General features: G+C 37.6%; 2 protein-coding genes and 1 pseudogene across 3 annotated transcripts; 1 reads left to right on the plus strand and 2 right to left on the minus strand.

Moving 5' to 3' along the window:
• Positions 1-13,871: 13,871 nt before the first annotated feature.
• On the minus strand, positions 13,872-55,002 carry TTK (TTK protein kinase). Its single transcript, XM_037142883.2, has 22 exons — positions 54,849-55,002; positions 53,568-53,708; positions 50,798-51,020; positions 50,348-50,454; positions 47,719-47,862; positions 47,126-47,237; positions 46,921-46,993; positions 46,742-46,836; positions 45,084-45,171; positions 43,773-43,896; positions 38,028-38,176; positions 31,745-31,878; positions 30,437-30,593; positions 26,888-26,980; positions 24,884-25,041; positions 24,599-24,750; positions 21,453-21,577; positions 19,992-20,072; positions 17,817-17,993; positions 16,431-16,515; positions 15,799-15,890; positions 13,872-14,341 (listed from the first exon to the last, which is right to left on the minus strand). Exons 2-22 carry the CDS (start codon positions 53,704-53,706, stop codon positions 14,267-14,269), a joined length of 2,583 nt encoding a protein of 860 aa, XP_036998778.2. The 5' UTR covers positions 53,707-53,708; positions 54,849-55,002; the 3' UTR covers positions 13,872-14,266.
• Positions 55,003-84,786: 29,784 nt separating this feature from the next.
• Positions 84,787-85,813, minus strand: LOC119047445 (deoxyribonuclease-2-alpha-like; annotated as a pseudogene).
• A 7,714-nt stretch (positions 85,814-93,527) lies between these two features.
• ELOVL4 (ELOVL fatty acid elongase 4) lies at positions 93,528-126,184 on the plus strand. 2 transcript variants are annotated; one of them, XM_037142884.2, is made up of 6 exons: positions 93,528-93,958; positions 116,132-116,319; positions 117,434-117,514; positions 120,325-120,496; positions 121,623-121,750; positions 124,131-126,184. In XM_037142884.2, exons 1-6 carry the CDS (start codon positions 93,859-93,861, stop codon positions 124,401-124,403), a joined length of 942 nt encoding a protein of 313 aa, XP_036998779.1. In that variant the 5' UTR covers positions 93,528-93,858; the 3' UTR covers positions 124,404-126,184. The 2 variants fall into 2 exon arrangements, with proteins under 2 accessions (XP_036998779.1, XP_036998780.1); XM_037142885.2 differs by lacking the exon at positions 93,528-93,958 and adding an exon at positions 108,559-108,641.
• The last annotated feature ends 17,995 nt before the right edge of the window (positions 126,185-144,179 follow it).

The following is a 144,179-nucleotide window of genomic DNA, read 5'->3' on the forward strand; positions in this document are numbered from 1 at the left end:
AAACATCAATGTGTGGTTGGCTCCCATGAACCCCCTACTGGGGACCAGACCCACAACCTAGGCATGTGCCTTAGACTGGGAATTGAACCAGTGACCCTTTGGTTCTCAGGCCAGCACTCAATCCACTGAGCCACACCAACCAGGGTGAAATATCAAATATCTTCTACTTCTTTACTTCTACTGGCCACTGCTGACTGTCCTCTTTGTACGAATTTTTTTCAGCAATCCCAAATAAATTAGGAAAAGCTTTATATCTAGATACATATAGATAGCTATTATACATGATGTCACTGCTCCATTTAATCTTTGAAATAATGTTGCAAGGTGTTCCTAACCATATTTTACATAAGAGAAAACAGAAATAGAGAGAGATTAAGGAAGTTGCATAAAACATGCAGATAGTAAGTAACCTGGCCAGCCCCAAAATTCACACTCTTTACATTAAAACATACTGCTGCTCAAGCATATGCATATAAACCAATATTCACAGTGTGAAGGCAAGATTGTTCTCTCTCCCTCCCCACCAGTCCCACTGAGGTTTGTGTTTTTCAGGTGGTGTGCAAGAAATTGGGATTGCCAAAAGTTATCATAGGATCTTGCATTTACAAAAAGAGGAGTGAAGAGAGAAAGGAGGAAGAGGGTAGAGAGAAAGAGAAAGAGATGTCAAAACCTAGTAGATGATGCAGTTCAGACGAGAGGATTTCTATTTTGAGTTGGGACTTTCACAGAGGTAGTAGGACTTGAAGGTATGAGGCCTAGAATGATGTCTCTGTCTTGGCAGAATGAGGACTTGCGTATTATTTAGGATGCTTCTAACTATGTCTAATAGATGATATACAACTCAGCTTGGTTTAAATATTAAGAACATTTTCATTATCTCATATAATAAAAATTCCCAAGGTAAGATGGCTTCAGAGTTAAATTTAGGCTCTAAAACATCACTAATGACCAATGGTTAGTTCATCTCTATTGTCTGCTGTCCTAACCCTCATTTACTTCATGGTTGCAGGAAAGCTACTGCAGTTCATGATATTAAATGCAGACGTAACCACATCCAGAAGAATAAATACTGTTTCTTTCCATTAATTTATGTTTAAGAACAAGAATACATTTCCCAGAGACCGCCAGCAGACTTCTTTTCATGTTTCATTGGACAGAATTAAGGATATGTGTCCAGGCCTAAACCAATCACTGGCCAACAATGAGACCACCACGCTGGGCTTGACCCAGTCAGGACAGACTGTCAGAGCTGCGAATGGAGCCGCTCTTCTCTGCGTCCCTGGAGGAGGGTGAACACCTGTGTAAAACCAGAGCCCTGCGCACAGGCAGAATCTGAGAAGGGCTGCGAGCAGAGCAGGCAGTTATAGTGGTTCCGGTGCACAGACGTGTTGGGAGGTGGCGATGCTCCGGACACTTGACACACGGAGCAGTGGCGCGGGCAGGGTCGGATCAATGGATAAATACACTGCCTGAGAATTTTCAGGACTGCTGAGTGAAAAGGAACAACAACAACAAAAAAGAATTTATCTTTGGGTAAGCAGAAAGATACTTTATTATTTCTTTTTTATACCAGGATAATTGGGCTAATGTCAAAGGATTTTAGCATAGTTTCTATTCTCACTAATTCATTTTTAAAATATTCTTAACATTTTCCTGTTTTTTTTTCATTTCCAGAATTGCTCTAAACATCTAATATATTAACAGCACTCTTCTTGTTCCTTCACTATTGATCATTTCTTTCAGGCAAAACCGGTTAATTTCTGACTGTTGGGTAGAGAGCTACTCCAGCTTTAAGAAGAAGAAAGAAAGGGATGAAATGACTGACTTGGAGGTACAGGCCTTTAGGTGCAAACTCTGACACACAAGTCGACAAAAGGGGAAGTCCAGCTTTGCCAAGAGGAAGGGATCTTCTCTTCAAAGTCAGAAAAAAACCACAAGGCCAATAAATACAGACAGAAATATATCAATACATAAAACTAATATTCACATTGTGCTGAGCACTGTACTAAGCACTTTTCATGTATTACCTCACTTACACCCCACAATAACCCTGCAAATTAAGTAGAGGGTCTTTATCTGTAATATCAGCAGAAGAGCTGAGGCATGAAATCAATAAATAACACTTCCAGGATCCCGAGATTCAAACTTCAGTAGTTGACTAAGATACCACTCTCTTTCCGTTAACTGCCTCTTGAGGAGAAGGGACAGATCAGACTACAGTTTTCCTGCAAATCAATAACAAAAATAACTCATATTCATTAAGCACTTACTAAAAGTCTGGTATTGTGCTAACCACTTTGAAGTACCATTACATTCACTCTTCAGAGTGCTCACGCAAGGTATGATTATTCCCATTGTGTGGGTAGAGACACAGAAGCTTAGAGAGGTAAAACAATTACAAACAAAGTCGCACAGTGTATGGCAGAGCCAAGAATCCAATTCAGATCTAAATAGCTCCAAAGCCAATACCCTTCCTGTGCAAACAATCAAAACCCATGAACTTCCAGGTCAGGATCTGAATTACAATTCAAAGACTAGAAGAATAGGCGGGCATTAAAGGCCAGCTATATGCTAGTTATTGAGAGAGTTGCTTTCACATCATCAACTCAGTTTGCCTCAGGTTTCAACAATTTTTAAGGACTAGATCTCACTTCTGAAAACTTAGGATCAAGTTAGGTATTCATTATTCTTGTCTAGGTAAAATGAAGATTCATAAGATAGAGACTCTTACAAATTAATATAATTATTTATTTAAGAGGTTTGGATGATTGAGTCCGATGACCTAGATCCTTGTTTCTGCTCTGAGAATAAAAACAATACATGGTTGGGCAAGTTGTTTAGTTTCTGGACTCAGTTTTTTTTTCATCTAGAAAGTGACACAGATTGGCCTGAATGATATTCTAAACAAGACTGTCTTCTTAGGGATTCCTGGAGTGTATGTTGAGGGAGAAAGCAATTCCTGCCTCAGGTGGTTCACAAATATCAAAATCACTCAACTCACAGAATGAAAGATGATAAAAGGAACTTAAAGGAAAAAAGCCTCACCCGAGGACATATCTGTTGATTTTAGAGAGAGAGACAGGGAGAGAGAAAAACAGAGAGAAACATCAATGTGAAAGAGAAACATGGATCAGTTACCTCCCATACACGCCCGAACTTGGGGCGGAACCTGCAACTGAGGTATGTGCCCTGACTGTTTTTGAACCCACAAACTTTTGGTGCATGGGACAACACTCCTACCAACTGAGCCACCCAGCCAGAGCATGGAACTTTTATTTTATCATTACCTCCCTTTTATTCCTGCTCACATGTCCACCTTACTACTTGGAGTCTACTCACCAGCTGGCACTGGAGTTGCATGCCTCTCCCAGGAGGAGCAGGGTGTCATTTAAATCTTACCATCCACTCGCACAGCTTTCCTGATGTTCCCTGTGCTGGTGTCTCGTGATACTTGATTCCCATTCGCCTTCCTTGATTGTTCCTTCCCAGCTTCCTCTCAGACTCAGGCATTCAGCCGGTACTTCCCATGTTCTCACAGGGCATGTCTCACAGAGGTTCTCCCTCTCCTGTTTGTTCTTTTTAAAAAATATATTTTATTTATTTATTTTTAGAGAGAAGGGAAGGAGAGAGAGAGGGAAAGAAGCATCAATGTGTGGTTGCCCTTGTGCGCCCCTTACTGGGGACCTGGCTGGCAACCCAGGCATGTGCCCTGACTGGGAATTGAACTGGAGACCCTTTGGTTTGCAGGCTGGTGCTCAGTGTTTGTTTCTTTTAATCAAGCAACATAAACGAACAAAACGAAACTAAAACAAACACAAAAGATGAACTGGTGGTTGTCAGAGGGGAGGAGGGTTGGGGGATTGGGTAAAAGAAGTAAAGGGGCAATACTGCAATAACAGTACTGCAATAACTATGTGTGGCGCCAAGTGGGTACGGGAAATATTGGCAGGAACACTTTGTAAAGTGTGTGATTGTGTAACTACCACACTGTACACTTGAAACCAACACAAAATAATATTGAAAGTAGCCTCTGAGAAATAAAAAACACACACACACAATAAAAAGTCACCTGTTTAAAAAAATCCATGTTTAAGCACTTACTGTTTGTAGCTATTTCCCAAACATGCTTAATGATGGAAAACACTGGGTATCCATTCAAACTGTGGGTCCCCAGGACTCTGCCCTGAAGATTCCAATTTAGAAGGTCTACGATGGGGCTTCCAGATTCTTTTTAAAAATTGTTTTTCACAAATGTAATAGATGTTCTTATTATCAGGCCAGTTCTGAAAAGACTGATGTAAAGCATAAGAAAGAAATCAGGTATTGTGAATATGAAGCTAAGAGGTTTAATCTCATAAAACCTTAAGGTGGCAAACACAAGGCCCACGGGCCGAATCTGGCCCTCCATCGGCCCTCCACCTTGTTTTATCCAGCCAGCACCTTGTTTCTATCCCGATGCCGCGCTGAGCTCCTTGCCTTTAGTTAATAAGTAGTTACATTTATACAGCCCTAAAATTACATCTGGTCCTTTGAAGGCAACTGTGAGGCTGATGTGGCCCCCCGGTGAAGATGAGTTTGACACCCCAGCCTTAACAAGTTTATAATCTATTTTGGGGAAAACTAGACCCACTTGTGTAAAATAATGTCTGTCAGTACAAGGTGGGATAAGTGCTAAGTGAGTGCATTAGACCGGTCAGTGCCTGAGAGCAGATTAAGTTGAGGAGGAGAAAACAGTGGGCCGGACTCAGGAATAATACTTGAGTAATGCGGCTGAAGACACAAAGGATATGAGTAAGGGTGGAGCGTGGGGAGGGGAGTGGCTGGGAATGGCAAAATGTCAGAAAGCAGGGAGTCCAAGTGGAGCAAAGGTAAACCAGAAGAGAAGTTGATAAGATCAAAGTCAGTCTTGTAAGGAACTGGGAGCCATTCAAGATGTCTGAGCTGAAGAGGCAATTGATGAAACGATGTTTTCAGCTGGTGACCCTGGTTATGACATTCATCAGAGGCTCAGAGGTTCTCACCTGGAGCGTTTGGTAAACCACACTCGCGAGGAACCATCAGAAGTTTCTGGTCCAGGAGATCTGGGAAGAAGCTGGAGAATTTGCATTTCTAAGAAGTTCCCAAGTGATGATGCTGGTGCTGCTAGTCCAGGAACCACCCTCTGAGAGGCAGTGCTGCACGAGATGAGCTGGGCACCATAAAGGGGGAGGTGGGGACAACTGAGTGTCACGGTGGTGGTTTAAAACCGGGAGTCAAAGAGTAGGAAGGAATCATGAAAGCAGTTGTTACATGGTAGGAGTAGGTATGGGCAAAGAAGAAAAAAGGGAGACAGAATTATTGAGGTCAAACCTGTGGACCACGACAGCAAGGAAAGAAAAAGGAGAATGTTGCATGTAGAGCTATCTTAATTACAGGAAGATGACAATCTGTCTTCACCATAATGAGTTGCTGCCTGAACTGAATCCTTTTTGCTTGGTTCCATGTCGCCTTCAGTTATAGGTTAAGCAAGGACAAGGCAGTGAGGACAAAATGAATGCTGAGATTTGCAACAGGGTGAGGAAAGTGCTCTAAGAGCTCACTGGATAGATGGGGTGAGCAGTGATTGACAATGTCTTCCAACCTGTTCCTGGCTGAGCCCTGTAGCTTTGTTTCACATCAGTCATTTATACAGACTGACACCTAAACCAGAAATGCCTGCTTAAAACTGGAACCACAGCTGTTGTCACTACCACTCCACACACACCTGGGGACAGTGAACATTGACTCACAAGGCTACCAGCTGCCAAACTTGTGGGACAGGCAACACCCTCAGTACTTCTCGCCCACTGGAGAATTTGGGCAAGCCTGAGCGGGGAGGGGAAGAAGACCCTGCTCCAGGCTGCGGTGGGAGAATATCTGCTTATGGCAGCCTGTGGGGAACCCCCACCGGAGAAGGGAGCCAGGGGTGCCTCCGGGAGACAGCGAGAGCCTCCCAAAGTTGTGGGCATACACGCTGCTTGTCCCTCCTGTCTTGCCAACACTTCCATGCCTTTGCTCTACCACACATGGTATCAGCAAGAACTAGAAGGTCAATGCCAAGACATCTGGGCTACAGTCCCCCCCAAAAGGAAAAAAATGCCCTCATAACTTGGGAAGAGGAGAAACAGTGACAAGCACCCGGAGGGCAGGTTCTTCAGTGGACATTTACTTGAACATAGAAACACTTCACCTAGGACACACTGCGCCTCTTCACACAGTATGACTTTGTGCCTCTGTAGAAAGGCGGAGCCCTAGTCTGTATGTAATCCTCCCTGTCAGTGAAGGGCACATCTGGAGAGTCTGTGCCTGTAAACTTCCTCTATTCCTAAACTCCCAGTGCTGCCAGCTGGGTCACTTGGAATGAGTAAAACCCATGAAGGGTGTATCATTTTGTCTACCACTCTGTCTACGGGTTCCAGCAGTCTGCTGGGCTAGCAGTTTGCTCATATGGCTACCATTGTTTTTCTGTAAGAAATATTTTATGATGCTTTCTCTCCAGGGGGAAAAAAGCTTTTATTCATGTATTCAAGTGTCAACTATGGGCCAGGCATTGTATTAGGCACTGGGAATAGTGAACAAAACCCATAAAAAGCTTCCCGTTGTGGCAACCGGTATTACCATCGGGGTAGATAAACAGTAAAAAAATTCAGTCATTATAAAGAATGTAAGAAAGGTACATCTTAAAAAGAAGTAATACAGCAAGGAAGGGGATTTCATTTGATAGGTTGATTGATTTCAGAGAGGAAGGGTAACATCCATTTTTTGTTCCATTCATTTATTTATGCACATTCATTGGCTGATTTTTGTGTGTGCCCTGACTGGGGAAAAAATACATACAACTGTACTTGAAACACAATAAAATTTCTAAAAAAAAGAATAAAAAGGAAAAAGAATAAAACAAGCCCACGACCTTGGCATACGGAGACAACATATTTACCAAGGGACCCAGGTGATCCACCTGGCCAGGGAGGATTTTAAATATGCTATTTAAGGAAGCTAGGTTTGTTTCCTAAATGTCATTAGGACAATGACATTTGAACAAACACAAGAACATGAGGAAACAAGCCTGTGACCACTGGGAAGAAGCATTCTAGAGAGGAAACCACAGGCCCAAGGGCCATGCATGAGACAAGAGATGGCTGCGTACAGAAGAAAAGGCCTATCCCACGAGGACTTAGGCACTTACTCTCCCTCAGATGGGACAGTTAGAGGGAACTGAGCAGAGGAGCCAAGTGCTCAAACCCACATTTGAACAATTCATGTTGTGTAATCAGCAGAGGAGAGAGGACCAAGAGCAGAAGTTAACAGTAAGTTCCTTCAATGATCCCAGGTGATGTAGCTGGAGTTGGTGAGTTTTCCAATTCTGGGTTTATCTTAAAAGTGGAACCAACAGGATTCTCTGGTTAAATCGTTTAAATCTACTTATAAGGGTATTGGGTCGGCCACCACACATCAGGGATGGCTTAAAAGTAAAGCCAAATCTCAATGTCCAAATCTAATACCAAACTACTGATAATTCAAAAAGAAAGAAAAATGCTGGCACCTTGATCTTTGTAAATTTATATTATTAGTTATGTTTTGTGACCAACATTAACTTCCAATTCCTAAAAAGAAAAGATTATAGAGGTTTATTTTGGATTATTTTACACCAAATTTAAAAAAGGGAATTATCCTTATACATTTATAAGACAGGATGGATGTTTAATAGGAATCAAAAGTTATATTTATGAAGGGTTTAAATGAATTAAGAAAATGCTTATAAGAAAGATAAGTAGAAGAATAAGTATAAAATTATATTATCATGGTTGTCCAAATATACCAAATGTTAAACGAAATTAACTCACTTTCATGGGATCAGAAGTCACTTATGTATCTTTCTACGGTATTTCTCAGGCAGATAAAGATGAGACTATTTTCCTTTTATAGTAACATTAAAAAACGAACTGAGCCCTGGCTAGTGTGGCCCAGTGGATTGAGTGCCAGCCTGTGAATACAAGGGTTGCTGGTTCAATTCCCAGTTGGGGCACATGCCTGGGTTGTGGGCCAGGTCCCCAGTAGAGAACATGCAAGAGGCAAACACACATTGATGTTTCTCTACCTTTCTCCCTCCCTTCCCTTCTCTCTAAAAATAAGTAAATAAAATCTTAAAAAAAAACAACGATTGAATTTCTCAAATTCACAAGTAAAACCCTCCATCTAAGGTTGCTTTCCTTTTATCCAGAGACAAACAAGATGGAAGAGGCAATGTACCCAGTTTGTATAGCCTGATCAGTCTCCACAGAGGCAGCAGGCTCAGGCATCCCCAGATGTGCAGTTCCATGTGCAGATGTGGCACCTCGCCCTTCTCCAAAGGATTTCCCTCATTCCTTTTCATCACCCCCACCCCACCACTCCGCAAACCCCTGAGACTATTCTCCAGGGTAAAGACAGCTGGTCCACCATTGCTCCATGAAGAATTATCATGCATACACTTTCCTAAAAAAGAATATTAAAATACCTTAGACTAAATGGAGACTCTAACAGAGTTTGAACTGAATCCTCTGTTCCACATAATTGAGTGCCAACTTTGTTCTTGCCTCACTTCATTCTTGTAGCAGGAAGGTAAACAATCATTCACAACCTCCTCCTCCTTACCTCACCTGTGTCTACAGGGATGTTTCTGACCTTATTCTTTCAAATATTCTAATGTAACATATTTCTAATAACATAGAATGCAAGTTAATTCCATATACAGGGTCTGGCAAAAGTAATGCCTGCTGGAGAGTGGTTGGCAGGATAATAATATGGGTGTAATAATTTATAGCTTTAATTTGAACATTTCACCTAAAATGTCATGATGTGCTTGAGTGCAATGTTGTTACAGAATTACATGCTTATGATTTTGTAATAAAAAGGGATGATATTTGTGCTGGAAACTGTTTATCTCTACAAACATTCTAATGCAATAAATATTATTTATTACTTTATTAAGCAAGTCACTAATGTAATTACTAATACATTTCTCTCTTTGATACAATTGTACATTCTCTCCAGTGGTAAAAGTGGTGTAGAGCAGAAAGGAAGAAGACAGGAAGGTGGAAGAACCATGGAGAGCAGCCTGAAGTTACCTGTAAGTACCTTAGGAAAGTAGCATCAAATAAAAACCCCTCTAAAATGACAGGGCAGAAAAAAGTGGCCTAGTCCTTTTACTCTGTGTCACTTACTAGCCTGTAGTCCTAGGGGGCTCTGAACTACGGGACAGGACCCCTGACTGAAGCAAAGTAAGAAAGCTCTATCTTCTTACAAATTTAAATAGGAATGTTCATCATATACTTTTAGCTCTCCTCTCTAGACATAAGATCCTTACATAAAAAACGTGTAACTTTACTTAACCAATGAATTGTGAGAGGTAAAGGGTGTTGCTCTCAAGTGGTAATTTTAAGTGACCGTATATGACTTACCATGCCTCCCCTTTCTGTCTGTGGGGCTCCAGACAGCCTGGCTCCAAGAGAGCAAACCAGGGCAGCTGTCCTTCTCCCTCCCGCATGACATTAATAGAATTTTGTTGTTTTATTATAGAACTCTTTTAGGGCTATTTGTTACTCTGGCTGGAGTCTGGAAATTTAGATTTAGGGGGGGTTCCCACCACTGCTTAAATGAGTGGTTCCCTAGGCCTAAAGTGTGAGATACGACCAAGGGGCTTATACTAAACACCAGTGGCTTTTCTTCTGGGAACCTAAAATGTCATGCTAGTCACAGCATGAGTTCATGACCAACCCCCACTAATAATCCAGGGTTCTAAGGCTCTATTGAGCTTATGGGACAGGCATTTCACAGGTGTTGCTACAAGCTGTTAGAAAACTAAGTGCATCTCTGAGCACCACTGGGAAAGGGCCCTGGAAGCCTGCGGCTTGTTTCCTGCAGTCTTTGCTCCCTGCACCTCTTCCCTTTGCTGATTTTGCTTTACGCCCTTTCACTGTAACAAACCACACTGATGAATATGATTCTGTGCCAAATCCTTTAAGTCCTTCCAGCTTCAGCAAACTTGGGGGTGGTCTTGGAGACCTCCAACACAGTAAGAAAATATTATCAAAGTCAAAAAACAATGACATGTAGTAACTTCAAATAATGAAACTGTAGATACAGAACATAAAGTCGATCCATGGAAAATTACTAAAAAAATTATAGAATCAATCATCTGAGAAAATAGGAAAAGATCATCAAGAGAAAGGGAAGATCTGAAAAAGAACCAAATGGAACTTCTAAAACTGAAAAAGTTTGAAGAGATAATGATTGAGAATATTTCAAAATCGAGAAGATATGTGATTTCATAGACTTGGAAAGCATAATATATACCAAACAGAATTAAAAACAACGAACAACTGGAATACATTAGTGAAACAGCAGACACAGAAGGTTAAACAATCTTAAAAGCAGACAGAGGAAAAAGGCAGATAGGTCATTTATACAGAAATAATAATCAGATGAATACAAGAGTTTGACAGCAGTAATAAAAACCAGAAGTAGGTACAATAATAATCTTAAAGTACAAAAGGAAACCTGTCAATTTATAATTAAGACCCTGAAAAAACAATCTTTATGAAAACAAGAATGAATTTTAAATATTTTTAAGTAAATAGAAATAAATAATTTACTGTTAACAGATCTTTGCTAAAGAAATTTCCAAAGGGGATACTTTAAAAAGAGAGGAAGTCATCCCAAGAATAGTTTCATATAAGGAATATATAAAATGGTAAATGTTTTCTGTGAATCTAAATAAAAATTGTCCTTATAAAATGGTTATAGTCTGTGGGGTTATAATAGGATACAACTAAAATATACCATAGTGTCATACAAGTTATGCTAATACAGTTAAAATAGATTAAAGTCTTTGTATTGTTTGGTACAGAGGTGGATATGTTTGTCTTTGTTAAGTAAGTTTGGTTAAAATTAAGACTAATCACTGAGAGAGAGAGTAAATGAGAGAGAAAGGCTCTAAACCTTCTAAGGCATCAGAGGGGAAATTATGGAAAACTTTAAAAAAAAGTGTGCAACAGAAGCCAGCAAAGATCGATTAATGAAAGAACAGATAAAATAGATTTTATAGAAATACAGACATATAATGATAGATTACATTTATCAAAGAGAAAAATTACCAGTGATTGGATATAAGGTAAAATTTATGTATGATATTTACCAAAGATATTTTTACAAGGACACAGAAAAGTTTAAATTCAATAAACACACACACACACACACACACACACACACACACACACACACACACACGGCAACCATTAATCAAAAGAAACCTGAAAAGCTACATTTACAAAAAACAAATACATATTTAGAAATCATGAAAATCTCTATGAAATGGCAAACATTATACTTATAAGGAATATAAAAAATCCTAAGTTTGTATGCATCTAGTGAAATAGCCTCAAAATATATAAGGCAAAAATAGATATAATTTAGCAATCAGAAAGTGATATTTAAACATTATCATCCTAACTTGGCAGCTTTTCTCTGATCTATAGGTGTTTTACTGTTTCAGGAAAGATGCAATACATTGTAACTTTTACATTTAACATAGTGGAAAATAGGCAGCCAGTTAGAAGTTATTTTTGCACAGAACATCTGATTTTTCAAGAACAGATTAAGAGACAGCAGTATGTTAAGAACATATACATATGTGAAAGGCAAGGACCTACATCCAAGATTACTCTACCCAGCAAAGCTATCATTTAGAATGAAAGGGCAGCTAAAGTGCTTCCCATATAAGGTCAAGTTAAAGGAGTTTATCAACAACAAGCCCTTATTATAGGAAATGTTAAAGGGACTTATCAAAGAAAAAGATAAAAACTAAAAACTATGAACAGTAAAGTGACAAAAAACTCACAACTATCAACAACTGAATGTAAAAAAAACCCTAAACAAACAACTAGAACAGAAACAGAATCACAGAAATGGAGATCCTGTGGAGGGTTATCAGCAGGGATGGGGAAGGGGGAAAAGGTACAGGGAATAAGAAGCATAATTGGTAGGAATTAAATAGATAGGGGAGGTTAAAATAGTATAGGAAATAGAGAAGCCAAAGAACTTAATGTGTATGACCCAAGGACATGAACTAAGTGGGGCGGGGGGAGAAGCTGGTGGAAGGGGAGGTGCAGGAAGGAGGATAAAGGGAAGAAATGGGACAACTGTTAACAGCATAACCAATAAAATATACTTAAAAATATATATATATTTGATAAAATTATTTTTAAAAAACAAAGGAAAGGTAATTTAGATCAAACTGCACAAGAAAAAACTTTAAAAATGTGTACAAAATGAGAAAAATATAAATAATAAGGAAAGCTAACATGGAGTGGTAGGAAGCCCCAAAGCTGCCCCATGACAATATCTGTCTCCTGGTATTCACACCAAAAGGAATTTAATGTATTTCAAATAAATAAAAATGAAAACACAACTTACAAAAATTTGTGAAATGCAGCAGTGCATAGAGAAAAAAGTATAGCATTGAATTAACACATTAGAAAATATAAATAAACTTACAATTAGTGGTCTAACTTTCCACTTTGTTTTGTTAGGAAACAAACAAAATAAGCCAATTAAATCCTAAGTAAGCAGAAGAAAAGAAATAAGATTAGAGCAGAAATCAAGATACTCAAAACCAGAAAAGCAATAGGAAAAAAAAAAAAATCAATGAAACCAAAACTGATTCTTTAAAAAGATCAATAAAAGTGATAAACCTCTAGCTAGCTTGCTGGGGGGGGGGAGGGGGGAGGGAAAAGGCCACAAATTGCTACTATCAGAAAAGAAAGAGGGATACCACCAGATAGATTCTGGGGACAGTAAAAGGGTAATGTGAACAACTCTATACTTACTTACAAATTTGACAACCTAGATGAAATGGACCAAATTTTTGGAACACACAGTTTGCTGAAACTCACATAAAAAGAAATACACAACCTTAAATAGATCCATATCTATTCAAAATATTGAATCAATGATTAATAACCTTCCAAAAGAGAAGGCACCAGGCCAAAGTGGGTTCACTGGTGAATGCAACCAAACATTAAAGGAAAAAATGTCTGTACAATCTCTTCAGAAAATAGAAGTAGAGGAAATACTTCTTAACTCTTTTTATGTATTACCCTAATACCGAAACCACATAAAGACATTACAAAAAAACACAGACCAATAGTCTCTCATCAATATAGATGCAAATATTTTCAACGAAATATTAACAAATGAAATTCAGCAATATATAAAACAAATTATAAACTACAACCGAGTGAGATTTATCCCAAGTGTTCAAAGCTGGTTCAATATGAAAAAATCAATTAATGTGCTCAACCACACCAACAAGCTAAAAAAAGAAAGATCACATGATCATTAGTAATAGATGCAGAAAAAGCAATTGACAAAATCTAATACCCATTTACAATAAAAACTTTCAGAAAACTAGGAATAGAGGGAAATTTCCACAACTTGATAAAGAACACAGGTTGGGGCAAAAGCCGGTTTACAGATGTTTGTATAAAAAATAATACTATAGTTAATTAATAATAATACAAAAGCAAACTCTGTGTTCTGTGTACTCACAACTAGAAACCTGCTTTTGCTCCACCCTGTATATACAAAAAATATACAGCTAACATCATACTTAATGGTGAGGAACTTGAAGCTTTGTCACTAAGATCAGAAACAAGGCAAGAAAATTCCGCCACCAATCCTTTTCAACACCATGTTCAGCTAATGCACTAAAACAAGAAGAAATAAAAGGTATGTAAGTTGAGAAGGAAGAAATAAAACTCTTGTTTGCAGGTGATGTGACTGTTTATGTAGAAAATCCAACAGAATTTACGAAGTTCCATTCTTAATCCAATTTTATTAAGAATTTTGCTACAACACCAATATATTAGAAGAAAATAATTTTACAGCTTAAACATTTTAGTGTCATGTTGTGCTACCAAGTTTTATTTACATAGGTCTTCAGAATACACTTCAGTTTTCCACCCACTGTTTCAAGTGCAAAAAGACAGGGAAGCATAAGTGACAATAATATACACAATGCATCAGTGGTTATTATTTTTAGGTTTTGTTTTTTTTTTAGGATAATCCACTGAATTTTTCTACCAATGACCTTCCCACCGGTCTCCCAGCCTCCAAGAGTAGATTTCCACAGAATCAAGGCCAGAGCAGTCCAATATATCTTACAGGTGATATTTGAAAGTTCCTGAGTAGCTCCAAATCATTTTTCTCCTCATCTTTTTTCAAAAGTCTTGGATGATGAAGAGGAATCATGACCTTCATCACTACTATAGTGCTCATACAAAGTCTGAAATTAAAAACACATCTATTTTAGAACTTAAAATTCAATATATTGTCAGATTAAGAGATAATTATATATTTTAATATATAATAATTTTCTCTTTTGTTCTTATAATTAGGAAGTTATTTTATAAATGGTTGAACATAATAATTCTAGCTTGGCCTAAGAATCAGCTATTATGTGTTACAGCTCAATTTTCTATAAGGGAACTGTAACATGCTTTTAATAAGGCCTTCAAGGCCTTCTTGATCTCCCTTTTTCTAAAAAAAGAAAAAGCCAGTCTTAGATAAATTCCTATACTGTAAAATATACTCATTAGGAAATGTACTTTCCAGTGATATTTAAACGAATGAACAGAGATATTAAAACTCATACAAATTAATTAGTAAGTATAGCTATGTTAAAATGTATATTTTAAAAAGGGCTTAATGCTAAGTCAGCATCTAATTTAGGAAGATATCTTTGCTATTAAGGAACACATACCCTTGAAAAAGGTCACTAATCTACCTTAATTTCATTTATAAAAGGCTGATATACAATGGTAGAAACTTAAAATATGGAGATATGAAATATACAGCAAAGTCAAGACAAATTCTGCCCCATTTTAATTCCTAAAGCCATTGATTTAGACATTAGCACTTCAGAAAATTTAAGAAAAACATTTTACTTTAAATCATAAAAATGCATAATAGCGAATAAACTAATTCCTCCAGTAATGTGTCCAACTTCTTGACATCTTGGATTGGCTTTACCATACCCAGAGAGCTAAAACCTCCCATAAATTATGATGTTATAATTGAAATGTATAATTAGTAACAGCTTGGTAACTATACAAATTGGTAAATAAGTACACATAACAGTCTAGAAATAATGAGGTGTTTGATGGCAGTGAGATACAAAAATTATGGTATAGATAAAAACAGGGGGAGGGGGGTGGAGGGGAATGAAGGGGGGGAGTGGGACAACTGTAATGGCATAATCAATGAAATATATTTGGGGAAAAAAACCAAAAAACAGGCATAGCAAAGCTGAAAGATTTAAGATATTTGCTTTGAGAAATGTACTGACTACTACAGACAGCTTCACATTAAGTCATTATATGTGATAAATACTGTGTTTTCTCTAAAACCGTTTAAGAAAAAATTGGGTAGAAGAAATGAATTCAAAAGGTAGGTGAAAAATGGTATTGATTTAAAAGACTCATCATTCAATTTATTCCAGCTGAGATTGACAGCAATCTTTTGAATGAACTTTATTACAATCCACTTTCAATTATGCTATATGCATAATAAGAATGTAAATCAAATGAATCTACATGTGTCAAAAGCACATGTTACATAGATAAATACTTCATAATTGATCTGACGACTGGACCAGCTTTTCTTTGAATTATCCATTTAAGTATCTAACTCACTTAACTATACAAAACAATTGAAATTAACATAGACAACAGAAATATTTACTTTAGCAGCTTTCAAAATGGAGTTAGGAGAATTCAGACCAACAAGTTGGCCCAGAACATGTTTCATTTCTTCAGAGGTTCCCTTATGGTGACCTATAAAAGAATATATAATCAATAACGCACTGGTACTAATAAGGAAAATATACCTTCATATACAAATACACATTCCATGTAGCACCACAATAACTGACATTCTATTTTTAAAAGATTTTATTTATTTAATTTTAGAGAGAGGGGAGGGAAGGAGAAAGAGACAGAGAGAAACATCAATACGTGGTTGCCTCTCACATGCCTCCCACCGGGGACCTGGCATGCAACCCAGGCATGTGCTGTCTGGGAATCAAACCAGTGACACTCTGGTTCACAGACTCAATCCACTAAGCCACACTACCCAGGGTTGACTTGTAATTTATCCTGATCATAGCCTCTTACTGAGGATAAATAAAAATATATGCCAGTAAGTAACAAAGGCAATGTCATTTATTTCAGTTTTTAGCATTAAAAAAAAAGGGGGGAACTTTCTTAAGGAAGGAGGCAGTCTGGAAGAGGGCAGCCAGTTCAGATTGTTTTCTTGTAATTGTTAAAAGTCTGCTTATATTAGTAATCTTAATAAATTGATTTTTGAATAAGTACCTGGTTGAGTTTGAATATGAACATATGGGTGTGCCAGAAGCTCAGCAATGGAAATCCTTCGTCTAGGGTCCCTTATTAAACAACACTACAAAAATAAAGATGATTAAAAAACAAAACAAAACAGGTTTTCTTACTGTATCATGTTATAGAAGTTGCTTTCTAGATAGCCTACTCAGAAATGAGATTATTTCATGCCATATTTTGCAAAATCCCCAAGTATTCATTTTAAAACTAACACATTTAAAGTGAACTTAACATGCCTTAAAAACCCAGCTGAGCCAGCCATTTCTTTCAATGGGCCACTTAGTTAAGGAGCTAACCCACTTAGTTAATTCTAATAATTTCTGCAAACAAATACAGTTGACCCTTGAACTCAAATGGATGGTTCACTTTTTCAATAAAAACTGTAAATGTATTTTCTGTTCCTTAAGATTCTTAATAAAGTTTTCTTTTCTCTAGCTTACTTTATTGTAAGAATACAGCATTAATATGAGGTCTGTCAGGAAAAACTCCAGCCACTGTTAAAATAATGAGAACAGTTTGCATGATATTAATGTAACTTGGCAGCCAAGGAAGTGGACTAGAATGTGTGTGTGTGTACAACAATGACTTCACTGTACTAGTCAGTGGGAACAGTAGACACCTTTGAGTAAGCATGTACACTGTGTGGTTTTTGCATTCAAAATGACTAAGTGAGTACATCAATGAATCTGCATCAGATTTTGTGTTAAGCTTGAACATTCCTCCACAGAAACTATTTGGATGATTCAGAAGGCAATAGCTATGGGCAACTGGTGATTGGCAGCTTCATCACAACAACATGCTTGTGTATGCATCACATCTCATGCAGAGTATTTTGGTAAAACACATTATCACCCAGGTGACTCAGCCCCCACTATAGCCTGGATTTGGTGCCCTGAGACTTCTGGGTCTTCCCCAAACTAAAATCACCTTTGAGAGGGAAAAGATCTAAGATCATCGATGAGATTCAGGAAAACATGATGGCAATTGGGAGAACTGTGTGAGGTCCCAAGGTACCTAACTTTGAAGGACACTGGGTAGTCACTGCCCTATGTACAATGTTTCTTGTATCTTCTTCAATAAACGTCTCTATTTTTCATATTACACAGTTGGACACATTCTGGACAGACCTCATATGTATAACATACAAAACGTGTTAACCGACTATTTATATTATGGTTCAGGGTTCTTGTCAAGAGTAGGTTATTACTTGTTAAGACTTGGGAGGTCAAAACTGACATGCAGATGCTGGACTGACATGCAGATGCTGGACTAGGAGGAGGACGGGCACTCCTAACCTCCAAGTGGTTTAAGGGTCAACTGTATGTAACACATTGTTCTTCTCTAGTGTACTATTAATGTCACCTTTAACACATCTTGAAGGTCCTTCTCTGGAATTTCAGGAAATTCGATTTCATGATTAGGGTCAATTATGGCATGTAATTTAGAAATCTGATTAATTATGTGCTGAAATGGTGTTTTTCCATAAGTCATATAGTACAAAATGCATCCTAAGGACCAAACATCACTTTTAGGGCTTATCTAAGTAAAACAAACAAACAAAAAATAGAAATAAGTTGCCATTATTTTCATATAAAATTAACTGTAAGAATATTATATGTACACACATACATATACATATATACTCTAATATTTAATATCACAAGTAAACCTCAATTATTATGTAAGTACTGGATTATGTTTACACGAGAAAACATCTTTTTTTAGTTATTATATTTTATCAAGAAACAAGCTTCACTTTAAGTCTTTCAACAAATTCATAATTAACATATTTCAACTAAAACAAAATATTACATTCTTGTCAGCTTATGAAATACAAAACTACAAAATAAAACTGCAAATTTTAAATGTACTTGTTTTCCCCAAAGTTACTGGATTATAATAAACTTTATATAAATTTATAATATATAAGTATGTATGGGTTTTTAAGTTATTTACGTTGAGCTATCCTACAGAACAGAAACTACAGAGCCAGGACGAGCTGGGCTTGAATCCCGGCCCAAAGAGCCAAGAGACATTCACTGGAAAGCAATGTGAGACAGAGTTAGACTGGGGGGAGTTTTGAGCTCTTTAATAGTAGGGATAAATTCACATGTTGGGATAAAATTTTATCTTCTACACAGAATCACTAAGACCACACTGGATAGCAGTAGGTGATCCATCTGAACTAAGATTTTCCAATATATATTAAAGCCCTGAGTTGACAACTATGAAATTCTAAATTCTGAATGTAATTTAAAACAAATTTTATTCTAAAGTAAAAATGAATAAAACAATTTAAAAACTGAAATGACAAATTTTAGGAATTAATGAAAATATGAGACACTATAGTAAAACCTATAAATACAAGCTAAAGTAAAACTCAGTAAAATTCACTTTTAATATATTAATTATAAGCAAGTATACTGAAATTAAATTAGTAATTATTTAAATCCAGAAGCTAGAAAAAAAATAAACTCAAAGGTATACAAATAAAGATAAAAGCAGAATTACTGAGGACATGAAAATAGAATTAATAAATGAATTCAAGACCTGTTTCTTTAACAATAACAAAACCATGGCTAGTCTAATAAAAAAAAAGACAACAAATCTAAATATAAGAAAAAGAGAAGCAAAATAGATATAAAATGGTATACTTTCATGCCAGTTACTTGAAAAGATATTTAGAAACTATAATTTTCTAGGAAGAAAAATGTAATTAGTAAATAAAACCACATTTATTGATCAATTATTTTGAACTGGACAATGTGCTAAGTGTTTCACATTCTTTCTCATACCCCCCCCCCTTTTTTAAACAGGTACTGTTCATGAGCCTAAGTTACACATGAAGAAACTAGGCAAGTTACATCACAAAGTCAGTTAATGACAATGGACCTGAGACCCAAAGGCAGGCCCTGGACCACGTGTGCCGCCACCCAGCTGGTCACACCATCACAGAGAGAGGATCGTCACAGAGAGAGGATCACCCTGGGAGCAGGAGGCACCAGTGGCAGGCAAAACGGGCCCAATGAGGAGCGGCAATGAGGCTAACACAGAGCTCAACGAAGTGGTCAAATAAGATAAGGGAGAAAGTAGACTGTGGCAGGCCAGGAGAAATTATATACTAGAGTCGTATTTGAAAATGCAGAATTCACAACTGAATAATTGGTAAAAAATAAAATGTAAGAATCAGAGAGGAAACAGAGAAGACCTCAAAGGTTATCAATTCAATGTTGTTTATGGTGTCCAAACCAGAGCTAATTCAGTGTTAATTTTTTTCTTTAATTTTAAAACTTAAACATACCCTAGGTGCATTGCTTGTAGGAGCACACTGTAAAGCATCACCACATTAAAAGCACAATATTTAAGAACAATTTCAAATCAATAAAGGACAAAATTAAATCCCATGACGGTCTACTTAAGAAGGCAAGGTCTCTGTAAAGGCCTACAAGTTTCACTTTCAGTCATCTGATAAGTTTATTCAGAGAACAGACTATTCCCCATTAATGTCGGATAAATGACCAATAACCCTTACAGTACCTTTGATTTGGATTTCCCATTCTCTCTGGAGGAAGACATATCTTTGATTGCTTCTGGTGGCATATAATTAACTGTACCAACCTATTTGTCAAATCACAGAAAACACAAATCAATGAAAACATTAAATTCTGCTTTAGATTTTTAAAAACATGGATGCCAGATTCTTAGCAACTTGGATCATTACAGATTTCAGTAATATATCTGAAAAATGCAAGCACCTGACAACAATGTTAAGATACACCTTTCTCCATAATTTCAGCAAAATAAATTAAGTTCATAATCAGCATATTGACTCCTTTCAGAATGCTGAACAAATTCTTCTATGATTATGGTGGGAAACTACCATAAAACTGTGCAGGCTAAAATTATATTAATGTCCATTAACTTTGAAGAAACTGATCAATCACTCATTTTCTGTCTTGGGATAGACTCAGAATGTTTTTTTCCCCCCTTTTAAATCAACCAACCAACCAACCAACCAACCAACCAACCAACCAACCAACCAACAATCTAGCTTTTCTCTAAGAACTCTCTGGGCCCATGTCCAAACTGACATGGGATGACCATCTAAATAATGTAAGAGCTTTCACAGTAAAAGTAAGCCAACTTTTTAAGACATTCATTTTTATCCTAAAATAAATAGTTCTGCTTTCAAACATGGAATACTGTATTTTGAGGGCCTTGGTATAGAAGATATTTTCAAGGCAATTTACAAATAAATATTTGGTCAGATTTTTAATGTAAAGAGAAGTGAGTGTTACACAAAATTGTTTGAAGGGCACTCTGCTCATTTACTTGTGCTATAAAAGTCTAGTTTTATTCCTAGAACTAAAGCAGACCCACATCAGAAATCTGTATACACAGAACACATCATGGCTCTAAGCAGGATTATTTTTGGTTATTCATTGGTGTCATCACCTCAGTTTTTTGGGGGACAACTTCATTAAGTTTGCTATTGCATATTCTATTATAAAAATGCAGTCAAGTATAGTAACTTGTGTTTTCAGAATAAAGGTCCCCTTAAGAATTTTCTTTTTCAAATGTAAACGATAAGAAAAGCTTCACTTGGAAGAATAAGATTATTTTACCTCATGGACATTAAAAAAACACGTAACTGCAATCCCTCTTTGGTTACTACCAGGAAACTCTGAGACCATGTTTCAGGTGAATTTTAGACCATGACAAAGATGATTTCCAAGACAGGTATTACTGCTTCTCTACCTCGACTACAGGAAAACCACTCAAAATCGATGGATATATTTCCATCAGATCTTGATTTTCTATACAAATTGTATCAATCATGGCTTTGATATTTTTATAGTTCTAGTCTTATAAAAAGGCGCTGAATCCCTTGAAGAATGTGGCAGGTAAAAAGAAAATCCCCATTAGAAAATTAATAATTCACAAGTGAAAAGGAACTGACCTCTACTGGGTGGTAACCAACTATTCATCAAGTCTCACCTGGGAATCCTTAATAATACTTGTTGTATCTGGTTGCAGTTGGTTTGCAATCCCAAAATCAATTAGCTTTAGCATTCCATCAACTATTAGAAAATTAGCGGGTTTCAGATCACTGTGAACAATACCTTCAAAATAAAAAATCCTTTGTAATATTACACAATATAAGACATTCTAAGTACAAAAATTTTCACAATCTATAGGCTGGGTTGATTCATTTCATTAGTCAATCAAATTATTTATTTTAATTATATCCTACAAAGAAAGATATAGCACCTGCCATGTGCCAGGACTATTCTAAGTTTGTTGCTTGTATTGAATCATTTAATCTGTAAGTGCTGAGGCGATTATTATTATTATTATCCCCATTTTTAGGTAAGGAAACGAAGGCAAAGAGTTTAAATAATCTGTTCAATGTTGCAGAGCCTCAGTGACCTTGCCATGAGTGAACTCAGGCAGTCTGGCATCAGCATTTAGCTTAATCACTGTAATTCTCCACCCCTTAGAGAGCACTTTAAATTACACCGCAGACAGTAAGACCCTAATGCTCCCAATGCCTCCATCTCTACAGCCTGATCTTCATCACTGGTGAATTCTCTTTAATTTCTAGAAGGAAGATGCGAAGAGACAAATTAAAATTACCCAGGATAACAGTTTTTTAAAAAACATAAGGTAAAGGCAAAAAGCCCTAACAACAACCAAGTCCAAGTAAAGTGAAAAACAAACCAGAAGGTAGGGCTAACAGTTAAAAACCAAAACGAAAGCACTTCCGCCCAAGATGGAGGCAGAGGTGGAAACACTGTGCCTCCTCACACAACCAAGTTTAAAGATGACAAAGTTTTAGTATCAAAAATGAGCCAAAACAGAAAATTGAACTGTACGGAAGTCCGGCAACAATGAACCATTCATTCATCCAGACCAGTAAGAGGGGCAGAGTCAGCGTCTGGCGGAGGGGGGTCGCGCAGAAAAAAATCGGCGGGACTGACCCAGGAGCCCAAGCAGCAGTTGGCAGATCCCAGGCATGGGGTGGCAACAGGCGGACCCAGTGAGGGCGCAAGGCAGCTGGCTGACCACGGTCACACATTCGCGTATGCAGATAAACCAAATAAACTGGGTGAAGGAGTGAGCAGTGAGACAGACAGCTCAGGCTAGGGCCCCAGTGACGGGAATTAAAGCCTGAAAGCACCAACTGGAAAAACTTTCCGGGGGTTGAGGTGCCGGGAGAAGCTCCCAGGCTCACAGAGAGTTTGTTGGAGAGACCCACCGGGTCCTGGAGGGTGCACAGGCCCACACGCCCGGGAGCCAGCACCAGGGGGGCCTGGTTTGCTTGCAGGAAGCAGCAGAGGGGACAGAAATCTGAGAGATAGTAGAACAAACGCCATTGCTCCTCTCTGACCCCGCGCCCACATATGGTGTCACCCTACCCTTGTGAATACCTACGGCTCCGCCCCTCATACGTAACAGGTGCAAACAGACCAAAACGTTATGGCTCAAGAACAGCTCAAAGACCCAGAGACAAATACTTTTAAATGACCAAGAGATAGCCAACCTATCAGATGCACAGTCCAAAACACTGGTGATCAGGATGCTCACAGAACTGGTTGATTTTAGTCACAAATTAGAGGGACATATGAAGGCTAAACTAATTGAAATGAAGGGAAATGCACAGGAAACCAATAGTAATGGAAAGGAAACTGGGACTCAAATCAAGGGAGCAGACCAGAAGGAAGGAAAAAATGACCAAACAGAAAAGAATGAAGAAACAAGAATTCAAAAAAATGAGGAGAGGCTTAGGAACCTCCAGGACATCTTTAAAGGTTCCAACATCCAAATTATAGGGGTACCAGAGGGAAAGAGCAGGAGCAAGTGGAAAACTTATTTGAACAAATAATAAGGAAAACTTCCCCAACCCGGCAAAGGAAATAGACTTCCAGGAAATCCAGGAAGCTCAGAGAGTCCCAAAGAAGTTGGACCCAAGAAGGAACACATCAAGGAGCATCATAATTATATTAGCCAAGATTACAATGAAGGAGAGAATCCTAGAAGCAGCAAGAGATAAGGGGACAGTCACCTACAAAGGAGTTCCCATCAGACTGTTAGCTGATTTCTCAAAAGAGACCTTACAGGCAAGAAGGGGCTGGAAAGAAGTATTCCAAGTCATGAAATCCAAAGACCTACATCCAAGATCGATCTATCCAGCAAAGCTTTAATTTAGAATGGAAGGGCAGATAAAGTGCTTCCCAGATAAGGTCAAATTCAAGGAGTTCATCAAGCCCTCATTATATGAAATGCTAAATGGACTTATCTAAGAAAAAGATAAAAAATATGAACAATGAAAGGACAGCAAACTCACAGTTATTAACAACCACACCTAAAACAAAAGCAATCTAAGAGGACAGCTAGATCAGGAGCAGAACCATAGAAATGAAGATCACATGGAGGGTTAGCAACAGGGGAGTGGGAGGAGGAGAAGGGGGGAGAAGGTACAGAGAATAAGTAGCATAGATGGTAGGTAGAAAATAGATGGGGGGGAGGACAAGAATAGTATGGGAAATATAGAATCTAAAGAACTTGAGACACGTGGTCATAAACTAAAGGGGGGGAAAGGTGGAGGAGGGGTATGTAGGGTGGAGGGGAATGAAGGGGGAAATAGAACAACTGTAATGGCATAATCAATAAAGTATATATTTTAAAAAGTGAAAAAAATTATTTACTGTGATTGAACAATAAAATAATTATTAAAAAAAACCCGAAACAACAATAAAAAAACAACTCCCACACAAGGCACACAGTATAGAAGGACTAGAATAAATGAAATAAACATCTCAGATTTTTAGGCTGTCTGAATCACAAAGTCTCAGATTTGCTGTAATCCAGGTATTTGGAGACCTAGGATTATGACTGTTAATTCTGATAAAGATACACTTTGCATTTATTTATTCATCATGGATGTAGGACTTGAGTTCATGCCCTACTATTTGGTTGACAGTGTTTTAAAGAAGTGGTTTTGTTCCTTTAAATAAACTTCTAAAATATTTAGTTTAGTCTAAAATTGCCAATAACCAATAACTTAAAATTATGAATGTATGTCTCTAAAGTGACATTATTAATGGATATTTAAACATTACATAGCAAGAGATTTTAAATACCATGTTGATGAATCGTGTGAACTGCCTCCAACATATTTTTCCAGTAACTCTTGCGTTCCCATGGGTCAATGGATTTTTTCTTTTTAAGCCAACTATTAAGATCAATATTCCCACACTCCATTACCATGTAAATGTAGTGGTCTGTGATTTCACTGACATTAAAAAGAAACAAATAAAACAACAAAACAATAAATGCTTAGGTTATACTCTTAAGATCTACTAGATATTTATCTCAAGAATTACAGTAAAAAAAAGTTTTCTTTTTAAGTTAAAAAAAATTCTTACTAATCATAGAGTCGAATGATCTTATCACTGTGTTGTTGTAGTTTATTCAAATAAGCAATTTCATTCCGGTAACTCTCAACTGTCTGGCTATCTGCTTCTTCTAAGTTAACATACTTTATAGCATGTATCTGTTTCTTTTCATTCAACACTTGAAACACCTATATAGTAAGACAAAAGAAAAAGTTTAGAATGTGCTAATACAACATTGAATTTATTCCTTAACACAGGTTAAGGAATACTGATATAAATAATTTACAATGTCTAGGCTGCCTTGGCTGGTGTGGCTCAGGATTGAGTGCTGGTCTGCACACCCAAGGGTCACTGGTTTGATTCCCAATTGGGGCACAAGCCTGGGTCACATGGGCCAGGTTCCCAGTTAGGAGTGTGCAAGAGGCAACCAACTGATGTATCTCTCGCATACTGATGTTTCTGTCCCTTCTTTCCTTCCCTTATCTCTAAATATAAATAAATAAAATCTTTAAAAAATAAATAAAATGTCTGGGTTTATTCTGAGAATAGAAAAAACTGTTAGGAGAGTAATAGTCCACTCTCAATTACCTATGACAAAGGTAATTCACTAACTCAAAGACAATCCCTAGAAAGTTTCCATATCAACATATTAGAAAGGTAATTTAAATTTCATGTCATAACACTCTGTTGAATGCTTAACTAGGGAAATAACCTAAAAAGACAACACTGAGAAATGTAAAGACTAAGGGCTATAATAAATTTCACATAGGGTGTTTTTACCATTGTGCCTGGAGTTAACAATTTCATTCATGTGTTAGGAAATATTTAAAATTACGAGAACAAAGCAAATGCATACAGAAAAATAAACTAATATCATTCAAGAATTGCTATTCATGGTACTAATTGTAAGCTATCAGTATATTCAGTTGAAAAAATAGATCAGGTCTAATTTTCAAAGTCAAGTATACAGAAACAAGATGTTATAGACATGTTGTCAGGATCTCTGAGGTCCAGGTGCTCTGGCTGGACAGTCAATTTCTGAGCAATGTTGGTAGGGCAGATAATATATATGAAAAATTAGCTCTAGTCAGGTAGCTCAGTTGGCTAGAGAGTTGTCCAGATATGCCAACAATGCAGGTTCAATCTCTGGTCAGGGACCATACACCAAACAACTAATGGATGAATACATAAGTGGGAAAACAAATCAATGTTTCTTTCTCTCTAAAAATCAACACATAATTTTTTTTAAGTAGAAAACACTGCTACTGTGTTGAACCCTCGGCAAACATGCAACAGGAATGGGGCTTCTAAAAGGCAATAATTCAAAATACAAAGTGCCAACGTAAGCAAGGAAAATTACATTCATTTACTCCTTTTGACACAATGAAGTAAACATCACTTATTTAAAGCCATTTAACTTTGACTATCCAGCAGGAACTGGCAAGCCAAAGTGTATCTCAGGCTGTCAGGTACAGCTTAGTGACTTAAAAAAAACACAAATGCAAAATTCTAACAAAGTATTTGCACATACATGGTTTACTTGCACACACAGGCCATCAGAGGGTGAGGGGCATAAAATAATGATATGGCAAGAGACAGCAAAAAATAGCAAGGAAAAAATAAAAGGAATTTTAAAATAGTATAAAGCTATTTTACATAAACAGCCTTACAAATCCCAAAGAACTGAGTTATCTACTATTCTAACACAATAAATGTCTTCAGTAGCACCCCTCCTAAGTCGGTGCTAATGTTATTTAGAGAAAAAATCTGGGGAGAAGAGCAGGGAACTGGAATTAAGAGCAGGTCTCTAAAGAGACCTGTCACTTGTTGGGAGAAGGAAATGGGAGCCAGGGATGAGAAGGATTTTTTGTCTCAAGGGCAATGTGGGCCCCTATAAATGAGGAAACAAAGAGACCAAAATTGTTAAAAGACAAAGAAAGAAGAGCTTAAAATATTTTTATTCATTTCCTAAATATTTAAGATACACATAACTTTGCTAATAAATGTTTTCAAATTTTGGGGGTAGATACTTACCTTACTTGAACCTCCACTTCCTATCTGCTTCAAAATGGAGTAAATTCTTCCTTTAACTAAAATGCATTCACTTGTTGAAGAGGATGAGGAAATCTAAATTTAAATATGTAAAGAGTCAAAGGTTCAAGGAAAATGCCTGAGAAAATAGCTTGCATTTAATATAGTAAAATACTTCCAATTTTGAAATTGTCTTAAATATTAGATAATTAGATATTAGTCACAATTATTTAAAAGAATTTAGATACCCTAGTCCAGGAAATAAACTTATTAAATTGTTATACAAAATTCCAAGTTCTCCTCCTCTAACTTATCTTTTCTTCTTAAATACATGAAAATAAGATGTAAAGGGGAGGAGCAGGGAACCACTTAATGTTCAACCTACAAACTCATAAGTTATCATTTATATCTTATCTATCACCTTTTCCTTACATAAACCTCTTGACTTACATACATACAAAAATAAATACACAGATTTTTTCATCTAGCGTTAAGCTGTAAAGGAAGCAGTGTGCTAAGGTGCTAGGAGCTCCAAAGTCAATCTGACAAATGCAAATTTCAGAAATGCCACCTTTTTGTTGAAGGAGTTTCGAGGTACTCAATTTGAACTTCAGCACCCTCCGGAGCAAACTTTCAGCCGATCTAATCTACTGCCCCCCCCCTTCCCTTCCCTTCTGCCAGAGCTCCCTGGGGACGTACAAAAGCTTTGAACAGATGGAGTGATGTGAGAGGACGTTTTCTGAGCTGACAAGGAAGCTGAAGACACAAAGAGTACCTGATTAGCTGACTAACCAAGTCAAAATAGGGTCTAAATAAATCTCAATTTAACTAAGTCCTGCGTTAGATCCCAAGTGGTACAATCTCTCTTATGTAATCTCCTTCCACATTAATATAAAAGATAAGAATTCTAATTTCTTATCTTTTGGGGTTGAAAGAGACCTTTGAGTCATGATAATTTGTATTCTGTAAGAAAGTATTTGCTTTTGAAATACCGTTGCTTGTTGTCTTTCATTAGATTGTTATTTGTTATTTTTATCAAAATTCTTCACTATCCTCTTTACCCTACTTCTTTTGGAGCTTCCTCTCATACTTAAACTGAAAATTTTCTCAGAGGGAAGAAAATGGTTCAATTTTATTTCCCCCTAACTGCTAACTTGTTTTGTTTTTGTTTTTGAAAAATAAAGTAATTCTGACTTATTTCTAACTTAAAATATTAATGTGAAGTTCAGTTTCCTATCCAGATAACATCCCACTTTCTCTTTGGTCCATCCTCCTCACTGTCATCAGAGTATTTGTTTCAAAATGCAAATAACTTCCCTTCCCTTCCCTGCTCCAGCCAGTTCCAACAGCTTCCCATCTCTCTGGTGGTGTGGTAAACAGCAGGACCCTAAGGATCCACTGCCCCCCACCCCCACCCCCTTATCCCTTCCTAAGCTCCAGCCATGCCCTGGCTTCTTTTCAGTTTCCTCCTGACACTGACCAGGACTTTTTCCTCCTGACAAAACATGTTTTACAGGATTTTACATATTCTTTCTTAGGTCTGATAGCCGTAAGGAACCCACCCTTTCCAGCACAGGGCAGCACCCACCACTGGTGGTGTTTCAGGCTTAAAGCATTGTTTCGAGCTTAAGTCAGGCAGAGGAAGTAAGGCGGCCAAGAGATTAGGAGACTTCCTGCAGACAGAATGAGGACTCAGGCTATGTCAAAGCCAAGGGGTGAGGGTCCATCACCGGCTTTCTCCATAGCCCCCCCCCCCAAGTCCTTCCCTGGGGCTTCCACATAATTGTGCCTGTTTTCAGTCGTCCCCCCCTTGGGGAATCTTACCCATCAATGGCTAACCAATAAAGTGTCGGGGGCCAGTTATGGGCGAAATAAAAGGAGCAGGAGTGGCACTCCTGCCAGGGGGATAAACTTTGTCTCCTTAGTGGCTTATGGTCTGAAGCTGGCTCACTCACTCTTAGCCATAAGGGCTTACAGCTTCTGAAACCAGACAGTGTGGTTCCCAACATCTCCCCCTTTTTTGTTTTTTAAATCAACTGTAGCTGTTAGGCCTATGAAACCTATGATTTGCTGTTCTCAAATGCAATCTTAAGAAAACAACAATATATATATATATATATATATATATATATATATATATATATATATATATATATATATATATATCATAAAGCACAAATAAGGATTAAGACATGAAGGCACCCAAGGGCTGACATGACCCAAACTCATAAATTCAGTCCGTTGAAAAATACTGCAAATGCAAAGGAATGATAAGAGTAACAGGTCTGTTTATACTTTAATCCTTGGGAGAATTAGCACAGACTTCATGAAGTTACTTTAAAGATATGCAGCAAGGGCTTGTGCCTGAACTCAGGGTGAGAGAGTTTTAGCAAGAGCAAGTCACAACGCAGTCTAGGTATAGTGCAGGCCTAGGTGTAATTTCCATGAAAGAACTTCTTCACGGGCGTGGTCCTATGTGCCGACTTGCCCCCCCACTGTTTTTCCACGTGGGTGCTGGGCCACATTTCCACGTCTGGCGAAGTGGTTCCCTACAATTACCCCCATTTTACAGATGATGAAACAGGCACAGAAAGTTTGAGTAACTTGCAGAAGGTTGAATAGATGGTAAGTAGTGTGGCTAAGATTCAAGGCTAGACAGTCACCCTTTAAACCCATACTTCCTACCAGTATTAAGATGCTTCTGAGATAGTTACTAAAAATTAGTTTTAGTACTGATATCAGTAGAGTGTCTAAATTCATTTTTCTCTAGATGGCAATGAAATTGTTTCACCAGCAAAAATTTTTTTCTTATTTTATAATTATTACCATATTTCGCTGCATATAATGAGCATTTTTTCCCTAAATTTTTGAGGGAAAAATAAGGATGTGTGTGCATTATACATGGGTAGTGAAATACCTTGTATCTATTCTTGTGTTTTATAATTATTTGTTACATAAAATTTCTTATACCACAATATGTTCAAAAACTAAAATTAAAATTCCTTTACAATACAAAAAAACAAGCATCTAAATGTAAATAAAGAATGGCATTAAAAAATTAAAATGAAAGAGTTTCCCCCCAAAAGTTTGGGCCAAAAATGTAGGTGTGCATACAGGGGAGTGCATTATACATGGCAAAATACAGTACTTTATAATATATTCTAATAATATCTCATATTGCTATTCTCGTCCCCTTGAAAATGTACTTGTATAGTAAGTAGCCAATGAAACCAGGCTGCTGACAAACAGCTGGCTCAATTAGTTAAATGAAATAAAAACCTAGATTACAAGAGAAATTTTATCTAGTAATTCAAACTGGACCTTTGGCCTAGGTAATGGGAAAAAAAAAGAAAAACAAAAACCCAAACTTCATTAGCCTCTTCATGATCTAACTTCTTGAGCTCAGAAGGTTATCAGAAATGAATTTTGCTTAATGAGACTAAGAATCGACAAGTCCTTAAGACTTTTCCTAACAACTAGATGCTGTAAAAATAAAATCTTTGAAACTGACCACACTGTAACTTATACCATCATAGACAAAGCTTATCAAACCTGTAAGTTCTGAAGTGGAGTAATGGGTATTTGCGGCTGCAGCGGCTGCGGCTGCTGCGGCTGCTGCGGCTGCTGCTGGAAGTAGGCAGGCTGTCCGTAAGGTGTTGACAACTGACAAGCTGGTGGAAAGTCGTTTTTCATAACTGGAGTCCTAAAGCTAAGAAATATATTTTTAAAATTTAATACATTAAAATTTTAAAAACAAAATTCTGACTCATTTTTTGTGTAATTTTAATAAGTGAATATATACTTTGAATGTGTTATATCAAACAGAATCAAAGTCGGTTTTCATAATATAGCTGAATTATGTATTCTAGATATACCATGACAATTTTATTTTGGGGGAATTTTTTCTGAAGTAATTTTTGTCCCCAGACCAAAAAAAAAAACAAAAACAAAAAAAAATCTTGTTGTAAAATGAATAAGAATGGTGCTGAAAATATTAGGTTGGAGTTATTTTATAAAAATTTAGCCAAGGTAAAGTTCAGCCTATGGCTAATCATAGATGTTATGGGTGCTTTTTAACAATAATGTTCTACAATAGCTTGCTATAAATATCTGAAAGCCAATTACATCAGAGAAGTTTGGCCTTTAAGCTTAAGGCCATTCAGTTCACATTTGTGCTTTGCTTGCCTTATTCTCACTATTTTTCTTTCAGTACCTAGGCACCATGGACTTAAATTATTCTGTAAAACACTAAAAAAATATATTAACATACAGCCACTAATTTAAGAATAAGATGTGTCACATTCCTTTATTTTCTTTCTTTGAATATCACTAATTTGCCTTTGTAATAATAGCTCGTGTTTTCTAAAGTCAGAACTGACCATCCAATTTCTTCACTCATCCTTCATTCCCATCCAGCAAGACCTATAGCTTTGAACACTCTCAGAACTATGTGACCTGCACAACCCACCTCTTTCAGAAACAATCACATTCCAATTAACACCTCCTTTGCTATAAAATGCACCCACCCTTTATCTGCTGCTCTAAGAATGTAACCTTCAAATCTCTCAATTAGAGAAGTATCCATGTGGCAATGGGTAATTGTCAAGTTCTGCATACTTAGAGTAGTTATAGGTTGTAGGTACAGGCTACAATATGACCAAGGCTTGCACAACATCCTTAAAAGTATAATGCAGCCACCTTCCCCTCCCCTTTCATAGATGAAAAAACTGATGCTGAGAAAAATAATATGAATTTAAAGAGTCTTTAAAGTAAGAGAGCAAGATTCAACTCCAGATCTTTTTGGCCCCAACACCCATGTTATTTCTACTGTACCAAACTAACAGCCAAAAGTAATTTTACCAGCTCATGTAATCTTCTAAAGCCCTGCTGCTGGGTGTTTCACAAGCAGATTTTCGGTCAATCCATTTTGGTACTGACAAAGGCGGTGACTGCTTTGAAACTAAACAGGCAGGTTGCTCAAAGGTGGTTTGTTTCTGTTAAACCAAAATGAAAAGAAAAAAATCACCTCTAAAATAAAATAATAAAAACATGAAATACCAAAAAACACGCTAGAGTAAATAAACACATGTATTCCAGGCTTTCAATAACTTTGTAATATAGATTTTTCACTCTAAATTTCGAAGCCTGATATATTTTGCTCAAAGGGATCACAAGTAGAGGGTAGTTACACAGCACAGCTTTAACAAAACAGGGTCTAATACCCTTTCCCGACAAGTCTATTGTAAGCAGCACTGAGATTTTACAATCTAATTAAGTACCCTGCTAGTCTTCTAAAAACCAGTGTCTTTCTAATCAATGAAATCACTCCCTACTTTATATGTGAGGGCAAAATGGCCAAATACTAATTATTTAGCAAATTTGACACAGCAAATACTTATCTAGTGTTCTCCCTAGTAAGAGACATGTGGAATTTATCTCATATCAGTCCCAAAGCATGATAAATGAACATCCTCTACAGAAGAGATCATGGGCAAATTACAGCCTGAGGGCTGAATCTGGCCTGCCACGTGTCTTTGTAAATACAGTTTTAATGGAACACAGCTATGTCTACTTGTTTACATATTGTCTAAGGCTGTTTTCATGCTATAATGGCAGAGTTGGGGAATAACAACAGTGACCACCTGGTCTGCTTTTTTAAGATTTCCAACCCCTATTCTAATGTATCTCAACCAAATAATCACATTTTGTTTGAATATAATTAATTAGTAACTGCACACTCACTACTGCCTAAGGAGGTCCGCTACAATTTGGGGACAGCTTTCATTATTAGAAAGGTTTCACAGAAGTTTAGATTAAATCACTTTCTCTATTGTAATTTTTAACCTACTTGTCCACATTATGCTCTTGAGAGCCACAATGTATAAATCTCTTCTACTTTCTACATTTCTGTCCTTTAAGTTTCCAAGTTAGCAGGCATGGTCACTGTATCTCTTTTCCTGGATAAATATTCCATGTCATTTAAGATTTCCTCACATATATATTTGGAAAAATAGTCAGCATGGTACTGAACAACTGATGTAAGATGTAAGGCAGGGAAAATGTAAATATTATTGTCATGGAGTGGGATGTTTGCATTTGGGATTTTGGAGATTAGAATTAAGGATACAGAAATGGATAGCTAAGGTGAAATTAAGAGAATGGTCATAAGGGAGAAAGAAGTTATAAATTTGGGAGCCAGGTATAGGACTAATGATAGATAAGGCTATGAAACCAACAACAAAAAAAGATGATAGTTGTTGGTTTGAAGTAGATAGAAGTGATCCACAGCCTAATATCTTCAAGGAATTAATAGGGAGTCCACGGTATGTTCAAAGATGATAGCAATGAACAGGACAAAAGAAGAAATAATTTCGATACTGTAATGGGGACCTTTTAGCTCTAAGGTGAGATGCGAGGCAAAAACAACATCCGCTTGAGAAGTGGATTTTAATATTCACAAGAATGTGCAATCATCACCACTATTTAGTTACGGACCACTTTCACTATCTTAGAAAGAAACTCCAGCCCTAAGTAGCGTGCCTCAGTGGGTTAGGCATTGGCCCGCGAAGCAACAGGATGAGAGTTCAGTTCCTGGTCACAGCACAAGCCTGGGTTACAGGCCAGGTCCTGGGTTGGGGGCAAACAAGAGGCAACCTATTGATGTTTCTCTCCCTCTCTTTCTCCTACCCTTCCCCTTTCTCTGAAAATGAACAACAAAATCTTACAGAGAGAGAGAGAGGAGGGAGAGAGAGAGAAAGAAACTCTGAACCATTAGCATTCACGCCCATTCTCCACTCCTCCCAGTCTGTGTGGCAACCACTAATCTACCTTTTATCTACGTGGATTTGCCTATTCTGAACATTTTTCTTACACTTAGTATGTGTTCAAGGTTCATCCATGTTATAGCATTTATAATTACTTATTTTTTATTGTTGAAAAATAAAAAATAATAAAATTAGAATACCACAACTTGGTTATTCACTCTCTACTTGATGGATATTTGGGTTATTTCCACCTTTAGGTAATTATGAATAAAGCTGCTATGAACATTCATGTAAAAATTTATAAATATATATATTTTGTTTCCTTGAGTATATATACCTAAGAGTGGAACTCTGGATCATATGGTAATTCTGTGTTTAACCTCTTGAGGAACTGCCATACCATTTTGCAAGTGACTGCACCATTTTACATTCTTACCAACAGTATATACGGGTTCCACATCTTCATCAACACTTGTTATTGTCTCTTTTTAATGATAGCCGTGTTAGTGGGTATAAAGTAGTATCTCAGTGTGGTTTTGATGTGCATTTCCCTAATGACAATTAAATGGTTTTGAGTTCCTTTATTATACTATTGACTTACAGGTTTAAGAAAAAAAGAGATGCTGTTTAATATAATCCATGATTCAACCTGTTAGGATTCTTTTCATCTAACATTGACTATCCACGTCATCACTTACGTAGGTTGATGGTTCTCAAAGAGTAATCCAGGAAAAGCCAAAAAAAGGGTGGTCCCAAGATCTTTTCGGGAAGTCTCAGAGTTTAAAACAATCTTCCTCAACATACTGAGACATTATTTGCCTTTTGCACTTTCATTCTTTCATAAGTATACACTGGAGTTTACTCAAGGCTATAGAACATATGCTAGTAAAAGATTAATGCAAAGGCAGATACGAGAAATCTGGTTTTCTGTTAAGCCAACCACTAAATTAATTGTAAAACAATGTCACTCTTCTCACTATAATTTTGTTTCAAAAATACCTATTTTTCAGAGAGAATGTAACTCAACATAATAAAGGCCATATATGACAAGCCCACAGATAACATCATACTCAAAGGAAAAAAATAGTCACTCTTTGGAGATGACATGGTATTATATATAGAAAACCCTAAAGATTCCACCAAAAGGCTGTTAGAACTAACAAAGTCAGTAAAGTTTCAAAATACAAAATCTATATGCAAAAATCTGTTGCATTTCTTAAAAATTAATAATGATCTATCAGAAAAAATTAAAAACAATCCCACTTATGGTTAAATAAAAAAGAATACCATACCTAGGAATAAATTTAACCAACGTGATAGAAGTGTATACTGAAAATTATAAGACACTAATGAAAAAATTGAAAAAGATACAAATAAAGATAGTGCATGCTCATTAAGTTGAAAAATCAATACTGTTAAAATACCCATAATATCCAAACCAATCTACATTTAATGAAATCCCTATTGAAATTCTGATGACATTTGTATAAAACTATAAAAAACTCCAAACAGCCAAAACAATCTTGAGAAAGAAGAACAAAGCTGGAGGCATCACAACCCTGATTTCAAACTATATTACAAAGCTATTGTAATAAAAAAAGTATGGTAATGGCATACACATACACAGACCACAGGAACACAACAGAGTACAGAAATAAACTCAGAAATACATGGTCAATTAATTTACATCAAAAGGGGCCAAGAATATACTGAACATAACAGGGAAGGAAGAGTGTCTTTAGTAAATGAACTTGGGAAAACTAGACAGCTACATGAAAAACAAGAAAGTGAACCACTATCATACACCATAACACAAAAATTAACTCAAAATCAATTAAACAGTTGCATGCAGGATCTGAAATCATACAACTTTTAAAAGAAAACATAGGCAGTAAGCTCCCTGACATGGGTCTTGGTTATGATTTTTTGTATCTGACACCAAAAGCAGACAACAGAAACAAAAATAAGTGAGACTGCAACAAACCAAAAGGTTTCTGCACAGAAAACAAAGTGGATTTTGTTGTCCACTAACAACAAAATGAAAGGGCAATCTAAAGAATGGAAAAAAATATTTGCAAATCATATATTGATAAAGGGCAAACACCCAAAATATATATTTAAAAACTCATATAAACTCAAGAGTAAAATAACCATCATCACCACCACCAACATCATCATCTGGTTAAAAAAATGGGCAAAAGATCTGAACAAACTTTTTTCCAAAGAAGACATACAGATGACCAATGGACATATGAAAAGATGCTCAACATCAATCATCAGGGAAAAGCAATAAAAACAACAATGAGATCTCCTCACACCTGTTAGAATGACTATTATCAAAAATGCAAGAAATATGAGTGTTTTGTGGAGAAAAGGTAACCCTTGTACACTGTTAGTGGGAATACAGCCACTGTGGAAAATAATATAGAAAAATTAAAAACATCTACTATGTGACCCAGCAATTCCACTTCTGTGTATTTATCTGAAGAAAATGGAAACACTAACCTAAAAAGATAGTATGCACACTCATGTTCATGGTCACTGCAGCATTATTCACAATGATCAAGATATGGAAAAAACACAAAGTATCCATTGATGGATAAATGAATAAAAAAAATGTAATATAGGAGTACATGCACAATGGAGTATTATTCAGCCAAAAGAATAAAATGTTGACATTTGTGACAACACAGATGGACCTGAGGACATCGTGGTAAATGAAATATGTCAGACACAGAAAGATAAATACTACATAGTATCACTTATATGTAAAATCTTAGCCCTGGCTGGTATGGCTCAATTGGTTGGACCATTGTCCTGTAAATCAAAAGGCCAGGGGTTGGATTCCCAGTCACAGCACATACCTCCTAGGTTGTGGGTTTGGTCCCCCATCAGGGTGCATGTGAGAGGCAACCAAATGATGTTCTCTCCCCCTCCCTCTCCCTCGCTCTCAAATTAATAATCAATAAGCATGTCCTCAGGTAAGGATTTTTAAAAAAACTTTAAAAATTATGCCCTGGCTGGAGTAGCTCAGTGGATTCAGCGTGGGCCTGCGAACTAAGGGATCGCGGTTTGATTCCCAGTCAGGGCACGTGCCTGGGTTGTAGGCCAGTTCCCAGCAGAGGACACAAGAGAGGCAACCATCCATTGATATTTCTCTCCCTCTCTCCTTCCCTTCCCCTCTAAAGATAAATGAATAAAATCCTAAAAAAAAAAAAACTTTAAAAATTAAGTCACGGGGATGTAACAAATAGCCTGGTGACAATAGTTAATAATACTGTATTGCATATTTGAAAGTTGTTATGTGAGTATATCTTCAAGTTCTCATTGCCAGATAGAAAAATTTTGTAGTTATATGTGGTGACAAGCATTAATGAGATTTATTATGGCGATCAATTCATGATATACACAAATATAAAATCATTATGTTGTACACCTGAGACTAATATGTTATATACCAATTATACCTCAATAATACAAAATACTTGGTTTTCATAGAAGTGTATCTATATTCACATGTAATGGGTATATTGTTGTTTTTAATATATTAATAAATATTTAAAAAAATTATTGGTTTTACTTTCTAATACAGATAAATACAATCTATGTAAACAAAAGCTCTTTAGGTAGCTCGATAATTAAGTAGGTAAAAAAGAGGGTCTCAAGGCCCAAATATTTGAGAACTATTGAGTTAGAACATAACTGAAAACAAATAGTGATAAAAAGTAGAGCCATGGACTAAAATAGGTATGACTCTCCAGTAGTCTACCAGACCATTCCTTCTGAAACGGCCCCTAGCCACTGTTACAAGTTCACATGCATTGTCTAGTCTTATGTTTTCTACTCCATCCATGAGGATGACAACAGGAAATTGTCAAATGCTTTGATACGCACTGCACTAGAGCAAAGATCAGCATACTGTTTTCTATAAAGGGCAATACAGTAAACATTTTAGGACTTAGAGACTTGATCTCTGTTGCAACTACTCAACTCTGCTGTTACAGTTTGAAAGTAGCCACAGATATAAGTAAATTGAACTGGCATGTTTGTGTTCAAATAAAACATCATTTTGCACACACAGGCTGGGAAACAGATTTGACCCACAGGCTGTAGTTTGCTGATCCCTATACCAGTCCACCAGTAATCCAGAAACACTACTGAAAATAGAACAGAATAAAATAAACAGAAAAGACTTCAACCTGACATACTCTCTTACGGAAACTATAACTGTTACTGAACACTGTTTAGTGAATAATAAAACATTAAGTAAACTATTCCACTAAATATGGTGCATAAGAATTTAACAAAGTAAGAAAATATTTAACGTGATCCTCACATTTTGAACAATGGCATGTTACATGAGAGGAAAAGAAAGTTACCTCTGTATCAGCTTTTCGGGTTATCTCTGGAATCTGCCATTGATCTGAAGAAGCAGCAGGGTTCTGGCTTGCACATTTTGACCTTTTCTTAGATTGCCATTGTTTCTGGTTACTTTCTGGAACCTTTGGTTCTTGATCTTCTTTAGGTTCTGAAATTGTTGTTATTGTCATTAAAACGCAAGAATATTTTATAATAACAAAACTAGACCTAAACACTAGAACATGCTGCAAACAATTAGCATTTTGCTTTTAAAAATGAAGAGTGGAACCAAAAACTTTAGGCCAGTTGTTGACAAGTTGCTTACAGCAAGCCAATTTCACAAACCTGCAACACGGCCATCTTAAGTACTCACTTAGGGTTTTATTATCGGAGAGCATTCTGAATTTAAATTTTTCTGGTCTTTGCTAGAAAGCAAGTAAATAAGTAAAAATTAAAAAACACATGTTATAAAGTTTTACTAATAAAGATAAGCTAAGTCACCATTTTTACAGACTTCTACTTTTTATCAAATACTTTATCATAAACTGGCTTGCGATTTACTTTAAGGGTCCCTGAACAAAAGTGTCTCAACAGGCCCAACAGCCTGTGCACCCGAGGGGCAGCTTCACACCACATTGGAGCACATCCACCTGACCACCTCCACAAATGACATAGTCAAAGGGTGAACTTAGCGGACACCAGAGCCCTGCTGAAGTAAGTCCTGCTGTGTGGCGTGGGCCCCTGCACAGCTGATCCTCCACAGTGGGCATAGGTTGGTGGTCAGTGGTCACAGCCAGTCCTTACAGCTGACTGGCCTGGGTAAGCCACTCCCACTGATGTGCCAACAACAATCAAGGCTCAACTATCAGAGCAGGGTATGCACAGCCCACACAGTGGGCACTCCCCAGCTTGGGAGGTAAGGGAGGCTGGACCCTACAGGGCACTTACTACATTAGGCCACTCTTCCAAGCTAGGGAGTCACAAGAGTTCTATCTCATACATAGAAACAAACACAGAGAGGCTGCCAAAATGAGGAAACAAGATGTACGGTTCAAAACATGACTATAAGAATGCTCAGTGAACTCAGTGAGAACTTTAACAGCATAAAAAAGGGCGTGAAAACCATAAAAAAGGAACCAGTCAGAAATGAAGGATACACTAATTGAAATGAAGAACAATTTACAAAGAATCAACAGTAAGTGTGGATGAAGCCAGGAATCAAATAAGCAATTTAGAATATAAGAAAGCAAAAAATACCCAATCAGAAAAACAAGAAGAAAAAGTAATCCAAAAAAATGAGGATAGTGTAAGGAGCCTCTGGAACAACTTCAAGCATACCAACCTGATAGTGCTGAAAAAAGAAGAGAGCAAGAAATTGAAAAACTACTTGAAAAAAAACGACAGAAATCTTCCCTAACTTGGTGAAGGTAACAGACATACAAGTCCAGGAAGCTCAGAGTCCCAAACATAATGGATGCAAAGAGGCCCAACCAAGACACATCATAATTAAAATGCAAAACAAAGAATTTTAAAAGAAGTAAAAGAGAAATTCCCGGCTGGTGTAGCTCAGTGGATTGAGCACGAGCCTGCAAACCAAAGAACCGTGGTTCAATTACCAGTCAGGGCATCGGCCTGGGTTGCAGGCCAGTTCCCAGCAGGGAAGGCACCAGAGGCAACCATACATTGATATTTCTCTCCTTCCCTTCCCCTCTAAAGATAAAAAAATAAAACCTTCAAAAAAATAAAGAAAAGAAATTAGTTACCTATAAGGGAGCTCCCAGAAGACTGTCAGCTGATTTCTCAAAAGAAATTTTGCAGGCCAGAAGGAATTTGTAATATTCAAAGTGATGAAAAACAAGGCCTTACAACCAAGATTACTCTCCCAGCAAAGCTATTATTTAGAATCAAAGGACATATAAAGAACTTTCAGACAAAGAAAAGCTAAAGGAGTTCAGCATCACCAAAACAATATTATATAAAATATAAAGGATCTCCTTTAAGACCAAAATATGAACAACAAAATAGCAACAAACATATACCTATCAACAACTGAATCTAAAAAACAATATTAACAAACAGAACAGAAATGGAATCACAGATACAGAGGGCGGGGAGTTGGCAGATGGGAGAATAAGGTGAAGGGATTAAGAAGTACAGGTTGGTTGTTAACAGAATAGCCGTGTAAAATAAAGTACAGCATAGGAAATACCATAGCCAAAGAATGTATGTGCACGACCCATGGACAATGGTAAGGGATCCTTACAGGTGGAGGAGGGAAAAGGGGAAATTGGAACAACTGTAACAGCATAAGCAATAAAATACAATTTAAATAAAAAGAACAAAAAAACAAGAGCCTCAACAATATATTTACTATTCTATGAATATCAATATTCCATCTATCACAATAGATGAAAAATCTTAAACAAAATATTTTCAATTTATATACAAAATAATATAAATTATGACCAAGTTGTATATATTCTTAAATGTAAAGTTTGCTTACTATTTGAAAATCAATTTGTCATAAAAGAATAGAGAAGAAAAAATATGACCAACTCAGTCCTGGCTGGTGTGGCTCAGTGGGTTGAGCAGCAGTTTGCAAAACAAAAGGTTGTGGGATCAATTCCTAGTCAGGGCACATGCCAGGGCTACAGGCCAGGTCCCCAGTTGAGGGTGTGGAGGAGAAAAGTGATTGATGTGTGAACATCAATGTTTCTCTCCTTCTCTCCTTTCTTCTCTCTAAAAAATAAATTTTTTTGAAAAAAATAGGATCAACACAATGAACACAGAAGAACTTGAGATTTCAACGCCCACTTACAAAAAACTCATAATAATCTAGGTATAAAGCAAAACTCATGCTTCTGATACTTGATAAAGAGCAGCTACAAAAGTCTACAGCAATTATCATATAAGGGTAAAATACTGAAAACTTCCCTCTAAACTATGGCATGAGAAAAGACTGCCACATGTCATCCCTTCTATTCACCACTATACTTAAGATGTTAAGTGCACTACAGCAAAGAAAGGAAATGAAAATGAAAAGACTTAGAAGGAAAAAAAATGTTATATTATTTTCAAATGACATGAAAGAATCCATGATAAAATATTAAAATTATTCAATGAATTTAATAATGTCACTGCATCTAAGATCAATAACTAAAATCAGTTGTATTTGTATATATCAGCAACAAAGAAAAAAAGGATATAACTTTTTTTTTAAGATCCCATCCATTACAGCATCAAAAGCTGTCAAATATTTAGGAATAACTCTAGCAAAAGATAACCAAAATCTCTACAGAGAAAATGATGCTCTCGATATTTTAAAGACTACTTAAATGAATGCTAGGTTAGTAGAGTACAAAGTTTACCTGTTAAGATATGAGCTTGTCCCATTAGGTCTCAATCAAAATCCCATTTTTAAAAAATGTAGTTTGGCCCTGGCTGGTGTAGCTCAGTGGATTGAGTGCTGGCCTGAGAACCAAAGGGTCGACAGTTGATTCCCAGTCAGGGCACATGCTTGGGTTGTGGGCCAGGTCAGCAGTATGGGGCATGCAAGAGGCAACCACACATTGATACTTCTTACCCTCTTTCTCCCTCCCCCTCTGTCTAAAACAAATAAACAAAATCTTTTTAAAAAATGTAATCTGATAGACTGTATGTTTATATGGAAATCAAAAAAGCTCAGAATAGCTAACATAGTCTTGAAGAACAAAGTTGGGAGATTTACACTGATATGAAGAATCGAAACTGGAAGTCTTTCCAACAGATATGAAGACTTACTGCAGTAATTAGAACAGCAGAGTATTAGCACAGATAGACAAAAAGAACTGCGGAACAGAGAAGAATCCAAATCCACACACCACACACAGAATCACCTAATTTACAACAATTCAGTGAGGGAAAAGAGGGTCTTTTCAACAAACACCAATGGATCAACTGGCTATACACAGGGGAAAAGGATCTTGACATTTGATCTTCCATAAAATTTATGATCTTAGAGAAAGAAAAGATTTGTTTAAAGACATAGAAAACATTTATTCCAAAAGAAAAGAATAATAAAATGCATAATAATTATGAACTTCTTTTCATCAAAAGTCTTCACCACATAACGGGAGAAGTCACTTGTAATATATACATCCAACAGAAGGATCTGTATTTAAATGATATAATATCTCCTAAAAATCAATAAGAAAAAAACCAACAGAAAAACTGGCAACAGACTCCAACACATGCTTCACAAGAGGATATCCAAATAACCAATAAACAATCAAAAAGATGTTCAACATCATCAGACATCAAGGAAATGCAAATTAAAACCACAAAGAGATAATATTTAGCAGCATCAGAACATCTAAAACTAAAACCCAATAATAAAACGACTGAAGAATATGTAGCAAGTGCAATATAAGTAACTGCTGGTCAAAGGTCCACCCACTCTGGGACATTGCTGGGCACTCTACTAAAGGTAAACGTATACACATCTGGTGACCCAGCAACATCACCCTTTGAATACATTACACAGAAATAAGTATGAATGAAACATTGCATTGTCTATACTCTTATGACTTGGGCAATTTTTATAATTAGAAGTTTTACTATACAATAAGTATTATCAGTATGTCTTCATTTTAAAACATTAAATGAGGTGTCAGATTAGTACTTAATCACATGAGTTTATAGTAGATGCCATGAAAGTATAAAATCGAACAGTTTTTCCCAAATACTAGGATTAAGGATCTATTCCCAATCAAAACAATAGCAAAAAGACTATTGTAGGATGACAACCATCTCAGTTTGCTGGGGACTGAGGGCTTTCCTGACACATGGGACTTTCAGGGCTAAACCAGGCAAGTCTGGGATAAACCCAAATGAATCCAGAGCAAGCCTAGTTTTGTCCCAGTACCCCTCCTCAGTCCATGAAAAAAAAAATACATCCAATCTAACAACCTGTGTTTGGACAATGATCATCCATTTAATTGACCCTGCTCAAAAATCTTTAATGGTACTCTGACATCTAAAATAAAAAATTTAAGCCAGCTGTTTGAGGTTTACCAAGTCTTACCTTGCATTTTTTCTACACTACCTGTATTAAAGATTTCAGCATAACTAGACTGTCTTTAGTTTCTAAAATGTTTTATTCTTTTGCATATGCTATTCCCTCCATCTGAAATACTGTCACTGCTATTCCTTCCTATTTATTAACCCCTAATAGTTTTTCTCATTTCTTCTCTTCCACAAAGTATTAACCTTATTTCCCCTAAATTAGTTTTTCAAATTCTCCTCCCTCTGAATTCTCATAGCATTTTATTTACGTGGTTCTCATGACACACTCTACATTCTACCCAGTATTATATATAGCGATAAATCTACATTGGATGACAGCTTCCTTGGGTCTCTGGCTTATTCATTTGCATATCCTTAGAGCATTTATCATAATAGTCACATAGTGGAAAACTAAATGTCTGATTAAAGAGGAAAAGGAGAAGTGTCATATAAATACAGCTTCTGTGTCCTTTCCAGAAAGTATTTCTCAAGCCGATTGAGAAGAATAACTCAGCTCCATGGTACTTTCCATACACTCTTTCTTTTATGCATCTTTTAGGTAAATAAAACTTCCTTTGCTACAGAATTCAATGTCTTTTATATACTCTTTATAATTCAACTGAAATACAAGATAGAAGAAGGGACAAAGTCTTATATTACAGATCTTAGGTGGCTGGTTAGCATTCTCTAGCAACAAAATGATTTTCTTAAAAAAGTCTTACCTTCTTCTAATTTTCTTAGAAAACTTGATTCAATTTTATTCTTCACAGTTACTGAATCAGTAATAACTTCTGAACTTTTCTCATCTGACACCAGAGGTTCCTTGGAGTGGATATTTTGAATAGACTATATGAAAATAAGATACCAATAATAAAAGTCTCATGAACAGTAGTACTTATTTGCCTTAGTGTTCAATGTACTAAAGTCTCATCTATGTGAAAACACTGCTAGAAAAATTATCAACTTTAATCACATGTAGACTCACAAACTCTAGGCAAAAATTTCTTGAATTACTGACTAGAGTAATAGTAATAACCATAACCATAAACTTGGCCAATTTGCTTTTAATGGGCATATTACATCTGCTAGAATATATTTACTTAAAAAGTGAGGTTAGAAAGTCTGAATCCAACATAAAACACACCTAATTATTTTGTTACTATGATCATGTTTTATCACTAAAAATAAGAGCATTATTCAAAATTAAGATTTGTGTGAGCCTAAGTCAACAGTTATTCTAAATCCAGAAAGTAAAATTTTAGGAAAAACTATGCATTTCCTCTAAGATAGTTGTGATTAGTTAAAATAATTATTTTAAAGCACAGAACATGAGATGAATTATGTACAATTGAAGAAACCCTCGCTATAACACCAGGGGGTCTAACTCACATACAGTAAGAATAGTACAACACCTAAAAATCAGTGTATCAGAGACTGAAACGTTCCTGGTCTGCCAGAATCATATGTCCTGCCAGATCATATGATTCAACATACCAAGAAACTAAAGCTGGGGGAAATGACTCCCCCAGCTATTACCAAACCCAGGCCACCGAGTCTACTTAAGCACATGTGTAAGACGAATTACTTCGTTTACCCCAGGAGATGATTGAGCTCCACCACCTCGGTCTTGCAGAGAGAGTTTAGGACTTCTGTACCACTTTCCAGTAGTGGTCCTACATCTCTTGGGACTTCAGGGACACCGTTAAAGATACCGTATGAACTATGGGTTGACTTTCACAGAAAAAGCCCCATGAAAGCTGGCTTAAAAACCCTCACTCCATATAAAAATTCAAAAACAGAGCCCTGGCTGGTGTAGCTCAGTGGACTGAGTGTGGGCTGCGAACCAAAGCGTCGCTGGTTCGATTCCCAATCAGGGACCATGCCTGGGTTGTGGGCCAGGTCACCAGTGGGGGCCACATGAGAGGCAACCACGCACTGATATTTCTCCCTCTCTCTTTCTCTCTCCCTTCCCCTCTCCCTAAAAATAAATAAATAAAAATAAAGCCTTAAAAAATTTTCAAAAATAGAAATACCTTTAAATTTCTCAATTCAGAGGAATCATTTCCACTCGGTTTAGATTCAGGCACAACCACTTCTCGGCATTCTGTTCTAGAAGTCCGTCTATTACCCATAAAACAAAATAATTTTAACATTTAATTTGAATTAATCTTTTCAGTATATTATTTTTTCTATTTTAAAGTCGACTTTTTAACTATACTTTTTTTAAACAGAAAAAATCTCTTGAAAAGTTATTTCAGAAAATAACATGATTCTAGCACAAATGTGATTTGGGTGCTCAGCGATGACAGAAACTATGGAGGTTAGTAGGTGACTATGTTCTTCATTATGTAATAAGTAACGATGGCAATTAGGGTGTAACTGTGGGAAAGGAGAAGGGAACAGCAATGTGTAAGTGAAGCTACACTTCAGACTGCAAATAGTTTAAGGATAAGAACTAGACTATACACCCTTCTGTGGGCCGCCATGGAGCCTAGCATGGTCTATCATAATAGGCAAAAAAAAAATGCCCAGTGTTTTTCTTTTTATTTTCTTAGAGTGTGAGAAACTCTTCTTTATTCTTCAGTTAGGTATTTAAAATGAACATGTTAAGATAATAATTATAACATTTCAGAGCTTAACCTGACAACCAAAATGCTCTTTTAATATTAATACACACTTCAGCCTATAGATAACAGGCACTTAAGTGTAGAAGATGCCAATTAAAAACAATCATTTGTGCTTCTTTCTTTTTTTAAGAGTTTACGTATTTATTTTTAAAGAGAGGGGAAGGGATGCAAAGAGAGGAACATCAGCGTGGTTGCCTCTTGTGTGCCCCCTACTATGGATCTGGCCTGCAACCCAGGCATGTGTCCTGATTGGGAATTGAATCAAAAATCCCTTGGTTCGCAGGTTGGCACTCAGTCCACTGAGCCACATCAGCCAGGGCTCATTTGTGTTTCTAAAGTTTACTTGCTAAATGGTTCTCTAGAATCCAAGGAGACTATTCCAACAGAAATAATTTTATGTAGTGATTACAATTAGCAATAGGCCAGAAAAATGCCATTAGCTAAAGTGGAACACTATATTCCCATTTGTTTTATGGGAATAAACACTTAAGCTGAAGGAAGGAGAACACATCGGTTGTAATAAACAACACTGTATCTCTACCTACTCTGCCTCACTTCTTGAGGTCCTAGCCTCTGAAACCAATGAACAGATCCATCAGCCTTTCCACTGATAGCCGCTCTTCTTCTTCAGCTAGCTGGAAAAGAATTGTGCCCAGACCCCCTTCACCCTTGCTATGGGGACGTCTACAGATGCACCAAGAAGGAACTTTTAACAGAGAGACGACCAATTTAAGTGAGAAATGTCCAAACAACAGTTTGGGTACAGTTTGTGCAGAGGGTACGTCTGCACAGTCTTTTAAGTTTCAGGTTGTCTTAATGCTTTTTCCTCCACGTTTCCTATTTTTTAATAGTTCCTTTAGTGAGTACTTTTAATGAGTAAAAAGCAAAATAAAGTCAAATCCCCCATTCATTTCTTTATCCCTGACATTTACAGACTTGGTAACCTTTAATACTAAATAAAAATTTAATTGTTATTACTATTAAGCAGTAAAAGACTTTAAAACCATTCTGCCATCAATATGCAAACACTGAAAACAAATTAAAAAATTAAAACCCAAACATACCTTTTTGTAAAACTTGGTACAAGTGGACCGTCAGTCTCCTCATGACAATCCGGGCTATTGAGAAGGTTAACTGGGACTCTTCCAAATGGGCATGACTGAAAATGTTTAGAAAGATTAAGTGACCAAGGAGGAAATAAAAACCTCACCATTACCACCTTAATCAAAATAGATTAACTTACCCGTTTAGCTTTGTTTGTTTGTTTTAAGGGATTTCGATGACTTATGTCTGCATCTTGAGGGGGCACATTCTCTCTAAACAGAAGAAAATACCCTCAATTTTTAAAAGAATAATGTTAACATACGCATTTCCACTACCTGCTAAACACTGTTATCACTCTGACGTGAAAATATGTGTGTTAACACACACGGGTTCAATTTCCTCACCCATACGGAAACCCGGCCTTCGCGGTCTGTCCTCTGGAATCACAGCTGATGTTCCTGCTCCGTAAATGTCCAAGTGAACTGGGGAACGATTCCTGGGTACTTAAAACTGTAGCTGTTGTAAAATTTTTGATATTGTGATTAAATTTGTAAAGACATAAGGAATACACAAAAAGTAATTTCATAAATAAGAATACTTATGGTCAATTCATAGACCTGTCCCTAAACAAGATATGCAGACTTAAAGATGTTCTCAAGATAATTGTCTAACTATATTTAGTAACAGTTTCATAATTACATAATTGTTTCCCCAGATTAAAGGCACATGCCCCATTTTTTAAAAAGCAAAAAGTGGTTGTCCTGCTTAGACTGAATTACTTTTTATGTGTTTCCAGTGAAAGTGTGATCAACAACAAACTATCCAACATAATAATAAAGATGTTACTTCTAAATGACTCACCTCCTTTAAATATGAAATTTAAACTTAGATTGTGCCCATTCTACATAAATGATATTTTTCTATAAAATAGTATCCTTAATCTTCTTTCACAGATAATCAACCACAGAAAAGTATTAGCACACACTAGTATGTTTACCTGATAAACTCTTTTTTTCCTCCTCTGAAAGCAGCTGCTTTTTTTGGAGGTTTAAATTCTGAATGGCAATTTCCAGCATTTGTAGTGGGACTGCTCCACATTCTACAGCTTTTTGAAGAAGTTGTTTACTTTTTTTGAAATTACCTAACAAAGTAAAAATTAACAATTATTTTAATGTAGCCATCTTCACTCTCCAGATTCATATTCTTCAGGACCTTGAAAAAAATTTAAAAGCCTTAGGCAAAAATACTCATTCCAAGGCTCTTGAGCTGTACTTCATAAGCAAATAAGCAGCCACAGTTCTGATAAACAATTCACCTCAAATAGTGTACTTGCGTAATATGTAATTGATGTATTTATGCATTCGTGTATTACCAATGTCCATTTTCAGATGTACAAGTATAACAAAGCAGTTACAAAGTGGAGACACTAAAGGCCAACAAAAACACTTAGGGCCCTCAAGGAAATTAGTAAAAGGAAAAAGTAGGTCCTAGACGCTGTGACAGACCCAAGAGCATCAATCTATTACAATGCAGTACAGTAATTATCACTCACAATGACATTCAGTCATTAAGGTTGACATCTTTTGCTAAAGGAAATCCTCCATCGAAAGGATTCTTGTAAAAAAAATTGCAATGATAAACATTAATCTTTACCTATCAGACTTAGCTACACCACTCTCAAAATGTAAAAATAATTACCCTAATTACCTTTCTAATGACAGATAAATTACCAAACTTTTCTTCAATTGCAAACTTACCCAATTTATTTAGTCTACTATTTTGTTATAAGTGGTAAAAAATATATATCATGTATCTTATAGAATATGTTATCAACATTTACAGGAGCTACGCTATGAACTTGGCACTTAGGGTATAAAAATGATTAAGAGATGTCCTCTAGCTTCAGACAATTTACAAGCTTTAAGAATATAAATATATTTGACAGTGGTTACTAAGTCTATATCTATTAACAGCGGTGATAAAATTTCATATATTGAACATTTTAGCACAGCAAAGAAAAAAGCTTAGATAACCAGTAATTAGGCAGCTTATAGACTTCAATGACAATCTGATAAAACCATGGAATGTCCTCCCCCCACAAACATACACACCAAACTACACATAAGATTTTAAAGGTGTTGTATATTTCCCGAAAGCCTATTCATCAACCCTATGCAAAATAATTTTTCAAAAGATTTTATTTATTTATCTTTAGAGGGGAAGGGAAAGAGAGAGGGAGAGAAATATCAATGTATGGTTGCCTTTCATGCATCCCCTGCAGGGAACTGGCCTGCAACCAGTCAGGCATGTGCCCTGACTGGGAATTGAACCGCGATCGTGTGGTTTACAGGCCTGTGCTCAATCCACTGAGCTACACCAGCCAAGGCTTCAAAATAATTTTTTTTAAATATTTTATTTATTTATCTTTAGAGGGAAAGGGAAGGAGAGAGGGAGAGAAACATCAATGTATGGTTGCCTTTCGTGCATCCCCTGCTGGAAACTGGCCTGCAGGGAACCGGCCTGCAACCCAGGAATGTGCCCTGACTGAGAATCGAACCGCGATCGTCTGGTTCACAGGCCCGAGCTCAATCCACTGAGCTACACCAGCCAGGGCTCAAAATAATTTTTGAATACAGTTTTGACCTTGAGGTTACTACATTGCAGTGGTACAGATAAAGTGCATTTCTTTTTCACATACCACAGTTTGAGATTTTCAATATCTGTGTATTCTAAAGATGTACAGTTTATAGTTGCTATTGATAAGCCATACCACAAAAAAATCTTTAGATGGAAGGAAAGATAAAGGGTCTAAAAGGCCCAGCCAAACTTATTTTAACAAGCAAGGAGTTGGTATAATGCTCTTCTCCAACCTCAACCCTAGAGAATACTCTCCAGTTACTGAGCCCCAATTTGAGCACCATCATGGGGGTTTTGGCCAAGTGAAACCAGAGTGATAATGTGTGTACCTGGTGGTAAATGGGACCTGGAATGCAGCAGAAAGAAGTATGAGGGGAAAACAGGAACATGTGACCAAGAGGACAGACTGAGGGTAGATTCAGAGGCCCCAGAAAATGAGAAAGAGAGAAGACTAAGAATGGCCAGGCGAAAAAATCTCTGAGGAAGAGATTGGTCTGATCCTGTCCAAAAAGTGCAGAACAAGAACCTGGTGAGCAAGAAATAAAAGCTTCTACCACAGTTTACTTGTGCCTCCTCAGAGGGGAACCACCAATTAATGCTAAATTATATTCTGATGTGCATTTCAGTGCTATGAAATCAGAGCATAAAAAAGCTTGTCTAAGCTCTAGCTTAAATATCTTATCTCCTTCATTCCACAAATACTCAGTGAAGAAGCTACTCTCCTTCAGACTGTTTCTGAATCTAACTAAGCACGGACATGATGTTCATGCTTATTTCCTTGCATTCCTCTCTACAAGTGGAAGAGTTAGTATAACAAGTATTCTCTGCATTTCCACTTAGGTGGGATTCTTACCCCACGATATTATCTCATCAACTTTTCTGTCTTTTCCTGTCTCAAATTACCACTTCATAGATGATTTAATATTAGGATATGAGTTACAAAGGAAGTTATCTTTTACTTAAAATTGGGACTTGATATTTCAAGTTACCTTGTGATAGTTCAAACTGTGCAAAAGATATATGCACAAAAGCGAACTTCTTGCAGTTTGCTCTGGCCATCTGAAAGTAGTCACGTGCATCATCCGGCTCTTGAATACTGCAACAAAGATTTCAGAGTCAAATTTTAAGAAAAAGGGCACAGCTACCGAAGTTTTATAATTCTTCATTTTATTTTCCAAGAGACATAGGGTATTGTTTTGTATGTGTGTAAAATTGAATACTATCAGGGTTATTTAAAAAAATCTTTCAAGACAGAGCCAAGAATAGGGAAGTTGTGGAGATATATACATAGTAAAGAGAGTTTACCTCATTCCCTTTGCTGATTATAAACAGAAGAGTCTGGTCAAAAATATTAATTTTCTTACAAGTAATCCTGACTTGTTTTCATTTTACCTTTTTGTAATATAGTTATGTAATGCAGTTAAAATACTAATACTTACGCTTTTAATTCAGCAAATCTCACTTGAATTCGAGCAAAACTCTCATTTTGGCCATATTTATCTGGAGGAAGTGCTTCAATTGCTTGACTGTAACGACCAATCAATTTATTTAAAAGGGCGTCATTTAGGGGGACACTATTTTTCTCTAGTTTGAGCAACAAATTCAACCAGTCCTCTGGGTTGTTCGCCATCATCATAATTTGGTTAACAGTTCCTGAATTATCTGAATAAAGGAAACAAAATATGCCATAATAACAGTAAGACATAAAAATAAATGCCATATTGCACTTTCCTGTCAAATTATAGTTACACTCTCAATATCAACATACATAACTTCTTTAAAATACTTTTTTAAAAATTTAACATTTGTGTAAATATATGCAACTTATTTACTGCATAGGTATCTTTTATCAGGCTATGTTTTACTCTAAAGAGTTATATATTTTGAAGGAAAAAATTTGGAAATAACTTATATAAGTAGCTTTAAAAAACCATATGTAGTCTAAAAATATTTTACGCTGTAACAACATAATTCTATTTCAGTATCCTAACTATTCAAAGAAAACCTAACGTTTTCCTACCACTGCTTGCATCAACTTTCTTAAGAAAATTCATTAGTGACTTATTCATTAAAAACTTAGAAACTTATTACTCCATTCCTATCATAAAATTTTTATCCAACATTATCTCCACATAACCCAAACTTATTTTTTAAACCAACCAAACAAAAGCAGTTTACAAAAGATAAGCAACTAATATGGTTTTCTTCTCCCTCCAAGTTACTCATATTTCTCCATAATTTTCTTTTCAATTAATTTATTTTTTAGAGAGGGCAAGAGAGGGAGAGAAACATCAACGCGCCCCCTACTGTGGCCTGGCCTACAACCCAGGCACGCCAGCCCCCAATCCACTGAGGAATGCCAGGCAGGGCTGATTAAGTTGTCAGAGAAACTCTTCTCAGAGAAACTATCATTCCTTCCACCAGTTTCAGTTACATCCTCCTATTTACGATATTTTAGTCATTACTAAATATGATTAAGTTCTTATTTCTCAGAGAAACTATCATTTCTTCCATCGGTTTCAGCCACCTTCGACAAGGACTAAATCTTTACTTTTGCAAACAAAATGACTGTTTTTACGTGCTACTAAAACATAGTACATTCATAACTTTGCTTTCTTATCTCACATTTAATCTAGCCTGACCTTAACTTCATTTTCGGTTTTACCACCCATTGTTTTCCTAATGAATTAGTCTGTAAGATGTCTAAAAAAGTGTCTTTACAGATATATTCTTCATGCCTCTGGATACCCCATTCTCCTCTATTCAGCAATTGAAGCATTGTGTTTATAGTGTTTGTATTCACTTGTTGCCAAACATATTACATGTAGCATAATGATTTCATAAGTTCTCTCATCTAGAAACCACGGTTTTAAGTATTTTTGAGTCTTCCTCAATACTTACTTTAATGTTGTACATCCCATTATCAATAGATGGTGAGTACTTACAGGCTTGAGTGAGCTAAGGATTTTAAATAAGGACTCATCTATCTTGGTGTACAAGCTTGGATAGTGCTTTTTAAATACACATAAATAAAGTATGGTGGTATACTATTAAGAATTTGCTTAACACCAAAATGATAAATTTCAAGCTTGTTTCAAGTAAATATGATCTGTCACCAAGACTAAATTACGGGTTCTTCCATTCATTTTCAATCCTTCATGCATTTAATGGTTAGTATAGATACGACAAAGTTTTCTCAAGGTCACTTTTCAAATGATGCCAATAATCTGAAATGTAGTAAATTAGGCTTCTGAGCTAATTTGCAGCTTAAAGGTTGAATATTAAAATTTTGGCACTTTCACTCATTCATCATTCAACAAATGTTTAAGTGTCTAGTATGTGCCAGACACCTTTCTAAGCTGTGTAGACAAAACAAAACAAATGAAAACCATGCCCTCATAGAGCCCCCTTTCTAGTGGAAGAGAAGAACAAAAAATAAACACACAAATAAATCAGATATAAAATGATTAGTGCTAGGAAGAAAAAAAGTAACAAGAAAGGGAGAGAGGGGACACACTCCCACCTCAACGGTATATTTTTTAAACATATAATTATTTTTAGAGAGAGGGAAGGGAAGAGAAGAGTGAGAGAAACATCAATTTTCTCTCACATCCCCACTGACCTCTGCAACACCCGTAGGTTACTATTTTAAATATGTGAGTTAGGGAAGGCCTCCCTGAGATGACATTTGAATAAAGACCTAAAGGGGCAGAATAAGCAGATGTCTGGGGAGTGGTGTTCACTTCACTGCAGAGCAAGAGAAAAGATGATGGGTAAGAGCTGGCCTAGCGTAGTATAGGACAGACAGCAGGAAAGCCGCAGTGGCTGGAATAGAGCAAGAGAATAATAATAAAAAAAAAAGAGGTCAAGGGAGTAATAAAAAGAATCTCTAAATGAAAAATTGGGTTTCTGATTTTAACCTTATACATAATTTTATTAAGGTTGACGAGCCTTTCTCATTTTGCTGCAAAAAAGTAAAAAACAGCATATCTACTGATAGCAAGCATAGCAGGAAAAAGAACAACTGACAATTACAGAAGAGTTTAAAAAACTACCTCTGAGTACACTGTAATAAATGATGCTTCTTGGGTCAGAAAGTATCAATTACTGAGAAAGTTACATGATGTGAACATACAGTGGTTAACATTTTATTCCTTTGCTTAGCGGTCACTCAAAAAAAAAAAAAGGAAAGAAAGAAAAGAAACGCACCTGTGGAATCTGAAGGGACTTTATTCAAGCTTAGCTCATCCGTAAGGTCTTCATTTTTAAATTTATTTTTAAAATCTCTCACTTTGTTGATTATTGAATCAATTGTCAATTCTTTGCCACTTAAATCCTCAGCCTCCATTTCTTAAAAAAAAAACAAAAAACTGAACTAGTCATAATTCCTGTACTTTACTAGCATTACAGAGAAAAAAACACTGCAACTAGAGTTTTAGAACCCAGAAGACTAAAGCATTACTATGTAAACACATCTTAACACAGATGTATTAAAGTAGTATTTGTGAAGCTATGTGCATAAAAACAACTGCATATATTTGAAATTTGTTCATCAAGGTTCCCAATAGGGTAATTATGTTTTCTTCCTAACAGAAGTTCCATTGCATAACATAGAATCTGCTGCCCCTCCCCCTTTCAAACTTTCCATTTTTTTCTTCTACACACTGAATGCCTTCCTTTCACTCTTTCTCCAGACTTATTTTCTGTGGGCCATTTGCAAATTCTGTCCTTTGAGGAAATGTGATGGGCTTTTTGTTTGGATTCTGGTAGAAACATAGAAATAATCCTTTCGGTGACATGAACGACCATTCTTTCAGTCACCTGCTTTATGAGGACAAGCCCGCACACTGCAAGGGCTCTACCATTCCAGCCCTTTATTGATAAATGGGATATCTGCAGGCTTGTTCTTGTGCATTTCTCTCAGAATTCTGACTTGCTAACTTAACTACTCTAACATCAAGAATCGACTGTATTCTCATACCAAGCACTTGCTCATCTGCGTGGTAGTGATAATTAGTCAACAAAGTGTCTGCAGCCTTCCTGTCAATCTCACCTCTGTAATTCTCAAACATCAACCCAGTAACCCAGGATCATTCATATCAATGCCGCCAATGACCTCCAGTTTAACAACTAAAAGGGGAGGTAAAAATAAGCAGCTAGATATCACCTCTTTAAGTCAGGTTCGAAAGGTAACTGTCAGAAAAGAGCCTCCATCTCCTGTCCCAGTTTTAAAACACCAGACAAGAAAGGAAGTGACTTTTAGGAGAGGATCTTAGGTCCCCAAACTCTCCCCAGGTGCCCGGCCAGGCCCTCTACCCAAAGGTACCCACACCCACCTCTTGCTTCCTCTATCCTGAACAAAAACCCAGGCAACAACACCCAGTGGCCGGGCGGAGGCAGCAAGGCCTCCCCTCCCCCTCCAGCTGGTGTAGCCGCGCCCTACGTTGTCTACTCGGCTGAGCCGCCTTCGTCTCGCCTCCCACCACTTACCACCCACGCGGCCAAACAGCCTGTGTGTACGCCGCCACCGCCACACTTGTGTTGTGCACTTCCGAGGCTGAACGCACCGCCAGAAAGCTGAAAAGAGAAGAAAAGATGGAATCCAAGGCCTACTCCGCAAACACGTTTGAAATTCCCCGCTGCTGCTGCCCCGGCCTCCTATTGGCCGATGCTGGTCACGTGGAAGTCTGTCCGGACTGGTTTGTGTGCGCCGGCACCGCCCCTTCCTCTGCGACCCAGCAGTTCCGCCGCGGGAGGGTCCGCGCGGGGCCCCACCCTTGCTGGATTTCTGGCCCAGTGTTTTCCCGGCTCTCGGAGGTCGGCTTTCTTGCACCTTCCAGTTTAACCTGGACAGGTTTTTGTCAGAGGTGGAGCCACTCCCGGGAAGAGTTACCCGGTGAGAAGAAAACAGGGGCGGAGACGCTGCTCTCAGCATTCGGACCTAAAAGGTGCTTTGAGAGTAGGTCCTCCCCTCCCGCCCCGTGACCACCACCCCACTGCTTAGTACGCCACGCTCCTCGCCGGGCAGGCTTAGGAGGATGCAGCTACAAAGGGTGGTCCACTACCTTACCTTCCAGCACTGCTGACAGCTCAAGAATCTCAGTGCTTTTTGTCCCTGAGCTTTTACTTGTGCCCTTCCACTACCCATAAGGTATTCCACGCTTGTCTTCAAGCCAAGGCCCTCTCCTTTGTCAAGAATTCTGCGCAGAATTCACCTGCCCGTCACGATTGCTCATCAGCCACCTCCCCTCCGAGCCCGTCCCATTTCAGGGCTCAAGTATCCTCAGAGGAAGGTCACTTTCCGAGTAATCTTCCCAGGTGCGGGGCTCTGCTAAGTGTGGCTTTGTGATCCAAGGCAACAAGTGGTCGATTGTAGCAGCATCAACACTTGCGCTATGGTAGGACATTTTTGGGGGGAGTATGTTTAGGAGACTACCTGTAGCTGTCCCTTGGTAACTCCAAAGCTGCTAGAACCCTCCATTCCCAGCTCTGGCTAGCCATCCTGCCGGCCAGCACAAAAAACCCTAGTTACCTAGTGTATCTTTCCGTACCTGCTGGCTATGTATTTTTGCTGCATCTGAGCAATAGGATCGGTTAATCATCACCTTTGCACACGTGCATCTAACACTGCCTTTAGTTGGAAGGAATTTACTATTTCACAACTTCTCGTTGATCTCTTTGGGGCATGATCTCAAGCTTGCATCTTCCTGAAAATACCATCACTGAATAACTTCACCCTAACATTTTTTTTGTACATTCACTCCTTTGGTGATCTCCACCTGTTAATAACTCCCAAATTTATGTCTTTAGCTGAGTCCTTTCTGCTGAATTCCAGACTCATATACCCATTGCCTACTTAACATCTCCACTTAAGTGTCTCATTTCTATCTTAAACTCTTCTTACAAAATCTCTGTAAAAGACAATTTCATTGTTCCATTTTTAAGCCAAAAGCCTTGGCAACATTCCTGACCCCACATCTAATCCATAAGCACATTGTGTCAGGTCTAAAGAGATATTCCTAAAACTGTACCACCTCCACTGATACCACCCTAGTCCCAATCACCTTTGTCACTCACCTGGATTCCTGCCATAGCCTCCTGGCTGGTCTCCTTCCTTCTGCTGTTGCCTTTCCTCAATTTATTCTCCAGCACAGCAGAGGAATCTTAAATCGCCATGCCACTTCTTCCCTCAAAACTCTTCAGAGCTACCTGTCTCATTTATAATAAAAGCCCATATTCCTTACAATGGTCTAGAGCTGCAATGTTCAACAACATAGCTATCAAACACTTGAACTGTGATTAGTACACCCAAGGAACTGAATTAATTTAATTTTAATTAAAATTAAAAACAGTGCAATTATTGGAAGACTTTTAAGTATATTTGCAAAAACCCAGATATATGAACTTACTTTTTTCAAATGTAAATTTTGTAAATGCAGATTAAGTACTTCCTATGAAAATGTCTCACTTTGATAATATAAATATAAATGTACACTGGATTTTGAAGATTTAGTATGAGAAATAAGGTAAAATATGGGTAATTTTAAAAATATGAATTACAGTTAAAATTATATATTTGATGTATTAAAATATATTAAATGTAATGATATATTTATCACTATATTGTGTTTATATTATTAAATTAATAATATATTTTAATACAATATATCAAAAATATAACATAGGTTCTACCTACAAGTGTAACCTAATCAACAAAACAAACAAGCAAGCAAAATATAACCAGAGACATGGAAACAAAGAACAAACTGACAGTGACCAGAGAGGAGAGTGGAAGGGATATTGGAGGGATTAGGGGGAAGGGTTGTCAAGGAACATATATAAAGGACACGTGGACAAAGCCAAAGGGGAATAGGATTGAGGGTGGTAGGTGTGGATGGCTAGGGTTGGGGGGAGTGGAGGAGGGAAAATGACAAAAAAAAAAAAGCATTTGTTATGGAAAAAAAATACAGACTTCACTTTCTGTCAAAATTCTGGGAAAGATTTATCTATATATTGAGTAAAATCAGCATTCTTCTTTATTTCACCTCAAGTTATTTAAAATAGGGATGAATAAAATTCTTTAGTCCTGTATTTTGCTCTTTAAATAAAATGCTCATGAATGAACAAAAAATATTATTAAGATTAATATCTCCTGTCACAGACCAGATCATGGCTTGAATCCTGAAACAGAGAGAGGACATTAATAAAAAAAAGATCTAAATCTAAACAATAACAGATTTCACTAACAGTAATGAACCTGTGTAGATTTCTTTGATGCTGCCAACTAAGCTATTGAAGAGTGCACCAGTGTAGGTTTCTTAACTTTGACAAATGTACCACACAGTAATATAAGATCTTAACAGCAGGGACATTGAGTGAAGCATGTATGCCAACTGTCAGTACTACCATGGCAACTTTTCTGTAAATCAAAAATTGTTTCAATTCTGGAATAGATCATAGCATTGTTTGAAAGCAGAGGTCTCCCGATACCAACATGACTCATTAAAAACAACCCATATAAAATATACTAAATTTCATTTTGATTTTTTCTAAAATTAGAGAAGGCCATAAATAACTTTAGCAAAGAAAGTGACAAAGACTTCTACTGTTTTTGTGGAATGGAGAAGTGATATAAGCTCTGTACTGCCAAAGTGGGATGATCTGCAATTCTACAGAGCATTGCCCTCAAAGAACATTGCTTAATGGTTTGAGGGAAACTTCATGTTGACCCCTAGTGCGAGGCCTTCAGAACCCTGTCCTTGGTCTTATTTGAAACCACATATTTTATCTGTGTGGCAAACATATAGAGATAATGCTTGTTAATTCTGCACATACTAATTAAAGCAAGAAAAACAAAATTCTAGAAGAGAATTAAGCTTCAAATTGACAATATGAAATTTATAAGGACAAATGTAAACGCATACAGGTTTATAAAAATAAAATTCTCAAATATAACGCATAATTAGAGTCCAGATAATTGGGGAAACATAGTCCAGATTTATGCTATGGAAATAACAAAAATTGCACAAAAGAAAACAAGCATTTTCCAGCATTAGCCATCAGGCAGCACAGGACAGTGACCCCTGGGAGTAGAGGAACAAACGAGGGAGCCCTGAGATTGTCTCTAGATTATTTTCTAGAGTTTTCAAGCTGCAGTGTAGGAAGGGGAACCCAAGGATAGCATGGCATTCTCCCTGAGTTAAGGGGTAGAGCTTGGAGTTTGGAATGCCCTACATAGCAAAGGTTCACTGGGCAGAGTACCAGAGAAAAGATAGTGCAGAGAGAACTCTGGAAGTCTACAGAGAAGCCTCTTGAGGCTCCGACTGAACAATGGTGAGTACAAGTGTCCAAGGAAACTACCCCACCACCAGGGGAAAATAATAGCGGAAAGGATCAAAGGGAGTAATCTCTAGAGGTCATGAAGGGAAAGAAATATTTCATGTTCCTCTGTACAGCAACAGACAAAGGACACGTGATATTTCCTCAGTACTGGGGCAAAATTAGACCTATACTAAAGAATGCACTCGTCCAGCCTAATAAGGCTTAAGAGCAAGCCTTAAAAGGATCAGACTGTTTCCATGAATTTAACTGCACCCCAGAACAAAACTCAAGATTTTTTATAGCAATACAAGAAAATTTAACCAGGTCAAATTCATAACATCTGGCATCTAATTGAAAACATTATCAGGTATTCTAAGAAGCAGGAAAATGTAACCCAGAAAAGTGAAAGAAACTATCAGTTGAAACAGATTCAAAAATGGCACTGAAGACAGAATGAGTAGATATGGACACTAAACAGTAATTATAACTATATTCCATATGGTCTAGAAGTAAGGAAATGTGAATATGCTAAGGAGATATATGGAATATATGAGAAGACCCAAAATAAACATCTAGAGATTAAAAATACAATGTCAGCAATAAAAAGAACACCAGATAAGATTAACAGCATATTAGACAATGAAGAACAAAAGTTCAAAAACTTGAAAACAGCAATAAAAACTGTGCAAAATTTTTAAAAAATGAAAAGGTACACAAGCCCCGACTACTGTGGCTCTGTTGGTTGGGCATCCTTTTCCACAAAGTGAAAGGTTGCTGGTTCAATACCCAGCCAGGGCACATGCCTGGGTTTCAGATTCAGCCCCTGTAGGAGCATGTAGGAGAGGGAACCAATTGATGTTTCCATCGCATTGATGTTTCTCTCCCTCTCTTTCTCCCTCCTTTCCCCTCTCTTTAAAATAAATAAATAAATAAATAAAATCTTAAAATACACACACAAAGTAAACAAAACATCTATGAGCTATAGGACACCTTAAAGTGGACTAAGGTAGATGTAAATGGAGTTTTCACAGGAAAGGAGGGAGACCTGAAGAATATATTTGTAGGAAAAAAATGGCCAAAAATTGTTCATTTTGATGAAAGCTATAAGTGAACATATTGAAGAAAAATAACAAATCCTAAACACAAGAAACTTAATAAAATTCATACCTAGGTACATAATTAAATTGCTTAAAACTAATAATAAAAAGAAAATCCTAAAAAGCACCCAGAGAAAAAAGACGTGTTATGTAAAAGGGAGCCAACATAAAGATGCCGGCAGAAACAATGTAAGCTCAGAAACAATGGAGGAATATCTTTAAAATACTCAAAGAAAAAAGGGATCAACCTAGATTTGTATACACTGTGAAAATATCTTTTACTATGAAGAGGAAATAAGGATGTTTTCGGACATGCAAAAACTGAAAGAATTTATTACTAAGAGACTTGCTCTACGAGAAATATTAAAGGAAGTTCTTCAGGCAGAAAAATTCTGAATTTACATGAAAGAGAAAGCACATTGAAAATGGTAAATATGTGGTACATAGAAAAGACATTTTTAATTAAAAAATCTCTTTAAAGTATAACTAATTAAAGTAAAAACAATAAATATAATATAGTGTCAGATTTATAACATACACAGAAGTAAAACATGTGACAATAATAGCACCAAGACCAGGAGGAAGGAATTGCAAGTTTATTACTTAAGGTTTTCCTACCATATGTAAAGTGGTATATTACTTGTGTTAAAAATGCATTCTGTAACCCCCCAGTGTCTGTTATTATAACCAATATGTATAAGTTCATCTCAGGCACTGGAAATATTACTATTCCAAAAGGAAATGTGCTGTAATTATAAAATACACATCAGATTACAAAGACATAGTGTGAAAAATAACATTAAATTAATCATTATTATTTTAATACTGTTACAGCTTAAAATAAAAATCCAGATATATAGAATTAAGTAAAAATTATATCAAAACTCACTTCACCTGCTCCTTTTAACTTATTTTTAATATGGCTGTTAGAAAAATTATAAATTACATATGTGGCTCACCATTTATATCTTGGATAGTGTTATTAGAAGTTGTAAAGCAACCACTAAAAAGAAAAAAAACAAAAACAAAAAACAAAACAAGCCCTGGCTGGCATAGCTCAGTGGATTGAATGCAGGCCTGCGAACTAAGGGATCGCAGTTCAATTCCCAGTCAGGCACATGCCTGGGTTGCAGGCCAGTTCCCAGTGGGGGACCCATGAGAAGCAACTGTACATTAACATTTCTCTCCCTCTCTCCTTCCCTTCCCCTCTAAAGATAAATAAATAAAATCTTTTTTAAAAGACTAAAAAAAAACCAAAACATAAATGCAAAGGTTATAGGTAATTATTGAAAAGAGGAATAATTAAAATAGTCACTTAATCCAAAATGAAGCAGAAAATCACAAACAAGGAAAAAAGAACACGAGAAAAACAGAAAATAATTTATTTAAGTCCACCTATATCAACAATCACATTATTGCACATGTTCAAAATACTCCCTGAAAAGGACAGAGATATTAATACTGAATAAAATACAAGTATCAACTACCTGCTACCTACAATAAACCCTCTATAAATATGAAGACAAATAGGATAAAAGTAAAAGAACATAAAAAGAAATATCATTTTAACACTACTAAATACAGAAGGAGAAAGACCTAACTTGGCAGAGGTCTATGAAAACAGACTTAAGAGTTTTTGATCATTTAGGTCAATGATCTTTCATCTCTGATCTAGGTAGGGTATTTTTTGAATATCAGATGTGAATCCAGATTAAAAACTTGTCAGAAGTAAGTGCATCTGCTGGAAAGCTAGATCAAATTCTTTAGAGTTCAGTCCCAGACTTTAAATCACAAGTATTCAGAGAGCTGTGAAAATAGGCACTGTTTCTCTCTGATGATCAAGAGTTTTTGGTGCATTACATAGCAATGGATGGAGGACAAAATCTACTGCAACAGGCTTAGATAGTTCCAGGATCCCTAATGGATTCCTGAAACCATGGATAATAATGAACCCTATATATACAGTGTTTTTTCTTATACATACATATCTATGATAGTTTAATTTACAAATTAGGCATGGTAAGAGATTAACAACAATAATAATAAAAGATAACAATACATATCATGATAAAAGTTAAATAAATGTGGTCTCCATCTCTCAAAATATCTTATTATACTGCACTCATCCTTCTTCTTGTAATGATTTCAGATGATAAAGTGCCTACATAATAAGAAGTGAGGTGATGACATGTGCACTGTAACTTAGTGTTAGGCTGCTATGGTCTGATGATATGTTAAAAGGAGGATCATCTACTTGGGGTGATGCTGGATCATTGAACAATGACATCAGTGGTTGAATGTCAGGAACAGATAATATCCATGGTTGAACTTGTCAATGGTCGATAATTGGGGAAATTTAATATTTTCAGACCTTGGTTTAGTGAAGTTAACTAAAACTGTGGAAAGTGAAACCATGGATAATGGCAGACTACTGTAGTTAACTACAGAAGCATTCTTCATTTATGGAAACCTCCACCTAGTTCTGAAGGGCCCATGAAAATACTAGTGGTACGCAAGCTTTTCAGAGACCTTACCCACCTGTAGGTACATTCTGAGTCACCTGACGACTACCAAGATTTCAGGACGCATACCCGTTATCTGCATAATGCTGGTCCTTAGCCCCTAAGTTGTTCCCTTTGATATTTTGGAGGGTCTCTGGGGCTTCTTACCTGTGATCAGAAACAAAACTAGCCTCAGTGGATACCACATTTTCCTCCAAGGATCACCACTGCTCTCCCAAGACGCTGTTCCTCCAACCATCTCATTTTTCCACAAACCCTTTTGTTACTCCACTGAGCACAAAGGACTCTACAACACTCTGCATGGTCCTTAAAAGTTTGCAGTTGTAAACCTTGGTTATCTCTGGCAAATTGGGTTTACCTCTCTCTCCTTTATAACTCTCAGTCTGAGAAGTCAGAAACAATGCATTATGTGTTTGTGCCTTAATGTTTTATGGAGTGTTCAGTAAATGTCCTTTCAGTTTTTTGCTTATAGCCCTCACTTGACTCAGGCATAAATGTATGGTACCAGACTATGAACAAAGCTATATGCAGAATCTCTTTTCTCCTCTGATGAGTAAGGGTTTGTTACTGGAGAGCTCATTGCACCTCCCTCTTTCTTCCCTTAGAATGAGTCCTCTTCCAGCAGACTCTATAGCTCCCTTTCAACTTGACTTCTGTCAGAGTATGCCATAATTTACCTTGGTTGCCTAGTAAAACCAGGCAGGAGACAAAGCTCAAGTTCTTTCTCAAAGGTTCTTCAGGCCCCAGGAAAATTGGCTGTCTTCACAAATTCCCAAACAGGCCCGAACCTGCGGGAATTGCAGCCAGATTCACGCCAAAACTCTTCTGTCTTGATGCATAAGAAAATCTTCAAATTAACTCAGCAGTGACAAATCTCCAAATCACATAAAGCCACTCCACACCCTTAGCACTCAAGGCAGTCAGTAGTGATAGAGGCCATGAGGTGACAGAAAAAAACAATGGAAAGGCCACCAAAGGAAACCCAGAAGCCAATCTCCACACAGGATGTTATGCCAAGGGCAGGAAGGAATCTGGACTCCATTTCTCCATTCTATTGAAATTCCTCCATGATTCTCCTCAAACTGGGGACACAACTTTTTTGTTAATATATAGATATATAAACTGGAAGAATATAAATAGCATTAAAATAGTTGCTATTTTCAGATCCAAGATGGCTACAGAGTAGCTGGAAGCTTTGTCTACTTGCTCCCAGACCTAGACTGATCTTGCAGATAAACAACAGAGCAATCAACTTGAAAATCCAGCAAAGAGGAAGTGAGAGCATGTGTGAGTGAGTGCATATGCGGATGCGAGTGAAGGGAGTATGCATAAGTGAACAAGAGCCTGCTCATCTTCAGACACTTGGAGCAGGTGGTCTGGTCTCTCCAGTGGAACAGCTGCTACCACTGCTCCCCAGTCTGGCACTTCTGGCTACGTAGATTTGGGATGGCTACAGATCGGCTCAGGAGCCTCAAGCCCCAGAGGTGGAGAGAGATGGCTAGGAAGGTGCTGGCTGCAGAAACAGTAGCAGGCCCACCTGAGGCTGAGAATGACAGGAGGGAGCAGCCAGAGCTCCCTGCCACTGCCCTGTGTTATATTATTGCTTCAGGACTCTTCCCGGTGCCATCCGGGAGAAATCCAGAGAGAAACTTTATCAAAAACTGTCAGAGGCTCTGACAGGCTGTGGCCAGCCCTGACCAAAAGAAACAGTTATTTTGGAGGGGACGGAGAGTACATGGAGAACAGGCAACCCAAGGCTCAGTGCTGCAGCATTGGGGCTACACAGAAATTCCTTTAAAAGAGGAGCTGAGGTGAGCAGGGACCTGGTGCTCACATGCATGTGTGCACATATGTGCATGTGCAGCAGCTCTGCAAATGAAAAACTCAGAAGGATAGAGTCATGCTGAAGGGACTATGAGACCCAACCCAGCATGGCCGGTGAGCATGGGACTGTACAGAGTGGAAAGTTTGGGCTGAGACTCCAGTGAGAGAGTGGCAGGCTGGCTACGGGTGGCCGGAAGCTAAACATCTGAGATTTTCTGCAGCCAGGCAGGTCCCCTCACAGACTGGTGAGCCCGATTCCCACTGGCTGGATTATAGGCCCTGCAGATCAGTAAGGCCAGGCTCAGAAGCCCCCCGCTGAGCACATTTCTGCAGGGGAAAGAAGAAAAGCTCTGAGAGGGCCCTTTACCAGACGCTTTGAGCTACACTATTTTTCTTGCCCACATCCTCTGAAACCAGCAGAATGCAGAGATTATAGACAGGCACAACAAGGGGTATTCAGGGCCTTACCCAGCCTCAGTGCCTAGACAGAACTTTCATCTGTGCCTAGCAGTAAAGAGTGGCCCCTTTTATACAAATTGGTCCCTCACAGGAACAAACAGCTAATTCACCAGAACTCATACATTATTGAAAAGAATCTGGGACAGATCAAGATGTATGGCTAGGGGCGAGGGAAACACTCCTACCATCTTACTGGAAGACTGAAGAATGCCCCCCTCATGAGACACAGGGTACCCACCCTCCTGATATCATTTAAGAGTCTGGAGGCAGGTAAAGAAGGTACTGGCAGTCCTCTTGGGTCATTAAATGAACCACTTCTGGGCCCTGGGCTGATGGAAAGCTGGCAGTGCAGAAGAGTGGGGACTAACCAAATATAAAGGAGACAGCCACAGACTGTGAAATGCTTGCGGTCTCAGACAGGCTGCCTAGAGCCAGACTAGGACACCATCTTACATTACCAGGGGCAGATCCAGAAAGAGAAGACAGTGGTAAATCCTGGATCCTACTGAGACAAATTCTACCATGGTCTTCTTCATGTATTGCATTATTTTCTCTCTTGCATAGCTTTTAAACATTTTTTGTCCTTCGAGTTTATGCCTATTATGCTACTAGTTTTTATATTTTAGTTTATTTCAAATCTCATATTTTGTTCCTCTCTTCTCTTACTCTATTTGACCTTTTTCCTTTCTCTTCTTATTTGTTTTAAATTTTATTTTTTTCTCTTGCTACACTTGTTTTTATTCTGAATTCTTACTATTTCCCCCTCCCACTTCTCAAAACCATTTTTCATGTCATTAGTCATCTCACATTGTTTTTCTCATTCTAAAAATCCCTTATTCTCTCTCCACCTTTATCAGTCTTTGCATGTTGGTTGTTGATATGGTGATGGTTGATGCATTTTTTTACATTTTATTTCTAGATCTTCACTATTTTTGTATTTCAAATCTCAAATTTCACTGCTCTTCTCTCTTACTCCATTTTGCTTGGCTCTGGCCCATTCTTTTTTTTTTTGTTTTTGATTTTAATTTTACCCTGATTTAGTCTTCTTTTCACTCCTCACTCTTAGTATTCCTTCCCCACTATCCTCTCAAAATCACTTTCCTCTTTTCTAGACATCTCATAAGCATTTTTTTCTTCTATTCCCATTCCACCTATATTAACTTTTGCTCCTTTGTTGTTGATATTGCTGTGGTGGATCTTTTTCTCTAATTTGGTTCTGATTTTTCCACTATATTTAAATTTTTTTGTTTAAACCTAATACTATACTCTTTCCATTTCTTACTCCTTTTCATTCTTCCTTCACCTTGTTTTTATTCCCTACTCTTATTATTTCTCCTCCCTTGACCCTCTCAAAATCATTTTCTTTCAGTTAGTCATCTCATATTCATTTTTCCTTTCATATAATAGTCTCATCTTTTACACCTTTATTAATATTTGCTCATTTGCTGTCAATAGTTGTGGATGGGGGTTATTTCTGTTGATGTGGGTTTGGTTCCTGGGTTGTTTGGCTTTGTTCTGGGAGCACCTGTATGACAGCATTCAAGACATGCTGGGTGGTGTGAATCTCAGTCAGCCAGCTGGAGGGAAGCACCCACCAAAGAACTACTCAACAAAAACCAAAACCCAATTACAACCAGAGAACCCATATAAACAGCATAAAGAGCATTCCAAGACATCCAGCTCAGGAAATCAACGAGACTACACCACTGAGTCCTACAGGTCTCCTAACCTAGACAGTCACACCATGAAGACAGGGAGTCAACGCAGATCAATCTAATATACAGAAACAAACAATAAGAGTCACTTAAAGTTGGAGACAAAGAAACAACCCCCAACTGAAAGAAAAGGAGGAATACCCAAAAACAGTGCTAAATGAAATTGAGGCAAGCAAACAATCAGACACTGAGTTCAAAATAATGGTAATAAGGATGTTCAAGGAGCTCAGTTTGAACTACAAGGGACTCTATGGAGGCTGCAAGGAACTTACTGGGAATTACACTAGCTTGAAAAAAGGACATAGAAAATATCAGTAAGAGCCAGGAAATGAAGAAATGAAGAATACAATATCTGAAATGAGGAATACATTAGAAAGAACTAAAAGCAGGTTAGATGAAGCAGAGGATCAAATCAACGAGCTGGAGGACAAAGTAAAAAAAAACTCTCAGACAGACCAAAACAACTAAAAATTACTCAGAAAGAATGAAAAGGGTTTAAGGAAGCTGCAGGACAATGTGAAATGTAATAATATCTGTATCACAAGGACACCAAAAGGAAAAGAAAAGGAGCAACATGTAGAAAACCTGTTTGAAAAAATAATGACAGAAAAAGTCCCTATCTTGATGAGAGTAAAAGTCAAGCAAGTCCAGGAAGCAGAGGGTTCCAATCAAAATAAATACAAAGAGGCCCACTCTAAGACACATCATAATTAAAATAGCAAATTTAAAGTAAAAGAGAGGGTCTTAAAGGCAGCAAGGGAGAAACAGCTAGTAACATACAAGGGAGCTCCCATAAGGCTATCAGCTGACTTTGCAACAGAAACACTACAAGGGGGATAGGAATGGCAAGAAATATTCCAAGTAATGAAAAGCAAAGGCCTACAAACAAGACTACTCCACCCAGCAAGGTTCTCATTTAAAATGGAAGATGAAATAAAAAGTTTTCCAAACAAAAAAAGCAAAAAGAATACATCTCCACCAAACCAGCAATGCAAGTGATGCTAAGTGGACTACTTTAAGAAGATGAAGAAAGAGAGAGAGAGAGAAGAGCACAGGTGCAAAGCAGAAAAAAAATGACAATGAATAAGTACCTATCAACGACAACCTTAAAAGTAAATGGATTAAATGCTCCCATTAAAAGACATAGGGTCATTGAATGAATAAGAAAACAGGACCCACATATATGTGTCTATAAGAGACCTATCTCACATAAAAAGATATACACAGACTGAAAGTGAAGGGGTAGAAAAAAATATCCCAAGCAAATGGACATGAAAAAAGAGCTGGAGTACCAGTACTTATATCATAGAAAATAAACTTCAAAACAAATGCCACAAAAAGAGACAAGAAAGGACACTATATAATACTTAAGGGACTAATCCATCAAGAAGGTATAACCCTTGCAAACATATGTGCACCCAACACAGGAGCACCTTAAAACATCTAAGGAAATTTTAAGACTTAAGAAGGATATCAACAGCAACACAGTCATTGTAGGGAATTTTAACACCCAGTGGTGAACAATAGATAGATTTTTCAAGCAAAGAATCAAAAAGGACATTGTAACATTGAACAACACTTTAGATCAAATGGACATAATTGATATATACATAAACTTTCACCCCAAAGAAGCAAACTATACATTATTTTCAAATGAATATGGAACATTATCAAAGATAGACCAAATGCTGAGGCTAAACAAGCCTCAACAAATTCAAAAAAATTGAAATCATATCAAGCATCTTCTCAGATCACAATGACTTGAAACTAGAAACTAACCACAAGGAAAAGACTAAAAAACATTCAAATACATGGAAACTGAATAACATGCTATTAAATAATGAATGGGTTAACAATGAGATCAAGGACAAAATAAAAAATTTTCTGGGAACAAAGGAAATTGAACACATGCCAGCCCAAAACCTTTGTAATTCAGCAAAAGCAACACTGAGAAGAAAGTTCACAGCAATACAGGCCTACATAAAAAAGATAGAAAGATCTCAAATGAACAACCTAACCCTACAAAACTATAGAAATAGCAACAAACAAAGCCCAGAACTTTTTGAGTAGAAGGAAGGAAATAATCAACATGAGAGCATAATTAAATGACATAGAAACCAAAAAAACAATTTAAAAAATTGATAAATCCAGGATCTGGTTCTTTGAAAAGATAAATAAAATTGGCAAGACTTTAACCAGACTCATCAAGAAAGAAAGAGAAAGGGCCCAAATAAATGAAATCAGAAATGAAAGAGAAGTTACAACTGATATCACAGATATACAAAGAATTGTAAAGATTACTGTGAACAACTATACGCCAAGAAATTGGACAGCCTGGGTGAAATGGATATATTTCTAGAAACATATAATCACCAAAACTGAGTCAGGAAGAAGCAGAAAGCTCCTGTAGAATGGTAACAAATGGTGAAATTGAAACAGTTAAAAAACTGCCAGCACTCAATAGGTCTGAACCAAATGGCTTTGATGGCAAAGTTTACCAACATTTACAGAAAAACTAAAAATCTTATCCTTCTCAAAATATTCCAAAAAAATCAAGAATTGGCAATGGATAATCCTCACCCTGGGAAAATCACCTTCATGGTCGTGGTCTCTCCTCTGCCAGCTGAGTATTATCTTATGTTAACTAAAACTATCTTTTACTTGTGTCTCCTATGAGGGGCCTGAGTTAGGTTGTTATGTGAATATATAAAGTAGCTCAAGACCTTTCTTCAGTTAGTTAAGAAAAAATTTAAACATTTTATTATAATTTTTGGGGTCTGGAAATTTCCCTCTTATGTTATTGAATGTGCATCTTTTAGTGATAGGAGCGAGCTTCTTAAGGTTTTTACTCACAGCACCTTAGGTGGTGAGGTGTCCCTCTGGGGATAGAGTCACCCACCCACGGCCTCTTGCACAACCTTGTGTGCATACAGGTCTGATGAGGGTTCTGCTTGCACCATGGACACCCAGGATAGTGACTCTGGCACCTGTCAGAGGCTCACTCCCTGCTTTATCTGATAGAGCAAGGTTGCACAGGGAGTGTCCAGCAGCCAGACTGGTCCTGTTGGAATGGAGCCCAGAGATGCCTCAGGGGTGAAGGAGAGCTTTCCTGTGAAAACAGTCAATGTGAAAAAAACTAAGAGGCTCCATCCTTATGAAGTCTGTAGATGAGTGCAGGAAGGAAAGACAGATGGAAGAAAAGCAATCATTGGTAAATGGCAATGTTTAGTTTGGTATTATAAGTATTCTACTGAAAATAAGTCATCAGATTTTTAAAAATGGAAGGAGAGGGAAAGAGAAATAGGAATTCAAGGGGAAAATACAGCACTCATATTAGTGATAGAAATTAATTAGATTTAAAAACTTTCTCTGGAATAGTACTTTACTATTTAATAGTTGGTTATTTAGAAATTTGAATTGTAGTCATTTGGGAAAGGAATACAGAAGTGGGCAAAAGTAGGTTTACAGTGGTGAGTACATGAGTTTATTCTTATTGCTTATTAATCATTGTATTATTTATTTTATTATGATTATAAACCTACTTTTGACCACTCCTGTATATCTTACTATGTAATCACATCAAGTAAACCCATATCAATATGTTAATAGTAATAACAGCAATCAGCCCTAACTTCCTGAAGTAATAACAACAGTAAAACAAAAAATGGTAGAATGTTACATTTGTCAGTAGCTTTAAAATTTTTAAAGTGCTTTCACTTAAATGGTCTCATTTGATCAGTTTATGAGATAGGCAGCACAATTTTTTTCATCATTTTGAAGGTAGGAGATTGAACTTGAGAACATTTTAGTGACTTGCCCTGTGTTACATGTCTGGAAAATAGCAACACTAAGACCAGAACTCTGGACTTTTGTTTCTGAGTTCATTTTTATTTCTGACAGAATAATCATTCATTCTGTCACCAAAAATAGCCATTGATTTCCAGAGTTGAGTAAAACTTGTCTGGGGATAGGTGTAATTTATAGTACTTACCTACATTGAATTGATACCTTTTTTGTTCCTTTTTCACGCATTGTTAAAATAATATGTGAATCAAACTTAAACAATTCAGCTCACAACTTTGCTTTTGGTTCTCCAAGAGCTTTAGTCCTCAATGGTAGTTTAGTTGGCAGATGGCTGAGTGTGCCATTTGAAGTCATCACTTCTACCTACTCCACCCTTTGACCCAGTTTCTACCAAGAGCTGGCACCACAGCTGTTATATTGCATATATTGCAGAAGCTTTGAGTTTGCTTAATCCTGTCTCAGCAATTTTCAACCAGGCTATTTAACTCACTCTGAAAAGGGCAGATGTAGAAAGACATATATGCAAAGACCTTGTTAGATTCATTCTGTTTCCAACTCAATTCCTAGATCCATCCCTTTCCATTCAGGCTCAAAAGTGAACGTGCAGATGTATTAGGCTAGAGACCCTATTGGGTCACCCAGACCTTGAGAGGGACATGTAAATATTGTCGGCTCTGAAGGAGCCCCAGTAGTCACGAAAACTCTACATGCAATGCTGTTCCACAGGGAATAATACCCAGCTTCACTCCGAACTTTCTGGTTACTCTGGGTCCCTTCGTGGACAGAAGAGGTCCACCCCTAACATTTGTTAGCTCCAGGGCAAGAGTATAAATAGAGGCCTACATACCTTATATCTAAATATTTAAAGGTTGCAGGTAAAATGAAATATGCCCTCTCCTCCTACTGTAGCAATAGTGTGTCCATAATAACAAAGTTGAAATACATGCTTAAAGCTAAGGCTGTTTGTTGCTGTGAGCTGGCAAATATAAAAGGCATTTGAATTTAATGATTACTCTACATTTTAGGCATTTCTGCTGATGGGCCAGCAATGTTTGGAAGAGTGATAACATAAAGTATATCATTTATATTACTTGTAAATTGATTCATTTCATGAATTTATTTTTCTTTTATTAGAAAAAGATCATTTATTACATTGTTCTTACTAATATTTTTACATACTCTGTGCTCTACTGACAGTAAAGGACTAAGGAACTAAAAATTAACTGTGATTGTATTCAAAGAGCAAATATTTGAATATATCTCTATAAAAAATTAAACTAAATATAAAAATTGAAGTTATTTTACAGATAACTTTACAAAAAGTTATTTTCTTCTAAGATATTCAAAACTACAAATTAAAATGAATTCAATATACAAACTCTAAATTAATGCATATAAAAATTTTAATTAAAATTATTTAAATAAAATTGAATCTTTAAATTCATTTTAAAATATAATTAAATATTAGACATTTTCAGAAAAATAAAACTATTTACAGCTTTAGCACTGAATTGTGCTAATATACTGAATAAGTATCACACTTCATACATATTATGTCTAGGTCAGCATTGCCTAATAGAAATAATGCAAGCCACATACTTATAACTTTTAAATTTTTTATATTAAAAATTCTTCTGCATTAAAAAATTTAAAAATAAACACTTTAAATTTGTTAAAATTTTAATAATGTATTTTATTTAATCCAACAAATTAAGGTATTATTCCAACATGTAATCAATATAACAATAATTAATGAGGTCTCTTACATTTTTTTTTCATGCTAAGTCTTCCAAGTTTGGTGTGTAGTTACACTTACAGCACTTCACAGTTGGAGTAGCTACGTTTCATAGGCCCAGTAGCCACTTATAGCTAAAGCTACCATATTAGTGAGTATTCCTTGGTTGCCATATAGACTGTTACAAATACCACATTAATTGGTGAGGTCCTCCAAGAACACAAGTGGAAACACAAAGAGAAGCAAGAGAGTGGATGCTCCATACTACTGGGAATGATGTTAAGAGGAAGAACGTAACAGGTTAGTTAATTTGTCTTTCTCTTACCTAAGGATTTCTACCACTCTAATTCTCTGAAGGAGTATCTACCTCCAGTGTAGGCAGTGGCACAACCCAGTAAACTTCATGGGTGCAGGTGCCTTTTGTTTCAAAGGACATAGGACAAGAGATTTGGAGAAGCTCTTAGGTTTTCATTGGGGCCTGAATGGGTTTAGGAACAAAAGTGGATGTTTAGGCTTATAGATCGCACTCTGCAGTGCTAAGCACCAGACAAGCAGTTGACAGAGATCCAATGTGTTAATAAATTTATTTGTTAATATGTTTATGAAAACTGAGGCTCAGAGGAGGGACTGCTCTTGCCTGGTATGAGCAAGGTACTGGATAGAGCAGCCCTCCTCCTGGCCAGGAGTGCATTAGAATGGAAAGGGACAGAGTCAGACCCAGGCTCTGAGGACCATGCTAGGTAAGGGACTGTGAAACCAGGACCCACTAGTCTGAGAGTTCTGAGTTATGGAAGTGTATGGCATGAGGATACTCACTGGTGTCTATTTTCCTTTATGTTATACTTCTTGAAATATTGGCTTCAATATCAATATTAAACTTGAAAAAAGCAAAAATGGAAGAGGAGGTACCTTTTAACAGATGCATATGTAATTAGTAATGACTCTGAGCAAACCTTCCTCACCAACTCCTACCCACTCTCTCTCACACACACACATTTACCTCCCTTACCATATACACACATACATACAAATGACTCCAGAGGGAAAAGCACTGTATTGCTTTTATGCCTTTGCTTTAAAAATATATATGATAAAACATGACCTACAAGTAAACGTTTGTTACAGCGGTAAGACAAAATGCTCTAATTATAGAAAATTTACAACCTCTTAATAAATAACTGCTCATGCAGTTTCCAGGTCTTGTGTTAGTCACCAATGGAACAAAAGCATGTGATTTTAGGTTGAGGAGAAATCAGAGCTAATCAGGGTTTTTGCATTTATGGTTCTTATTTCCTCCAACTCTTTTTTCAGAGGTCACTTACTTGGTAAGGCTTTTTCTGACAATCATATAAAAATTAAAAGTGGATTGCCTTATGACCCAGCGATTCTACTACGGGGAATATATCTAAAGAAACCCAAAACACTAATTTGGAAGAACATAAGCACCCTTACACTCATTGCAGTGTTATTTACAATCTCCAAGATATGGAAGCAGCCCAAATGTCCATCAATAGATGAGTGGATAAAACAATGATGGGACATATACACAATGGAATACTATTTGGCCATAAAAAAGAAGAAAACTTTACCTTTTGCAGCAGCATGTAGGGACCTGGAGAACATTATACTAAGTGAAATAAGCCAGTCAGAGAAAGACAAATACCACATGATTTCACTCCTATGTGGAATCTAATGAACAAACTGAACTAATAGACAAAATAGAGACAGACTCATAGGCAGAGAGCAGGATGACAGCTCTGGGATGGGGGGAGGTTAGGGGATGGAGGGACTGAGCAAAAGGAAAAGGGACTTAGGGACATGGACAAGAGTGTGGTGATTGTGGGGGGATGAGGGTATAAGGGGGATATATGGAAATAGAAAAATACAATAAAATATTGTTATAAAAATGTTTAAAAAAATGGAATCACTGGGTACTCCACCCTCACTCCAACTCCTGCACTTCCTGTTTGCCTGCCTTGCTTCATTTTTCTCCACAACATTTTTCAAAATCTTACATAATGCAGACTTTACTTTTACAGTTTTTCATATTCACCACTAAAATCCTCCACAAGAATGAGCATTATTACCCAATGTGTACTTAATGTGTAATATGTCTGCATATGTCTATGAATAAACACTTTCAAATATTTCAGGTGAATAACCAGAAGAGGGTTATTATAACCATTGCTAGCTGATTTGGTAGTTTATTCTTAATTTTTGAGGCACCTGCATACTGTTTTCCATCATGGCTGCACCAATTGACATTCCCACCAGCACCGTGTGAGGGTTTCCTTCTCTCCACATCCTCTCCAACACTTGTGATTTCTTGTCTTATTGATAATAGCCATTCTTACAGGTGTGAGGTGGCATCTTATTGTGGTTTTTATTTGCATTTTCCTTATACACTAGTGATGTTAAGCATCTTTTCATATATCTGTTGGCCATCTGTATGTCTTTTGTGGAAAAGTGGGTATTCAGTTACTCTGTCCATTTTTAAATCAGGTTGTTTGTATTTTTTTGTTGTTGAGTTGTATGAGTTCTTATTTATTTGTTTATTTATTATTTATTTATAATTTTTAAAAATTAGTTTATTTATTTAATTGTTATTTAAGTACAGTTTTCTGTCTTTTACTCCCATCCCGCGTTGTATGCGTTCTTTATATATTTTGGATATTAGCCCCTTATTGGGTATTCTTTGCAAATATCCATTTGGTTGGTTGCCGTTTTGTTCTGTTGATGGTTTCTTTTGCACTGCAGAAGACTTTTAATGTGATATAGTCCCATTCACTTGTTTCTGCTTTTCTTCGCCTTGCCATTGGGGTCAAGTTCACAAAATCTCTTCTGAGAACAAGATCCGTAAGTTTAGTGCCTATGTTTTCCTCTATGTATTTTATTGTTGCAGGTCTTAATTTCAGGTTTTTAATCCATTTTGAGTTAATGTTGTGTATGGTGGCAGATAGCAGTTTAGTTTCATTCTTTTGCATGTGACTTTCTAATTTTCTCAACACTGTTTATTAAGGAAAGTTTCCTTTCTCCATTTAATGTTTTGATTCCTTTGTCAAAAATTAGTTGCGCACATACATGTGGATTTATTTCTGGGCTCTCAATTTTGTTTCATTGGCCCGTGTGTCTGTTTTTCTGTCTGCCAATACCATACTGTTGATTATTGCAGTTTTGTAGTGTAGTTTGAAGTCAGGGAGCGTAATACCTCTGGCCTTGTACTAGTTCCATGAATAAAGATAATATATTGTAAGAAAAACAAAACCCAGAAGTAAACATATACTATTTTGCAAAGTTGTCATGATCCAAACCGGCAGAAAGATATTTTTTATAGTTTCCTATAAAAACTGTCTCCTTATCTCTTGCTGCTTTTAGGATTTTCTTTTTGTCTTTAATCTTTGGTAACTTAATGATGATGTACCTTGGTGTGTTCCTCTTTGGGTTCAACTTCTTCGGGGCTCTGAGCTTCCTGGACTTGTATGTCTACTTCCTTCACCTGATTAGGGAAGTTATCTTTTACTTCTTTTTTAAATAAGTTTTCAATTTCTTGCTCTTCCTCTTCTCTTTCTGGCACCCCTATTATTTGGATGTTGGAATGTTTAAAGTTGTCTCAGAAAGTTCCTAAGCTGCTCCTTATTTTTTTTTGAATTCCTGTTTCTTCATTCAGTTCCAGCTGAATGTTTATTTCTTCCTTCTGTTCTAAATCATTGATTTGAGTCCTGGTTTCCTTGCCTTCACTGTTGGTTCCCTGTATATTTTTCTTTATTTCACTCTCCATAGCCTACAGTTCTTCCTACATTTTGCAACCATATTCAGTCATTTCTGTGAGCACCATGATTACCCATGTTTTGAACTCTGCATCTGATACATTGGCTATCTCCTTGTCATTTAGTTCTTTTTCTGGATTTTGGTCTGCTCTTTCATTTGGGCCATATTACTTTGTCTCAGTGTATCTGTTATGTCGCAAGGGGTAGAATCTTAGGTAACAACAAGGCAGGATGACCCACTTGACTGGGTTGTGGCACTGTATGTGGTGGTAGAGGGGTCAGAGAGGGAACAATGCTGCTTGCTCAGCTCTCAGTGGCTTTTAGTCACTTCCTCCACGATCCACAAGTGAATTGTGACTTTCTGGTGCTGATTCCTAGTGGGTGGTTTGTATACATTCTAGGACTCCATGATTCTTCCAGTGGGCTCTCCTGTGAGACTGGCTATTTCTCCTGCCACTGCAACCCCCACAGTTTTTACAGCCAGAGGTTTTGAAGCTTTTTGTCCCATAGTTGGACCCCTGGGTGTTGTGGTCTGTCTTGCTCCCTAGTTTGTCCTCCTGGTTTATCCGCATGTAAATGTGGAACTACCTGGTGTGCCAGCTGCTGCCTCACTGATCTGGTGTGCCAGCTGCCACCTTGTGTGCATGTTCTGTGCCCTGGCATGCACACCCCTTTCACCAATATGGATAAATGTTTCCTCTTTACTTCTTTAGTTGTTGGACTTCCATACAGTTCAATTTCCTGGCAGTTCTGGCTGTTTTTTTAAATTAGTTGTTATCCTTCTTTTGGTTTAAGGAGGAATCAAAGTATATCTACCTATGCATCAATTTTGGCCAGAAGACTTGAGAATCTGAAATAAATTATTTTTAAGTTAAAAACAGAAACATGTATAACCATTTGTATGTCTCTTTTTAAATTTTGGCTTTCACTACTCTGAGTTTTATTTATTTTTAAATTTATTTATTTATTTTGAGAGAGAGAGGAAGGGAGGGAGAAAGAGAGGGAGAGAGACATCAATGTGGGTTGCTTCTGTCACACCCTCCACTTGGGAGCTGGTCCTGTGCCCTGACTGGGAATTGAACTGGCTATCTTTCAGTTCACAGGCTGGCTCTAAATCCACAGAACCACACCAGCCAGGGCTGAGTTTTTAAAATATTAAAATACCCTGCAACTTAAAGACTGCTTTTATGGTAACTCATGAGTTTTTAACTTCCTTTTAAAGTTTTTGGATGTAACAAACTACATTTTCACTTTAGCACTATTTATATAATCATTCTCTCCATACATTCTGGCCACTCAAAAGCTTTTTAATACATATCATTATGTACATTATTTTAGAATATGAAATCTAGTAGTGTTTTTTAAACCATTAAGAACATTATAGGGGACTGCCTGTAGACCAAACATTCTTCAGCTCAGCCCCAGCAGCTTACTTCTGGGAATTTCTACAGCTCAAACCCTCTCTAGCTCCAGGTCCCTTTATGGCTTGCCCCTGAGACTTCATGAGGCTTAAGCCTACTCCAGGTATATTCCTGATAAGCCTTGGCTTCCCCCATCTCTGGACTCCCTGTGGCTTACACACAAGCTGACTGGCCTGCCAAAGATACCTGGCACACACAGTCCACAAAGGGGTAGCTGGTACACAAGTTCACTCCTTTCATCTGGACTGGGGGAGGATGCTGTTTTGCCTAATTCATAGAAACAAACAAAGAGATTGTCAAAGTGAGTAGACAAAAATATAAGTTACAAACAAAATACCAGAACAAAACCTCAGAAAAAGAACTAAATGAAACACAGACAAAAAAAATCTATAAAATAAAGAGTTCAAAATACTGGTAATAAGGATGATCAATGATCTCAGTGAGACCTTCAAAAAAGACATAGGAAACATAGAAAAGAATCAGTCAGAAATGAAGAATATATTAGATGGAATCAACATCAAATTAAATAAAACAGAGGATTCAGTCAGTGATTTGGAAGACAAAATAGTGGAAGACACCCAATTAAAACAAACAAAAAAAGTAATAAAAAAAGGAGGATAGTTTAAGGGACCTCTGGGACAACATCAAAAGTAATGGCATTTGAATCATCAAGTTTCCAGAAGGATGAGAGAGAGAAAGAGATAGAAAGCCTACTTAAAGAAATAATGGTTAAAAACGTCCCCATTCTGGTAAAGAAAATAGGCATTCAGGTCCAGGAAGCACAGAGTCCCAAACAAGATGAACCCTAAGAGGCCCACACCAGGACACATCATAATTAAAATGCCAAAGTCAAATCAACAAGGATTTTTTTAAAGTTTAAGGTTGGAAACAAATAAACTTAACAGAAAAGAATATTAAGAAAAATAACATTTTGCCTTGGGTGATGTGGCTCAGTGGATTGAGCACTGACTTGTGAACCAAAAGGTCACTAGTTCAATTCCCAGGCAGGGCACATGCCTGGGTCGCAGGCCAGGTCCCCACCTGGGGTGCGTTAGAGGCAACCATGCATTGTTTCCCCTCTCTCTCTTTTTTCCTCCCTTCCCTTCTGTCTAAAAATAAATAAAATCTTTAAAAATTAATATTTTTATATGTAGGCTTGTTCCATGTAGGTTTGCTAAGAATATTCTAATTGACTGGTTGTTCCATGTAAGTAACTCAGTTAACATACAAGTGAGAAGGAGAAAAAAAGGTGTGAAGTAATTGTCTGGTCTCTGGGTTCACGCATGTATCTCCATTTCATGAGTCCACAGCCTTGAGGCTGGGCCTGGCTGAGAGGCCAAGATGATGGATCTCTCTTTCCAGAAGGTCTTTCATCTCCAAGGAAGCCGACTGCGCTTCTCCATGGCATCGTGGCAGCAGCGTAAGAACCTGGTGAGTGACAAGGCCAAGTCTAAGAGCATGAGCACATGGACCTGGTAGGCAAACTGGGTTGCCTTGGAGTGCAAATGCTCCATTAAGTGTTGCTAGTCTTCTATTTTTTTTTTTACCAAGTATCCAATATCTAGACACAAAGATGCAGATTATTTTAATGATTGTTATTATTCTGACTTGGCAGATACAGATACTTGTGGTAGTTCAGTAACCTAGGCTATTTGGTGATCAAAGTCCCCAATATACAAACCCTTATTGAGCATCTGTTTATATCATGTTGGCCGATGTCTTATTGGCCAAGGCTGACATGTGGCCAAATCTGAAAGGCAGTCTAAAAGGCAAGCCACATACCAGGGTATGCATAGCAGGAGAAATGATTCATGTGGCATTAATGTGACAATCTGCTATAAGGTCATTGAAAATTGTAATATATAACTACCTTAAATAATTACTAAAATGGGAGCATATTTGGGGATATCAAAGTCAATGTATAGATCTTTTTTACATATTTAGTATTTGCATTAAATTTATTATTTTCATTTATTATCAATATCATTTTGTATTTCATCAAATTCATAGATTTTTAAGACTAGTATGGCTTCTTTTTCTTAAGTTACTCTGCTCCTGGATTTCATTAAATGTTAGTAATTAATTTAATGATATAACCATAATAATTACATAGGGAATCAAATATTTTAGTACTTAAATTTTTTTTCTTTAGTAAAGAGAGTTAAGCCTGTCAGGGGATCAAAGGGAGGTTAAAACATAAAAACTAAAGGATTACAGTTCAATTCCCAGTCAGGGCACATGCCTGGGTTGCAGGCCAGTTTCCAGCAGGGGACGCATGAGAGGCAACCACACATTGATATTTCTCTCCCTCTCTCCTTCCCTTCCCCTCTAAAGATAAATAAATAAAATCTTTTAAAAAACATTAAAACTATTTTTATGGATGAAGCCCTAATTTTAAAATAGTATATCTCAAAACAAAAAACAAAACTCCAACTGCATATACCACACAAAACACATGAATAAACTAAACTGAGCTCAAGAGCTATCAGCTTACACACTCTGGCGCAAAATAAAAGTAAATGGTAAAATTAATATTTTAATATAACAAACCAGTTTTTTGCTCTATGCTATGCGGTCCAAATAGGCTTTAAAGGAGGTAGAATATTAATGTTTTCTACCATCTATCATTTTCAAAATGAAATCCTCAATCTAATTTGGAAAAAAACATTAGTCATACAGCAAACTGTTACAGAATTATGTACATATTCATTAATGATAAGCATAAAATTAGTTTTAGTTTTACAGTTAAAATGCTCGTTAAGAAAATGTGCATGCAAGTCTTCTAGCCAGGAGGATTTTCATCGATGCCAAGTGATAAAAGTTGGCTAAATCAGGCCTGTTTTACGATGACTGGTAATCGCTTTGTGCAGGCAGAAATGGGATGTATAGGAAGGACCCTGCTACTCATTGTGAAGTCTGCAGACCGATTAACATCAGAATTACCTAGGAACTTTTTAGAAATACAAAATTTTAGGCCCCATGCCAGACATACCAAATTGGAATCTGTAATTTAACAAGATCCCCAGGGGCTTCTGAGCACGTTAAAGTGTCAGAAACTCTGACTTAGGGTATGTTTATTGGTTAAAAGGTATCTTTTTCAAGGCACTCGAAGGACATCATCAGTGAGTTCTTGATGGTGGATGTGAAGGATGAGCACTTGAAGCGGGGCACTGACTCCAACCTTCATGAGAACAGAGACGTCTGAATTGGCCGTAGACCCCCATAGAAACTCTTGCTATGGACCCCATGCAACTATGTCATGTTACAGCTTCTCAAGCAGCTGAGAACTATTTTCATATAAATGTCATTTTTCTGAGAGGACAGAATCTCCCAGATATACTTGTCGTCAGTACACTTTGCTGAAACTGACTCCTCAAACTCACCAGCCCTTCATTTTTTGGACTCAACCTAATAGTTTCCCTTGAAAGCCTCCCTGCTTGCCTCACTGCAGGAGGCACATGACATCCGTTTGTGCCGCTGTTGGTCATGTTAAGGTGATCATTTGGTTAAGATACTATCTGCCACATTTCCATTGTGAAATGTCCTTTTCCCTTTTAATTAATGTGACTGGCAGAGTAATGTTTCAGATTTTGTATCTTGTCAACTTTGGCCAATAATTTTAGCTTCCATTAATAATTCTAGCCAGAATCAATTGCTATGGTGAGTAAAAAATCATGGCTTTCTTACTCTTACCATTCCTTCTATATTTATGGGCGAGCATTTTCATCAAAAGATAAAAAGATGTCACTCATTTACATTACTTTTATGGAAGCAGTGAAATTTTTGTTTTGCCACCTCTGATGTAAGCTACTTTCATTTATATCTTCTCATTACAGGATCATCTAAAGTCTGTGGGTGTAGGAAGCACTAAGATGGAAATACCCAAATAGTGGTTATGGTGGCATTAGCTTCTTCTTTTCTTACTACTCACTTGCAGTTTTTCAGGCTACATGCCATTTCTGCCGCACGAGATCAAGAGAACAGATGCTTTAACATCCCTACTCTGGCAGGGCAGGTAAAAGGTATTTCAGAATTTATACATTTCAAGAAATCATTGACTGGTTCTAGTGTTTTATAGTCATAATGTTTTATTTTTTTGTCTACTTATTCTTTTTGACTTTGTTTTTTATTCACCTTTACTTTTCAGCTCCCACTTCCCTACTCGGGGGAAATGCCTGCTCATTTATATCTGTAATGCTATGAAAATTTAAGTAAAATTCTTGCATTTCAATTATAGTGGATGTGGATTTTTATCAATATTCATCACGTACTATAATCTACAATTTCTTAGCTAATATATTAGTAAAGCTCACTGCATTGTAAATAACAGCCTTCATGGTGGCTTGGCTTATTTATTTTTGCCAAATGATTATCAGGAAAGTGGTAATTGGTAATTGGACAAGAGATAGGATGCCTGATGTACATGTGTGCAGGTAGGCGCCGGAGGTTATACTCACCCCCATCCTGAATCCTGCCATGTTAACTGGCCTGAAAGAGATCGTGACACGTTTTCATCTATATTTTCTAGATAAACCTATTATATCTACTTATCCACCCATCCATTTATGCATCCAACCAACCATTCATCCATCCATCTATCTGTCCATCCATCCAACATTTACCATTTATATTGATTATCTATTCATTTCCAGGCATTGTTCGTAGGACCTCATATACAAAGATGAATAAGACACAATCCCCATCCTTAAATAACTCATTACTGTCTAGGAACAAATCCTCCTTTAAGGCCATCTCTCTTTTTTTTCCCAGTTATTTCTTCTCAAATGTGAGCACTGCTTGTATTTTTCTCCTCAAGGCTGGTGCAGATCAAAGCTCCTTTGAGGACTGTTATCTGCATCTGCTGCTTCTGGGAAGCTAACAACTGCTGTGCAACGCCTCTCAGGGTCTCCTTGCGACCCACTAGTCAGAGGAGCTGTCTATTTCCCTCGCCTGCTGTGGAACCACTGAACAGAAAACACAGCACAGGGAGAAGAGGGCAAAGTACAGAATTTGTTATGAGGGGACAGATAAAAATTCTAAATAAAATATATATTTTCCTTTCCCAGTATAATGTTAATGCAATATCTAATTGAAGATTGGAGAACATAGCTCATTATCCTTCTTAAGAACCATAAAAACAATAAAAAATTCCAAGTTATCTAAATTACATTCGTGGTGGCTAAATTTGTTATAATCCTTTTAAATTACCTTGGTGTTGGAGGAACTTTTATCAACATGAGAATAAACTATAGACTACCTAGCATGCTACAATTTTCCCCCATGGAAAGAAATAGTTAACAATGGTTATTTTCTTTGTGTACATACACGGTTAATTTTAGAACATTATATATGGTTACTTAACTCAATTATTAGTGATGAGAGATATATCAGAATATCTTTTAAAAAATCTTTTCAATTTCCAATAAAGAATTTATCCTCTTTAAAGTATTGGTAGTGAACAATTTCAATAGCAAAAATGCTATGCTTTAAGTATACTTTAAAATTCATTGTCTCATTTGACCCACACAACAATTACATATAGTAGATGAGGAATGAATTATCTTCATTTATTAGATAAGAAGAACCATAAAGACACCAGCTACTTGTCCACGCCCCCACATGTGCTGGCCGGGGATAAAAACAGAATGGAGGCCTCCTGATTCCCGGTCTGGTACGCTCTCCATCAATATGCTGTCTTCCTAGTTACTCTTCAAATCTATGATCTGTTGCAGACAAAATGACCCAGGAAAATTCTCTCACTAAAATAAGCAACATGCCAGCTATGGGCTAATAAAATGTCCTCGAAATATATTGCTCTCTCTCAATCTTATCCTTATTTATCCTAGATCATTCATTTATTCATATATCATGCATACATACATGTATATATATAAATGCATACCACCAGAAGTTTACGAAGAGTCAAATTATTTTACAGTTTTGTGAATTTTGTGCCCAACATTAATTCATGTTATCCTTTATTTGGAAATCTTTTGTATTATGCTGGACCAAAACATTACTAGTAATATAAGGAATTGGGAATTTGCTGATCAGTTAAGTTAGCTCTGCCAGATAGACCATATTGCTTATAGATTTTATTTAGTTTCTCAGTAAAATGATCTCAGTTGGGCAGAAGGGAATAATATTTCTTTCACCTTCTACTTTGACTTTATAATCAGGGAGAATTTTATGATCATGTTAGTTCTGGTCACTGCCAAACCCCTGCAATTTAATTCCAATACACTTGTCCAGGACACTTTCCAGTTTACAAAAATTTTCCCTCAAGAATGCCCATTGGCCCCAGCTATAAAATTGGCTGGCATCAACTACTTTAAAGTAAAAAATAAAAGTTAAAGGAGGCAGCTTCCTGCTGAAGAAATAACTTGTGCTTTGATTTTCAAGTAAGGATGGGGTAGTGTCAGACATAGTCAGTAGAAACTCAATGAATGTTTGTTGAATGAACACGAGTTAGTTCCTATATATTCGTGACATCAGTGTTAGCTATTACTTTTTCTAGTAAGCCGCTGACATCCCAGTCTAAGTTAAAAGATCCTTCATTATACTTCTGCACTCCGTTGCAGTCCCTTATTCTTCTGTTTTAATTTGTCAGCAATGTTGTTGCTGAGGTTCACATCATCATTATTACTGTGTTTATTGGGTGCCAGAGGCTGAGGTAGTGAGAGTAACCCACTTTCCAGAGTTACATAGTAAGGAAGGGGTCATTTATCATCGACCACCATAATATATTGTACTCATCTTTTTACTTATCTCTCTACTACACTGTCAATTCTCTGAGGATTATCTCTGAGTAATAGTTAGCTTTGAATAATAATAATAATAATAGCAGCACTCAACATTTATTATTTACACCATTTTGTATGGCTAACCTCATTTGAGTTTCACATGTTTATGCTGTAGATACTATTATAAACCAATTTTACTGTAAGGTACATAGTAGTTGTTTCTTTAAAATATAGTTCTAGAATTGAAATTACCACAAATAGTTATAACATTTTTCACATTTATGATTTTTTAAATAATATTTTTTATTTTTTAAAGATTTTATTTTATTTTATTTTATTTTTTAGAGAGGACAGGAGGGAGAGAGAAAGGAAGAGAAACATCATGGTTGCCCGTTACACACCCCCAACTGGGGATCTGGCCCGAAACCCAGGTATGTGCCCTGACCGGGAAATGGACCAGCCGCCTTTTGGTTCACAGGGCATCTCTTAACCCACTGAGTCACACCAGTTAGGGCTAACAATAATCTTTATTTTTTAGCACAGTTTGAATTTAAGTAAAAATTACAAAGAGAATACAGAGTTCCCATACACCCCACACTCAGTTTCCCTTACTGCTAACATTTCACATTAGTACCATACCTTTGTCACAGTCTCTGAACTAATACTGAGTCAGTACTGTATTCATATTCTCTTAGTTTTTAGCTAGTGTTCTTTCTCCGTTCCAGGATCCCATCCTGGATACTATATTACTTTTGGTTTTCATGTCTTCTTCTCCTCTCTCTTTTTCCCATCTACCAGTTTCTTTTTACTCCTCACAAATCCTGTGTCAGTTGTTGTGGCTTCTAGTTTGCAGATACGTAGACTGAATCACAAGTTCATGTACATAGTTAAGGCCACACAATTAGGAAGAGACTACACTGGGATTTTAACCAAAGTCCAGATTAGCTCCTAAGCCTTAGCTCTGACATGCCCTGCTGGGCCTCCTGGAGACAAGGTGCAGCTCTGGCCCCCACAGGACTCTCAGGCCTTCACCAGAGGCTAGAAGGCCTTCCAGAGGTCAGACGGCTGGGAACACACTGTGCCGCCACCTTGGTGGTCCTCTCCATAGTTTCGATTCATGTCCCCCACACAGGCCCAGAGTCCTCCTGGGGCTACTCATCACTTGGAGCGGTTTTCTGTGGTATTGAAGGCGGGCCCAGCTAGCTCAGGGAAGGCCTCTGGGTCAGCCAAGCAGTTGCTGGGCCCCAGAGCAGCTGGAGGGCAGGACACCACTACAATGTTGCCAGAACTGAACTTGCAGATTGCTACCAAGGACTTCTGCTTCTGCCAACCAGCCAGAATATAGGTCATCTCCAAACTTCCCAAATTTGGCAAAGCTCTGGAAGATGGCCCCTGACTTTGATGGGAGTGTTACACTGCTGTTCCAGGGTCCATGGTGAGCATGGTAGCCCTTGACCTCTTCCTCCAGGTCAGGTAATTTCTTGATGAAGACCCCTTCCAGCTTGTAGTCATACACCTGGGGGTAGGTGTAGTTCAGTTGTCTGCCGATCTTTGAGAACTGGTCAAGAGAAAAGACATGCAGAGCAGGGCCTGCCCATATCCTGGGTCCTGAGGTGGCTGTGCGCAGCACACGTAGGAAACCTGGGGACACCGTGCAGCAGCAAGAAGACTGTTTCTTCATCCAAGTGCAGTGCGTTCCTCCTGTGTCCCTGGCTAGAAGAGTTCTGCATCCCAAAGTCATGAGGTGGTTGGTCACTGTAAAGTAGGTGAACTGACTGGTGTTCCTGTACAGCAGCAGCAAGCTGTTCCTGCCTACAGCTCCGTCCAAGCCATCCGTGGACCCCATCCCATCCTGCCAGACCCCTAAGCCCTCACCCAAGTACTTGTAGCACAGTCCTGTCTGATCCCCAGCACCCCTCCCCTGGAGGCCCCGCAGTGTGTAGACAATGAATCAGTCCATAGGCTGCCCTGAGTCAGTGAAGCAGGTCAGGGTCCCTGCAGGAAGGCATAGCAGTGAGGTCAGGTGCAGCAGGCTAAGGGCGGCCATGGGGCTGGACCACTAGATCAGAAGGTGGGCCAGGCCTGGTCCCTGGTGACTTACATTTCCCCAAACCCTCCCGGAAACCTGGGGCAGGACCCCACGGGATGGAAATTTCCCCCCTTTCATGTCTTCTTAGGTCTCTCTTGGTGATGACAGTTTCTCAGACTTCCCTAGCTTTTGATGACCTTGATAGTTTTGAGGAGTACTAGTTAGGTATTTGATAAAATGTCCCTCAGTTGGCATTTACCTGATGTTTTTCACATGATCGTACTGGGGTTATGTGTTTGGGGAAGAAAGACCACTGTGGTAAAGTGCCATTTTCATCAAAGCAGAGCAAGGGTACATACTATCAACATTTCTTACCTTTGTTGATGTTGACCTTGATCACCTGGCCGAGATAGTGTTTGTCAGATTCATCTGCGGGAAAGTTACTCTTCCTGCTTCCCTTCCCACAGTGTGCTCTTCGGAAAGAAGTCTGGGTGCAGCCATTACTTAAGGAGTGGGGTGCTACACAATTATTTGGATTTCTTCTGCAAGAAATACTTATTTCTTCTTCCCCATTTATTACTTCATTCAATCACTTATTTATATAGTATGGACTCATGAATATTTATTTTATGCTTTGAGTTACAGTATAGAACTATTTTCTTGCACAATGTATTTTAGCTCTGGGCACTGGGCACTGGAGCTAAAATTGAGTTATATTGAATTATAATATAGAACTATTTTCTTGCACAACGTGTTTTAGCTCTGGGCACTGGGAGCTATTTCAGTTGTCTCCTTGCCATACCAATTTGGCTTTCTTTTTTCCTCTTTACTTTTGGATACTAAAAAATGTTGCGGGATCATCTTATATACTTTCTGCCCCAGTCCCTGAACCAGTCACTTTTCCAAGGATCCCTGGTTACTTTGGAGAATAGTATTAGAAACCAAGTTCTGGGTACTAAGTGTGCTCATTGCTGGTGTGACGTCAATGATTCTAAGCCCTCTCAACTGACAGAGACAGAACATATATGTGCGTATACTAATCTGTGTATATGCACATATCTATAAATATATCTACATGTAACCAGCTTTATCTACATTGAAATAAACATGAGTTTATAATGGTATTGCTAACTTGTAATCTGTTCGCATGAACTTCCACTCCAACAGTGAGAAACCGGGCTCACACCATTTGCTACCTGTTTACTTAATTGTTCAATTCCAGGGTATACCTGTAGCAATGTCAGGATTGTTGACCTGTACAGCTGTGGAAAGCAACTTTATCAGCTGAAATACATTGCCTATGCATAGTTCCTTTCGCCTTTAGCCTTACAGACTCTACTCATTTACAAATTTACTTAGGCCAGCAAGTTTTACCCCGACCCTTTTCAGTGAGTTTGTTCCATACAGTTTATGTCACAATTAGATTATTTTGTCACAGTTTATATTCCATCCGGGAGTTCCCCAACCTCCTAAATGATTTTTTAAATTTTTCACTTGTTAAGGCTCACTTTCGCTGCAAAGTTTTATAGGTTGTGAGAAATGCATAGTGTTATTTATCCACCAGTGCAGTGTCATACAGAACAGCTTTGCTGCCCCACAAAATCTCCTGAACTAGACCTAGCCAACCTGTCCCAATTCCCTGAGCCCCGAAGCCATAGATATTTTTACTGTCTGTATAGTTTTGCCTTTCCAGAAATACCAGATGGAACCATACTAGTTTCTTTCACTTAGCAATATACTTTTAGCCACATCTTTCCTGGGTATATAGCTTATTTCTCTTTATTGCTGAATAATATTCAATGGTATGGATTTACCATAATTTCTATTTATTCAAGTACTGAGAGCAATTTGGTTAATTTTAGTTTATGGTGATTGTGAGTAAAGCTGCTGCACAGATCCACGTGCAGCTTTTTTGTGGACATGAATTTTTTTAAAGATTTTATTTACTTATCTTTAGAGGGGAAGGGAAGGAGAGAGAGAAATGTCAATGTATGGTTGCCTCTCATGCATCCCCTGCTGGGAACTGGCCTGCAGCTCAGGCATGTGCCCTGACTGGGAATCAAACTTTGATCCTTTTGTTCACAGGCCTGCACTCAATCCACTGAGCTACACCAGTCAGGGTCTTGGACATGAATTTTCAAATTAGTTGGGTTAGTATCCAGGGGCACAATTTCTGGATTATTCAGTAAGACGATTTTTAGCATTTAAGAAACCGCCAAGCTGTCTCCCAAAATGGCAGTGCCAATTTGCATTCCTGATATTGGTGAATGAGAGTTCCTGTTGCTCTATAACCTCACCAACATGGTATTGTCAGGGTTTTTTTGTGTTTTTTTTAGCCATTCTAACAGGCAGTGGCACTTCACTGTTGTTTAAATGTGCAGTTCTCTAATGACAAGTTCATTAGAGCAGCTTACATATTCATTTGCTATTTGTATATTTTCTTTGGTAAGGTGTCTAGGTCTCTTAATTATACCTAAATTGGATTGCTTTTTAAATTATTGAGTTTTAAGAGTTTGTATATTTTTGATACAAGTCCTTTATCAAATAGGTGTTTTGCAAATATTTTCTCCAAGTCTTTTTTTTTCATTCTTTACAGTGTTTCACAGAGAAGTTTTTAATTTAAATGATTTACCAATTGATTTTCTTCCATGGATTGTGCCTTTGGTGTTGTATCTAAAACTCATCACCAAAACCAAGGGTCACCTCACTTTATCCTATTTTCAATTAGAAGTTTTATTATTTTGCACTTTACATTTACGTTCATGACCCAATTTGAGTTAATTTTGGTAAAATATGTGTGGTCTCTTTCTATGTTTTTCTTTTTGTTTTGCATATGGACACACAATTTCTATAGAACCATTTGTTGCAAAGACTATTATTTCCCATTGAATTGCCTTTAGTCAAAGATCACTTGACAATACATGTATGAGTATATTTCTGGGCTCTATTTCCCCCCATTGTTGTGTGTGTCTATTAACCCAATACCACACTGTCCTGATCACTGTAGCCTTAGAGCAAATCTTGAAATCAATTAGTTCTCAAATATTTTTCTTCTTTGGTATTATATTAGCTATTCTAGGCCCTTTGAATTCCATAAAAACTCTAGATTGTGAGTATTCACTAAACAACTTGCTGGGATTTTGATTGGTATTGCATTGAATGTATAGATTAGGTTGGGAAGAACTGATATTTTAATAATAGTTAGTCTTCCAGTCAATGAACATGGGATATCATTTCTCTCCAATTACTTATACCTTTTTTTATGCATTCCACTATGGTTTTATAGTTTTCATATATAAATCTTGTTTATAATTTAGATTATATAACTAAGGCAGATTTATATCTAAGTATCTAATTTCCCTAGATGACATTGTAAGTGGCATTATTTTTAAATTTTAAATTCCAATTGCTCATTACTGGTAAAGCAATTGATTCTTACCCTTTTACCCTAGGAAATTACTGTATTCACTATTAGTTACATGAGTTTTTGTTATTGATGATTCTTTGGGATTTTTCACATAGGTAATCACTAATAAGGACAGTTTTATTTCTTCTTTTCTAATCATACATTAATCAGCCATTGTTGTCTTACTGCACTGGCAAGTACTTCCAGTACAATGTGGAATAGGTGTAGTGAGGGAGGATATCCTTTTCTTGCTTACCATTTTAGGGAAAAAGTGTTCAGTTTCTCATCTTTTTGTATGATGTTTGAACATTGAGTCAGTTTTGCACAATTGGAATAAGTCTCACGTGGTCTTAGTGTCTGATTATTTTTACACACTGTAGGATTCAATCTGGTAATATTTTGTTGGAAAATTTTACATCTGTGTTTATGAGAGATTTTGTTTTCTTTTGTTGTAATGTGTTTATCTGATTTAGGTATTGGCATAGTTATGGCCTCATAAAATGCATTAGAAAGATTTCCCTCTTATTGTATTTCCTGGAGGAGATTGTAGAGAATTTGTATCACTCTTCCTTAAATGTTGGGTAAAACTTACCAACAAAACCATCCAGGACTGGGTGCTTTCTCTTTTGGAAGGTTAGTGTATTTTTGCCAATATATCTCCCAAGGCAAAAGGAATAAAGGAAAAAATAAACAAATGGGACTACATCAAATTAAAAAGCATCTCTACTCCTAAAGAAACTGTCATCGAGATGAAAAGAGAACAGACTGCATGGGAGAACATATAGGTCAATGACACATGGGACAAGGGTTTAATCTCTAAAATATATAAAGAACTCATATGACTCAACATCAAGAAGATAAACAATCCAATTAAAAAATGGGTCTGAACAGACATTTCTCCACGGAGGACATACAGAGGGTCCATAGATACATGAAGAGATGCTCAACATCACTAATCAGAGAGATGCAAATTCAAACCACAATGAGATATTACCTCACATCAGAATGGCCATCATTAATAAATCAACAAACAAGTGCTGGTGAGGATGAGGAGAAAAGGGAAGTCTAGTGCACTGTTGATGGGAACACAGACTGGTGCAGCCACTGTGGAAAACAGTATGGAATTTCCTCAAAAAATTAAAAATGAATCTGCCTTTTGATCCAGTGATTCTACTGCTGGGATTATACCCTCAGCATCCCAAAGCACTAATTCAAAAGAACCTATGTACCCCTATGTTCATAGCAGCCCTATTCACAGTAACCAAGTGCTGGAAATAGCCTCAGTGTCCATAAGCAGAAGAATGGATCAAAAAACTGTTGTGCATTTACACAATGGAATACCACACAGCAGAAAGGAAGAAGCAGCTCCTACTTTTTGTGACGGCATGGATGGAACTGGAGAATATCATGCTAAGTGAAATAAGCCAAGAGGTGAAAGCCAAATACCATATCATCTCACTTATAAGAGGAATCTAATGAAAAAAATAAACTAAGGAGGAAAATAAAACTAGAGGTGTGGAAACATGGAACAGGCTGACAGCTGCCAAAGGGGAGAAGAGAGGGGGGTAATGGTGGAAAGAGGAGAAGGAATTAGTCAAAGAACATGTTTGACTGACCTGTGGACACAGACAACAATGTGGGGATGGGCTGTGGGAGCAGGGGGTGGGCTGGGTGTCATGGGTTCTATGGATTCCCCTTATCTTGGTGGAGTGGGGGAAGGGTGGTAAGGGGGATAAAACGAAACACTGGAACTAATAGACAGCAGTTAATATTATCAGTGATTTTCTCCATTTTCTGCAATATTATCCACTTAGCAAACTTTATTTTGTAAGATTTAGGGTCTTTCTACAGCTCTTTTATATCAGACTACTTCCTTTCACTCCTAACTCAACAGGTTTCTATGTTCCTCTGTCTTTAAAAGCACAATTTGCTGACAATATTGAAACATAGAAAGGTGAAAACACTACAAAAAACAAATAGTTTATGTTGTTGAATCTGTCTGGGCTGTAAAGCATTTAATTTTTTGCTATTTTATATAAAGTCATTTTTTATTATGATCATATCATTTCCCTTGGTTTTTGTAGATAACTATGTCTTACTTATAGTCAGTCCACAACAAAGAACTCTGTTCTCAAAAGTTTTGCAGATACTGTGGATGCTTATATTTGATTTTGTTCTGTCATGATGTCTTGGTTAGATGGCTGTAACTCCAGGTGAACAGACATGCAGGACTCCTTCCATTTGCACAGACTGGGTAGGCTTCGGTACTTCAAAACAACATGTGAATGGAATACTGCACTGTTAGTCTCCAGACTGGGTGATAAGGCTCCAGAGTGGGTAAGTTCTAGGGCTCTAGTTCTTAGGTTATGTTTGGATATGTTATCAATGCTAATAAGCATACTACTCTCCCAGGCAGAGTGTGGAGATGTGCGTGCCATTCTTGACACTTTTTTCAACACTTGTCTAGGATTTTCTTATATGTGACAGGCGCCCCCTAGTGAATAGCGGGACTTTCATTGACTTCCACTATAAAAGAACCTGTTTAAAAATGTTTGTATTTATTAAACAAGACGCTGAAGTTTTCTGTGTGTGCATGAGGGTGAGGGTGGGATCTGTTTTTCATTAAAAAACATTCAGGATTTCACAAAATAGAAGTAGTAATCAGTTTACTACATAAAGTTCAAACTAATATGAACTTTGCTAGATCATCAAAGTACATAAATACATCATTGATCTTCACCATCTCTCCAAATGTGAAGACTTGCGTGGATTTTTTATAAGGCTACTAGAATCTGATACACATAACTTGGGGACTGAGACTTGAGAAACCACAATTTCTGTCCAAAAACTTTTAATCTGGTAAATCTATTTGATAAATTATATTCTATTTGGTCTATTCAAGATTAGAATATATAATGAAAACAGCGGTATCTTAAATGATAAGATAAATCAGTTACTTTTAATTATGTCTTCCCTCCCACTTTAAAGCTCTTGCCACTTCTAACAGTTCTCAAAAGTGTGTTATAATTTTGATATCATCGTAAATATTAATTATTACTAATAGCACTGAATTAGGTCCTCAGTATAAAACCAAAAATAATTCTTACCCTCTAAGATGGTTCCAATACACAATAAAGTCCAATAATAACTAACCAGGTCAACTGTAAAGTAAATCAAATAAACATGAAAGAAAATATTAACATTACTCTAACAGTGTCAGAAAAACAAAAGCAATCACACTTGACTCAATGGACTTTAAATGGAGCATCCTAAACTAACAATTAGAGAAAAGGTTAAACAAAAAGTAGGTGACATGTTTCAATAACAAGTAGGTGAAAAGATTATTGGACTGTTCTCAAAGATCTTGTTTGATGTCAGAAACTATCAAATTATTAATTTCATGTGGTGTATTTTTGCTACTTTTCAAGGGTAGATTACCCTGTTGCCTTCTATCTTATTATCTAAACAGATTTTTTTAAATTACTTTTTCCTTGTTTGCTTAGATTGTCCTTTTAGATTCACCTCATTTTCTACAGGTCCAAACTGACCTCTCTAATGATAAGGCAGGCCCCTTTTGGTTCTCCCTTTTCTCTGAACCAGTAATGGCCTAATTTAGCACAATTCCATCTCTGATTATTCCATCTATATTAAAAGGCTCTACAGAACACGTGCAATAATTCATTCAAATTCCAGTTGACCCTTGAAAACAGGGCGGGGATGGTGCGTAGGGGCACCGACCCTTAGCAGAACATTCACATATTAACTCAAGTAGTCCATCCACGAAGGCGGATTCTGCACTGTATTCATTAATTTGTAAATGGGTAGACCCCTAAGTCCATTCTCCATCACTGCAGCTTCACGAATTTAGAGGGATCACTTGTGCATTTCCCTTGTTCTGGTGGCAAGCAAGTGCAGACAGGGGTGAAGGAAAGAGAACCCAAGAAAAGTCGAAGTGAATGACAGGTAAGGACGAACGCACCTCGTTCACCTCATCCTTCAGCACAAAACGCCCATTCTTCCCTGTCTAGTTTCCTAAGACGTGTCCGGGGCGGATACAAGGTCACCCGTGGGACGGCAGGTACTCCTCCGCTGGGCCCGATGCTGGGGCCGGAGGCGGGGAAGAAGCCCTAAGCCTTGCGGGGAAGGTGGCGACCTGGGTAGGGGCCGGGCACCAAGCGCAGTGGCGGATCGGCGCGCGCCCGCGCCGGCCCGGCTGCCCCCGCCCCCCGCCGCAGCATCCCTTCGCAAGAATCCGCGCGCGCGGGCGGGAGGAGGGGCGCGCGGGCCCCTCCGCCCCACGCGCGCCCACGTGACGCCAGCCGAGGAGATTGGAGCGGCGACAACAGGAGGCGGCAGACGGGTACAGCGCGCTCTGCGCTCACGACGGGAGCTCCCCTTCTTCCTGAAGCCAGGACCGTACCTTCTCCTCCGCCGGGCCGGTAGCCACGGCCGCTGCTGCTGCCCCCCGCCGCATCCCCGCCGCCGCATCCCCGCCGCCACATCCGCGGCGCCCGCAGCAGGAGGAGAAGACGCGCCGGGCCGCCGCCGCTGGAGGGAATCCCAGCTGACACTCGCTCCCTCCTTCGGCCGTTGAGTCTGCCCTCCCACGGGGTCTCCGCTTTCTCCTCCCCGCCGCCAGCTCCTGCTCTCCGCCGCGATGGGGCTCCTGGACTCCGAGCAGGGCAGTGTCCTGAATGTGGTGTCCACGGCGCTCAACGACACGATGGAGTTCTACCGCTGGACTTGGTCCATCACAGGTAAAGCCGCTGTCGTCCCGGTCCTGTCCCGGCCGGGCGGGCCACACCGGCCCCCCGCGGCTGTTGGGAGGCTGTGGATCCGGAGGTGCGGGGGCGCGGGGCTCTGGTTAATCTGCTCCGAACGTTACGGCCTCCTCGCCCCACACGCCCGCCCGGTTTTCCTCTGAGCTTCCACCATCTCTCATCGGTTTCTCAGATGCAGGAGCTGACATAGCAGGTGGAGTCTGAGCTGCTGAGAGCTCGTCGTAGGAACCTCCCTACGCTATGTTCCCACATCTCCAGATCTCATATGACAGTTCTAAATTATGCACAGGATTGGTTCTAACATTTACTAATATTGCGTGTGGACAGATGGCTCGGGGCGGTGAACTCCAGTGGTGGCTGTCTTTCTTGCTTCTGCGGCCTCCTGGTTGCTTTGACACAACAGGCTAACCTGCTGATATTTTTGTCTAGCTCATATAACATAATTTGGAAATAAAAGCAAAAAGCTGTTGGTTGGTTCCTTGAGCCTTGAAGACTGTTAGTTTGTGAGGCTCTTCAACAGCAGTTATGTTTGAACTGATTGTCTGTAATGGCTTGGCGCAGTGCAGTGCAGTCGGGGGAGGGGGAGGCTAAAACACCGGGAAAGAAAGGTCTTTATGAAAGGGGTCTCTACAGCAGCACCTAGAGGTTGTCCTAGAAGCCTACATACATGCCCTGTTAAACCAGCAAACTTTTTCCTGTGGTTGTCAGAGTTTATTCGACAGTATTGTCCGATGTATGACTTACGTATGGTCCCTTCTGCCTTTCTAGCAGAAAGCTATTGTGATGTTATTTTCACATTTATTTTATCCAGTTGTTTCAGTTGCTTTTGGCTTTAGGGCACTTAAAAGTTTTGAAATAAAGATTAAGTTAGCAGGATTTTAGAAATGATCTTTTGATTTAAATAGTTTTAGTCCTTGCAGTATTGCCCTGCATCCCAGCAGGGGAGGAAATTCACCTTGCACGTTGTGACTCTGCCTTTCTAGAAATTATAACATATTCCTGTAGTTTTTGTATTCGTTAGAGGAAATGGGATAGTAGTTACAGCATGAATACTGTACAATGCTGTGGAGAAAATGTGTTGCTATAATTATTTCTGGGTGAGACAAATGATTCTTTGACATTGATGTGGCTTTAACTTCTTTTTAAAATTGTGTTCTTTTTCATACATTCTTAAGTTTGACACAGAGAAGTGAGCTATTTAATTAGCCATTGCAATAGAAAATGGTTAGAAGAGATTTTAATGGAGTTAAAACTGTGTATTGTTTACACTGAAGTTATGCTGTACCTGTATAACCTGGGAAATGCATATACATATACATATTATATATATATATATATTTATATATATATATATTTCCCTTCATCTCTGAAGTGATTTTGGTTATTTAAACATTGCATCAGGGTTTCCCATTACACAATTGTGCAGAGCCAAACATCAGAGAAGCTCTTTGGCAGGTAATTGCACTTTGCATACTTTAGAGTTCACACATCGTCAAGGTCCTCCAATTTCCATATAGCCAGAGCCACACCCAGGAGTTCTCATTCCCGTCTGTCATTTTCTTCCCACCTCTTGAGTTTCAGAGAGAATTGAGAGCAAAGATAGAATATACCTTTGCATGGTCGTTAATTTCTTCCTAATGATGTTTGTGTAAAAACATCATGAATGAAATAGGGAAATTTTGTAGTTTCCTTATGTGAAAGCTGGCTGCTTGCATATGAAGACATAAAATAATATTGTTGCTGAGAAGTCAGAGTAGCCACTGGGACCAAGTGATCTCCCAGTAGCAGGTCACAGGAAAGGTATTCACCCATTCCCTTGGCTATCCACTTACGAAACCTGAGACTGCTTCCTTGTTTTTGTAATCAGCTACCCAGTGTAGATAGATGGTATTTCTTAACTACCTTAGAGGCTTAGTGGGATGTAGCCTGTTCTGCCTTGCTGCTGTGAAGGAGTAGTTTTCAGATTCAGGCAGAAGAGACAGGAAGCCTATGGTGTTCCATTTCCTTTGACTGCCTCATCTCCCTTCCGTGCTCTCCAGATATCTTTTCTGACTCATTAACACTGATCCAATTCCAAGAGGATATACTCTCACTGTAATTTCATGAAAAGCTGGGTGAATGAGTTTAAAGCATATTAGATGAGGCTGGAGAAAAAGTCGATGAGTCAGAAGTTTGGGAAGGGGGGCCAGTAAAAATGGGTGGAGAGAAAGATGGTCTTGAGAAATAGTGGTGACTGTTGTGAAAGGACCCAGATTATTCAGGGAGAGAAGAAGCAAGTGAGCCCTGTGCCTTTGAACTTTCATCCCCAGAACTGGTTATATGCTTCTGTCTTTCTGTTCTATTACTTTACTACGTCTTTTTCGCCACTGATGTTTCTACCTACGTGTAAATAACACGTATCTACTTGGTACTGTTATAATAGGAATAATGAAGATCTGTAGAATATATTTGATGATCCAAGAGATTTTTGTCTTAGGAGAAACAGTTTATGCAAAAATACTATTTTGAGCTATTTTATCAAATGGTGCTATTTAATAAAACATGTCCAAAGCAATGTATAAAAACTAGGCTTTTCAACAGCACATATTTAGCAAATACAGCATGTAGTCCATAGTGTATAACACAGAAAATGTCACTTTTACTGTATCATTGACACTTTGTACATTGAATTGAAACTTTGGAAGAGTTGTACTTTTAAAAGAACAAAACATTTTTATTTCCATATACTATTATCTTTTTAAATATTTTAAACAAGTAAATTAATTTTGGTTTATATTATATAAGAAAGTATAGAGTGATGTGGGACTTTGTACCAGTTGGTGGTATCAGAGTAGGTAGTTACTCTGATGTCATTGTGTTTATTTTTTCTCTTCTTTTACTCATGAGTATATTAAAATTATTAGGACTGGTATCCTAGACTCAAGGTAAATATGTAATCAAGAGATGTAAACTAACAAACCTAAATATTCCCCAATCTGTAACAACCTAAATTATCTACATCATCTATTGTTCATTCATTATTTTAATAAATGCTTATTAGTAACCTTTTGTGTAATTTGACATTTGGCATAAAAACATCTGGAGAGTTAATAACCAGCCTTCCCACAATAAGACCAAATGTCTCTTGAATCACTGTATTTCTTTTTGAATCCCTGTTTTTAAACAGCCATTGTTCATGGTGTACGTATGCACATGCATGTATATGTGTATATGTGTGTGTGTGTGTATGTATGTGTGGGGGTTAGCATTACTCTCCGTTTGCAGATATAGTATCCAACATTTTGATGAAAAATTTGTGTCTACTTGGGAGTTTAAGTTAGAGTATGAAAGGCCAGCCTTGGCGGGTCCTTACAGTCACTTTGGAAGGGGCCGAAGGGAGAGGGAGCATGGCAGAGGAGAAGGAATGGTGGCGAAGTTCGGAGACTAGGCTTAGGTAATCATTCATTCTGTCTACATGACTTGCCAAGTGCAGGCACAGTACTGGGCTCTGGGCAGAGAATGGGAACACTCGATCATTAATTGTTCTCCTGCAGCTTACAAGCCTAGAGGGTCAACGCCATGGTCTGAGGTCCCCGTGACCTGTCAGCCAGGCCTAGCTAGGCCTAGGGGAGGTAAGAAAAGTCCCTGCTCTTCTCATCTCTCCTTCTACCTCTACTACAGTCTTAGTTGTGACAAGCATATTCAAGCTATTTTAGAATATGATCAATCATGTGAAGCTTCTGTAGATATTTGGGAGAGTACTTGGAAATTGGAGGTGAGCTTAAGGGGCCAGTGAGTCATCGGGTTTGCTGAAACTGGGGGATTGTGGGAGGAGACCTTTATTCAACTCGAATAAGCTGGGCTAAGAGCAGCAGGTCTGTTCCAGAGATTGCTAGGCCCCAAAGAAGCATGTGTCTTAAACATTGTGCAATATATTTACATTCATTTTATTTTTGTTTATCACAGTTAATGTACACATTTTCATTTGTTACTGTCAAAAGTAGGTTTTTGTTTTGGGTTTAGATTAGTTTGGGAACCCAGTCACCATTTTCAGTGTTTCTCCTAGAAAAGGCATTGCACGGTCTCAGCAGCTAATTAAGGACAAATAATTGTAGTATTGCCAGTTCCTAACATGGGATCTCCCTTGGTCAGTGTTTTCTATGAGGTTCTATAATTGTTCTTCTCTAATAACCAACCTGAAGCTTTTAAGAGGTCCATACCATTTTAGAGTTTTCTGGGTTTTTTTCTTTGTTAGTTTGGTTAGTTGGTTCTTGTTTTTTTTCTTCACCAGAGCCTGGTTTAGGTGGCAAAGTCCTGGACTTCAAAGGCTGATGCTCTTGTCAGTTTTCCCATCAGCATGTAGTAGAAATCTCATCACAGATGGAATTGTAAGAGAGTAAAACAATGCCGATTCTAAATCTGGTGTCAGGACACAATTTTATACAGTTAGTTGCTTTGGCTGAGAGAGAAGGGTTTTAAGAATTACACAGATAATTATCAGACAATGCTCCTGTGATCTTAAGAGCCATGAAGAAGTTAGTCATTCTTTTAAAATTCAATTTGTTTTATTTTCTCTCAAGTCATATGATATTGTCATCAGTGAATAATTTATTATTATTAACGTATTATTTTTTATTTGAATCATGTATTACTTTGAGTCACTTATTTTGAATTAAACATATATGAGCACACAGGGAATAGTTGTGTAACAGAATCTGTCTTTTCTCGTTTCGGATGGCTCTTTTTTTCCCTTTTCATTCTCAGGACATTTCTCCTTAACAAATCAAGGTGCTATTGTTTTATTTTTCCTTGGAAGGAGAATGTATTAGAATATATCTTTAAAAATCATGTGGTTCTGTTTTGTTCACTAGTTGATTTTGTTCATTAGCTTCCTCTTATAGATGAGATCCTATGGTATTTGTCCTTCACCTACTGGACATGGGATGGGTGGAGGAGGGCAAAGGGGGAAAAATTGGAACAATTGTAATAGAATAACAATAAAAAATGATTTAAATAAAACACATAAAATATAAAAACAATCACATGGGTATGGACTTTTAGAAAAGAGAAGAGAGGAAATACATAGCCTTTCACAACCAGTTTCCAAATTTTCTTTCTAACCTGGTTAGTTGGTATTTCCCTGCCCACAGACCTGCAGCTCTAGCCAACTTGGATAGCTCACTGTTGAGTGCAATGTGTGCGTGCTCCGCTGCTCCTTCCCAGTCTACCTCTGCAGATGTCCTTTCACCAGGACCAGCGCAGTTTCCCTTCTTCATGAAGCCTTTCTTGGCCGTGGTACCCCAGGGCCTTCATTGCTTCATGTGATCCCATTGCCTTTAGCAAGTACTCTTGTACCTCCTCCTGCCAGTCTTTCTGTGGGTCTGTTGTCTCACAGAAACAGTTCTGTGAGAACCGTTTAAACCATTATTATTTACCTTTTCACTTCTTTGTATTTTTTTCCTTCTGACACTAGGGACTGACACATGTTGATTTCATATGGATTGAGAAGATGACCCCCTTAATCAAGCATGAATTCAGATAGTGAGATATTCTGGTTGCTAAACGCTAATAAGGTTTTGGATCACACTAAATCATAGAAAACATTTCTAAATGATTTTCATCATGTTAGTCATAGATTGAATTAATGCCGACTAAATTTAATGAAGGAATCAAACCACTAAATCATTTATTAGCACAAAACAGTTACTTTCAAGAGATATAAAATTAGACATAATTCTTCTTCCCTCTTCATTGCCTATGCAGCATTGTGCAGCGCAGGGAAGTGAGGAGGGCCGCATGAAATGGACCAGGGAAAGCAAACTGGACGGGATTTAGATGAGCCAGGCTTTAGCCCTGGATCTCCTGCTAATTAGCTCGGAGAGTTTGGGCAAGTCCATTTGTTTTTCTAACTTCAACTGTATTCATTTATACATGAGAGAGTTGAATGAAGTAATCTCTAAGGTCTCACCCAGCTCTAAAATTCTGGTTAGCGGTGGAATTTTTTTCTTTCTTCTTTTTATTGTTGTTCAAGTACAGTTGTCCCCATTTTCACCCACCATAACCCCATCCCCACCTCCCATCCTCAAGCCCGTCCTCTTTGACTTTGTCCATGTGTCCTTTATACATGTTCCTTGATGCCCCCCATTATCCCATATTTTCCCTCTCCCTCCTCCTTTCTGATTAATATCAGATTATTCTTTATTTCAAAGTCTCTGGTTATATTTTGCTTGCTTGTTTGTTTTGTTGATTAGGTTCCACTTATAGGTGAGATCATATGGTCTTTGTCTTTCACCTCCTGGCTTGTTTCACTTAGTATAATGCTCTCCAGACAGCATGGATGAATCTAGGTGTAACTTTAAAAAAATTCTTTAAATACATGAAGCAATTTCGGATAAACAAACATTGATCAATAATTCAAAGACCTCATTCTGTGTAATAATTATAATTTTTCCAACAAAACAGTTACTGGTGCTGCTCAAATAGTAAAAGTAACATTCATATTTGCCCCATAACAAAGAGGTAAAGAAATAGAAAAACAAAAGGATACAGATATTTAAGCTCCTGCTGTGACATGGCATTGTTACAGCACACAGCACTGTGATAATACTATATCTGATTAATTATCTAGTTCTTGAGAACCAGGAATTGACTATTTTGTCAAAAGTAGTAGCAATGACATTAAAGAATAAGTTCATTATACATTATACATGCAATATATATACAATTATATATCACATTTATTGTGTAATATGCAACTGCTGAGAATGGCTTATTACATGGTCTTGGGCAACTTATATATGATTCTTTGGGCCTCATAGTTCTGCATGTAAGGTGAGAGAGCTGAAACCACACGATCTCCTAAGGCCACTTTATTGAGTCTTCGTAATATCTCCTAAAGCAATGGCTTCTACAGTTTAAACCTAACCTTTATATTTTTTCTATAAAAAGGTAAAATTTTATAATACATCATTATGAAAGACTTTCAATTGTAAACACGTTTTCTCCTGCATTTTTAATTTAAATATTTGAAGTGTGGTTTAAAATTTTTGTAAAATTCCTAGAAATATGTAGGTCTTTGAATATGGAGAAAACAAAGTAACTAAATGGCTCTGATTGAGTATGTTCCTTAACTAAAAGGTTGATTCAGAAAACCTTTTGCTGTATATTTTTCTTAATAAAATGTTGCCACTCTTAAACAAATACCTTAATGTGGCATTTTATTTGTATTATATTTTAAAGTATAAGTCCTGAAATTTGAAATGCAAGTGTATTAGATCATTGAAGGAATGAATCAGTTACTTTTAGATGTAGTCACATAAATGTATTTGTGATTTTGAACTGGAATAATCAAAACAGTAAGCTTCTCTGTTTTCATTTTTATTTGTTTATCAAATGAAAACTTAGGTATAAGTTTTCATTTAATAAATGAAATATATATTTCATATATATATATGAAGATTTCATATATATATATATGAAGGTTTAATATATATTAAAGAATTTTTGTATATTTTTACACCCTCATGTTCATAGCAGCATTATTTGTGATAGCCAGGAGGTGAAAGCAACCCGGATGTCCAGTGATGGATGGGTGGATAAAGAAGATATGGTGTATACATACGGTGGAATATTATGTAGCCTTACCAAGGAAGGAACTTTCAATGCGTGCTGCAGCGTAAATGAACCTTGAGGACAGTATACTAAGTGAAATAAACCAGTCACAAAAAGACAAATATTCATTAATTCCACTTACATGAGGTCTCTAAAGTAGTTAAAATCATAGAAACAGAAAGTCAGGATTGCAAAGGGCTGGGGTAGAGAGGAGGAGACAGGGAGTTGTTGGGGGCAGAGTTTCAGTTTTACAAGAAGAAATGTTCTGGAGGCTGGTTGCGCAACGATGTGCGTGTACTTAACGCTATTGAACTGTACGCTGGAAAATGGCTAAGGTGGTAAATTTTGTGTGTTTATCACAATTAAAATGAATGTAACATATTATGTAATTAATATGATAGCACCTGTAGAAATGATCTTTTTCGGTGTTAAGTGCCAAAGCAATTGATTCTTTTATTTTTTAGCTTATAGTAAAATGGCTTTATATGGAGCAAGCTTAGCTGTTGCCTTAACAAAAATTCCAAGGGGCTAGAAAGCAGCAAAGAACAAGGAAGACAACCTTGCCTTTGTATTTTGCTTTCCAGTTTTACCAAGAATTTCACAACAACCCTGGGAGATAGGTCTGGAGACATTCTCATGTCCCTGTGTGCAGAAGGTACATTTCCATATGTGCAGAAGTAATAGAAGCTCAATAACTTGAAGATGAACCCTGTATTGGAAATGAGTCTAAACGGGTCGTTTTGTCTCCCCATCACACTAGCCAGGCAGGAAAGCAACAGTCAGTCCTCTGACCTGTGTATCTTCTCTTATTTTACCTAGCACTAGCTACAATCTTGTCTATAGTGTCACTGTTTAAAATACTAAATCTGAGCAAAGTCATAATACCACCTGAGATAATCTAAAGAAAGACATCTGAAATGCTCAAAGGGACTGTAAGGCTGTTGTGTGAGATTACATTAAAAAGTGATATTTATTTATATAAATTTATATATTTATGCCATATAAAATATACAGTTTAATTTACATATAAAATATAAACTGTGGTATTTTGCTTGAGAAGATGATGTTGATCTCCATATGATGGAGTAACTAGTACCTTAAAAAGAGTCCATCAAAGTGAGTTATGAAAGTATTTGCCAAATTTCATAATACAAGAACTAGAAACTATTGTTAATTAGTAGGAATTGTCCCAATTTTTCCCTTTTTACCCACCTACGCCTCCCCCAGCCCACTCCCCAGGCAACCCCCACACCATTGTCTGTGTCCGTGGGCCATGCACATATGTTCTTTGTGAGGCATTCTTCTGTGTTCCATATATATGTACACACACATACGCACACATATATGTATATATTCTGTGCCATATAAATATTTATATTTCCCTCAGGACCTCTTCTTGAACCACATGTTCCCCTGCCTTGGCATTGTTTTCCCTTTCCCTATGAACTTGCTTTTCTGAATATGTTATTAAACGTTAAATCTGTTGGGGTAGCATTGGTTAATAGCGTGTAAGTTTCAGGTGTACAGTTCTGTAACACATTATCTGTAGCTTGCATTCTGTGCTCACCACCCAAAGTCTAATTTTCATCTTCCCCCTCCCTTACCCTCTTGTCATTTTTTTATGCCATGAATTTAGGTACCATCTGCTCAGGGTGGAACTCACTGCTATTTATTGAGCTTCTCGTATAGGACCATGTGGATTATAGAATGCTGTAGTATACATTTTATTCACCTTATCTTTCTTAATGTTCATAGAATCCCAATAAAGTAGGTAGTATTTCATCATACTGTGATGAAAAAGTAGACTTAAAACTACACAGTTGGAAAGTAACAGAGCTGGGATTGCATCTTCTTCCCTTGTGACTGACCTTCCCAGGCAGGAGTACAACCTCCCTACTCGTGCAGCAAATACTGTTTCATTGCCCAGTGATAACAGTGAACATTTGTTGGCGCTTACTGAGTGCTAGGCACTGTGGACAATGTTTATATTTATTATCACATGTAATTCTCATCTTCTTTTTTGATAACAGAAAAGAGAAGAATGTGCCCCGCCCCACAAATCCACTCCACAGCAGGTCTCATCTTCTTTTGACCTAGGTGCTATTATCTACATTTTCCAAGTGAGTACACTGATTTTCCCTGGATTATCCATCTAGTAGTAACTCTCCCAAATTAAACCTGAGTAATCAGTCTTCAGCTCGAATCACATATCGATTCACTCACCTCATCTGTGTTGTTTTTTCCTCCTTTGCGCCCTTTGAATCCATCATTATTTATTTGCTTTTTAAGGGAATTATACTTTCTCTCAGTTTCTACTTGTGCTTCCCTTCATTGTTTTAGGTTCTTTGGTGACAGTTATACAACCAGGTTACACAGAACATTTTTGCCCTCTTGTCCCAACCCTGCAGTAGACTCTCAGCCATTAGTTCCCTCACACTTTGAGACACCAAGCTTCCACTTGCCTTGCTGGTGAAGGTCTCCATTCCTGCCTGTCTGCCCATCACAGTGGGCAGACCTCCTTGCCGTTTTGTGACCCAGGGTCTGCCTGGGCTTCCTCTGCGTTCTGCCAGAGCTGCCCTTTCCTTACATTCGTCCAGGCGTTCTTCCAAGCTCAAACCACCATCCTCTGTCCTGTGCCCCCAGGGGGTTAAAGCAGAAGTTCCCGTGCTTACCTCCCTGACTAAATAGGAAACAGATCTGGCTCTCATTCCTCTACCAACTTTTGAATGTGTACTTTTTTCTAGCAAGTATCTCAGGTCATTTTCTGCCCCACTGTACTGAGTTACGGAAGACCTGTCGCCTCTGCTTCTGCCCTTTTTACTCACTGATACCCAAGCTCTTACTTGGCTTGGAGAATATTAAGCATCATATTTTAGATTGGAGCCTAGAAGAGGCCGTATGGTTTTCTTTAGTTTATTCCTATCATAGAGATGAGATCATTCTCAAGGTCTCATGGGAGTCTAAGTAGATATACACGTTAGAAGAGAAAGAAGAGGCTGATTTACTCAGGTAGATTCTAGGCAAAATCAATCAAATTTTTATGACTTGGTTACATGTTATATAAAGTTAGCCCACATTTCTGAGCAGACTAGAGCAGTTGTTCTTAAACTTTAATATGTAAATCACCTGGGAATCATATTAAAACACAGATTCTGGTTTAGTAAGTCTGGAGTGAGGCCTATGATTTTCTGCTATTAAGTTTCCAGGAGATGTGTTTCTGCTGGTACACAGACCACACTGAATAGCAAGGGAATGGAGTATTCCTAACATCTTTGACAGTCTGCTAGTCTGTGCTGCTATGGAAAAGGAAGAATTTTAAAATGTGCTTCAGCTGTTGGTTTTAAAATGTACTTAAGAAAACCAAACAATAGCATGAAGTTTTATAGAACATGTAGTTGTTGTTTTTACCCCAACAGGGACTGTGTATCTTTTAGAACCATATTGATCAGTAACTGTTGTTCATTTTGGCTGAATCAAAAGGGTGGTTCAGAAATGTCCAGAATGTCTGTTCTAACAGTAGCAGTAGCCAAAATAGTAATAGTATCTACATTCATTTTCTAGATACTCTGTGCCATTCTTTCAGCCTGCTAGTCCTCACCATTTGCTTGGTGCTTCCACTGTGCAAGCCTTTGTGGCCACAGACAGAATGGGCAGCCCCTGCCCTGTGTGGCGTGGGACACAGATGGTGGCTGGACAGTGGTAAATCACCGTGTGCTTTAAAAGTTGAGAAAATCCATATTTAATATTTTCAAGTACAAAAAAAGTTAATGTTGGAGGAGTCTCCTATGGAGGGTTTTCAGCTTGAGCCTCAAAGCAACTCTGTGGTTTGGGTAATCTTACCGTTGCCCCCATTTTACACAGGAGGGAGCGTGGCTCAGAGACTTTCAGGCTGACAGTCCGTGGGCTGGAGAACCAGCACTAGCGCGGGAACCTGGTGCTCTCCCTTCAGGCTCTCTTCCTTGCCCGGGCCATCCTGCCTCTGCTGCACGTGACTTCCCAAATCCTTCCCAACAAAGAGTGTTTCCTGCTGGAATATTGTGCTCTTTCTTGTTATATCTAGGAATTTAGATGTTCTAAAAATTAAACATTTTATTAATTTCTTTGGACAGGAGATGATGACCAGCTTAGACTCATTGGGGAAGAAAGTTCATGCTTGACTGGTAGAAATCCTGAGCTCTAAAAACCTTGGGAAATTATCATCTTTTCAAAAAAAAAAGAGGAGGTCTATTAGAGATATTTAAGGAGGCTGCTTTAGTATACATAATGATAATTTATTGTGAAAATTAGTTAAAGTTATTTGTATATAATAGAGATTTCTAAGGGACTTGGATTACTTCAAAACTATTTGATGGATTACAAGTATTTCCCTATTTGCTACATCTGGTTTACATTTTTTTTTAAACAAGCTGTTTAAAAAAGCCTCTCTAAATAATTCAAAATTCAGAGTTAGATTTGCAGTGTAATTTCTCTCCTGAATAAATACAAATGTTCTGTCTTCTCACAGAGAAGTTTAAACTCTTTCCCAAAGATTTATTATTAATGGTAATTTTTTAAAATTTGGTTTAACTCTTTGGCTTGGAAGAGAGAAGGATTTAGTGGTTGGATTATTGTCAATAATAATGACTATTGTCAACATTTATTGAGCTCTTATTTGTGTCAGACACTGTTCATATTTAATTTCTCCAAACAACCCCCTGTTTATCATCCATAAGGTCAGAGAGACTAAGGAACTTGTTCAGGTTTATTCAGGTGGTAAATGAGGGAGGTAGGATTCTAGAGAGCCCATATGCAGCACCTAGAGAACTCTAGATCAGGGAGAAAAGGCCTACAAGACATCAAAGGGCGTGCCTTTTAATGGGAGGGGCTCAGATGGTTCCTGACATAGGATACATCTGTATGAAGATTTGGAGTGGAGAGGAGATGTGGTGCAGCAGAAGGAATTATTTGTGGCATCCATATATTCTAGGAACTTTCACATTTAATCAGCACCCATCAACTCTATGACATATCACTTCCTCACTAAAAAGAACAGAACTGTCTTCATCTGTAGAGTGTGTTACCTACCTTACCATTTTGGGAAACATCTTACTCTCTTGGTCTCTATGATGTCATTTTATCTTTTCCTTCCTCTCTGGCTGCTTTGGGCTATTTCTTCCTGGGCTATTTTTGGGCTATGGTTCTCTCTGTAAGAAGACCTTTCCTCCTGTCTGCTTGACAAATTCCTCTTCTATTCTTCAGGAAACAACTCAAATGTTTGCTTTTGAAGTTCACCTTGTCTCCTCTCTCCTGTCCTAACATTGTTCTTAAGACTGGCCTCTGATATTGTGCTCTGATATTGTGCTTCATCCTGCAAAGCAATTGATTTTTCATGTCGGCCTTCTCCTCTAATACCTAATGAGTTTTGAGAGATCAGGGACCAAAAACCTCCCTCAAATCACTTAGATCAGAACAGGTGGAGAGTCTGACTTGAAAGTCTATTATATCTAACATGACATGGGATTTTAAGAAACAAACCTGGTTAAGAATAAAAGCCTGCTGGTGGATCATGGACACAGACAGCAGTATGGTGATAGAGGGGAGGGGGATGGGGGCAGGTGCAAGAGGGTAAATGGGAGATAATTGGTGATGAAAGGAGAGTAGACTTTGGATGGTGAGTGCACAATGCAGTGTACAGATGATGTGTTGTAGAATTGTACACTTGAAACCTATATAATTTTATTGACCAATGTAACCCCAATAAATTCAATAAAGAAGAACCTATTGGTGGAGGGTGTCCAAGGGAAACCCCATTTTAGATGGATGATTTTCTTCTTGTTTTTGTTTTTATTTTTTTATTGTTGTTCAAGTACATTGTCCATTTTTACCCCATCTTGGCCCCCCGCCCCACCCATCCCTGCTTCTCACCCTTGAATGTACCCCTTTGGCTTTGTCCATGTGTCTTTTATACATGTTCCTTGATTGACCTTCACCTATTTTACCCCATTATCCCTCTCCCCTCCTCCCTCTGGTTACTGTCAGTTTGTTCTTTATTTCAATGTCTCTGGTTATATTTTGCTTGCTTGTTTGTTTGGTTGATTAGGTTCCACTTATAGGTACAATTGTAAGGTATTTGTCTTTCACTGCCTGGCTTACTTCATTTAGCATAATGTTCTCCAGTTCCATCCATGCTGTCGTGAAGGGGAGGAGCTTCTTCTTTCTTTCTGCTGCATAGTATTCTGTTGTGTAAATGCACCATAGATTTTTGATTCACTCGTTTACTGGTGAGCACTTAGGTTGCTTCCAGCACTTGGCTATTGTAAATTGTGCTGCTATGAACATTGGGGTTCATGGGTTCTTTTGAATTAGTGTTTTAGGATACTTAGGATATAATCCTATTTTTAATAAGGTATAATTTACACATAATAAAATTAACTCTAATTTTTAGTGAATTGTGTGTGAGTTTTAACACACATTCAGTTGTATCAACATTACATGGCCTTTAATGCAGATAAAATTGTATGATTTCTAATCACAGTAATGTTTGTAAATAAATCAGTCCCATTTGGCATGAGCTTTACGAAATAGGATGTTCTAAATGGAAACTACTTCCCCAAAAGGAGTTAACGCTAAAGGGTCTGAGAGGGTTAAAATAATGTGCCTTGATAATTCTTATTATTAAAGTCTCTTGCTTCTGAACTTGATTTGCTTTATTTAATATTTAGCTTTGGGCTCTCTTAAATTTACTTTAAACTATGACAGGTGACTCATTACCAAAAAAGCAAAAACAGAACAACAACAAACAAAAACCCAGTTCTTTCTACTTATAGAAAAAAAAGACCCAGTCGTTAGAATTTTCTGAATTTAGGTGTAACTTAGCTCTCTAAAACTTCTCATCGGTTCTAACTCTACTTTCCAACAATAGAGAATAAATCTAATCCTTCTTTAGGTCCTTTAGTATATGCTGAGGTCTTTTTCTCTTTCTCCAGGCCAGACATCCTTCATCCTCCATCCTTCCCCACCACCACTCTGCCATGGCTTCTAAAGCTTCCGTGGTCTCAGGCCTGGTCTGCCAGGTGCAGCCCCTAACAAGGTGGGAAACTCGGTTTGTTTGAGGAGCTCTTGTTTGTGTGTGTGGTTTTTTGGTTTTTGGTTTTTTTTTTCCTGTTACGGGAACTTTTGTAGGTCTCTCATTTTCTTTCCTCTGAATTCTATCTTAAAGTATCATTTGTGCCTATAATTTAGGAAGAAATTGGGAACGTTTCCCTCTTAAAATTCATGGACGTGGTGACTGAGTGGTACTGCAATAGCTGCCAGGAGCCGTGAGGCTCTTGCTTGACATTCTTGGGCAAGTCTCTTGACCTTTCTGAATTTCATTTTTAAGATAAAGGGATTATTTTAAAATCTAAAATTGTACATTTCTGGTTTAGATAAAGGTTTTCATGCCATATGAAAGACTTGAAATTATTAATAATTCAAAATAAGAGCAAAATCACTAAGACATGAAGGCATGAACATATTAATAAACCTATTAATAGTATAAAATACAAAAATAAGACAAACAGCCCTGGCCAGGTGGCCCAGTTGGGTTGGAGCATCGTCCCATGGACAAAAGATCGTGGATTTGATTCCCAGTCAGGGACACTCCTGGGTTGTGGGTTCCAACCCCAGTAGGGGCACATGCGAGAGGCAACTGATTGATGTTTCTCTCTCAAGTCAATGTTTCTGTCCCTCTCTCTCTTTCTCTCCCCCGTTCTACAATCAATAAACATGTCCTTAGTTGAGGATTAAAAAAAAAAGACAAACAATATGACAGACAATCGACTAGAGTCAGTTTGTATTTGTGCCATTATTGATCCCCTCTAAACAAGCTTTTTCAATAAAACATTCCTAAGAGTGTTACGTAAAAGCCATTTGAATCTCCTTGATAACAGAATTTGACTCTAGTGGTGGCAGGAAGGATAGGATTCTTTAATAAATTTTTTCCTTTTTTCCCTGATAAATTCATGGTATGGAATCCCACCTATAACTGTGTAGGGTTAGGGTAGTGCCAACGTACTAGTGATATATTTTTTTACTCTAATATGCACAATCTATTTTACATTTGGATGCAGTGTAACTTAACTGAATAGGGCACTTAATTTATAATTTATCTTTAAAATATATTAGTCCAAGAACAAAATCCCCAGAAGAAGAGATTAGATTTGTGGTCACCAGAGTTAGAGAGTGAGAGAAGGGAGAAGGGGAGGAAGGCGGTCAGAAGGTGCAAACTTCTGGTTATAAGATACGTAAATGCCAGGGATGTAACTAATGTACAACTCGATGACTGCGGCCAGTTAAGAGAGTAAAGTCTGAGTTCTCATCATAAGGAGATGTTTTTCCTTTTCTCTTTTCTTCTTTTTATTAAATCTGTATGAGGAGATGAATGTTAGCTGTACTTACTATATTAATCATTTCACAATATATGTAAATCAAACCATCATGCTGTGTGCCTTATACAGTAATATATATGTCAATTGTTTCTCAATAGAATCTGGGGGGAAGGCAAAAAAGGGGGGCAAGCACATGCACACATCTTTCTTAGAAGAAAGGCAACAAATAAATTTATTTAACTTTTGAGTAAATGAAAAGCTGGATAATTCATTCTCTTAAGGGTATATAAATTATATAAATTCTGTACTCATGATTTTCCCTGACTGTTCTAATCCTTCATTTTTTTTTTTTGGTTCAAAACTTGAGGAGCGGGCCTATGAGTAATAGCAAATTTTCTATCATTGTGTTATTGTGATGAACTCAGGCCATCTTTTTAGTGGAAAGGGGAACATATAAAAGCAGTATGTGATATTTGGATGTTGTTGAATTACTAAAGGAAATATTAACGCAGGTAAATTCAGAAAGACACAAGTGCAAAGACATGGAGAAATTTCAAGGAAATATCGTATGACAGAAATTGTTATCCTGTGTTCAGGTCACTGACAATCACTACAACTTCCATAATAATCACTGGAAGTGATATTTTTGAGAACTGGAATGGCTAATCTGAAAGGGACCTGGTGTGAAATATGGCCTTTTGTAGGCTGAAAACAGGGCTCGATAAGTGGTGGCCACATGAATGCATGACTTGCATTGTTGGGCAAAGAAGGGCACCTTTTTCCTCTGGAGAAAGCAGTGCGTTGAAGACCTTGAGCCTTATAGAGCGCACACACACTCACCAAATCCTGGGCTGAAGTGCTGTTGGTTCTGGTTAGAGTCATATGCCAACAAGAAGGGGGGTCTGGGAAGAGCTGTAGGAAAGGGTTGCTGTACACTGAAGAAACCTTGAATATTAGTAAATGTACATTTAGATTTTACTGAAGGGCTAGAGAATAAAGGACTAATATGAAAAAAATCCACTCATTTATTCATCAAATAAATCCTTAGGCACTTTGGTATGCCTTGCAGTATAAGAATGAAAGACCTGGCCCCTGCCTTCAGGGAGATTACACTTTAAAGGAAGGCCGCTGGACAGTGCGCCGTGTGCAGATTCCCCGGCAGTGCAGAATGAGTGCCCTACTCAGTGAGAAATGCCTGTTTTCCTGATCCAGTTTTCCTCACCTTCAGTTCCATTTTTCCTCCTAACTATTATTTTAAAGAGTAACAATTTTCAGAAGTTAAAAAAAAAACTTAAGGAATCATCTAGTTTCTTGGTACTCAAAATGTGGTCCATGGAATATTAGCATTACATCAGTTGGCGCTTTCTAGCCAACTAAAATGCAGAATCTTCCTAACAATTGGTAACACCCCAGATCTACTGAGTCACACGTTACAGTTTAACATTCTCCCTTCTGACCCCAGGTGGTTGATTCTTCTTCTCATTAAAGTTGGAGAAGCTCTGATCTAGTTGACCTCTCTGTCAGGTTTTGGAGGTGAAAGGAGATGAAGACACTGCGCCCATGCACAGCACAGAGCTGGCATTAAAACCCTGTTTACTGATAAAGTCTCGCATGATTTCTCTTATATCTGTTCTGTCTGCTCTGCTCCACCTTTCTACTCCTCTGTCGGCCTCTCTCTGTTTCATGTTGTCAGGTCTTCGGCTTCTTTCTTCTTTCTCTCTCTGTTAGTTCTCTTTAATTTTTTCTGTTGAATAAGAGAATAGTACGGGTCACACACACTATACATCAAAAAGACCAGACTTTTATTTGTTTTTTCCTTTTTTTATTGTTGTTTAGTTACAGTTGTCCAGCCTTTTCCCCCATTGCCCTCTCCTGCCCTATCCCCTTGCACACAGTCAGTTGCCCCCCAGTGTCCGTGCCCATGAGTTCCCTATTCGTGTTCCTTGCCTTCCCCCTTCTTCGACTCTCCCCCTTACCCCCTTCCCTTTCCCTTCTGGTCACTGTCAGTTTGTTCCTTACTTCCATGGCTCTGGTTCTGTTTTGCTCATTTGTTTGTTTTGTCAATTAGGTCAAACTTATAGGTGAGATTATATGGTATTTGTCTTTCACTGCCTGGCTTATTTCACTTAGCATAATCTTCTCCAGTTCCACCCATGCTGTTACAAAGGGTAGAGCTCCTTCTTTCTTTCTGCTGTGTAGTATTCCATTGTAATCTTGTTTTCAGGGCAGTTTTTGGACCTATTTCTGTAAGTTTATTTACTTCTGCTCAGAACTTGCCTTTTTAAGTATATTTTAATGATTATGTTATTACAGTTGTCCCAGTTTTTCCCCCTTTGGCCCCCTCTGCCTGGTACCCCCCTTCCCTTCAGCAGTCCCCCCCTTCTTAGGTCATGTCCATGTGTTGTGCATATAAGTTCTGTAGCTACTCCATTTCCTATACTATTCTTAATGTCCCCCTGTCTATTTTGTACCTACCAATTATGTTTCATAATCCCTGTACCTTTTCCTTCATTCAACCCCTTCCCCCTTCCAACTGATAACCCTCCAAATATTTCCATATTTATGATTCTGTTCCTGTTTTGGTTGTTTGCTTAGTTTTATTTTGTTTTTGTTTTTGCAGATTCAGTTGATAATTGTGAATTTATTGCCTTTTTAATGTTCATAGTTTTAATCTTATTCTTTTTTAATAAGTCCCTTTAACATTTCATGTAATAATGGCTTGGTGATGATGAACTCCTTCAGTTTTACATTGTCAGAGAAACACTCTATCTGACCTTCCACTCTAAATAATAGCTTTGCTTGATAGAGTAATCCAGGTTGTAGGTCGTTGCTTTTCATCAGTTTGAATACTTCTTGCTAGTACCTTCTTGCCTGCAAAGTTCTTTTGAGAAATCAGCTGATAGTCTTATGGGAATGAACTCCTTTGTAGGTAACTATTTTCTTTTCTCTTGCTGCCTTTAAGATTCTCTCTTTATCTTTTGCCTTTGGCATTTTAATTATGATGTCTTGGTGTGGTCCTCTTTGAGTCCAACTTGCTTGGTACTCTTTCTGCTTCCTGGACTTGTATGTCTATTTCCTTCACCAAATTAGGGAAGTTTTCTTTCATTATTTTTTTGAAGTCAAGGAACTTGTATATGGGACCCATAGTCTTTCATTATTTTTTTCAAATAAGTTTTCAATTTCTTGCTCTTCCTCTTCTGCTTCTGACATCTCTGTGATTTGGATGTTGGCACTTTTGGAGGGGTCCCCTAGTCTTCTTATACTATTCTCATTTTTTAAAAAAAATTCTTGTTTCTTTCTGTTCTATTTGAATGTTTATTTCTTCCTTATGTTCCAAATCATTGATTTGAATCCTGGCTTCCTTTCCTTCCCTGTATATTTTTCCGTATTCCACTTAGTGTAACCTTCATTCCTTCCCTTATGTTGTTGCCATACTCAGTAAGTTCTTTGAGCATCTTGGTCACCAGTGTTTTGAACCCTGCGCCTGATAGGCTGGCCATTTCCATTTCATTTAGTTCTTTTTCTGGGGTTGTGTTCTTTTCTTCCATTTGGGCCATATTTCTTTGTCTCTTCAATTTGACAGCCTCCCTATGTTTGTTTCTGTGTATTAGGTAGAGCTGCTTTGACTCCCTGTGAAAGACACACGTAAATTTTGCAGGGAGAAGCCTTAGGTAATCGTCAGGGTAGGGCAACCAACTTCACTGGTTTGTAGCTCTGTGTGGGAGGAGGTCTTGGAGAGGGGCTGTGCCACAGCCTGGCTTCTGGGGGCTCACTCGCTGGGTTTCCAGTCACTTCACTCATACCCCGTATGTGACCGGTACCCTTCCAGCTGTTGCTCTGGTGTTGAATCCCAGAGTAGGTGGGTTTGCAGACATTTTAAGACCCCTTAAGCAGAGTTTTCTGAAAAATCTGGCAGTTTGTTCTGCTGCCTCAATGCCCACTGGTTTTTACAGCCAGAAGTTATGGGGATTTACCTTCCTGGTGCTGGAGCCCTGTGCTGTGCAGTCTGGCTTGGGGCTGGGATTGCTGGCTCCCAAGGTAGCCCTCCTGATTCTTATCCACTGCATGTGAATGCGGGACCGCCCGTGCCTGCTCTGCCCCTGCTGCCAGCTCTGCAGCACACAGGGTCTCCTTACCTCTCTGTCCTCTCTCCATGTCTCCGCCCCTACTACCTATTTGGCTTAAATGTGGCTTCTTTGGTGTCAGTCTTCCACACAGTTTGATTTTCTGACAGTTCTGGGTGTTACTTGTTTTGAGATTTAGTTGTAATTCTTTTTGTGGCTATGTGAGGAAGTGAAGCATGTCTACCTATACCTCCATCTCAGAGCTTCTTTGAAGTCAGTAGGAATTCTGTGTGTGGTAAGAGTGAGAAATAGCCTATGGTGGTAGAAATTAGAACCTCTTTACAGATTAATTTATCTTCCTTTCTTTGTTGCATAGATTATTGCTTAAAGGAGTCCTTTAGCTCTTTGTGTCAATCTTATGGAAAACAGTACCTGCCTTTAAGCTTGGGGCTAGGAATAGCACACCACAGCAACTCCTTTAGTGATCTGCGGTAGAGCAGCTTTGAGGTTTAGGGGGCTGTAGTACAGTTTTTCTATAACATAGAAAACAAAGATCTAAGCAGATAAATACCCCATGTTTAAGGGGGCCATTGGCATAGAAAGATGTGGTCATGGAAGGGTAACATGACAACATTAAAGAAAAGCGAACAAGCAGTGATAGGCCCTTAGTAGCACAACGCCTTCAGGCACAAAGCCACTGCTTCACTCCTTGTGGGAGATTCACTCTCTCGCTCCTGCCTTTTTAAGTATTTTAGTTAATTTTAGTTCTGAAGTACATTTTGATTTGACTGATAGAACCATAGATGTATAGATAGATAATAGGTCTCCTATAAACTATGAAAGAAATTCATATTTCTTGTTCTCATATGTGTTTTTCTTTTAGGTCACTGTTACACCATTCTAACAACTCTGATATTGTAGAAACCATAGTTATTATGTCACTTGCTGACTTTGGAGACTATGTTTAGATATTGTTCAACTCGTGTTTCATGTCTTGGATCTATTTTCTACTGACAGTATACAGAAATAGATTATTTTAAAGTAAGGTAGTTTGAGATGTAATTATCCAATCTGGAACTATTTTACATATATCGTTTTAGTAAAACGTACAGTTTAAATAGAGGACATTGTAATGAGCAAGTAAATTAAACTTATTGCAGTTAGGTTTAGGAACTGGCTGAAAGGTAGATTTTTTTTTTTACTATTTTAAAACTATATAATATTTCTGAAAATAGAACATAGAAATGTTTTGCCCTACCAAGAATAAACTACACATTAGATTCACAACCTTTTAAATGCTGTTTAGCTTTTAGAAATATGATTTAATTTCAGTATCTTTTTATAATGTATTAGAAAATTAATTTTTGTTAACCCCATATTTTATTTTCATGAAATCTTTTACTTGTGGCAGAAATATTGTAAAATTGATTCATGGTTGCTTATTTAAATGTTAAGGGTATTTTATTCATGTTAAATGAAATAATTTTGCATTTTATATGTATATATTTATAAGTTAGTTATATTCATGGGTAAAAAAATAGACTTAACATTTTTAAGGAAAAAGTTAGAAAAATGACTTGAATGTTATGATTAGCATTTAAATGAATTACAAAACTGTAATGATATCTAACAGTCATCCAGTTATAACTGTACTCTTGTCTTCTGTGTCCAGAACCATCCCAGGAAATGGCTCTCATTTCTCCGTACTTTTTCAGGTTACTAGTTCGGACCATCTCAGACATAGGAGGGAGCAGCCTCCAAACTGCACTGATGGATTTCACATGTTTAATATGGAAGACACGTTTCTCCTTAGAATATTTAGTATTTTCTGTCTGTGGAGGCTTTCATTACTTATCTGAAATTTGTTCCACATTTTTAGTGAGCTCTATTTCTTGTCTTCATTCTCTAGATTTCCTATAAAACATAATGTGTGTCATACATAATAAAGCTTCATTTTCAAAAGTTGCTCACAAGAATTGGTCTAGTTTCTTTGGGTTTTATGCCATATATTTTTGCTGGAATTCAAAGGACAGTGATCTGTATTTGGTCACATTAGGAAAACTAATTTGAAACATAATCCCTAATAAGTTCATTTTATAAGACATTTATTTTTTAATTAATTTTATGTTATTTTGTTTTCTCTGTAGATAAACGTGTGGAAAATTGGCCTCTAATGCACTCTCCATGGCCTACGCTTTGTATAAGTACTCTTTATCTCCTATTCGTGTGGCTGGGCCCGAAGTGGATGAAGGCCCGAGAACCTTTTCAGATGCGCTTGGTGCTTATTGTCTATAATTTTGGGATGGTTTTGCTTAATTTGTTTATCTTCAGAGAGGTAGGTTTACTGTAAGAATATGAAAAACCATCATTGTGACATCGTACCCCAATACAACTGTTAGTTACTCTAAAAGTAAATTTTATATTATTGACACTTTTCATTTTGGATAACAAAAAATATAAAACATATATAAGGTATAGGACACGTGTTGAAAATGGAATTTTGAAGCAGACAGACTGGATTCTAAAAAAACCCTTATGAGCTCTTCTGACATTGGAAGTTACTTAATTTTTCTGAGACTTGTTTCTCCATAAAATGGGGAAAATGCCTGTATCCTAGGGTATCAGAGATAAAAGTGAGATAATTTTTGCATGGTGTTTACCACATGTTAAACACTCAGTAAATAGTTGCATATATTTATTTGTAATTCGTACTCAGCAGTTTCAGGTTTGTAAGTTATCAGAATATGCAAGTGTAACATACCAATTTCAAATTAACTTCTATTTCTTACTGTCATTGTATTTTGGATTGGAGTTAATTGTTACACAATTATTGCTACTAATGATCTATACTTTTCTGGGTACCCGCAAATTCTCCATGAAGGGAAAGCCTAAAGACTAGATGGATACAGCTGTTTTTTAAGTTATGAATGAAAGGAATTTGTTTCCCAGAAAACTTTTCATTAGCGTTCTGTGTGAATGGAGAGAACTGGTCTGGTGATGGTAGGAAAATAAATAGCATTCTCCTTAAAAAAACTTTTTTTGTTTAACTGACAACATAAGGTACAGAATCTCAACTTGGTAAAAAACAACTTTATTTAGTGCTTTTACCTAATTTGTTAGATGCAAACAACTCTGGATCAAGACTAGAAATCAGTGCAGCTCTTAGATCTGAGTAATGGTCAATCGAAGTTTCTCTTAATATTATGAAATAGATAGAATTATGTTTTAGTGCAAAAATTATATGTGATTTTTAATTTAGATTTCAATTTGAGAATAAATCCACACAGTAAATTTTAAAAATTCTAACACATTAAATGTTTAATACATTCAAAATTTTAAAGACAGCACTGGTTTTTAAAATTATTTCAAAGATTACATATTGTATTTAGTGTTTTTAAATGCTTTATGTATTAAAACTTTAGTCCGAATATTGCTCTTTTTTTTTTCAGTTATTCCTGGGATCATATAATGCAGGATACAGCTATATTTGCCAGAGTGTGGATTATTCTGATAATGTGAATGAAGTCAGAGTAAGTACATTGGAAATTCTCTAAATCGATCACAGTGGGTCTAATTTTATAGTCCCCAGTCTGCAAAAAAACATACTTTTATATAATGGTAACAGTGTACTGGGTTGTTCTGAGCCAGTAAAGCTATGCTTTTTTTAAGTACGTAATTAAAAATCTGTTTTTATGCCTCCAGTTCTTTCATTTGGTGGTGTGAGAGTGAATACGTGTTGGATTACTAGAATAAATTACTTTTTTAAAAAAAAGTTCCATGTTTAGTGTAAAGATATTTTAGATTTTGGTTGTTTTTTGATCAAGAATAAAAATGCCTGCAGAGACTTTAATTCTTTGTTCAGAAAGTCTGAGGGAAAAAACATGTTTTATAAGCTATGCAGTGTTTTGTAAGTTAAGTATAGCACAATTTGTGTAGGTATGGGCTCAGCTTTTATTATATTTGCAAAAAAATAAACCAATAGTTATAGAATGTTAGCACAATTTACTTCCCAGCCACCTACATTAGCTAAATTAACATTTTACTCATGTGCAAGAAACAATAAATTATCTCATTTTTATTAAGTATTTATTAAACTACTCTTGTATACTGTGGTTTATATTAAAATTGTGTGTACATAAAACATAAATAAACATGTTTTATGTTGCATGTAATATATGTAGTAGTAATATAATATATAGCAGCTTCCCTTGAGAAAAATAGCTTTTTCATTGGGGTTGGATAATGTAAAGGTCAGCATTCATCAAGACCTAAGATCAGATTGCTTAATGTATTTACCATGATATGTCTGTGTCTTTACTGTGCCATCAGACTTCCGTGCTGATGAAAAACATCACCCCTTTGGTTGTCATACTTGCTTTATTCATTCACTGTATGTGTCCCAAACACCAGTCACATGCAGATAGTGTGAGAGACACTGGGGACACTGGTGGAAGGACAGAAGATCCAGGCCTTTGTGGAGCTGACATTCTAGTGAAGGGTGGGAGAGGCGAGCAGTAGTCATGTAAACAAAGGATTAACAAGAAAATAAAACCTGTGATGTGACCAAGAGAGAATGAGGGGAGTACTTTATTTAGATTTGTAGGCTAGGAAAAAAAAATTTCAGATAACTATCTTGTTAGAGAACCTCCTCAGTAGAGTAGAGACCTGACTTCAGTGGTCTTGCTTGGTTTGTGGGAGAGGAAAAGGAAGAAGTGTAACTTGTTTTCTTTTAGGAATTCACGTAGGAAAAACCCTTGGGTGAAACAACATACTAACATTCTTAGGATAAAGATTTAAAAATACTATTCTGGCCATTGTGAACCCACCCTTCTGGCATGCATAAAAAGTCAGTACTTTAAAAACATTAGCTATTGTGAGGACTGTAATCTAGGATAAGGAAGAACCAGACATTCCCAACAGATTGCATTTGAAATTTCCTCCCTCTCTCGTCCTTTCAATATTAGATGTTGTAGAATAAATACTTTACTCAGACATCGGTTTTTGTATGTGTTGTTATGTACAAGAATTATCACTTTTCACTTTGATGTAGCTCTTCAGAGATACCTGATGCAGTTTACAAATGAAAGATAGGAATTATTTATTACTGTTCATAAATTGTGGCTAATTTAGAAGCCCAGATTGGGGAGGGGATAAAGACATTAATGATCTCTTACCTTATAGATCAAGTTTACTATGCCAAAATGGTTACCTTATTTTAAAGTGCTAGCATAGAAATGACTATTAAATATTGTGTTGCTGTGAGTAGTTAACTATTTCAAACCTATTTTCTACCAATTTTATAATTTTCAAATTTTATTACTCAAGCAAATTCAGTAAACATCCTCAACCTGTAAATACAAGACTTTATTTTCTCTTTGGCCCACACTTTGTATAATTTTGTTTTTCAAAAGAACACAAACACACAAGAACTTATGACATCCAGTAGGTGCAGGGATAAGATGAGAAAGGGAACTATGAACCCTAAAACATCAGCGCCTGTCTGTGAGTAAACCTGCCAAGCCCCCGACGCACGAAGGTTTATTCGGTTACGCACTGCCTGCTTTGTTACATATGCTGAGGACACATATCCTAGAAAATATTTGACATGGGAAAGTTGAGTTTAGGTCACTATTATAGAATTCTTATAAAATATTTAAAAATATATATCCAGAGGTCACCTCTCATTGGAACCTTGGATCCTTAATCTCAGCATGGACAGTAATCTTTCTGCACCATCTGGTGTCTTAATTAGAGCCCAGGAAAAGAAAAGACTTGTTCATGTAAGCAGGATTATTTTTATCACCTAGGAAATATTCGTTGTTTCTTTTTGTTCATGTCATTCTATCATTTTAAAGATTTTACTGGCTAATGCAAACTACTATGGTTAAGTGCTTTGTTTGCATGTGTTAAAGTGAGAGAGACATAACAGAGACCAGTCGCTACCTATAAACATCCTTGTAGGAATATCTGAGGTATAATGTAGGCTAAGCATGAACAATTGAGGTACATTTACAAAATAAATACCTCAGTTTCGCTACCAAATTGAAAAACATAGCACCATGAATGTGTTTGCAGCTCTCTAAGTTTTAGTGCTACAGGGGTCCAGCTCGGTAACATGACACTTTTTCTGTACTGTTGCTATAGAGTAGATATATGTTTGGACTCTGGTCTTTCCCATTTGCCCCCATGGATAGATGACTTGATTTTACACCTACTTAGGCAAAAATGATTTCATGTGTTTGTGTAGTGAAAATTATTTAGGACTTACACACAGTGAGTAGGAAACCATGTGGTGGCATGCATCTGGTGTTTGTAATGTCCTTTTTCTTTCTTTTTACAGATAGCTGCTGCTCTGTGGTGGTACTTTGTATCTAAAGGAATTGAGTATTTGGACACGGTGTTTTTTATCCTAAGAAAGAAAAACAACCAAGTCTCTTTCCTTCATGTGTACCATCACTGTACAATGTTTACGTTGTGGTGGATTGGAATTAAGTGGGTTGCAGGGGGGCAAGGTGAGAATTTTCAAAAGCATATCTGTATGCATTAAATTGTGTAACTATGTTGGGTGGAAAGTAGTAAGAACCTGGGAACTTGAGTTGGTCTATAATTGAACTTGTTTTGTGATTATTTCTATGTTAATTTCATTTTAAAGAAATTTGAAGAAAGTAAAACTTTAGCTTTCTGTTTGTGACTACTTTAACACCTAAAGATTTGCCCCAGAGATGAGCATAAGGTAATTCTAAATGCAGACAATAATATTTTGATGGGGAGCAATTCTAGTGGTTCTGATCCAAAGGACACCAAGATTTATCTTCTCAGTGTGAAGGCTTCCTCTTTGGTCCAAGCCCAGAGCCCACTCCACCTTTAAAATAGGCCTTAACTCGGCCTGTTGGTTCTCACTTCAAGGAAGTTGTGTAGAGACATGTTGACGTTAAAGATAATAGGAATCCATATTCGGCTGAGATCTGCCTCCAGCTGCTCAGAAACCTGTAGATTGAGGGCGATTTACATTATCAAGTGGAAATAGGCCATTCCTCTCATGGGGACCCACGGTACAAATTATAATAGTCCAGTTCACCTCACTACTTTCCACTTAAAATTATTTAGAAGCCTAAGAAGTCAGTACTCTTTTTGTAGATATGTATATTTTTGTATGTAAAGGCAATAATGTGACGGTTACAAAATTACTTAAACCATTATATATACTATGACTTTTTTCACATTTTTATTGTTGTTCAAGTACAGTTGTTTCCATTTTCCCCCACTATTCCCTCCCACCCCAGCCTTCCCCCCTCCCACCCTTTTTCCCCCATGAATAATAGAATAAAAAGTAACACAGGCAATAGTTCTATATTAGGGCCTACTTAAACTGGAATACCCCATTCAAAAGCTTGCTACTTTGAAAGTCCTTTGCATTTGAAGAGCATCTTTTTAAAGTATGTGAAAAGCCTGAATCTGCATTTTAAAAATGTCTAGCATGATCTGAAGAGAAGGCTTTTCCAGTAGTGTTACAACTTTTATTCCTACTCTTTACTCAAGATTGCTAAAAAATAATGTGCACTCATTTACTTCGTGTCCAAATGGTTTATTGCCTAATAAAATTTTCTGTATCTTGTAATTATCTTTGTTTTTCTAAAGCATTTTTTGGAGCCCAAATGAATTCCTTCATCCACGTGATTATGTACTCTTACTACGGGTTAACTGCCTTTGGCCCATGGATTCAGAAATATCTTTGGTGGAAACGATACCTGACCATGTTGCAGCTGGTGAGTTAAATGCTTCTAAAGTTTCATCTGGGGCAATACTGAAAATGTTTGAGTTTACTGATTATAAAGTATTAAGTCACTTTTGACAAATTTTTATTGCAAATTCAACTATCTTTATGCTTCATCTGTGGGATTGAGGCCGCTTGGCCTGTTCATAGGCCCACTGGTTATGGCCTTTCGCTTTTTAAATGTCTATAAAAGATTAGACTAGCTCATGTCTAAGAGAACTGTTCTTTAAAAATGTCTGTGAAGTGGGTGAATAAAGATCTAAGAACACCACAAAGTACATAGACTCATATATGACTAGAAAAATAATGACACCTTTCTTGAGTGATCTTTAAAATTTTTTAATTAAAATGTTATTATCATCTCTATTCATTCTGTTTACTGTTCAATTTTCAGTCCTTGATAACAAATCCCATACATTTATACTATAAAAGTTGCAGAAAAGGCAGAGAGTCAAAGAAGGATAGGGGTAAAGGAAGGAAGCAAGGACCAGAGAGCTCCTCTTAGTTCTCCAACATGAAGTCCTTGAGGAGCAGAGCTGGGCATTTTTAAATTGCTAGTCTTTAGAGCAGACAGCCTTTAGCACGAACCCCAGTAGGACTTCATGTAGCATTTGGGTGCTTCGGTGTAACTTTCAGAGCTAGACACTAGCCCAGTAATCAAACTGGAAATCCACACCAACCTGGTAGCTATTCTTCAAGCTTTGGATTTTATTATAATTTGCTTTAATCATAGTATGTACACAATTTTATCAGTGGAATCACATTTGGAAATATTATTCATCTCTGCTTGAAGTTGCTAAACTTGTAACCAAACAGGAAACACAACTTTGGGGAACTGCTGGGTGTGAAGGATTGATTCGTAACTAAAATGCCATAGGAAGTTTCCTTCAGTTTTTGTGAAAGCTGTGTACACAATTGTATAATTCATTTCTCTCAGTAATTAGTAAATTCCCCCCCCAAAATAAAGAGATGACAAAACTCACATGAACTATTGATACCTATTTTGTCGGAACCTGCACCTGACCCTCCTTGAGTGATGCCATCCTCAGTCACACCCACATACACACACCCTTTTTAGGTGATACAGATTCTAAGAACCATTGTGAAATCAGAAGTTCTTAAACTCTGGATTTGGAAAAATTTTTAAAGTTTTTAATAAATTTGGGGCTTACCTGAACTAAATTATTTTAATAATATTTAATATGATAATACTGTTAATGCTATGCTTAAAAGAGAAACCACAACTCTACTTTCCAAATTGTATATTCATTTTATGAAGGGTAGTATATTTCCAATCCAGAAGTTCTTTACTTTTGTAGATCAGTCTGGTAAAGACTTAGCACTTGCTAACACCATGAAATTTATAACTTTTATTTTGAGAACCATTCACTTATGGATAAATTAGAATTTAAACTTATTTCCCTCAACTTACTGAAAAGCATCTTAATTTTGGCCTTTCTCCTTTTAAAAACTCTTCAGGTTGAAAGTGATTCTCTCTTTTTGCACTTATTCTCAATTACCTACTAACTTTTAATAGGCATCTTAGTTTTTAAATGATAGTGTTCATCCAAATGCCTATGACCTGTCTGCTATTCTGTAAGAAGTTCATTTTTAAAAATATATATACCAGCTTGCTGACAATTTTGTGGAAAGAAATCAGTCTCATTCTGACTGGTGTGGCTTAGTAGGTTAAGCCTTGTCTTGCAAAATAAAAGATCACTGATTTGACTCCCAGTCCGGGTGCATGCTTGAATTGCAGGCCGGTCCCTGTTGGGGCGCATGCAGGAGGCAGCCATCGATGTTTCTGTCTCACACATCAGTGTTTCTCTCCCTTTCTTTTTCCTTCCTTACCCCTCTCTCTAAAGTAAATAAAATCTTTAAAAAAGAAATAATCAGTCTAAAATGTGGGAGACACTGAAATTTCCTCTCATTAGATAATATTACTCAACATTATCCAACAGATACTTATGGAATCACCATAGCAACACTGGGTCCTACCTTTGGAGTTACATGCTAGTGGGAAGATGGGTGATCCAGAAGTCACTAAATTCAAAAGACAATTCCAGACAGCCATAATTCATATAAAGTAAAAAAAAAAGAAGAGAAGAAAAGAAAACCCATACAAAACAAAAGCCCTGTGGTTAAATGGACTTGAGATGGCCAGTTGGGGGGAGGCACTGTAGTTCTATCATCATCAGGAAGTCTTATTGAGGAGATGGCATTCAAGCAGCTACCTCAATGAGAAGGAGGTAGGAGTGGGAGCCAGAGAACTATTAAACTTTGGACAATGTGGCAGAAGTTGGGTCTGTATTAGCTACATAGAAGGTTCTGAAGCTGTTTACTATTTACCATGCATTGTTTCTGTTTTCCAGGTTCAGTTCTTTGTGACCATCGGGCACACGGCACTGTCTCTCTACACGGATTGCCCCTTCCCCAAGTGGATGCACTGGGCTCTGATTGCCTATGCGATCAGCTTCATATTTCTCTTCCTCAACTTCTACGTTCGGACATACAATGAGCCCAAGAAGTCAAAAACGGGGAAAACAGCTGTGAATGGTATTTCAGCCAATGGTGTGAACAAATCAGAAAAACTGGTGGTAGAAAATGGAAAAAAGCAGAAAAATGGAAAAGCAAAAGGAGAGTAAATTGAACTGGGCCTTAACTGTTGTTGACTCCAGTGAGGAATTTCCCGTCTCATATAAGATTTCAGGGAAAACAGAAGCAAATGAGGGTTTCGGGGTGGGGAGGAAAAAGGCAAATGTGCTCCTATGTATTAGTGACCTTTAGATTGAGTAAAGTGTTAAATACTGTACCCTGATGTTTTATTTATGAAGTTTTTATTTTAAACATTTTTTATTAGCTTTGATATTGTCTAGACCAAAGCAATTATTATGTAACTTTGGAGGCTCTCTGTCACATCCATTTGTCTAATGCATGAAATTTTTCATGTATCTTATATACAGTCATTCTTCAGTCTGATGATCACAGAAACACAGTCTTTATGAGTTTTTTTTTGGCTAAATTACTAATTACTTACTGATTAAAATCAGTTACCCTACATTTTTCTGGTCCAAAGCTGGACATGCAGATACTTTAAAATTTGCACATTTGAATTCATTTGCTGACTGACTGAAATGGTTGAATCTCTCCACCACTAGTCTGAAATACCCTTTTGGTTGTAATTAAATTAAAAAATCTGATGATCTCTATAGACTTTTAGAGGCTTGATGATGATGGTGTTGGTGAAAAAAAGAATTACAGTAAAATCCTGTGTAGCGACCCAAAGGTCGCCGTGACTTGTGGCACAAATCACTGTGGGAAACAGTTTTGCGACTTAAACGCAGCCTTTCAATACTTCTATCAGAAATATATATTATGCAAATTACGATTAATGTCTGATTGGAACACGAAACAACTCATGTCTTTATTGGTAACATCATAAAATTGTTACAGAAACGTGCTGTTAGACGACAGTATGTTGATTTTTATCAGACTTTTAATGTTTTGATTTGTGGCTGTTACCAAGTTTTCATATGTGGAAATATACCTACCTCTTCTGTTGGAAAGAACATTTAAAATTAAATAAATTTTAATTAAAAAAATCAAGGAGTCCTCTAATGTAGATTTCAATATTAACTTTATTAACTTTTGAATCCACTAGTGTTTTTTTGTTTTTTGTTTTTGTTTTATTACAAATGGCGTACACCAGACTTTTCTGTGAAACTATTCTCTTTCAATGTGTTTAATTTTGGAGTGATATTTTCCTTGTGATAGGGTTGCAAGATCTTATTTATTAACTAGATGAAGTGTAAACCCATTTTGGTGCAATATTCTTGACTCCTTGGTGCTAAAGATCATTAAAATTAGTGCTTGATTGTTACAAGGTGTTAATTGTTAAGACACAAAATGAATAACAGTAAGAGTAGTCAGAACCAGAAAGTTAAATTTGCTATTTGTGAATGAAGTACTTTATGTAATATATATGAACAACTGTACAGTGTCTCATTACACAGGTGAAAATGTTAGGGGTATTGCACAGGCATCATTATGGGAAGAGAAAATGTGACCGATAAAAAAGCATGAATATTTCTATATTTCTCAAGATGTCAAAACTGCATGTGCAGGATGTATGCTGCTTCTGCAGACCAACTGTCTCAGAATATTTGTACACTATAAAATATTTATTGTGCATTAAAATTACACACTTCCCCCTCCCTGAGGCATGCAGTCATGAGAATTACAGAAACTTTGCAACACATAATAGTTTGGCCTAAGAGGATTCAACACCTATGTTTTTGCTGCTCAGTGTGTAATGACTAGAGATTTGTAAATCTTTGTGAACGTTCTGTACTGGTTCCCCAGAGCTATTCATTCCCTACTACCTGATTTCAGCAAAATAAATATACTACTACTGTGGGGAAAATGATATTTTTGTTCATCAGTTTATTACAGTGTAAATTATCTGCTAGATGCATATTTATTCAATTCAGTTATTATTCTAATTCTGCTGCCCACCTTTATGCAGAAAATAAATGAAACTAGAACTTGGGTGTTTATAATTTCTGGTAAAAATTTATTTTTTATGGTAGCATATTTTTTGAAATATATAATCTTTATTATATTTTTCCATTACCATTTAGTCCCTTTATACACCCCCTCCCCTCAGCCATCATCACACTGTTGTCTGTGTCCATGAGACCTTTTTCCTTTTTGCTCAATCCCTCCACACCCTACCTAACCTCTACCTTCTCCTCCACTAGCTGTCATCTGCTCTCCATCTATGAGTCTGTGTCTGTTTTGCTTGTTAGTTCAGTTTGTTCATTAGATTCCACGTATGAGTAAAATCATGTGGTATTTGTCTTTCTCTGATTGGTTTATTTCACTTAGCATAATGTTTTCCAGGTCTGTCCATACTGTTGCAAAGGGTCAAGTTTACTACTTTTTTATGGCCAAGTAGAATGCCATTGTGTCAATGTCCCATAGCTATTTTATCCACTCATCTACTGATGGACACATGGGCTGCTTCCATATCTTGGTGATTGTAAATGACACTGCAGTGAACAAAGAGGTGCTTATGTTCTTTTGAATTAGTGTTTTGGGTTCCTTTGGATATATTCCCAGAAATGGGATCACTGGGTCAAAAGGTAGATCTACTTTTAATTTTTTGAGGTATCGCCATACTGTTTTCCACGTGGCTGCAGCAGTCTGCATTCCCACTAACGGTGCAAAAGGGTTCCCTTTTCTCCACGTTCTCATCAGCACTTGTTTGTTGATTTATTGATGATAGTTATTCTGACAGGTGTGAGATGGTGTCTCACTGTGGTTGTTATTTGCATCTCTCTGATGATTAGTGATGTTGAGCATTTTTCATGTGTCTGTTGGTCATCTGTAGGTCCTCTTTGGGTCTATTTAGGTTCTTTGCCCATTTTTTAATTGGGTTGTTTGGGTTTTTTGGTGTTGAGTTTTGTAAGCACTTTATAAATTTTGGATATTTACCCCTTATCAGATGTATCAGTGAATATGTTCTCCCATTAGCATAATTTTAATTTAAAAGTGTGTTGACTTTGGAAAAGCTTTTGGATCCAGACACACAACCTATTTTCTTCTAAATTATTTTTACATTTGTCCTTTTAAATGTAAGCTTTAACACTTTTTAATTCTTTGCTTTTTTTTTCCTGTGCCACAAATAAAGTGGGGGATTTTTGCATTCTTATATTTAAATCATTCAGTTCTTGCTATACCTTAAGGTTCTTTATCATAGATAAAGAGATTTTAAGATGTGATAAATGTGACTTTTTCTCGTAGCTTTCAGAGTATCTCTACCATCACTCTTAAGTTGCATGCCTCATACCTAAAAATCAGTGGAGGATTGCATCTGCTTTTTGATAAAACTTTGCCACTAACTACAGATGTGTTTTCTTAAGGAGAAAGCAGGGGTTTTATTAAATACTGGCAATGAGTAGAAATACCCAAGGCATGTAACAGTGCATTATCCAGTGGAGTTGACAACGGTTTGTTTTTCTCTTTTCTGTGTTACTCTTGACTCTCTTTTGCTGGTGGACACTGACTGATGACTCACTTTAGTATTAGCATTATTCATTTAGTCATTCTCTTTTTTCTTCTTTCCCTATACTGTCTAGGCTTTCAAAAATATTTTCATACAAATTATTCATATTTTAGAATCTTGCTGTGTTTTGTAGTTTATCAGGAATATTTTAATTTATAGGTTTGTTTCATATATACAATTCGGTTACCTTATAAATAAGAAAGAACCTAGAAGTGGAAGTCTAGGGATTTTGGGGATCCCTAAAATTTTGGGGAAGTCTTTGGGATTTTCGCTGTCTTAATCCCATTTTATAATATAATAATGTAGGTGTTAGGTATTGACCGTTGGCACTGAACTTTTGAATCTCACCTTCATTAAAATGCAACATCAAGCTGAGCTGTTCCCACTCTCAGCTCTTTCCTCATCATAGCTTTAGTCCCAGCCAGCTGCATTCCTAGCTGTCCTTATTGAGATTCAGATATATGGAATGTAAAGTGGATGCTCAGAACAGACATGGGGCACTTAGACTTAGGGTCCTGCCGGATGGTAAATACGTCTGCAGAGTTGAGAAGCACCGTGATGCTGAGCTACGCACACAGGAGCACAGAATCTGAGCAGTAACCAGAAAACCTGTGTAATGAGATTGGCCACCTGCCACTCTGCACACAAGCAGGTTTGACAAACCCTTAGAGAACAGGTCCTTAATAGTGTATTTTGGAATTCACATTTAATCTTAGGTATTTTAGGCAGATGACATCTGAACCAGGAGTATAGTTGTAAAAAGGAAGAGAAATAAAAACAAATTCCTTGTTTCAAAACTATACAAGTCATGCAACTACTAGGAGTTGCTTTTCTTAATACGAAGTATGGAAGGAAGGCACAGCTTTAATTTTATTATTATTTTTAAGGTAGAATGGAACATAACTACATTCCTGAAGGGGATTCGGAAATCTAAATTAAAAATTATAATTGACATATAGAACCACTATTGGCTGAAGGCAGATTCTAGCATATATCACCAAAAGCATTGTGACTCGTGACAAAGGGAGTCAAAGCTGTCTTTAGATGATTAATTAGTGGGAATTTTAGGTAGGCAAGGGATAATCTGAATTATTCCGTAGAGTTCTTTTAGACCTGCAGGTCTAGGTTTTGCTATATCCTTTGAAAAACTGAACTTCTTTTTTATTTTTTAATGGTTTAAAGCCCAGATCTTATGTCTTTTTCTTTGTCTTTTTCATATTGCCATATTAGGTCATGTTTACATGTTCACATGGGAACAAATTTTCCTTCATACCTTCATTGCTTACAATCCCTCTGGTCCTAAATAGAAATTTAACTAGAATTTTATTTTCCTCATTCTTATAGGTGAGGTTTTCCCAGAGAATATGTCCTCAAAGTACACCCTTTGAGAATAAATGCATGCTAAAACACTTCATATCTGTCTACCTAATTATAATAATCTAATGCAGGTATTGGAAGGTCACATTGTAATTGAACATGTAACAGGGAGATCCAAATTAAAAGCCATTCTAAAACTAAAAATCTGGGAAGGTTTAAATAATACAGCCATTTTTAAAAAGATGGGGTCTTGAAATTATTGGGTATTTACCAATTTAAATACAAGACTGTGAATTGGAAGAGTATTTGGTCAGTCCATATGCATAGTATGCATACTCTGTCAGTCCCCAGGTGTCCCTGAATCCACTTTTTGCAATTTTAGAGAAGCCAGTTAGAGTGCTCTTTTTCTTGCTTTTATTTTTTTTCTTTGACTTTGGCACGGAGAAAAAGGAAAACAACCAGTTGAAATTTCATCTTTGTCACCCCTGATGCATTGTATTTAAAATGTGTTTCTCCTCCCTGCGAGGAAGCTATCTTAAGAACCAGTCTTTCAAGAATAGCGAGCACTTAGCTATTTGGTAATTAGAGGGTGGGTAGACCAGGATCCTTGCAGGGTAGGCAGCATTGTATTAGTGACAGTCACGCCTCACCTTTGAATGTGACTTGTGTTCTAATTAATAAATCTGGAGTCAAGTACAACGTTTACATTTTTAATTATTGTACTGTATTATTTTTAGATTATATTTTATTGTTTGTGCTATTACTGTTGTCCCCAATTTTTCCTCATTGGGTCCCCTCCAATCAGCCTTACCCCCCAAATCCCTCAGGCAATCCCCACAATCATTGTCCATGCCCAAGGGTCACGCAGATACGTTCTTTGGCTACTCGATTTCCTATGCTGTACTTTAGATCCCTGTGGATATTCTGTAACAACCAATTCATTGTTAATTGAATTGTTGTCACTTCTTAATCCCTTTACCTTTTTCATTATCCTTCTGACCCCTCTCCCATCTGACAACCATCAAAAATTTTTCTGTATCTATTAGTAGGTTTCTTGCTCTTTCTCTTTTCTTCTGGCATCCCTATAATGTGAACGTTCATACACTTGAAGTTGTCCCAGAGACTCCTTTTGCTATCCTCTTTTTTTGGATTTTTTTTCTACTTGCTATTCCAAATGATTGTTTTGCTTCCTTGTACTCTAAATCGCTGATTCGATTCTCAGCTTCATCTACTCTACTGTTGACTCCCTGTAAATGGTTCTTTATTTCAATTAGTGTATCCTTTGTTTCTGACTGGATCTTCTTATACTGTTGAGGTCCTCACTAAGTTCTTTGAGTATCCTTATAACCAGTGGTTTGAACTCTGCTTCTGATAGATTGTTTTTCTCTATTTTGTTTAGTTCTTTTTCTGGTGTTTTATTCTGTTCTCTCATTTGGGCCTTGTTTTCTTGTCCTCATTTTGGCAGCCTCCTTTGTCTCCTCATTTTGATGTTTGTTTCTATGTATTAGGTAGAGCCATATATTGTCCAGGCTCTATAGAGCGGCTTAATGTAGTAGATATCCTGTAGGGTCCAGTGACACAGACTCCCCTGTTACCCAGGCTGGGTATTCAAGGTGTGCCAACTGTGTGTGGGCTGTTACACCTTGTTGTAGTTGAGTCCTGATTGCTGTTAGCACGTCCAAGGTCAGCCAATGACTGCGTTCTGTCCAGGGTCACACAGCATTAGCTACAAAACAATCTGCAGATGACTGCTACTTGTGCTGGCCTCGAAGGTGCCCAGGAGCAATCAAGCTGTGAATCTAGGCTCACTGCTGGTAGTGCCAGGCCTGGAGCAACTTACTGAGAGTATGGGGCACACTGAAGCCAGATGCTACTTGTTTGAGAGAATTTAGGAGAATCTACAGCATGAGCCAAGATAAGCCATTCATATGGAAAAGCCACTGGAAACAGCTTGGGTGATCCCGAGAGCTGGGTGAGGCAGGGCCTCGGGGAATCTCCAGGGTGGGGTGAACAGTGTGAACCAGGTTGATAGAGTCTCAGATATGGCATCAACCTGCCGGCTCTGTGGCTCTGAGTGGGGAAGGCTCAGAAAGGAATACTTGCCTCTGCCAGCACTTCTGTCTGGGAGAAAGCTGTGCCCAGGTCCCCCCTGTATGCTGGACAATTCAATTCCTCCCCACATATCTCTGATGCCTTTCAATCTGCTGCCCCAGTACTGGAGTGCAGAGGAAATGAGTCTAAGTGAGTCTGCACATGGTCCCTCTAAGAGGAACTGCCTGGGACCGTAGCAGTTTGTCTTCCACAACCTCAACTTCCACTGGTTTTTATAGCCAGAAGTAATGGAGACATATGTTCCAGGCACTAGAACCCTAGGCTGTGGGGCTGAAACCCCTCATTCCTATGATGTCCCTCCTGATTTTTACCTGCCACACACAGGTGTGTGACCAGCCAATTTTGTGTCTCTGTCCCTCTTACCAGTCTTGTTGTGTTTTCTTCTTTAATTCCATAGTTGTAAGACTTCCATTCAGCTCAATTTCTGATGGTTCTGAATGATGGTGGTTCTTAGTTTAGTTGTAATTTTGATGTGGTTGTGCAAGGAGGCAAGCCGTGCTTACCTGTGCTGCCATCTTGACTGAAGGCCTCACATTTACATTTAATAAGTGTGTTATATAATTAGGGTTTATAAGCTTTGCATGTGAAGTTGGATTTCAGATATTTTCTGAGTTCAGTTATAGTGAAAATATAATAAAGGAGCTATATGGTCACAAAAGGACAAATAACTGCTCAACAAAGCTATATTAAAAACATATCAGTGTTCTCATTATGCTCAAATTATCACTATCATTATTACATACTTGTAGCAGTGGTATCCAGTCTTCTTTTTAGAAAGAAAAAAGAGTATGAGAGTTAGTGAGGCAGAAGAGCAGCCAGATGAATTTGGGGGACAAATTTCTCACTTATCATTAGAGCTGAGATTTGGAGTTCACATCCTAGAATCTACCCTAAATATTAACCACTTCAGAAAACCATCTTCAGGTTAGTGTGCTAGGTATTTATTAGCTCTATAAATCCCTTCCTATTCCCTTCATACATTCTCTGTCTTTCCCTCACTGGTATTACAGTGTCTGGAGGACTAAAAATTACATTTTCCAAATACTGTCACGAATTTAGGTTCTGTCAGTGAGAGGCACTTAGGAAATTGTTGGCGGGCAGAAGGGAGGTAAATGCCAGCCTACCCAGATGCTATAGTGATGTAATTATATAAGTGGGCTTTTTACATATATGTGTTGGCAACAGTTGAACTGTGTTCCACATAAAGCTGTGGCGTTCATGGGGAAAGGATGGGACCCAAAGAATTGAAGTGGGGCATCTGGGCAGACTTGGATGAATCTGAGAACCTGACTCTTCAAATACCATTGACTATCCCTGGCCAAGAAAAGCAGCCCTCCTTCCTCGTCAGATGACATTAGTTCTTTGCTGCTTGAGGTCCTGTAATAACTTCGATCAAGGAAGCAACCTTCCAAAGGAATGCTGATCTTCCTTATACCTGCTTTCTACTCTTCCAATGTCATCAGATCCATAAAGAGAATTAGATCAACCAGAGCATACCCAAGGGGACAAGTACACAATCTACCCTGGGAGGAGATAGCTTAGAATTATACAATTTGGCTAATTTTGCCCTCTAGAAATGTGTAGGAATGGAGTCTAAGAGAGTTAAGCAAAGCCGAAAGAAACCAATCTTTATATTGTACTGAAATTATTAATATTGGTGCACTTACCAGAAACTCTTAATTTAAGGACATATCTCAACAGTGAGAAGAAGCTTAAATGATTTGTCAGTTGCTTAAATAAAACCTGGAGTCATTTGGTAACCTATATTTAATTGGGATATATGTTAGAAATTTACTGCAATAATGTGGAGGAGGGAATCCAAAGGCTTAGGGAGTTAGCAATATTGGAGACAATTTATCACGTGCAACTCACTTGCCCACTCCTTCACTGTGTTTGAGAAATATATTGGTAATTCATCCTTGAAAAACTCCATAGTGGATATTTTCTGTGGACTGGGGAGCCCAGAGTGATGTCCCTCTATCCTCTTACATTTTAACTGAGACCTATGAATTAAACTGACAAAAGACAGATTAGCAGGAAAAAAAGATTATAACTTTTATTGGTGTTAATATTTTCAATCTAGCATGCATGGGAACTTCATGGAAAAAACATGAAAAACCCCAAAAAGTTGGTAGACTCAGGGGCTTATATAACATTTTAACAAAATGCAATCAATTATGGAGGAGTAACTGGACAAAGGAAAGCGCCCCGGCTTCTAGGGCTGATTGATAACCTGCGACTAGGAAGCCTATCGGTGAAACTAATGGTAGATAAGGTGTGTTCACAGGTTGTTTATGCAGACTCATTTCAGCACCATCTCCATTTCCAGTGCTTTTCCTTTTCCTGATAAAGGAGAGGGGAAGAGCTTCACAAGAGAAATTTATGCCCTGCTCTTAGGCAGGTAGAGAGAGGGCAGAGGGTTATTCCTGTGTCTCCTTTTTCTCAATTGCCTTCAACTCAAAATAATTACTATGTCAAAGTGGCATATTTTCAGGTGACACATTCTGATTCCCTACAAGAATGATGAGGGAGGAAGGGCACTATCTCTGAAATGGGTTCCCTGACCTCATTAGGAGTGATGATATGATAGATAGCAAGAGGCCAAATGGTAGTACTTAAATGCCAGGGACAGAGTGGACGTGGTTATAGTAATGAGCAGCAGAGTCAGAGTGCTTATTAGAATAGCTTAGTCCATAAGAATTTTCATGATGCCCTGAGAACCGAAATAGATGTGCTACATACTGAAGTCCCACTTGATCTGTACATCTGACTCTAAAGTTAATGAACACAGGCCTGGCTTGAGTCACCCAATAGGGAGATACTGTCCCTCACCAATTTCTATACCTGAATCAGTTTATAGACCAGAGCTCCTTAAATAAGGGAGTGTTGGATGCCCTTGAGGAAATTCACTGTGATGATATCACAAGGATATACTATGAGTTCTCTTCCTGCTTTTACAGAAAGGGAAGGGAAATAAGCAAACTTTGGGGGAATTACTGGGACACTGAGCTGAAGCTGACCATTAGGCACCAAAATTGCTCTTGTGGTCACTTTAAAAATGGATGCTTACGGAGGCCAGATGAGGAATGCAGTTTTGGCTGGAGTTCATCACCCTGCAGGCCCAGTGGGTCCCAGAACCTACCCACCCTCTCTGACTTTGGAGTGAAGAGTTGGATTAGACATACTCAGCCTCCACAGTGGTTCCTTATCTCATTAAATGAGGTCTAGTGTGGTGAGAAGGCCCAAGTCAAAGCTCCTAAAACATCCCCCCCTTCTTGAAACAGTGGACCAAGAGTAATGTCACATTTCTGGGTTCATGTCAGAGGTTCATGCCAGCATGAAAGGCATGAAAGATTCAGGGGTGATGATTTTTCATCATATACCCATTTCACTTGGCTGTTTGACCTGTGCAGAAATTGGAGAGTCTTGGAAGATGACAGTGGCTTATCCTTCACTTACTCATGGAACTCCAGGTTTGAAGGCTGTTCCAGATGTCAATTAACTAAAGCAAGTCAACAAAATTTTGGCGTCTGACACTCAGCTATCAACCTGTTAATTTTTTTTTCTCCTTTGCAATAAAGAGATTACAGAAGTAGTTTCTTTCACCTGTATGTCTTCACAATCTTACTTCAGGACAGTGCCAATTATCCAGTATTCTGTAATAATTTAGGAGGCTTATTTGTCTCACCCTGCTGTAAAAAATTGTTTTGGTTCATCATACCGATTGGATGTGGTGAGTAGGAGGTAGCAACAAGTGCCATAAGATCCCTTGGTAAGGAACAATGTGTGCCAAAGAGTAGGAGGGGAAAATGATGTAAATTTCAGCCCTGACTGGTGTGGCTCAGTGGATTGAGTTCTGACCTGCAAACCAAAAGGTCACCAATTTGATTCCCAAGCAGGGCACCTGCCTGGGTAACAGGCCAGGGTCCCCAATTGGGGGCATGCACAAGGCAACCACACATTGATGTATCTCTCCCTCTCTCCTTCTCTTCCCCTGTCTCTAAAAATAAAAATAAATTTTAAAAATGATGTAAATTTCAGAGCTATGACACGAATAAAGTTTTTGGCAGTCCAGTGGTCTGTAGCAGGTTGAGATTTTTTTTCTCTTCTTTGAAAGACAATTGCTATACTTTGTTGCTTATCACTACTAAAGAGATAAATGGTAAGACTCATCGAACTTTTGAAACAACATATATTCATTTGAGAGGGTTTGTCTGACCCACTTATCAAGTAAACCCATAAGGCTGCCAGGTCTCAATGGGGTCAGAGTGAGAGAATGCCTTATTACTACTATGGACTGCATGCAAACTACTCTTGTGACTTGAACCTTAAGATCCATCAGATCAAATGGTGCTTGAAGTGTCTGGCAAAAAGGAATCCTACTGGGGCCTCTAGCAAGCCTTGATTTAGAAGTATAGAGCGGTCTTCTAGGATTTTAGGGCAAAGCCTCTGTCTGTTCACCAAATAACTATATTTTTAAGAAACAGATTCTGGATTGCTTCTGGACCAAGGTAGAAATTTGTATGCTGGCTGTGGAATGTTACATGATTGTCAGCTGAGCTGCCTGCCATGGGCTGGGTGTTACCTGATCTCCATGTCAGAAACTAGGGTGCACACAGCAGCACTCTCACCAGGTGGAAGATTATGAAGGCACAGGCCAGAAGCATGAGCAGTGCCTGAGACCACTATTTCCTCACGCCTGCTGCATTGCCACTTCTCCCTCAGCCCACATGTTTGGCTTCTTGGAAGTTCCTATGAATTGTTGGCTGGTGATGTTTGTGTGCCTCTGATCAATTTTGCCTTGTTTGGGGTCCTAGTATACTGACCCATTTGGGTACTGCATTACCTCGGCTTCCCAGCCAGCTGACTTCCAGTTGGGTTTAGTCAATAGTGATCAGTATGTGAGTGGATAGAGTGGTGGGACATCTCTTCCATGCTCTCTCACTGCTTTGGCGTTGCATCTCTGAACCTAGGTACCTCCCTCCACAACCACAGCCCCAGCTGGGAAGCCTCTAATCAATCCATAGTCTTAATTCTCACTGGACTCCAGGAACACTGTTTTCTTCTCTTATATCTTCACTTCTAGGGGTGGTAATAGCATCACACTCTTGCTAGTGTCTGGATACCTCACCATCCTCTGTTCTTTTAACCTTACCTACATCTCTATAAGCAATCTCTTCATTAAAGGCTCTTCAAACCATATGGGTTACATTTCTAATTTATGCTGGAACCCTGATTGAGAAACTGAAAGAAAATAATTGAGTCTGTTTTCTAAACTGTTTCACATAATATGTAAACACAAGCTAGAAATGGACTGTGGCAGCATTATGGCTTCCCTTCCCATTATGGCCCTGAGAGCTGGGTGCAGGGAAAATCCTCCCAATGAAAGGACTTTGGGCAGTAGATGCAGTTGCCCACTTTCTTTGGGGGTTGATACTGGTTTGGCCAGATGTTCAAGGACTTGGAAGGAGTAAAATTGAGGTTCTGAGAATCTCTGGATGTGACATTATTAGTGTCGCAGGTAAATGCTTACCTAAGGCACCCACTGTGGAAGAGGCTCTCAATAAAAAGAGAGATAGGGTGACCCATTTTATGGACATTAATTAGCCTGTTTTCCTAGCCACCCATGTTTACCCAATGGGTTCATAAACAAAAGGAGTGAGATGGAATGTAATGGACTGAATGGTGGCCCCGGAGATGTAAGAGCTATTCTCTCTCATATAGCTCTTTCTCTCTCTCTCTCTCTCTCTCTCTGCCTTTCTCCTTTTTGGGTGAGGATTAAAAAAATTAAGTTAACTGTACTATTTATGGTTTCATGACTAGTTGCAGGAACAAGATCTGAAATAGTTTTGCATGTATTTTTTTTTTGCTGTATGTTTATATTTGCATAACAATGAAAAATTTCCCCTCTTTCCATTCCTACTTGATATAAAGCATATTAATGGTAGTGAAATTTATAATTTATTCTTTAATTTAAAAGCTATCAAGGTGAAATGATAACAATCAGAAGATAAATGAACAATATCACTACAGGCAGTGAATAGGTTTTGGATCTTCTCTTTTAGGGGAGAATGAGTTTATATTTGTTTATATGAGAGACAATTTTATTTGGCAAGACTTGGAGCAAGCTGTTTTTTTAAAGATTTTATTGATTTATTTTTACAGACAGGGGAAGGGAGAGAGAAAAGGAAGGAGAGATACATTGACTGGTTGCCTCTCAAACACCCCCAACTGGGGCTCTGGCTGGCAACCCAGGCATGGCCCTGACTGGGAATCAAACCAGTTTGCCTTTTGGTTTGCAGGCCGGCAACTCAATCCACTGAGCCACACCTGCCAAGGGCATGGAGCATGCTGTTTTTACTCTGGTTTTTGTTTTGAAGTTAAATATGGGCAGAAGATTATGGATGCTGGGTGGCTAACACAGCAGATTGTGCATGATGCTGTCTTCAGGCATGTGGTATCCATTCCCACCCCTTTTCATCCCCTCTCCCACATCACATACTGCATGGGTTAGAGTACTAAAAGCCACATTTCCAGACTTCCTTGAGGCTAGAGTACTGTATCTGGTTTACACTATACCAATGAAATGTACTGGAGTGACTGACTTTTTTGGAGGGAGAAGGCAGCCAAAATCAGCTCTGGTGGATTTAGCATTGACAGCAGGTGGATCCCATGTTCCATCATTTATCATCAGCTTCCTTGGCATGGAGCTGCTGTGATATCACTGACGGTGGTAGCAATGGCTGAAGCAGTTTTCTGACCTCTGAATCCCAGCCGCAGTGCTGGTTTCTTGGATTAAAAAATATATTGGTGGACCCTGACTTCTATTCCTCCAGGCTTACAGCATCATGTCATTAACAAAATATTTCTCTTTGAAAACACGAATTTCTGTTTCTTGCATGGAACCCTGAATAGTACAGATGAATATTAAGAAAATTCACACACACCTAAATTAAGTACAATATAATATACCACATGGTATTCTAAGAATGCAACAGCGATAAAATTTTATGTGGCTCTAGGCTTTTAAAATGGTCATTCTTACCTTTGATAGGCCATTTTCTTTTCCTGCGCTCAATCATTTTTCTAACTAAATATGGAATAAATGTCCTTCTATATTTGAAGGAGTACCAAATAAAGACAAGGTCTTGGGTGCAGATAGTTTGAGAGTTGATTCCAAGAAGCTGGAGTAAAAGTCCGAAGAGAGTAAGACAGGGAATGAGGAAAACACAATAAAGGGCATTTTAATTTGGTCAGTCAGTTAACAATGGGAGCAACTGAAATACAGGGTGGGACAAAAATAGGTTCACAGTTGTTCCTATGGAAAATAACACAATGCTTAACTAATAATAACAAAAGAATAAAGTCTGTGTTTAGCGTACTCACAACTAAAACCTCTTTTGCCCCCATCCCCATCCTGTACAATTCTGTTGGGAAGGCTCTGACAAATCATAAAGAGATCTTAGAATTTGGTATCTGGAGGATAGGAGACTGAAGCATCCTTTCTCTCCATCTCTCCTTTCAATTTGTACTCTATCTATATTTTTAATTTTATGCTGTCAATAGTGATACTATTTACATTCCATTATGTTATCATAATTGTTTTCTATGTTTTGTCTTGAGGATTATTCCAAAAGTTGAGAATCAATAAAAGGCATTTACATTACTTTGAATATGTAAATTCTGTGATCTTCAGAACCAAGTACTGCGTCTTTTTTCTCTTTTTTAAAGAAGAGGCAAATTCCAGGAGTTTTTAGTTTTGACTAACAACACAAAACTGGCAGAAGTCCCCCAAAAGATGATGGCCAAGATGATGGCTCTTTGTCCTGTGGTCCTTCATCTCCTTGGCACTTATTGTGTTTTATTTTAAAGATATCTAAGACATCTACTTAGATCACAACTGTAATTCACAGTGAATAAATACATGGACTATCTTTTAACACCCCAGTCCCATGTTCCTTTATATAGAAAAATATGCTAAATATCTGTAGTTCAATTGGCCATAGTTGTGGCCAATTATGATTTTTAATTCCACCTATGGTTTTACCAGTGGTCTGTGACTTGATGTTCTGAGAGCCTTTCTTGAATTGTAGCTTTCTCTGTTAAATAAGTCCTGCTGATACAGTTCATCATCTCCAAAATGTGAAGATGGTAACTGGGCTGAAGAGAACTTGGAAGGATGTTCAGCAAAGCGAGGACCACTGGGAAACTGTGCAGATGCAAATATTGTCAACAAGATGCCAGTTCCTTCAATTAAAGCTAAAAGAATGCCCCAACCCTGGCCACTGGTCCAGCTTTTGCAGCCAGGACCGCTCTTGGTAAGGCTCCACTTGTGATGAAGTTCCAGGGGTCCTCCTCCATCTGATGTGAACCGTACTGCAGCCAGCCATGGAAGACAGACCTCCCCAGACCGCAAAGCTACCTCCCAACGGCAGAGCCCTGGTTTTAATCACTGCCAAAACTCCCTCATAGTCTACGGTTTACTCCTGCTGGAGAATTGTGAAAACCTTGGATTGCTTGAAAGGCACCACCACCTATGGCCCGGCCAGAGTCATCCACAAACTGTCAGAGGCAGGGCTCCCATGGGTACTTTCCCTCCTGACTGCAGAGGGCAAGTGAGGCCTGGCAAGTCCCGAGTGCTGTGCATTGATCACATTTCCCTTTTTGTATAGGTTTTACTTTTCTTTTACTTTTGGATTGCCTTAAAAATTTTTTTCTCTGTTATTCAATGTCCACTCTGAAATCTATGCATCTTCTTTGTCCCTAAATACCACAGTTTGAGGTACACAAAATGTGTTGCTCTCTAGACCTTTGGCACAGCTATTATTCTAGTAATTCCCTTCATTGTTCATAGGGATTGAAATGCTGCCTCTTGGCTCAATACCTTTCTCTTCCTTGGTTCATTCTCTCATATTTTCTGAGTTATACCCTTTCATAAGACAAGTTACATTGGTGATGTATTTTCTGAGTACTTACATGACTCAGATTGTCTATCCATGTGCTTAACAATTTGGCCGAGAAGAATTCTACATTGAATGTCAATATTTTTTTCCTTAGAAAATTTGGGAGAAAATATCCATTGTCTTTACATAACTAAGAGTTGTTGGAGAAAAATTCAATTTCAGTCAGAATTTTATTTCTGTGTTAGTGATTGGTTTTCCCTTGTCTGACAGCATTTCTTTATTTTTAGATTTCTGAAATTTCACAACAATATGTCTTGGTATAGTTATTTTTTCCTGTATTCTTCTATACACCTGTAATCTGTTATTTTAAAAATATCTTTAATTTCCATAAAGAAAAATTCTCTTTTCTTCATTGTAAAGAAAAATTTTTCTTACAGTTCCTTATGCTTTTATCTTCTGTGGTTATCAACCACATTTTAAACTTCTAAGATTGTTATTTTCTCTGATGATTTATTTTCCTCATAGCACCTTGTTTTTGTTTTATGAGTGTAACATACTCTCAAATGTTTCTAATTTCCTTAGAGAATTTTTCAAAATTATTTTTGCTCCCTGAATTACTTTTGTTTGCTTTAGGGTCAAATTTTTAGTGTATCTGTCCTGGTCTTTTGTTCTTAGAGCTGCGTAACCCATGCTTGCCATTGATATTTGAACATGACACAAGACGAAGGCTGATCTGGAGCTGTGTGCTTATGGCAGAGTGTGCTGTCTGTCCAGCTGTGCTCGACTGTGAGAGGGCAAGAAACTGGCTGTCACACCAGGGTCCTCTCAAGGCCAGAATGAGAGTGAGAAGGACTGTAATTTGAGGCTCCAACACCTATACTATCAGTCTTAGATCTCACCATAATTTTTTTATGAGTACTTTCCATTTTTTTTCAGGGAAGGTATAAGAAGTGAAGCATTAGTCTTGTCATGCTCTGAGTTTTGTGCATGAGAGTCATAGAGGTAATGGGGGTTTATACTGTTCCACAGCCAGGCTTTTCCGAACCCCTTTGTTTTCAACTCAACTTCTCGTGGCCAGCCTTCGCCAGTATGGCATTTTCTGGGCGTGATGGAGGGAAAGCCAGCGCTCTTCTTCACAGTAGTCACCTCTGTATGTGACTGAGTGACAGCGTCTCTGCTCAGCCTCACACTTTCCATCTTCCAGAAAATTATTGAAGTCGCTCATGTGCTCTGGCCCCTTCATAGTCTCCTTATTATTGTGGGGTTAGACTTTTTACTAATCTTTTACTATCTTTTAAATAGAGGTCTGAGAAAAATAGAAAATAAATAGGTGAGTTTGCTATACCATTTCGAGTAGGACGTCTCTTGAAAGCATTCTTAAAGCAAGTGTGGACTGTAAATCTAAGCTTTGCCACTGGTATAATCCTGAACAAGGTACTAATATTTCTGAATCTATTTTTTGTTTGTAAGATGGAGATAATATCTAACTCAAATAGTAAATATATGTGAACTAAGTAGAAAAATGTGTACTGGCATATCTTGTTTTGTTGCTGTTTGCTTTGCTGCTCTTCACAGATGTATTTTTTTACAACTTGAATGCAAGACCTTCCACCAACAGAAGGATTGCAACTCTCTTAGTGTGGTGGTCTGGAACTGAACCACAATATTTCTGGGTTATGTCCGTACAAAGTTACAGAGTCTAGCTCCTAGATGTGGCTTAATGTGAATTCTTTGCATTTTTCTTAGCATCTCCTTAAAAATTCATTATTCTTAAGATCTGGTCAAACTTTTTTATTTTTATTTTTATTTTGTGGTAGTAACGGGGAGGGTTAGGTAGTTGGCAGGGTTGTTATTCTTTCCACAGTCACAACAACAGAGTTAATGCCCTAGGCTTTTTCCAATTGCAAGTGATCAACGATCTCTTTTTATGTTCATTTTCAAAAAAAGGTTATCTTCCCTCCTAAGAAACAAACTATTCATTACTTATTTAGGACAACCCATGGTTTTCTTCTTGTTTTTTATTCATAGGTTAAAGTCTGTTTCTAAAATGGTTTTGCTATTCAATGTATTTAGAAAATTGGAGGGCCTTTCTTGTGAATTGATTGCATTAAATGTCATTAAAATACTGTAATGCGCTGTGTATATTAATTACTTAGTAAAGGATCTAGTATATTGTTACCATTATAGCATAGCTAGTATACTATGATTTATCACAAATCAATGCAGTGGTGCTCTGAATTTAGTGGCCCCTTGGAAAAGATTTATAATGAGATACAAATAAAAATATCTTTAGTGTAGCTGGTGGTGAAGCTCAGTAGATTGAGCGTGGGCCTCTGAAGCAAGGGATCATGGTTCGATTCCTAGTCAGGGCACATGCCTGAGTTGCAGCCCAGTTCCCAGTGGGGGACACATGAGAGGCAACCACACATTGACGTTTCTCTCCCACTCTTTCTCCTTCCCTTCCCCTCTCTGAAAATAAATAAAATATTTTTAAAAAATCTCCAGAGCAGAGGGAACTTTCCAAGTGAACCATTATTGGCATAGTAAATATACTACATTATCCTGCTGTTGTTGATTACACTACTATAATTTGAATTCAGGCAAAGAAAATAGTAATGATTTTTAATCAGGTGCTGAAGGACCTAAAAGTTTATTTAGTAGCACAATACATTTTTAAAACTTTCTATATTAACTGTTATTAGTTTATAGTAGGAATAATTTGTACTTGTTATAAGACAGGGTTAGAATTCCCTGGTTAGAATAGCAGGAGAGATAATCAGATTAAGGGCTCCTGATTGGGCACTGCGACAATAATAGAAATTAATGACCTTAAATCCAGAGGGACCTGCTATGGATCCCTGGATTAAAGAACACTATTAATACCATGACAATTCTGTATACATCTACAAATACCCTGCAGTTTGAATATGTGGACACTTAATTGCAAATGAAGCTGCTATTAGCATCCGTGTGCAGATTGTTATGTGGACATCAATTTCCAATGCCTTCGGGTAAATACTTATGAGCAAATTGCCGGATTGTGTGGTAGGAGTAAGTTTACTTTTGTAAAAAACCACCACACTTTCCCCCAAAGTGGGTGCACCATTTTGCGTTCCTGTGAGCCACGGGTGAGCGTTCCCCTTGCTCCATGTCCTGGCCAGCATTTGGTGTCAGTTTGGGATTTGGGCCATTCTGATAGGTGTAGTGCTATTTCTCTGTCATTTAATTAACAGTTCCCTAATGACATATAATGTGAACTATCTTTTCATATCTTTACCTGCCACCTGTATATCTTCTTTGGTGAAGTATCTGTTCAGGTGCTTTTTCCATTTTTACAATCAGGTGTTTATTTCCTTATGTGGAATTGTAAGTATTTTGTATATTTTGCATAGCAGATATGTCTTTTGCTAGTATTTTCTCTTCATCTTGAGAGTTTTTTTTTCTGTCTTGATAAATCATATTTTTGGATTAAGTAATTTATTATATTTAGGGCACACAATCTGGATAGAGATAAACTGATTGTATAAATATATTGTTATAGCCCTGGCCAGTGTGACTCATTTGGTTGGACACTGTCCCCAAAACAGAAAGTTCTCAGGTTCAGTTCCCGGTCAGGGCACATGACTGGGTTGCACCCCTGATTGGGGTGTGTACGAAGGGCAGCCAGTCAAAGTTTCTCTCTCACATTGATGTTGCTCTCCCTCACTTTCTCTCTCCCTTCCCCTCTCTCTAAAATCAATAAGCATGCCCTTGGGTGAGGAATAAATAAATAAACAAATAAATAATCACAGACAGTTATTAAGGCAATACCACTTGCTTCTCAGAATAATCGGTCACAGGCATTTAAAGTTAATTGCTTCCATTTCTCACACATACAGTTAGTTTAACTTACATACTGTTAAATGAATCATCACTGTTTAATGCCATTAGTGTGCTGTAGACTGAACAGGAAAAGGAGGAATTTTTTTCCAATGAGAAACTGAGGTAGCTTAGTTCATCCATATTTTATTTCTGTATTTAAA

The sequence above is a fragment of the Artibeus jamaicensis genome, unplaced genomic scaffold (genome assembly GCF_021234435.1).
Source record: "Artibeus jamaicensis isolate MK-2021 breed Jamaican fruit bat unplaced genomic scaffold, CSHL_Jam_final contig_387, whole genome shotgun sequence".
In the NCBI taxonomy this organism is placed as follows: domain Eukaryota; kingdom Metazoa; phylum Chordata; class Mammalia; order Chiroptera; family Phyllostomidae; genus Artibeus; species Artibeus jamaicensis.

Coding starts and splice junctions, on each gene's coding strand:
- ELOVL4 (XM_037142884.2), top strand. CDS start 93,859: ATGGGGCTCCTGGACTCCGAGCAGGGCAGTGTCCTGAATGTGGTGTCC. Junction 116,320..117,433: donor ATTTGTTTATCTTCAGAGAG/GTAGGTTTACTG, acceptor TTTTTTTTTCAG/TTATTCCTGGGATCATATAA. Junction 117,515..120,324: donor ATAATGTGAATGAAGTCAGA/GTAAGTACATTG, acceptor TTCTTTTTACAG/ATAGCTGCTGCTCTGTGGTG.
- TTK (XM_037142883.2), bottom strand. CDS start 53,706: ATGGAGGCTGAGGATTTAAGTGGCAAAGAATTGACAATTGATTCAATA. Junction 51,021..53,567: donor AGTCCCTTCAGATTCCACAG/GTGCGTTTCTTT, acceptor TCCTTTATTCAG/ATAATTCAGGAACTGTTAAC. Junction 47,238..47,718: donor GGAAAAAAAGAGTTTATCAG/GTAAACATACTA, acceptor ATTTTACAACAG/CTACAGTTTTAAGTACCCAG.